The 143670-nt window shown below is 47.3% G+C and overlaps 2 protein-coding genes and 1 non-coding gene across 19 annotated transcripts; 1 reads left to right on the top strand and 2 right to left on the bottom strand.

The window, feature by feature from the left end:
• Positions 1-2768: 2768 nt before the first annotated feature.
• Positions 2769-26165, bottom strand: ZNF449 (zinc finger protein 449). 2 transcript variants are annotated; one of them, XM_026520657.4, is made up of 5 exons: positions 26103-26165; positions 23551-23999; positions 21592-21796; positions 5844-5957; positions 2769-5639 (listed from the first exon to the last, which is right to left on the bottom strand). In XM_026520657.4, exons 2-5 carry the CDS (start codon positions 23902-23904, stop codon positions 4756-4758), a joined length of 1557 nt encoding a protein of 518 aa, XP_026376442.1. In that variant the 5' UTR covers positions 23905-23999; positions 26103-26165; the 3' UTR covers positions 2769-4755. The 2 variants fall into 2 exon arrangements, with proteins under 2 accessions (XP_026376442.1, XP_044247583.1); XM_044391648.3 differs by lacking the exon at positions 26103-26165 and adding an exon at positions 25675-26059.
• Positions 26166-36001: 9836 nt separating this feature from the next.
• Positions 36002-108667, bottom strand: ZNF75D (zinc finger protein 75D). 16 transcript variants are annotated; one of them, XM_057314968.1, is made up of 7 exons: positions 102471-102553; positions 100250-100776; positions 98586-98778; positions 97868-97959; positions 97408-97534; positions 50462-50529; positions 36002-36946 (listed from the first exon to the last, which is right to left on the bottom strand). In XM_057314968.1, exons 1-7 carry the CDS (start codon positions 102481-102483, stop codon positions 36878-36880), a joined length of 1089 nt encoding a protein of 362 aa, XP_057170951.1. In that variant the 5' UTR covers positions 102484-102553; the 3' UTR covers positions 36002-36877. The 16 variants fall into 16 exon arrangements, with proteins under 16 accessions (XP_057170951.1, XP_057170952.1, XP_048069567.1 ...); XM_057314956.1 differs by lacking the exon at positions 36002-36946 and adding an exon at positions 46824-48673 and having other exon boundaries at positions 102471-102559; XM_044391615.3 differs by lacking the exons at positions 36002-36946; positions 50462-50529; positions 102471-102553 and adding exons at positions 89769-90700; positions 102995-103175; positions 108433-108667.
• Positions 77990-78094, top strand: LOC113271033 (U6 spliceosomal RNA). The gene has a single exon (XR_003322036.1). It is a non-coding gene; the product is annotated as a U6 spliceosomal RNA (small nuclear RNA).
• Positions 108668-143670: the final 35003 nt, after the last annotated feature.

The raw sequence follows: 143670 nt of genomic DNA on the forward strand, positions 1-143670 counted from the left end.
AGAGACTAACTTATCCATCACTCTGGCGAGAAAAGCAGCTACGACCACTCTTCAATCCCAGTAGTTAAAATTCCGGAGCTGGGGGACTGAGTGCATTGATTACCAATGCTTCGGAGAGACTAGGAGGTGAGCTGTCTTCCCATCTGTTCCCGCTCTGTGACAGAGGACTAGAAAAGAAGCAGAGGCTGCCCAGGGCTTAAGTGTGAGCTTTGGTTATTTATGAAATGACTCAGCCCATATGCCTAGGCTAGAAATGACAGGAGGCTTCAGGAGGAAAGCTCATGCAGTTTCCTGGAGGTGGCCACGACTGGCTCCTCTTTGGACTGTCGTGTGCCTAGAAGTGCAAGAAGACAAGTAACATCTCTCCTCCCCCAGCTGATAGTGAGCCATTTGGGGCCGATTCACCCCTAATCCCCTCATCGCCTGGATTTTAGCCTGGACAGCATCCTCCACACGCTGGGAAGCAATCCCTGCTGATTCAGGAGGGCCACTGTCAGGAAGACCTCAAGGCGCCTTGTGCAAGTTCTCTCTCTGCTTTCAGGGGGAGACAGACCACTAAGGAATCCGAGGGAGCGCCGTCTCTGCTTGGTGCGGATGGGCTGGGCCTCTCCTAGGTCCCTTGGCCTCCTGCTTTTACTGCCAGCCTTGAGAGCTGGGCAGCTCTGAACAATTGCTATATGACATCCAGAATGTACTCCCAAAAGACCTCTTACCAAGGGAACAGGGAGAATGGGGAGCAACCCAATCTCTTCTGTGTCACTGCCCCTTCATAAACACCAAGGACACCCATGAAGACAGTAAAGTAACTCAGAGGTCCAAGGCTGTATTCTAAATGTCGGCCTTACATCTAGAATCCTTACTTTCTAGGGCTTTACAGTGCTCACCGAATTTTATCACATATTACTTTTTTTTTTAAAGATTTTATTTATTTATTCGACAAAGATAGAGACAGCCAGCGAGAGAGGGAACACAAGCAGGGGGAGTGGGAGAGAAAGAAGCAGGCTCATAGAGGAAGAGCCTGATGTGGGGCTCGATCCCATAATGCCAGGATCACGCCCTGAGCCGAAGGCAGACGCTCAACCACTGTGCCACCCAGGCGCCCCTATCACATATTACTCTTAAAAAAAAAACCTAAATGGGGGCGCCTGGCGGGCTCAGTCCGTTAAGGCGCACGACTCTTGGTTTAGGCTCAGGTCATGGTCTCAGGGTCGTGAGATCGAGCCTGCCGTGGGGTTCCACACTCAGCGGGGAGTCTGCTTCCGAGTTCCCTCTCCCTTGGCCCCTCCCCTGCTCTTGCACGCCGAAGCTCTCTCTCTCTCAAATAAAGCTTCTTTAAAAAACCTAAATGAACTTTATTTTTTTCCTAAATGAACCTTAAAAGCAGAAATAGAATGAAACTCATTTTCTAATCACAATGTGGCAAAACAAAAAGTTAAAAGGAAAACAGCAATATCGTAGAGCTTTGGATCAAAGACGAATTATAATGAAAGCTGCAATTACACATAATTTTAAAATCATCAGTAATAACACGGTGAGGATTAATGTGCCGACTTGACTGGACTAAGAGATGCCCAGATAGCTGGTAAAACATTATTCCTGGGCTGGCCCGTGAGGGTGTTACCGGAAGACATTATACTAGCATCTGACTCAGTGGCTGAGTAAAGCGGTCTGCCCTCACCAAGTGGGTGGGCAGCACCCCAGCTCGAGGGCCTGAACAGAACAAAAAGGTGGAAGAACGAGCACATTCCCTTGCTCTCTTCCTGAGCTAGGATGTCCGGCTGTCCCTGCTTTCAACACAAGCTCCTGGTTCTCTGATTTTCAGACTCTGGGACTTAACGCTGCAACCCCCCAGTTCTCAAGTCTTCCAGCTTGGACTGGGAGTTACACCATCAGACTGGGAGTTACTGATTGATACCACCAGCCGTCCTGGCTCTCCAGCTAGCAGACAACAGACTACGGGACTGCTCAGTCTTCCTAACTCCATGAGCCAATTCCTGTAATCAATCTCTTTCGCTCTCATTTTCTACACACACACACACACACACACACACACACACACACACACCATTGGGTCTGTTTTTCTGGAAAACCCTAACATACAGACATTACGTATAAAACTATGGAATGTGAGTAAGCCAGATTTAGAGGAAAATCCATAACTTAAGTGCTTTTATCATTAAACAGCAAAGAATGAAGAGACGATATCCTGAATGTTTATTGAAAGCCTACACTGTGTAAGGCCTGAACGATACACATTTCATTTAACCTTCAGAGCACTTACGAGATGGTTGCTGGTTTGCGTCCTTCACGGCACTGAGGAGGGAGGCAGGGACTGTATTTTGCCATTATCTTTTGGAAATGTTCAGAAATGTAACTAGGCTCATCCACCAGGATCTCTGTTTCCAAGAATTATTTCACTGTTTCTTGACTCAATGCCACAAGCGTTGATCAGCGCCTGTTACATAGAGGACACTAGAACAAAGAAATAGGTAACAGATGTTCTCTAAGCTGCAAAATCCAGTTGTGCGTTGATGCTATAAATGGGGGGGAGACTGTGTCTCATATGATGACGGCAACTAAGCCTCCTCGCTAAAACCGACCGTCCTGAATGCTCAGAATGATGCGTAAACCCAGCAACCTGGCTACAGAGAGCACAGGGACTGCAACACAGGGTGGGAGCGGGAGGCAGTCGTGGTGCTTGTCGCCACAGCTCAGGGAGGCGGTTCTGAGCTGCGCGAACTACTATTCACGTGATCGAAGCAGGAAGAGCATATGCATTTCCACTTTATTAAAATATTGCATAGATACAGAGCAGTTGGGCACATCCATTCTAAGGCACTGTCCTGGTTTGAATGCAAGTCCACAAGAGAGACAAGAGAAGCCGTTACATTCCATATGGTTCATTTCTACATTCAGACTCCTCCCACGTTACAGGTTTATTGCTACTGGGATCGCAACGTCAACCCCACGCTTATAGCAGCATCGTACAGGGACCCGGATGACAAGAATTAAAGACACACCCTGGCTCTAGCACTTGATAGGATTTGGCACTTAATTCTAAACTCTCTTGCATTGTTCTCCATGTGTTTCCCAACTCTTGTTTAACTAACGATAGTATAAACTCCTTATGAACCTGATTCATGGATTAATGTCTTTACTGGTTTCCATTAAGCCTCGAACAGGACTAGTTGGGCACACAGTAGTTGCCCCTGAAATATTTATAGTCAATATCACTTCCAAGAACTTCAATGGAACAGAAAAAATATATGTACTTTCCCTAATTCTAGGTTAGGGAAAGAATGACTGGTATCTTCATAAAGAGAAAATACTTGAATGTCCTACCTCTTGTATTTTATAACAAGGAACTAGGCTGAATGAATATTTTCAGGTATCAATAGCTATAACTGACAAAGAGAGCTCTTCCCTTGTTACAGGACTTTCAGTCATTACCACGATTACATGAGAAGGTTTATATAAGTAGCAATACGTGTGTGTGGTTATAAGTAAATTTCAAAGAGGCTGAGAATCACTGAGCAACGTGTAAATTATCTCAATTAGTGACCCTCACCTCCTTAAAATGATATGTGTGTGTGTGTGTGTGTATTATATCAGAAAAAATGTATATATGTAAAGAACTTTTCATGCCACCCTTGAAACAACCGGAGATAACTAGGCTTAGATATACCTGTTAAAGAGGGTGTGTTCCAAGGAGTATTTGCAGAATACTAGTTCTGTGGGTTATCACTGGGTGTACATGAAAAAGGGTTCTGGGGTCAAACAGGTTGGCAAAACACTGAGCCAAAAGAGGGGATTTTTTTCCCACCTTTACTGGAGGGCCTCTCAGACATTCTCCTACGCGATGGGCCCTGCGAATCTAGAAAGTGGAGACAGCAGGGAGTCCCAAAGTTATCTGTAAAGCATCTCGTAGAACTGAGGGCTCTACGACACACACTTAGGGGGACACTGCACTAAAGAACGTATAAAATTTTTAAAGCACTGAGAGACACAGGGATGAATACCAAAGGAGAGCACGAGGCAAAAGACACTGGTTCTACTTGTATGAAATCAACTGTCAAATGGATTCTTCCACAAAGAGCTTACTTATTCTGTGAACGAAAGCCATCACCAAATTCATACTCTGCTCTAAGCAGCATCACCCCAGACCGCCAACTAAGCAGATTAGCAAACTCCGCACAATTCCTAAGTGAAGGTTAAAAATCTTAATTTCCTTAAACATAAAAACTTTCCATGGACAGACCCCCGTTCTTACCAGGCAAATGTGTTCCTGACACATTTTTATCATTTGACAAAATACACTGTCTCCTTTCTTGCTACTTAGGACACATAAAGCTTTGAACTAATACGATCGCCTTTAATAACGACAGCAGAATAATTCTGGTGCTGCTACAGGAGACACAATTATCCATCATATTAACCCTACCCTGAAAAGGATTGTCATCAATTATATGCTTTATGCTTTCTATCTACGATACGGTTGGCCTGGGACACAAAACATTTCACTGTCATTAAAAAAAAAAATAAGAGAATAAATCGAATCTGGGAACATTGCAAGAGTAGATGGATATTCTAGAATTCATATACTTTGGAAGATGGGGTTTTAAAATCATTTTTAAAACCTGTTCTCAGAAGCTCAAACGAAAAGATTCTTCCAAGACAAACAGGCTGCTGTTGGTTAAGATTTTTTTTTTTGAGTTCCTGTCAATCTCTGTAGGAGCCTGTCGCCTCTCACGATTCTTAGAGAAGTCCTCTAAAGTGAGTGACCTGGTGCATAATAAGGCCTGCCCTCTGCCTGAAGCTTTTTGAACAATGACTACACTTGTATGGCTTCTCCCCTGTGTGAATTCGTAAATGAATAACAAGGCTTGGTCTCTGTCTAAAGCTTTTCCCACAATAATTACACTTAAAAGGTCTCTCTTCCGTGTGAGTTCTCTGATGCAAAGTGAGAGCTGTCAGTCTGCTAAAACTTTTACCACAACTGTGACATCGGTGAGGTTTCTCACCCGAATGCGTTTTCAGATGTCTTTTGAGACTCGATCCGTGACAAAAGCTTTTTCCGCACTCCAGGCATTTGTACGTTTCTTCTTCGGAGTGGGTTCTCTGGTGGCCTATCAGGTGGGACCGCCGAGTGAATCGCTTGTTACACACGGTGCACTCATAGGGTCTCTCCCCTGTGTGAAGCCGCTGGTGTCGATAAAGGTCCGAGCTGCGGAGGAATCTTTTTCCACACTCAGGGCATTTGTGAGGTTCCTCTCCTGAGTGAATTCGCTGGTGCCCTGTAAGTTGTGACTTCCGAGCAAAACACTTTCCACACTGAGGACATCGGTGAGGCTTGTCCCCTGGACTCTTTTTCTTCTGGGGTCTGGGGTTGAGAGGTTCTTCCAGGTTGGAGTTTTCAGGTTTCTCTCCTGCAGAGGGGGCCTGATGCTCTACCAGTTTGGTTAAATCGGTCTGTAAATCCTCTGGGGGACTCTCCCACTGATTCTCCAACTGTACATAGTCCTTCTGCAAAATGGGACCGTGGAGAGCATTCCCCTCCAGAGTAACAATAAACGGGTACATGTTCTCCAGTTTTTTCTGTTTTGAAGTATCATCTTCATTTTCTATCCCAATCTCAAAACCTGAGAGAAGAAACAGAAATGGCAGCTGTCACTGTGTCCCACAGAGGAAAAAAAAAAAAAAAAAAACGAAGGAAAAAGTGAAGAGTTGTATTAAACCACCAGTAGGAATACAGAAATTCTGAAGGAGAATCCCAAACGCTTTATCCTGATCAAGGCTGAATTTTTCTTTGCTTTCTTCTGTGGTATCAGTGCACAATTACTCACCTATCTTGGAATCAAGTAATTGCTTCATTTCTTTGGACTCTTGTAGTTCTTTCACCCACGCTTCTTCCCGAGGCTCCAACGGAAAGCTCACGTCAAGCTTTGGTATTGGGTATCCTGGCCGTAAGAAAGACGAAAAGCGTAATAGTTGACGTCATCAAGGTCCTTCCTTGATGATATACCTTGGACATGTGGCCGCTGAATGTCTACCTCCTTCCCAGTTAGAATCACTCCACCTGGGGCTTCTTACGAGAGTCTCTCTTCTTTTTTAAAGATAAGAACAAAACATGAAATTCAAGGCTACTCTCCTCTAATCTATGGAAGGGAAGTGATTTTTTCTGTGTTGAAATCAATGCACTAAATGATTTCTGTATCTATTTTGATATTTGATTATTCAGGTTAGAGCCAAAATAGGAAGTAAATCTTCATAAAGTTTTGGCATATTAAAACTGAGAAATGTTGCTATTGAGTACCAAGTGAAGAGAGAGCTAAAAGTAGGGGTTATGAAACTGTTTACTAGAATAATTTCCATTGAGATTTTCAAATTAAAATGGAAAATGACGAAGCTGGCAAGGAGCAAAAGCAGTGTTTGTTTCAGCCCAGGTCTAGAAGTGCACTCTCTTGAAATTAACCCAAACAACTCTCAAAGTCAATCTAAGAACAACTAGAACAAAACGGTGCCTGAGTGGCTGAGTCCATTAAGCAACCAACTCTTGACTTCGGCTCAGGTCATGATCTCAGGGTGGTGAGATCGAGCCCTGCATCAGGCTCTGCACTGAGCGTGGAGCTTGGTTAAGATTCTCTCTCTTAAAAAAAAAAAAAAAAAAAAAAAGAACAACTAGGACAAGATTCTACACTACTGTCCCCTGTGTCCTATCACCCCTCTCCCCACCGAGAGCTATGACTTGCGTTCTCTTTCCCCGACCCTTCCTCACCTTCCTCAGCTCTGGCAAAGTATACTGGTCTGCAATAAAGTGTGGGAGGGAAATTGCTGATTTTAAATCTAAATGCAGGGGCGCCTGGGTGGCTCAGTCAGTGAAGCGTCTGCCTTTGGCTCAGGTCATGATCCTGGGGTCCTGGGATGGAGCCCTGCATCAGGCTCCCCGCTCAGTGGGGAGTCTGCTTCTCCCTCTACCTCTGCCCCTCCCCCCCACTTGTGTACTCTAAAATAAATAAATAAAATCTTTAAAAAAAATTAAATAAATCTAAATGCAGGATTCTGTTTAACTATTAGCATTAGGGTGCTTGAGTGGCTCAGTCGGTGAAGAGTTTGCCTTCAGCTCAGGTCGACTGGGATTGAGTCCCACGATGGGCTCCCTGCTCAGCAGAGAGCCTGCTTCTCCCTCTGCCCCTTACCCTGCTTGTGCACTCTCTCTCACTTTCTCTCGCTCTCTCTCTCTCTCAAATACATAAAATCTTTAAAAATAAGTAAATATTAGCATTATTTTCTTAAATATTATCATTATTAAAATAACATTAGCAAGTTAATGAAAATTTAAGTTTCAAAACATGTCAAAACAGGAAGTGGACTAAAATACCTTGTTTTATATTTTCATGGAAAAAAAAGACCTTTTAAGATGAACAAAAATGCATTTCAAATAAAATTCTGTTTCAACTCACTATATTGTTTTTGTTTAGATTTCAAAGCTATGAGTGGGATCAAAGGGTAATATGGCAGAGGTCAAACAAAACTGGGGGTCACAGATGGAAGGAAGGCCACCATGAAGGGAAAGTGAGAGCAAAGAGAAACTTGAAATAAGCGGAGCAGCAAAGGCGTCAGCGTAAAATATGGATTTATGACCTAAACACAGCATGGGAGATGGACTTCCAGCATGGTACCATGAGGAGCTATGCAGACTTACCTCCTGCTGAAATTGGTGAAAATTATTAAAAATAATAAAAAAAACAAACATTGGTCCTAAGGGCCTATAGCAAACTAGGAAACATCAATTTTTTTTAAATCTGCTAAAATTCACAGATAATAGGGAGAGTCTTCAGATTTTACTTTTTCTTAAAGATTTTATTTATGTATTTAACAGACAGAGAGAACACAGGCAAGGGGAGCAGCAGAGGAAGAGGGAGAAGCAGACTCCCCGCTTCACAGGGAGCCCGATTTGGGGCTCGATCCCAGGACTCTGGGATCATGACCTGAGCCAAAAGTAAACACTTAACCGACTGAGCCACTCAGGCGCCCAGAGTCTCAAGATCTAAACTACCAACAGTTCTCTTCAGTGCCTCTCTCAGCTCCACTCTAGACTGGCGTAACTGGCATAACTAAGGGCCTGGGGCAGCCGCTCCCCCAGCTCTCTTTCAGAGTGCTTCCCTCCTGGGAGGGGCAGGATGTCAGCCTTTCTCATCCTACCCCCAGCTAACCATTGTTGATTCTAAAGTCCAAGCAATGTGGTTGAGAGGTGGGGGCTCCTTTTATCTACCCAGTCCCTACCGGCGGCGTGAAGGCTCTACCCTGGGTGGAGTATTGCTGCGAATCCTAGAGGACTCCCTGATTGTCCTTGTAAAGCAATTGTGATTGTAAGGCAGTGGTTCTATGCCTGCAGAGGCAATTCAAGACCTGAGACCCAGACCTAGTGCTCAGCTCCTAGAGTGGCAGTGTCACTCAGAGATAAGCACACCATTTCCCTGCCTCCAGAGCGAGGTATCAGGGGTTTGACCTGGGGAGAAAAACAGGCCGTAAAACAGGCAGCACCTACTGTACTGGCCAAGAAACTGATTCACTGGCAACAGAGTGAAAACAGTCAAGCCTAAGGATGCTCTCAAAATGAGCAGAGGTCATAATGCAAGGCAACTGGAAGGAAATGGATAGAGTTATTGACCATACACCGTCAACTGTAGGCTGACTAGTTTGCGGGAGAGAACTGGGGGAAAAGACAGCTAGGAGGAGCCCTCCTGGGATCAGAACAAATCTCAAAAATTGACCTCAGGAATTAGCCCAACAAAGGTGTCTGAAATTGACTGGATTCATCTGCAGAGAAATTATGCTCCAGGGCACTGTTGAAAACAACCGAGCAATTAGCTGGCAACTAATGGCTGGGTCAGGTCAGAGAAAGAGACAGCCGAAGAAAACCCTGCACAAAGTATTGTCATTCAAGGGTGACTGTGTGCACACGCAGGGCTGTGCTCCCCGAGGAGCAACATCAAATGTGCACCATTTCAGGGGTGCCTGGGTGGCACAGTCGTTAAGCATCTGCCTTTGGCTCAGGGCGTGATCCCGGCATTCTGGGATCGAGCCCCACATCAGGCTCCTCCGCTGGGAGCCTGCTTCTTCCTCTCCCTCTCCGACTCCCCCTGCTTGTGTTCCCTCTCTCGCTGTCTCTCTCTCTGTCAAATAAATAAGTAAAATCTTTTAAAAAAAATGTGTACCATTTCAGAGTGGACTAGACTTCGCTAAAATAACGCAGCCATTTACCAAACAAATAAACAAACAAATAACAATAACAAGCCCTGGGGAGAAGAAAGAAGGACAGAGAGTTGCTACAATATATTATCTGAAATGTCCAGTTTTCGACAAAACATGATAAGACACGCATGTAGACAGGAAAGTATGACTCATACACTGGGGGGAAAAAAGAGCAGGCAACAGAATCTGCCTATGTGAGTGACTACATACTAAATTCAACAAAGACTTGAAAGTAGCCACTATGAATATGTTCCAAGAATGAAAGGAAACCATGATTAAAGAAGTAAAATTATGGTGACAAACACCACATCGCATCAAACAGAGAATATCCATAAATAGGAAGTATAAAAAAAGCATCCAATGTAAATTCTGGAGTTGAAACGTACAATAACTGCAATGAAAATTCACTAGAATAGCTCAAGAGGAGATCTGAACCGTCAGAAGAATTAGTGAACTTGAAGATAGATCAACAGACATTATACTATCAGAGGAACAGAGAGGAAAAAAAAGAATAAAGGGAAATGAATGGAACCTGAGAGAAAAGTGGGGTGCCACTCAGTGCACTAACAGATATATAATGAGAACCAGGAAAGGTGTGAGAGAAAGGAGCAGGAAAAAAATTGAACAAATAATGGCCCCAAACTGCCCAAACGTACTGAAATACATTCATCTACACATCCAGGAAGCTCAATGAGTTCCAAGTAAGACAAACACGAAGAGATCTACAAACAGTTGCTTGAGAGTAAAACTCCCAGAAGTCACATAAAAGGAAGAAGCCCTTGAAAGAGAACAAGAGAAAAATGACTTGTCACTTACAAGGGAATCCAAATGAAATTAAAAGCGGAGTTCTCATCAGCAACAGTGGAGGCCGGAAGACAGGAGGACAGCACATTCAAAGTGCTCAAAGAAAAATGAAAAATGCCAACCAAGAATCGTAAATCCGGAAAAGCTATCTTTAAAAAATGAATGCAAGGGGGCACCTGGGTGGCTTAGTCATTTAAGCATCAGACTCTTGATTTCAGCTCAGGTCATGATCTCAGAGTCATGAGCTCGAGCCCCGTGTCAGGCTCGGCACTGGGCGGGAAGCTTGTTTGAGATTCTCTCTCTCCCTCTCCCTCTGCACCTCTCCCCTGAGCTCACACTCTCACTCTTTCTCAAAAATAAATAATAAAAAATGAATGTGAAATAACATTTCTGATAAGCAAAAACTAGAGGTCATTGGTAGCAGTCTTGCCTAACAAGAAATACTAAACAAAGGAAGTTCCTCAGTCTGAAAGCTAGTGATTCCAAATGGTAATTTGAATCCACATGAAAAAAAAACAAACGGCAAAAGTAAAGGTGATTATGTAATTACAAAAGACAGTATAAATACTAATTTGTTTCTTTTTCCTCTTAAAAGATTTTAAAAGCAATGGTATAAAACAATATGTATGTAGTGCACTGTTGGGCAAGTAATCGAGAAATGTAATATATTTGCACAAATGAGGTGGATGACAGCAGAACTCTACTGGGCTAAAGAAATGATTCCAGTTAATAACTAAAATCTAAAGGAAAAATGAAGACAACCAGAAATATAAATAAGGTTAATACGACAAAAGCTATAATACCTACTTGCGTTCTTTTCCTCTCTAGCTTTTAGAAGTCTTAAAATTATATAAACTAATATCTTTAACAACACACAGTTGAGTGTCAAACTTTTTTGAGTTTCTAACATTTTTAATATAATATGTCTGACAGCAATACCACAAGAAGGGAGAAAAGAGAATAGAACTATATAGGAGAAATATTTTGGGGGGGGAGGGGCAGAAGGAGAGAGAGAGAGATAGTCTTTTTTTTTTTTAAAGATTTTATTTATTTATTTGTCAGAGAGAGAGACCACAAGCAGGGGGACCAGCAGGCAGAGGGAGAAGCAGACTCCTCGCTGAGCAAGAAGCCTGATGTGGGACTTGATCCCAGGACCCCGGGATCATGACCTCAGCAGAAGGCAGACGCTCGACCTACTGAGCCACCCAGGCGTCTGGAGAGAAAGAATTTTAAGCAGGCTCCACGCCCAGCACAGAGCCCCACAGTGGGCTTGATCTCACAACCCTGAGATCATGACCTGAGCCAAAATCAAGAATTGGACACTTAACTGGCTGAGCCACCCAGGCACCCCAGGAGAAATATTTCTATATTTCACTAGTATTAAATTAATGCAAGTCTAAAGCTGATTATATTAAGAGGTACGTGCTAATCCCTAGAGTAACCGCTAAAGAAATAACTCAAAAAATGCCAAAAATTCATTTACGTAAAGTGTTACATTCAAAATATTTACTTAGCACAAAAAAAAAAAAACCCAGCAAATGAAAGAAAGAGAAAAAAGATAGAAGACATACAGAAAACAAAAAGTAAAACGGCAGATGTAAATTACACCATATCAAAAATAAGATTTTTGTATGGATCCAATATGTATGGATTAAACAATTCAATCCTGGGGCGCCTGGGTGGCTCAGTCGTTAGGTGTCTGCCTTCGGCCCAGGGCCTGATCCCAGGGTCCTGGGATCGAGCCCCACACTGGGCTCCCTGCTCTGCTGGGAGCCTGCTTCTCCCTCTCCCACTCCCCCTGCTTGTGTTCCCTCTCTGGCTGGCTGTGTCTCTCTCTGTCAAATAAATAAATAAAATCTTTAAAAAAATAAAAAAATAAACAATTCAATCAAAAGGCAGAGACTGTCATACTAGATTTTATTTTATTTTTATTTTTTAAAAGATTTTATTTATTTATTTGACAGAGATAGAGACAGCCAGTGAGAGAGGGAACACAAGCAGGGGGAGTGGGAGAGGAAGAAGCAGGCTCATAGCAGAAGAGCCTGATTTGGGGCTCAATCCCATAATGCCGGGATCACGCCCTGAGCCGAAGGCAGACGCTTAACCGCTGTGCCACCCAGGCGCCCCTGTCATACTAGATTTTAAAAATCCAACTATATGCTGTCTATGGGAGACACTTTAGATTCAAAGATACAAACAGACTGAAAGTAAAGGGATGGACAAAGATGTATCTTGCAAATAACCACCAGACAGCCAGAGTGACTACACTAATAGCAGACAAAACGGACATCAAAACAAAAAAAAGTTACTAGAGATAAAGAAGATCATTTTATAATGATAAAATGACGAATCAATCAGGAAGATATAACTATAACCATATGTGCACTTAAAAACAAGAGTACCAGGAGCGCCTGGGTGGCACAGCGGTTAAGCGTCTGCCTTCAGCTCAGGGCGTGATCCCGGCGTTATGGGATCGAGCCCCACATCAGGCTCCTCCGCTATGAGCCTGCTTCTTCCTCTCCCACTCCCCCTGCTTGTGTTCCCTCTCTCGCTGGCTGTCTCTATCTCTGTCGAATAAATAAAATCTTTAAAAAAAAAAAAAAACAAGAGTACCAAATACATGATCACAAAAACTTACAGAAACGGTAAAAGAAACAGACAACTGAGCAATGACAGCTGGAGACTTCAATCCCTCTTTACACTGCTGGATAGAAAATCTAGGCGGAAGATCAATAGAAGACAAAATTTATAAACCAAAATTTATAAATGTCACAGACGTTTATAGAGCGCTCCAACCAAAAAGCGCAGAATATGCATTCTTCTCAAGTGCACGTGGAAAATTCTGCAGGGCAGTCACGAGGCTACACCATAAAACAAACGTTCAAAAATGTAAAAGGATCACAGTGACAACATATATTCTCCCAGCAAAATGGAATGAAATTAGAAATAAATAACAGAAAGAAATCTGGGGACTTCACAAATACATGGAAAATAAACAACACACTCCTAAACAATCAATCAAAGAAGAAATCAAAAGGGAAATTAGAAATATTTTGAGATAAATGAAAATGAACATACAATATACCAAAACTTAGGAACGTACCTAAACCAGTGCTTAAGGGGAAATGTATAGCTATGAATGCCTTTATTAAAAAGAAAGAAAAATCTCAAATCAATAACCTAATTTTCACCTTAAAATATTAGAAAAAGAAGAGCAAACGAAACCCAGAGCAACGAGAAAGAAAATCATAAAGATCACAGCAGGATTTAATGAAATAAAGAACAGTAAAACAATAGAGAAAATCAATGAAACCAAGGTTGGTTCCTGAAAAAAATTTAACAAAATTGACAAAACTTCAGTAAATTGACCAAGAGAAGAAGAGAGAAAACTCAAGTTATTACAAGCAGAAATGACAGGGGAGACATTACTAGTAACCTTACAGAAATAAAAAGGATTATAAAGTAATACTATAATACACACAGCTGTATGGAAATACATTAGATAAATGAAATGTACAAATTCCTAGAAATATACAAACTACCCAAAATTGATTCAAGAAGAAATATAAAATTGGAATAGACCTATAACAAGTAAAGAGACTAAACCAGTAAACAAAACACTTCTCACAAAGAAAAGCCCAGGCCCGGATGGCTTCAATGGTTAATTCTACCAAACACTTAAAGAATTAACACTGATTCTACATAATTTCTCACTGAATAGAAGAGAATGGGATACTTTCCAACTCACTTTACTGGCATAAGGAAAGAAAAATGTATCAGTGCAATAGAATCAATATTCCAGAAATATCCTTGACATTTAATGTCAACTGATTTTTGATAAAGGTACCAAGACAATTCAATGGGGAAAGAATAGTCCCTTCAACAAATGGTGCTGGGACGACTGGATGTGCACATGCAAAAGAATGAAGTTAAACCCCTACCTCATACCATACACAAAAATTAACTCAAAATGGATCAATGACCTCAATTTAAGAGCTAAATCCACAAGACCCTTTGAACAACATATAGGTATAAGTCTTCATGACCTTCAATTAGCAACAGTTTCTTAAATTTCTTAAATCCAAAGTATAAATAACAGAAGAAAAAATAGAAATTCTTCCTAAACATCTCCAAAAACTAGAAAAGGAGGGAAGACTTCCCCACTCATTCTATGAGGCCAATATTACCCTGATAACAAGATCTGATAAAGACAGGACCAAAAAAAACTACAGACCAGTATCTCTGATGAAAATGGATGCAAAAATCTTCAACAAAATACTAGCAAATCAAATCCAGCAACATATGAATTATACACCAGGATCAAGTGGTATTTATCTCAGGAATGCAGTGTTGATTTAACATTCAAAAGTTAAGGAAATAGGGGCGCCTGGGTGGTTCAGTGGGTTAAGCGTCTGCCTTCGGCTCAGGTCATGATCCCAGGGTCCTGGGATTGAGTTCCAAGTCTGGCTCCTTGCTCAGGAGGGAGCCTGCTTCTGCCTCTGCCTGCTAGTCCCCCTGCTTGTGCTCGCTCTCTCTGACAAATAAATAAAACCTTAAAAAAAAGTGAAGGAAACATACCATTACAAAAGAATGAAGAGTAAAAACCACATGGGTCATCTAAATAGACACATTAAAAGCATGTGACAAAATTCACCAGTTTCTTGATAAAAAACACTCAGTAATCCATGAAGAAGGGAATTTCCTCATGCTGATAAAAGGAGTCTATGAGGGGCGCCTGGGTGGCACAGCGGTTAAGTGTCTGCCTTCGGCTCAGGGCGTGATCCCGGCGTTATGGGATTGAGCCCCACATCAGGCTCCTCTGCTATGAGCCTGCTTCTTCCTCTCCCACTCCCCCTGCTTGTGTTCCCTCTCTCGCTGGCTGTCTCTATCTGTGTCAAATAAATAAATAAAATCTTTAAAAAAAGGAGTCTATAAAGGACCCACAGCTAATATCATAAATAACGACAAAAGACTAAATACATTTCCCCCCTGAAATAAGGAGCAAGACAAGGATCCTCAGTCTCACCATGTATGTTCAATATTGTACTGGAGGTTCTAGCCAGGGTAATTAGGCAAAGAAAAAAAAAGAAAGAAAAGATATTGAGGGGCGTCTGGGTGGCTCAGTTGGTTAAGTGTATGCCTTTGGCTCAGGTCATGATCCCAGGGTCCTGGGATCAAGCCCTGTTTCGGGGAATCCCTGCTCAGTGTGGAGTCTGCTTCTTCCTCTGCTCCTTCCCCTGCTCGTGGTCTCTCTCTCGCTCACTCTCTCTCTCTCAATTAAATAAAATCTTTTTTAAAAAGAATGGAATATGAGAAGTAAAACTCTCTTCTCAGATGACATAATCTTTGATATAGAAAATTCTAAGGAATACACTAAAAAACAATCCGAACTAATAAATAAGTTAAGTAGGATTACAGGACACAAGACCAATACACAAAAATTAATTGTAATTCTATATTGTTTTATTTTTTATTTTTTTAAAGATTTTATTTATTCATTTGAGAGAGAGACAGAGAGAGCTCAAACAGGGGGAGCAGCAGAGGCAGAGGGAGAAGCGGACTCCCCGCTGAGCTGGGAGCCTGATGTGGGGCTCCATCCCAGGACCCAGAGATCATGACCTGAGCTGAAAGCAGATGCTTAACCATCAGGCGCCCCTCTATAAATTTGTAAAGAACAATCCAAAAATTAAAAGAAGAAAACAATTCCCCACTGAAAATACTATTAAAAAGAATAAAATACTTAGGAACAAATTTAATAAACGCAGTTTAAAACTTATACTTGGGAAACTACAAAATACTGTAAAAACCAAAATAAGATCTAAATAAATGGAAAAGCACCCCGTGTGCATACATCACAAATTTAATATTGTTAACATGGCAATACTCCCCAAATTGATCTACAGATTCAATACAACCCCCACCAGAATCCCAGCTGACTTCTTTGTAGAAACTGATAAGCTGAGTCTAAATATTATATGGAATTGTCACAAACTCAGAACAGCCAAAACAATCTTGAAAAATAAAAAATTTGAGAGCCCTCACGCATTTGTATTTCCAAATATACTGTAATGCAATAATAAAGACATGTGGTGTTTCCATATACATCAATGGAACAGAAATGACTGTCCAGCAACAAACCCATATACCTGTGGTCAACCGATTTTTGACAATGGGTTCAAGGCCACTCAATATGAAAAGAATGACCTTTTTAGCAAATCATCCTGAAACTGAATATGCCAAAATATATATAAATAGGGGCACCTGGGTGGCCCAGTCCCTTAAGCATCTGCCTTCGGCTCAGGTCATGATCCCGGGGTCCTGGGATGGAGTCCCCATGTTGGTCTCCCTGCTTAGCGGGGAGCCTGCTTCTCCCTCTCCCCTGCCCCTCCCCACTGCTACTGCTCTCCCTCTCAAATAAATAAAATCTTTAAAAATATATATATATATAAAAATATATATAAATATATACATTATTTGGACCCCCACTGTGCAACTTATACTAAAATTAATTGAAAATGAATTAAAGCGTTAAATGCAAGCTAAAACTATAAACTCCTAAGACAAAATTTAGGGGTAAATTTTCATGACCTTGTATTAGGCAATGATTTCTAAGATATGACATAAAAACACAAGCAACAAAAGAAAAAATAATTAAATTTTTAAAACCTATGCTACAAAGAACACTATTAAGGAAGTGAAAAGAAGGGCACCAGGGTGGCTCAGTCAGTGAAGTGTTGGCTTTTGGTCATGACCCCAGGGTCCTGGGATGGAACCCCGCCTCTGGCTCTCTGCTCAGCAGGGGAGTCTGCTTCTCCCTCTCCCTCTGCCTCTACTCGTGCTCTCTCTCTTTTTTTTTTTAAGATTTTATTTTTATTTTTATTTCTTTGACAGAGAGGCAGCGAGAGAGGGAACACAAGCAAGGGGAGTGTGAGAGGGAGAAGCAGGCTTCCCGCCGAGCAGGGAGCCCGATGCGGGGCTCGATCCCAGGACTCTGGGATCATGACCTGAGCCAAAGGCAGATGCTTAACGGCTGAGCCACCCAGGTGCTCCTACTCGTGCTCTCTCATTCGCTCACTCTCTCTCAAATAAATAAAGTCTTTAAAAAAAGAAAGTGAAAAGACAAACCACAGAACACGAAAGAATACTTGCAAGTCATGTATCTAGTAACAGATTTTTATCTAGAATATACAAAGATCATACACAACTCAATAATAAAAACATATATAATCCAATTTTAAAATAGGCCAAAAATCTAAATAGGCATTTCTCTAATGAAGATATAAAAGTGACCGATAAGCCCATGAAAAGATGCTCAACACCATTAGTCTTTGAAGAAACACAAATCTCAATTAGACAGCACTTAACACCTACTAAGACGGCTAGAATAAAAATGTCAGATTCTTCTCAAGTGCACATGAGACAGTCTCTGGGATATAGACCATATGTTAGGCCACAAGTTAGTGCCAATATATTTAAAAACAGAGATATCATTCAAAGTACATACTCCAGCCACAATGGGATGAAGTTAGAAACAGAACAGAGGGAAAACTGGAAAACTGACAAACTTGTGAAAATTAAGTAACACCTCTTACACAACCAATGGATAAAGAAGAAATCACAAAGAAAATTAGAAAATACTTAGAGATAAATGAAAATGAAAACACAAAGTACCAAAACATATGAGACACAACTGAATGCGGTACTAAGTAGGGGATTTACAGATAGCTGTAAGCACTTACATTAGTAAACAAAAAGGATCCCAAAACAATAACATAACTTTACAACTTAAGGAACTATTAAGAAAAGAAAAATACTAAGCCCAAAGCTAGCAGAAGGAAGGAAACAATAAAGCATAGGCAGAGATAAACAAAATAAAGACTAGAAAGACAATAGGGAAAATCAATGAAACCAAAAATTGGTTTTTTAAAAAGATCAATGAACTTGAGAAATCTTTAGCTAGATGAACTAAGAAAAAGAAAAAGAATACTCAATTTGTTAAAATTAAAAAGGACAAATAAAGTAAGATGAAAATAGAGAGGGAGGCAAACCGTAAGAGACACTGAACTCTAGGAAACAAATTGAAGGTTGCTGGAGGGGAGGTGGGTGGGGGGATGGGGTAACTGGGTGATGGGAATTAAGGAGGGCACTTGATGGAATGAGCACTGGGTGTTCTTTGCAACTGACGAATCACTGAATTCTACCCCTGAAACTAATACAGTATATGTTAACTACATTGAATTGAAATAAATAATTAAAAAACTAAAGTGGTGATATTACCAATGATTCTACATAAATAAAAAGAATTGAAAGACAACTATGAACAACTGTACATAAACAAATTGGCTAACCAAATGAAATGGATAAATTACCAGAAACACAAAACCTACCAAGACAAAATCATAATGAGCTGGAAAAATCTGAATAGGCCTATAACCAGGAAGATTGAAGCAACGATCAAAAATCTCCTGACAAAGAAAGGCCCTAAACCTGAAGCCTTCGCTGGTGGATTCTACCAAACATTTAGAGAAGAATTAATACCAATGGTTCGTAAACTTTTCCAAAAAAAAAAAATGAAGGGGAGGAGACACTTCCTAACCCATTCTGAGGCCAATATTACCCTGATACCAAAGCCAGAAAAGACACTCTAAGAAAACGACACACCAAAATCCCTTATAAACACTGATACAAAAAAACCTCAACAAAATATTAGCAAATTGAATTCAGCAGCATATTTAAAGGATTATACACCATGACCATGTGATATTTGTTCCTGGAATGCAAGGATGTTTCAACATATGAAAACCAGTCAATGCAATATGCCACATTAACAGAATGAAGGAAAAAAAATACATTATCATCTCAAATGATGTGGAAAAGCATCTGACAGAATTCAATACCCTTTCATGATAAAAAACACTCAACAAAACAGGAACAGAAGGAAATTGCCTCCACATAATAAAAGCCATATATGAAAAACCCAGAGGGAACTTTATACTCAATGGTGAAAGACTGAAAGATTTTCCTCTAAGGTCAGGTAGAAGGCAAGGATGCCTGCTTTGGCCACGCTATTCAACACAGTACTGCAAGTTCTAGCTAGAGCAATTAGGCAAAAATAAATAAATAAATAAATAAATAAATAAATAAATAAACTGGAATATATAGAATATATAAAAAAAATAAAACTGGAAAAGATGAAGTTAAATGATCTCGATTGGCAGATTATATGACCTAATATGTAGAAACCTTGAAGATTCCATTAAAAAACTGTTAAAATTCATAAATGAATTCAGCAAAGTATCAGGATACAAAATGAACATGCAAAAATCAGTTCCATTTCTATATACTAACAATGAACAATGCAGAATTCTCGAAACTATGAATACAATTCCATTTACAATAGCACTAAAAAGAATAAAATACTTAGGAGTTAAGTATGTGAAAGACTTGTACAATAAAAATTACAAAACATTGGTGAAAGAAATTCAAGCAGATATAAACAAAACACATCCCATGTTCATGGACTAGAAGACTTGATATTGTTAAAATGTCAATACTACCAAAAGTGATCTACAGATTCAATACAATCTCTATCAAAACCCCAATGATACTTTTTTTTGCATTAATAGAAAAACCCAGGGGCACCTGGCTGGCTCAGTCAGTTAAGCATCCAGCTCTTGATTTCAGATCAGGTCATGATCTCAGGGTTGTGAGATCGAGCCCCACAATTACAATTCTCTCTCTACCTCTCCCTCTGCTCCCAACTGTTGCTCACTCTCTCACCCTCTTAAAAAAAAATTAATAAAAAAATCCACACCTAAAATTTATATGGAATCTCCAGGGATGCCCAAATAGACAAAAAAAATCTTGGAAAGGAAGAACAAAGCTAGAGGTCTCACACTTCCTGTTTTCAAAACTTAATAAAAAGTAACAGTAATAAAAATAGTTTGGGACTGGCATAAAGACAGGCATATAGACCAGTGGAATAGAGAGCCCATAAATAAACCTTCATATATATGGTGAAATGATTGTTAACAATGATACCAAGATCATTCAACAGAGAAACAATACTCTTTTCAACATATGGCGCTGGAAAAACTGGCTTATGCATGTGCAAATAAATGAAGTTAGAACCTTACATAACAGCACGTGCAAAAACTAACACAAAACGGATCAAAGACCTAAAATTAGGACCTAAAATTATAAAAGTCTTAGAAGAAAGCATAGAAGAAAAGCTTCCCGACATTAAATTCGGCAATGATTTCTTGGATATGACACCTAAAGTATTGGCAACAAAAGAAAAAAGTGGACACAGAGTACTTCACGAAAAATTTAAAAATTTATCCATCAAAAGCTTCAACAGAATAAAAAGGCAACCCACAAATGGGAAAAAATTTGCCAATCCTACCTGATAAGGAATTAATAGCCAGAATATATAGAGAACTCTAAAATGCAACGACAAAGAAAGCAACCTGATTTTGCAACGTGCGAAGGATGTGAACAGACATTCTCCAAAGCAGATATCCAGATGGTCAATAAGCACACGTTCGATACCATGAATCACTTGGGAAATACAAATCCAAACTGCCCTGAGATGCCCCCTCACACCGATTAGGGATCTTACTATCACAAAACGGAAAGCAACAAGTGTTGGTGAGGATGTGGAGAAACTGGAAAAGTTATGCACCGTTGATGGGCATGTAAACTGGCGCAGCTGCTGTGGAAACCAGTGGGGCCGCTCCTTGAACAATTAAACACAGAATTCCCATACGATTCAGCAATTCCACCTCTAATTATATGCCCAAAAGGAGCAAAAGCAGGGTCTCAAAAAGATATCTGCACACCCATGTTCATACAGGCGTTATTCACAACAGCTAAAACACAGAAGCAACCCAAGTATATGCTAATGGAACCGGATCAACAAAATGTGGGGTATACACACAGGGACGTATTAGTTACTCTTCACCTGCAGGAAAATACGGACACGTGCGACAACCTGGGTAGCCCTTAAGGACATTCTGCTAAGTGAAATCAACAACAGATGCTGTACGATTCCGTTTATATGAGGTACACAGAGGAGTCCAATTCAGAGAGACAGAAAGCCGAACGGCAGTCTCCAGGGGCTGGGGAGATGCGAAGTTATTGTTCAGATGAGTACGGGGTTTCAGTTTTGCAGAACGAAAGAGTTATGGAAATGGATGGTAGGGATAGTTTCACTTTATGAATGTATTCAATACCATGAACTACAGATGTCAAAATGATGAAGATACTAAATCTTATGTGTATTTTACAACAATAAAAAAAAAAACTGAAAAGAGAAAAATAGGCTTCCTGAGCAGGGTCATCAGCCGAAGGCGTTTTGGATCCCACATGATGTTCCCTGGCCATTCCCAGAGCGGCATCCCTCCCCCTCCTCCCGATCACAGAGCCCCGCTTCCATCCACTCCTCAGGGTTTCTAACCCAACCCCAAGCCCGGGGAGCTCTCGAGCTCTCAAAACACGAACCACAGAAAGGCAAGCAAACCCTGGCCTTACCAGGGTCCAGGAAGGGCTGGCAATCCCCCGCAGCACCGTAGCCCAGCTCCGGCAGCCCCGCCTGGGGGATCCAGGCCTCCGCCACCGGGGCCTCCGGGGCAGGCGCCATCACCTGCAGGGCCGGCGACTCCAGGTGGATGTTGGGTGGCACGTGTGCCGGTCCCACTGGTGCCAGCTCCTCCAACAGCATTTCCTGCCGATCCATCTGGGGGAAATGGCACAACCCGTCACTCTCCAGCCTACACCGGCACCACCCGGTGGCAGCAATGGGAGCCGCCCGCGTCATTGTAATTTTCCAGGACCCACATAAAAAAAGAAGACGTGCGTGATTACACCCAATAGGGCTAAAATATCACACTGTCAGAATGTAATCAGTATGAACGAGTATCCACGAGACATTTCAGCCACTTGGTCTTCCATACTCAGTCTTCTGAATGTGGTGAGCATTTTATACCTGGAGCACTTCTCCGTTTGGACCAGCCAGGTTTCTAGCGCTCAAGAGCCACGCTTGGCTGGAGGCTACCACGCTGGGCAGTGCACGGTGAGGCCACAGGCAGATCAAATTCTACAGAGCAAGCCAAACCCGGGCGACAGAAAGGAAGGGAACACCATAAATTCATTCTATCCTGGGGGGGGGGGAGGCGGCGGGAAACTCTGGAAGACTCTGGTTTGGGCAGGCTAACCGCACAGCCTTATCGACACCCAATGCCGGGCCCCTACGGCCCAACGGGAAGCCCTTTCTCCCTTCTGCCAAAGGTTCTGCCCTGTGCCAGGTGCTTCTGGGCGGGGTGGGGGGGCAGTGGCGCCGCCACCGAAGGCTGGTGTGGCGCGACAGCAGGTGGCTATCAGACCTCAGCAGGCGGAGACGGGAGTAGGGGTCATTCCCACTGCGGAACTGCTCCAGGTCCCCACAGCTTTGGAGTGTCCCCGCACAAACTTTCATCTAGGGAGAAAGAGCTGGCAAGAACCTCGCCCTGCTGCTCATAGAGACACAAGGTACTTGGGCATGATTTAGCACCACTTGAATCTCTAGGAAAGCCCGGCTCTGGAAATCAAGCAACCACTCTATCGCTTTCTGTGCAGATCTCCTGACCCGTGTGGCCACTTTGGAAAATCACGGAGCAGCCGTGCCGCTGGCTGTCGCCTTCACAGTGAGTCTCTGCACAGACGCGAGCACGTGACCACCTCCTGAGGTCTTCCGGTGCCTTCAGGCCCCAGCGTGTGTGTTCACACGCTCATTCGATCATGACAGACTACGCTCCCTTTCCTTCATATCCGTTCTGGGCTCCACTGGACTCGGGTTGGCAACATTTTCTTATGAAGAGCCAGATAATAAATAATTTACACTTTGTGGGGCATGCTGGTCTACTGCCTACAGTTCTTGTATAAACAACCCTTTTAAAGGGTAATAACCAGGGACACCTGGGTGGCTCTGCCTTCGGCTCAGGTCATGATCCCGGGGTCCTGGGATCGAGTCTCACATCAGGCTCCTTGCTCAGCGGGGAGTCGGCTTCTCCCTCTGCCTGCCGCTCCCCCTGCTTGTGCTCTCTCTCTCGCTGAAAAGTAAATAAATAAAATCTTTCCAAAAAATAGAAATAAAAAGATAATAACCATGATTAGCTCACAGGCAGCAGAAAACAGGCCATGAGCTGCATTTGGCCCACAGACGACAGAGCACTTCTTAATAGTAATGTTTCTGGTTTTGTGTAAGTAGGTTAGATTATACATAAGTTTCATTTCAGGCCAGTAGAAGAGGCAGTACCAAATATTTGCTACAGAACAGGAGTTGGGTTTAATAGTTGAGACTCCCTGAGCCCTATACGCTAATTCCAGCAGAAGGGAAAACTGAAAATTACTTCAGGGAAAGCATGGAGCTCAAAACGCAATGTCTGATCTAGTATCAGATGTCTCTGCCACTTCTATTTGTCTGATTACCAAGATCCCAGACTCTTTCCTCACCTGCTGCTCTGGTATGTCAAGTTCTCTCTGTAAGTCTTCTATCAGAGACACGACTCTCTCTCTGTTCTCTGGGCAGTGTTCCCTCACCCAGGTCTCTATCTCCGTGGGCAGAATAGTTAGGAACTGCTCCAACACCAGCAGCTCCAGGATCTGTTCCTTAGAACGCATCTTTGGCTTCAGCCATTGACAGCAGAGCTCCCAGAGTTTGTTGAAGGCTTCGTGAGGCCCGGCTGCTTCCTTGTACTGGAACTGCCTAAAGCGCTGGCGGAAAACTTCACAGTCGGCATCATAGTCTTGAAACACGGAGCCCTGATTCAACGAGGCCTGGATTGCACAGCCCAGGGCCACCGCCATCGCCCCGTTCTGGCCGTCTGCAATTTCTCTGGGGCCTGAAGTCTCAGATTCCAATCTGGTTCTCTCTGTAGGCGTGAAGGGGGAGCCACCCACAGCTGAGGACAGGACAGAAGCAGAGAGGAAGAACAGCAGTGGTTACCCCAGGCCATACTCACTTCCCTTAACCGGCTTACTTTCTACCAAGCCCTGGAGCAGCAGACCTTAATCTTTGTTGGTGATATTGAGAATCTACTGAATCACTGTGATCATGGAATCACTTCCTAGAAAAATACACAGGCACGTCTAATTCTGCATCCATTTCCCAAAAATTTACAAAATGTTCTAGAGCATTCACGGCCCCTCTAGAACTCCGCTACCCAATATGGTGGCCACAAGTTCCATGTGGCCGTTTTAGTTTAAATTCATTGAAATTGCACTTTCAGGTTCTCATTCAAAGTAGCCACATTTCAAGTGCTCCAGAGATATCACTGTAGAAAGTTCTATTGGACAGCTCAGCTCTAGAATTCCAATGATCCAAGGCTAAGAACCTCTTCCTGTAAATGAACCACAATAGATGTGCTGGGCTGTAACCCCACTCCCAGTCTAATACAAGCTGTCTTCTGTCTCTGAATATACACAGGCCACAAAAGAAATGGGGGAGTACTGATGAACAACCCTGAAAGTCCATGTGCCTTTCAGTGACCCATGGTCACCGTCAATCACCAGGATCTTAGCTACACCCTTGCCTCCACAGGTTGCGAATCCACAACCCTTCGTTCCTCTCCACTCAGCACACGTGCGCTCCAGCCAACATCAGCCTGACCCCCGTCCTGCGGTGTCATGCCAAGTGGCTTTCTCCTGGGAAAGATACACTGCCCCAGGGCAGGCCGCCAACCATCTGGTCTGAACGAGGAACGAAGGACACTAATCACATTCTTCATGCCATGTCCATGTGCTGTTCGAAGTCTCCTGCATATATCAGGTCACACGGGCCTCACCCAGAGCTAGGAGGTGGAACTAGTATGATGCCCTGAATACAGATGAGGGGACTGAAGTTTGTAGCTCAGGAGGATTGAATAACTTGTCCCAGGTCACACAGTCAATGCCAGAGGAAAATGGTGAGAAGGTTAGAAAGAACAGATCTCTGCAATGCTCATGTCTAATATCATCCAAATGTTCTTAGTGCAATGTCTGATCACAGACGTGGGCACACGCGGGTTTCAATACCAGTACCCACACTATGCTACAGATCTTCTCTCTGTATTTGCCAAGATGCCTCACGTATCTGTCCTCCTCCCTGGAGTGGCACAATAAATAAATAAATCCTTTATCTTGATGCTAACCTGACCTTTAGCAGCAGACCCATCCCCGTATGATAACCTGCTCACTTTGTGACCCTGACACCCAGCGCATCTGTCTTTAACATGAAAATAATCGTAGCATCAATATAAAATTCCCTGTGCTGCATCCAGCTGCGTGGAAGCGAGCGGCAGCGTGCCTGGCCTGGCACACAGGAAGCGCTCAAGCAAGGTTATTGCCGCCCCCCCCCCACGACTTATTCCTAGAAAGCTTCCACGTCCCCAGCCTAGGCACCGAACCCTCCTCGCTGGAAGGCATCCAGGAACCCGCAGGCTGGGGCTGTGGACCCGCCCTGACCATGCTCAGCCTCACAGCCCGCCGCCCTCCCCAGATGGGCCCGAACCCTCCACCACGTCCAGCAGGGCCCCGATTGTCCCGCCGTCCCTCCATCCGCCCTTCCGCAGGCAAACCTCACTGCACCCCAGGACTCACGGCTTCTCCCCAAACCGGCCCGAGCGAGCCCGCGCTCACACGGCCCACGGATAAAGAGGGTGTGTGCAAAGCGAGCACTCGGGGAAAGCCGGGGGGGGGGGGACACGTCGCGGGAACTTCTAAAAGCCGGTTACAAATCGGCTGCCCCGGGCGCGGGCACGGCCCCAGCGCGCTCCCCACAGGATGTCCCTGCGCCCCGACGGGTGCTCCCGACCCCGAACAACCCTGGGAAGGCCCGGCCGGGTCGCAGGGAGCGGCGGCGGGGACCCGGGCCGGAGAGGGGCCCGCCGCCGGTCGCTCGTCCACGCGCCCGCCGCCGGGTCAGGGTTGGCGGCAGCCAGTTGGCGTAGCCCTAGCGGGAAAGGAGCCCCGCCGCCCGCGCCCGCGCCCCAGGGACGGCCACGCCCTCTGGCCGCTCAGGGACTCACCGCCTCGGCGCCCACGGCTCTCCCAGGCTCCCCGGGGCAGCTGCGCAGGACGCAGGCGCGCGCCCGCCCTGCGGACTACACTTCCCGGCAGGCCCCGAGACACCCGCCCTGCCGTCTGGGCCCGTGAGCATGCTGACGTGGGAGGGACCGCCACTTCCTTGGCCTCCTAGGGGCCTCCTGCCGCTTTGGAAGCGTTCCCGTTTCCGGTCTTAAGCGCCTCCAAGAGCCCAGGGGCTTGGGTGGGACGTCCCCGGTTCCTGATCCTAGCAAGGTCTTCTTTTCCATCCGCCCCAGACTAACCCGAGTGGTGGGGACCTCCTTTAACTCTTTTATGCCTGTGTCACTGATTCTCAAACCTCTCAGTGCAGGAAGAATTTCTTGGGAGGCCCTGGTAAAACTCCAGGTTTCTGGGCCCCTTCCCAACACCCCGACACACCGCATCTCGCATGAGCTGGATAATTCGCATTTTATTTATTTATTTATTTTTAAAAGATTTTATTTATTTATTTGACAGAGACAGCCAGCGAGAGAGGGAACACAGCAGGGGGAGTGGGAGAGGAAGAAGCAGGCTCCCAGCGGAGGAGCCCGATGTGGGACTCGATCCCGGCACGCCAGGATCATGTCCTGAGCCGAAGGCAGACGCTTTAAGGACTGCGCTACCCAGGCGCCCCTATTTATTTATTTTTAAGATTTTATTTATTTATAAGAGAGAAAGCAGGAGCACAAGCAGGAGAGAGGGGCAGAAGGAGAGGGAGAAGCAGACTCCCTGCTGAGCAGGGAGCCCCACGGGGCTCCAACCCAGGACCCTGGGATTATGACCTGAGCCACCCAGGCCCCCTGAGAATTCGCATTTTATTTTATTTTATTTTATTTTATTTTATTTTATTTATTTGAGAGAGAGCAGAGGGAAAGCAGAGTGAGAGACCACAAGGGACAGGCAGAGAGAGAGGGAGAAGCAGACTCCCCACCGAGCAGGGAGCCCCTCCCAGAACTCTATCCTTGGACCTCATGACCAAGCCCGCAGCCCAAGGCAGACGCTTAACCGACTGAGCCACCCAGGCGGCATGAAAACTCGCAATTTAATAAGCTTTCCTGGGCTTATGACTCTGGTCTTGTTCTCACGGGTCACGCTGGCCTTGAGCTACCTTTCTAGTGTCCTCTCTTGAAGACCCGAGCTTCAACCCCGCTACCCAGACCGCTCCTCTCCAATCTCCGCCGCCACTCGAGGGCTCCTGGGTGTTTGCGTTCCTCCCGAGGCCCACCTCGTCTTCCAATCGGCTCCACTTCTGGGGTCGCATTTTCCCTCCTGGGTGAGTTGGCGCGAGGCCGGAGACGATACTGTCACTGGGGAGACGTCGTCCTCACACTGGTCCCCAGCTGGTGCCGTTGGTGTTCGGACACCAGACTTGAGTGCTGGGACCTCCCTGGTGGGAGCAGGACCTGGTCTTGCGTGGGCTCCGGACAGAGGGGACAGAACTGCTTGCGACTGTGCCTCCGCACACCGGGCGGAAGCGGGTCGAGGGGGCAGGCGCCCCACCGCCCTGAACCCACAGAGGCCACGACCCTAGAGACAGCTCTGCCAGGGCTGGGGTTGGGCTGCTGCGCTGGGACTGGGAGCCCGGGGCACGCCGATCCTGCTGTTCATTGCCTCCGGGCGCGCCTGGCGCCTTCGACGGCGGTCGCAGCTGGTTTGGGGGGTCAGGAGGTCTAGGAACCTGACCCTGGCGTCTGGCCCAGGCTCTCAGGAGCGAAAAGCCTCCTGATTGAGACACCCCGGGAGTTAAGGCGCCTGCCGCCAGCAGCTGCCCCCCCTCCCCCAGGGCGCAGCCTGGTGGCCTCCTGGTGGCGCCTGTGGCTTCTGCCGCTGGGTCCTGGGAAACCATCAGGCGGCTCCTGGAGCTTTGCCACCGCTGGGCGGCTTGGGCCTGAGATGCGCGCCCTGGAGCAGGTCCTAGAGCTGTTGGTGTCCGAGCAGGTGCTGGCCCTCCTGTCCCAGGAGAGCCACAGCCGGGTGCCGAAGCTGCTGTGCCTCTTGCAGCGTCTATGCAGAGAGCTTGCGAGATGAGGGACTAGGTCAGAGAGACAGCGAGAGCGGGCTTTTATCTGGTTTGGGTTGGTCCCGAAGACTGAGACACCGTCGGCTCTCACTTCCTCGTTCGGATTTTCTGGATTGCCCTGAGTAGACCTTACTTGGGCAAGTGCCTGTTTGTAGATCCGTCTGGAACTTGGATGCTCCAGATTTTCCCGGGCGCAGAGGGAGCGGGGAAGAGCGCCTGTCTCCACGGGGAGGCGGTGTTGCTGCTGCCATCGTCAGGGTCCGCTCGCCTTCCAGCCAGGGGGCTCGATCCTGACTCCGCTCGCTGCCCAGTAACCGTGGGACTCTGGGCAGGTTACTGTCCCTCCCTCGGGCCCCACTTCCCCGTGGCTCAAAGGCTCCTGGGGTGGTTTTGAGGACGAAGAGGGGAGCAGCGTGTACGTTGGACGACGCGGCTGGTGCGTAGTTGGTGCTTACGACTCGGCTGTCCTGGCGTGGTGGCCGCGCCCGGAGTCCCAGCGACTCGGGAGGCTGGGGCGGGAGGATCGCTTGAGCCCGGGAGCTCTGGGCGGGCGTGCGCGGTGCTGGTTGGGTGTGCGGGCTGCGTCCGCAAGGTCGCCGGCACTTTGGTTAAGCTCCCAGGAGCGGGAGACCGCCAGGTTGCCCAAGGAGGGCCGAACCCGCCCAGGTCGGAAACGGAGCGGGTCCAAGTTCGCGTGGGGACCGGCGGTGGGCTCGTGCCTGTGAAGAGCCTCTGCGTCCAGCCTGGGCCACAGAGGGAGAGCCGTCTCTCAAAGAACACAGCGCTTGGCTGGGGCTCTGCCAGGGTCCGCGTTGGGCTGTCGCCCGCGGAGCTGGGTCTCTGTGAATGGTGAGGTCAGACAAACAGTTTGGCCCTGAGGCTTTGAGGTCACGCTCCCCAGACCGCCCAAGTTAGCTTACCTAGCAGTGAGGCATGGGAGCAACGGGAAAAGGTGGGGAAGGGAAAGAGGGAGGGCAGAACTTCAGAAGATTGGGGGGGGGGGAAGGTGTGCACTGGGAAGGAGGTCTCCCCACGCCCTCCTCATACAATCACATACACACATTTTCACTCAAACCCCCGTAGTTTAAGCCATTCTTTTTCTTGTGGAGTCCAAAGGGACAAACTGTGGTCTTTTTTTTTTTTTTTTGTCAAGGTTATATTTATTTATTTGAAAGAGAGAGAGAGAACAGGAGTGAAGGAAAGGGGAGGGGCAGAGGGAGAGGGAAAGCATACTCTCCACTAAGCAGGGAGCCCTGACCTGAGTGGAAGGCAGATGCTTAGGGACTGAGCCACCCAGGTGTCCCCAAACTGTGGTCTTCTATTGAAGGTTTGCCCTCAGATCCCAGTGATAATTTCCCTTGCTGTTGGGCCCTTTTATGATGATAAGTGATGGCAGGCTGACTTCTGGTCTGAAACAATGGGCTGGGGACAGAATGCTTTTGAAGGAAACTTTGCCTCAGGGAACAGCATGAAGGTCCCTGATCTTCAAGCTGGAGCCAGTGGACACTCAGGGAAGCCCTGAAGTCTAGAGTAGTTGCTACTTCTTGCTCACTAGGTCCGATCAGCTTGTAATCATCAGTGTAATAGTCCTTTGTGCTATCTTGTGGAAGGGAAAGTTGACCAAGTTTCCAGGAATTAAATTAGGACCCAGGATTAGAAAGTTGAGAAATCCCTGGGGTGGGACAATGAAGACACTGCTGGCCTTGCTGGTGGACCTCAAAGGCTCTGATGGTCTTTACTAACAGTTATTGAGAGAAAAAGAAGCGTTAGCCAGGTCAACAGCTGCATACCAGCTACCCGGTGACGTATTAATTTGCTCAAGCAATGAAATCACATCTGAAACAGTAGCTACAACTGAGGTCCCCACCTGCTTAAGGTTACAATAAAGCACTGCGGTCCCTGAGATCACCACCGGAGCCGAAACCAAGAGTGGGGCACTGAACCGACTGCGCAGGCGCCCCAAGATGTATTTGTTTTCTACAGAGGCTAAATATGCAAGATGACTAGAATTTAAATAAAGATTTGGAAAAGAAAAAAATATGCAAGGTGACTTGGGGTGTAGTGGGAATCACCATCCCTGCATGTTTCAAGTCCCTGATGGTGGTACTAATCTCTGAAATCCCTCGAGGAATGCAGCATTGCTTTTGGATTACTATTTTCCTAGGTAAAGGAAGTTCTAGTGGTTTCTGCTTGGCCTTTCTCACCATAATAGCTGTCACTCCACAGGTCATGGAACCAATGTGGGTATTCTGCCAGTTCCTGAGTATATCTGTTCCAGTTATAGTCTGGAATTGGGGAAATAACCAGCAGGTGAGTTTGGGGACTTAATGGGCCCACCGTGAGTCAGTAGTAAGCTATGACTCCATTGATCCCCTGACCTCCATGAGCCCCTACGCTGACTGGTGGGCCACAGCAATGCTTGGGGCCTCCTGGAATTAGTGTCAGCTCGGAAGCATTTTTCACTACTCCCCCAAAAGTCTGGTTGTTTCCTTTACCCTAATGCACAGTCACCCTGCTAATAGGTCCCTCTGGGGGAAGGCTGGCAGAGAAATCAACAGTATGTGTCTCTGGCGGTGTAGTGAGAGCTTTCTTCAGGGGACCTGGCCTCCCCTTCATCCAAGGGGTTTCGGGTCTATTAACTGGCTCAAACCTGGGAGTCAATTGAGGGGCCATGACTCTGTTTTGCTGATTGAGATTAGACTCGAGTGCACTCCACCAGGCACTCTTCCGGTTAAACAGCTCAAGTAAGAATTTAGTGGACGGCCCACTTGTTTCTCTTCAAGGATTACCGTTATCAACTACGACAATAATCACTGATTTTGGTGGAGAGTATACATTGTGCACTGTCCAAAGTCGGGGAAAGTCTTTCTTAAAAAATCATGGTTCACACTCACCCAGGGATGCAAAAAAAAAAAAAAAAAAGGGAAAACCCCGTAAAACGACCCATGTGCCTTACGATCACAAGCACATCGAAGCACAGGGAAGAAAGAATAACCCTTCAATCTGCTTGCGTGCATCAAGTTCAGGAAGTGAGTCACAACTGTAAAAACATCGCCACTAAATCTGCAAAGGGGTCACAGCTTCTGTTTCCTTTCACCGAGACGGGTCTCCACTGTCTCCACATCCCTTTTCAACCGCTCTGCTGCCCGAAGTCGAGCCCAGCCGCTTCGGGGAGCGCCAGATCTGGAGAGGAGTCCAGATCCCCACTTCCTGGCGCTGGGCTTGTCTGAAGTCTGTCTGCTGGCGGTGGAGGGAGGGTTCGCGGCTCCTCTGTAGCCCAGCACCCCCAGCTGGAGTGTTGTCTTGACTTCATTTTCCTCTGGACCCCAGGTCCCTTTCTGGTTACCCATCTTTTTTTTTTCTCCTTCTGGAGTTTCCCAGTCACATGTAGTTCTATTTCACATCGACACATAAGAATTAGGTTCTTGGAGCACCTGGGTGGCTCAGCTGGTTAAGCATCTGCCTTCGGCTCAGGTCATGGTCCCGGAGTCCCTGGATAGAGCCCTGCATCGGGCTCCCTGCTCAGGGGGAGCCTGCTTCTCCCTCTCCCTGTGCCCTCTCTCTTTCACTCTCTCTCTCTCAAGTAAATAAATAAAATCTTAAAAGAAGAAGGAGGCTCTTTTTATCATATTAAACCTAGGCTTCAAGGTGTCACCTGTCCACATTGTAACCTCCCCCAGGCGGATCTGCCCGTGTCATCAAACTGAGGCATTGCACCTTGAGCCTAGAACAGTGAGGAGCCCCAGACACCTGAGAAGCACTAGAAAGCACCCCAAGGGGAGCCATCGCCCGGCCCCCAGTCTTGCGCCCCTGCTGGCAAACGTCCCAGGCAGAGCTGTTCTCTGCTGCTGGCATGAGGTGGTGCTGCACGAAACATCACATGTAAAACACTCAGCACAAAAACATAATAAAATAAAATAAAATAATAAAATAAAATAAATAAAACACTCAGCGCAGAGCCTGGTGAACATGTGCCAACTGGGGGCAGATAAAGCCGGCAGATCTTTCTTCGAAGTCCCTGCCCCTGGGGTCAGTGTAAGGTAACACTGGCAGGACTTTCCCCTGCGGTGGGAAGTCAGGATTGATGACCTCCCATTCTCTCCTAGTCGTATTTCTAACAGCAGGTCCAAGCCCCTTCCTCCAGGATCCCGTGAGGTCACTGCAAAGGACAGCTAAGTTTTTTATATTCCTACTTTCACATCACACACTACACACTTTCATGCTCTAATATTTCTGTAAAAGAAACCGGAACAGATTTCAAATGGTTTTATATAAAAGTGAGGTCAGTGCTGGGGACAATAAAGATCCCCCCAGTAAAGGTCCCTAAGACCCAGCGGGCACAGCAGAGTGTCTGTGAGACCTGGACTGACCCTGCACGAGAGCCACGCCTCCTTGTGCACAGGTAGCAGGAGAGGATGGCAGGAGGCTCCTGGCTAGAGAATCGGTACCACATTTATGTAACAATGGAAACAAAGCCCTCATACCAGACCTAGGGCAGGCAGACGGAAGAAGTTTTATAACCAAAATCACTGAATTGTTTGATTTTTTTTCAAGAAGTCACTTTATCTAAAAAAATTTTACTGCAGCAATTAAGGAACGTATGGATCCAAACATCATAATCAGAAATTTGAGGTTTTAGAGGTGCCTGGGTGCCTCAGTCGGTGAAGCGTGAAGCATCTGCCTTTGGCTCAGGTCATGATCCCAGAATCCTGGGATCAAACCCCACCGGGGGTTGGGCTCCCTGCTCAGCGGTGAGTCTGCTTTTCCCTTTTCCCTCTTCCTCTGCCCCCGCCCCCTGCGCACTCTCTTTCTCTCTCTCTCTCTCAAATAAATAAAATCTTTATAAAAAAAAGAAATTTGGGGTTTTAGACTCAGCAGCCTTTTAAGAAGAGGTTAGAAAGATTAAGAGTTACAACTTCTCCAAACATTTCACAAGCAGTTGAAATAACTAAGTCTTAACATATGTTACAGGAAAACCTACTAGCAAATTTCATAGCAGTCGAAGACTTCCTAACTCTGAGTGTCAGGAGCTCAGGAATAGCAAGAACAGCTGAAGGGGGGAAATATGCATGTATTTTGAAACACACTTTAGCCTTCCATCTAGCTTGCAAGCACTTTAATAAAAATCCACTTCCTTTCTTGAAAGGAAGTCTCGCTTCTTTCTGATGATATTATTTCTTACTAAGGGTAGAGTATATACGTTTCTTCCACAAGAGAAAAGGCGTAGGGTTACCACTTGCCTGACGGCGATACACAGTAGGGGTGCAGAGAGGCCGGCTTAGGTGAATCTTCCAGTGAACATTAATATCCTCAATTTATTCCTCAGCCTCATAGAGTATCTGTGAAACACCCACAGCTTAATGGTGAAAGAATAAATCCTCAACCCCCATGATCAGAAACGAGACAAGGGTATTTTATAGATTTCCCTATTCTATGAATGAAATCGTATAAAAGGTGCCTTTTCTTCCTGGCTTATTTCACTTAGCACGTTTTCGTCCATCTTGTAGCATCGATCACGATATCATTCCTTTGCATGGCCAAATAATATTCCATTGTATGGACCTACAATTTGTTTATCCAATGAACCTCTTGTTGGACATGTGGGTTGTTTCTTCTAGTGGGCTATTATGAATAAAGGTAAAATTCACATTTGTCTGAAAGTATTGGTGTAGACATATGTTTTCGTTTCTCTTGGGTATAAGCTAGGCCACTGGTAACTCTATGTTTACTTGTTTGAGGAACTGCTGGACTGTTTTGCAAAGTGTCTGTACCATTTTACATTCCTGTAAAGTATGAGGGTTCCAGTTTCTCCATATTCTCTCTAGCACATGGCAATTTCTGTTTTGTTTGGGTTTTTGGCTAACCTGGTGCGTGTGAAATGGTACCTTATTGTGGCTTGGATTTGCATTTCCCTAGTAACTAATGACTGTTGAGCATCTTTTCCTGTGCTTGTTGGCCATTTGTATATCTTCTTGGAGAAATTTCTTTCTTTTTTTTTTTTTTTAAAGATTTTATTTATTTATGTGACAGAGAGACAGCCAGCGAGAGAGGGAACACAACAGGGGAGAGGGAGAGGAAGAAGCAGGCTCCCAGCCGAGGAGCCTGATGTGGGACTCGATCCTGGAACTCCAGGATCACACCCTGAGCTGAAGGCAGACGCTTAACGACTATGCCACCCAGGCGCCCCCTTTGGAGAAATTTCTATACAAGTCCTTTGCCAATTTTTAAATTAGGGTTTTGACTTTTTGTTATTCAGTCCTAAGTGTTCATTATATATGTAGAATATTAGAATAATCAACTGATTTTTGCCAAAGACACCCAGACAACTCAGTGAAGAAAGGAAGATCTTTTTAACAAATGATCCTGGGACAGCCGGGTAGGCACATGCAAAAGGATAAAAAAGGACTCTACCTCACATCATGTACAAAATTTAGAATGGATCAAAGACCTAAATGTAGGTCGTAAAACTATAAAACTCTTAGAAAAAACGTAAGAGGTGAATTTTCATGATCTTGGGTTTACCTGGTTTATTACCTACAATTCCAAAGCACAACTAACAAAAGAAAACAAATAGGTAAATTGTGCTTCATCAACAATTCTACAATTTTTGCATCAATGGACATCAGGTGCCCCTGGGAGATGCGGGGTAGACGGTACCTGCCGCCCTGGGGCGTCCCGGGTGCCACCTGCCGCGCCGGGTCGGGACCCTGTGCGCACACGTGTGCGCGCACGCCGCCTGGCATCAGAGGACACGTAGCCACAGCCCCCTGCGCCGAGCTTCCTGTCGCTCGAGGTGATGACGGTGGGACTCGCCCGAGCGTCCCGGCCCGTCGCGCCTCCGTTAGCTGTGAGCCGCGCCGCACCGGGTGCGCGAAGCCGCCACTCCGGGGACCCCGGAGGCCGAGTCGGACCGCGCGCGCTAGGGGACAGGCCCGGGGAAGAGGTGGCGGGACGGGGAGGGCTGGAGTGGTCCCGCTTAACCGGCGGCCGGAGGGGCGAGGAGGAGCGGGCGCCCCAAAGTGAGGGCAGGCGGGTGGTGGGGGTGGGGTGGGGGCGGAGGACCGTCCCCGCCCATCGGGGGCACAGGGACAGGCAACGACCCCACCGCCTGGGACATGCGTGCCCGCGGCTGTGCTGCTCCCCTGGCTCTGTGCTCGTTCGGGTCCCCTGGTTGTCCCCCTACTCCGTTCTCCCCCCACCCCCAGCTGGCTGCGTCCCCACGGCGCCCCCCTCAGCTGCAGCCCACTTCTCCACGCCCCACGTCCTCACTCGCGTGCGCGCTTCCCCAAGGGCCTGGCGTGCCCCGCAGCCTCCCCGCGGCTTCCCGGGAGCCGGCGCCCCAGTCCTGCTGAGATGGGCTGGGGCCTTCGGTCCGTACACTCTCCGCAGCCAGCTGCCGCCCGCCCGGCTTTACCCCACCCGCCGAGGGGCCTGACCATCCCCACCTGGGGGACAGTGACAAGAGCCCTTACCTTCAGGAGGCTTGAGGGTATTGGTACCTGACGGAGAACTGGTTCCCAGCTCAGGGTCAGCTCTCGCCAGTGAAAAACCAATACTCGAGAGGCAAGTGATGGTGGGAAAGGAAAGGTTGCTTTATTCAGGAGGCCAGCAACCTGGGAAGGATGGTGGGCCGAGGGCTCAAAGACCATCTTCCCAGTCCAGGGGGAGCCTGGTGCCCGGGTGGTTAGTCCTATGTTGACATGTCCTTGGACAGACTTGCTGGCATCTGCCGGGGCTGTTTTCCAAGGCGGTCAGGCCTTATCTTCTGGGGAAGTCTGGTCCTTCACTCCTCAAGGCCAGTGGTCTGCAAATCTCGAGGAGAGTAGGTTAGTTCCACTACAGACCAAGGGACTTAGGTCAGTAAGCAAGAAGCGCCTAAGCTTAAAGCAAGTTCACCCTTAACACCGGTTGGAGTGTTGTTACAATGTAATGTTCCCATATTAAAATGCCCTGTGCTCTGATTTCTTTTATATGAAATAGAGCCAACAAAGACATAATGCTGTAGTGTCTAAATGATACTCCCATGAGCCTCGGAATAAAAGAAACCCAAACCAGTACCCTAAACTTCCCAGCCCACTCGTGGCCCGTTCTTAAACAGTGTCTTCCACCAGGGTAGCAACTAGGTTTTCCAGGGTAGCAACTAGGTTTTCCAGGGACACTGCCGGTGTCTCCTCAAATGCCCAGGGAGAGCAGTCCCCGTTCCCTGGAGGGACCCACTTCTATCTCCATCACCCGTCCCTGGCTTTTGTTTCAGGTGAGAGGTGGAAGAGCTGTGACCTGCTGTGTGATCTCACCACCTCCCCGGCTGTGAGCGCTCCCGCGTTCCACGTTACCATGCATGGAATCCCCTGTCCAGTGTAACTAACCCAAGAAAGCTGCTTGGCCATAAAAACGTATCAAACCATAGGAGTGAAAACGCAGCTTTTATTTGAACAGCTGAAGCAAGGCTACTGTTATTCTAAACCGTTTTTTTTGCATTTTCCAAAATTGCATGTAGGCATAAGCAGGTACGTTATGTGATTTTTTGGCAAGGGCCACCTCCACCCCGGTGTGGCTCGTGTCAGCATCCACAGCCACTTTGACAGATCCAGATCGTTTCTGTGGCTCCCTAGTTGCCTACCAAGTAAAAAGCTCAGCACGTTTTGGGAGGCCAGGGTGGGTTTTACGTATTCATCTGCCTTCCTCTTGATGCTCGGGATGGGTGTGCGGGGACAGACTTCAGAGCACCCTTTCTGCATGACTCGTTGACGCTACAGATGGCTTCGGAAGGAGCACAACGGAGGAAGCCTGAAAAGATGACGGAACTCAGTGGATTCTGTGGCCCCCCGGGGGCCTCTTTCCCCTGCCACCTGCCCGCCACACATACTGTCCTGCACAGTCAGGGGATCTGTTGGGAAATGCCAAGCCCGTCATTTCCATTCTGTCTGTGTCTAGAATCTATTCTGCTCTGCTGCCATATTTTCAATTCCTGTTTTAATCGCAAAGTCTGTGGTGTAGATTTTCATATCTTGTCCAGCAAGCTCACCATCACAGCTACTCCCACATATGTTCTCCCCATTGAAATGAATGATCAGCTCATTTTATTTCATGGCAAATGAAACCTGGTACGGGTTCATGAGTGTGCTTGCACTGAATTGGTGAATTTATTTTGGGAAAAATGTATAGGGTCACAATAATGAATTTTCTTCTCCAGCAAGAAATGGTATTTTTTTTAAGATTTTATTTATTTATTTGAGAGAGAGAGAGAGAGAGACCGGGGGATGTGGGGGGAGGAGCAGAGGGAGAGAAACAAGCAGACTCCACGCTGAGTGCAGAGCCCTAAGCAGGACTCGATCCCACAACCCTGAGAAACCAAGAACTGGACACTCAACCAACTAAGCCACCCAGACACCCCCAAGAAATGGTATTTTTAGCATCAAAACAGTTGGCTCATAAAAACGTTTCATGCATATTTCCCTCTATTTTTAAAAAGATCAGGGGCACCTGGGTAGCTTAATCAGCCAAGCATCTGCTTTCAGCTCAGGTCCTAATCTCAGGGTCCTAGGATGGAGCCCCATATCAGGCTCCCCACTCAATGGGGACTCTGTTTCTCCCTCTCCCTCTGCCCCTCCCCCTACTCGTGCACGCTCTCTCTCTCAAATAAATAAAATCTTTTAAAAATAAAATAATAAAAAAATTCACATGTTTTGTGGCCAGTGTGAACTGGGTATGTTATTTCTACTATTTCATATTTTATTCTTGGAGAAGTATACTCCAACTGAGCCACCCAGGTGCCCTGCAACATCTTCTTCCATGTCTTTAATTCGTATCTAACCTTACTTTTTGGTAAAACATCCAGGTGAATGGCTTGGCTATTCCAGAAATATTGACTTAAGAAGAGGAAGGCAATTTTTCAAATTTCCTTATGTAAATAAACTCTAATATCTCAATAATATGAAGTAAGATTCAGCTATTAAAAACGGTAGAAAGGGAGGTGCCTGGGTGGCTCAGTCGGTGAAGCGTCTGCCTTCGGCTCAGGTCGTGATCCTGGGGTCCTGGGATCGAGCCCCGCATCGAGCCCCACATGGGGCTCCTTGCTCAGTGGGGAGTCTGCTTCTCCCTCTGCCCCTCCCCCTTGCTCGTGCTCTCTCTCAAATAAATAAAATCTTAAATTAAAAAAAAAAGGTAAAAGGGGTCCTCTATGCACCAACACGGAAACAATCTCCAAGAAGTAGTAATTGAAGAAAGAAACCTGAAAAACAGTCTGTGTCTTACGCCCTCTGCTTTTTCTTCACCGTGTCAGCTATACAGCTGAAAGTAAATGCAAAGAATAAGATCTGAAAAGTTTAGCAAGCTGCTAATGCTGGTTCTTCTGGTGTGGGGGTGTAAGGTGGTGAAGCATAGGAAATGAGAGGTTATGAATTGATCTCTATAAATGTAATTCTTGTATTTTCTCCAACAAGAATGCAAAAATATGTGTAAGCGAGTTCTGCAAAATTCTTTAAGTAGAACAAGATTCCTCGGAAGCATAAATGTGAGACAGCACCAAGGCAGGTTGACCCACATTCATCTGCTCTGCCCGTTTCCTCCAAGGGAAGGGCGCTGGAGCTCAGAAGAAAGGCACCCAAACCCAAATCAAATGAACAGGGAACCAAATTCTAAATGGAGTTCAAGGTGAGAGAGCCACCTAGCAGGAAAGATTCTCCACCCTCGTCTGTGACTCTAAGAAGTTTCGCTCAGGAGGGAGAGGGGCGTGCTGACAGCCACTGTCTGCTCTCTTACACGCAATAGCTCATTCAACTCTCACAGCATTGGTGGGTGCTGCTGTCACACCCATTTATCCGGCGCAAGGAACTGAGGCCCAGGAAAGGTACGTAACTGGCCCAAGGTCACATAGCTAGCATGTGGCACAACTAGGATAGGAACCCGACTTGTCTGGCCTCAGAGCCCCATCCTTCCCACCCTCGATCCTCGTGGAAGTCAAGGAAACAATTTCCATCCTTCTATTTGTTTTGCTCACAGAACACAGTATCTTTGCATCTTTACATGGTTCTATCCGGGATGGGAAGAAACCTGGACGACTGAGCATCCCCTGCCACTCAAGAAAAGGAGTGTGTGACTGGGTCCTTCTTCCAACATCTGAGTGTCCTCAGTTGTTATGGGAGACTGAGTGGGGCCGCCAGTACGAAGGCAAATCACATCTCCTAACAGCCAGTTTTGCCCTTCAGCAGGGTAGCGCTCTAGCAAACACAAAACCCCGTCCTCCCCATCTGTTCTCCAACATCCTGTGAAAATCCATGTCCTACCTCTAGACAACACCCACGGGGGTCACACTTCAATGTCAACAATACAGCCGTAGGACTACGCGGCTGAAATTCCCGCAATGGCACGTGCCATTTCTGCGAACTGCTATTTCAAAAGCAGGAATCTAAGAGTCATGGCCACGGCTGGATCCAGAGCTCGGGGAAGAGTGGAGAATCCTACCTGGGACTGAGTTCCCTTGCAGCTTTCACTGGGTGATTGGATCTCGAGGCCAGAGTCACTGACCATTGCCCAGTGGACCTGTTGAAATGCAACGAACGCTGTTAGGGCATTTTGGTGAGCCCCAACGGGAAAGCGTTAGTGGAGAGAGTTCGCATCATCCAGCGAAGAGGTCTGAGACAGCGGTGCATTGCAGGGAGCGGGTATGGCGATGGTGCCCACGTATCGGTAACAGCTGCGCCCTCTTCCAGCGCCTCTCCCCTACTCACCGTCTTTAGCCCTGAACTAGAAGTAACCCAGGTGGTGGTGGTCAGTGTCCATATCCTGCCATCCATGGCATGTGGTCACAAAGTTCTGAGACCATTGTGAGTCACCGTGACTCCTCTGGGCGCTTAACCAATCAGGCCCTGGGACTTAGAGAAAAGTAGAGGGCAAAAAAGGAAAGGGGATTTTTTCCCCCTCCTTTGCTCTCTCTTCCAGACCAGTTGCTACTCCTGGAGGAAACGTGGCTACTCAAAATAGCTCCTGTGGTCTGGGTAAAACACAGCTAGCTAATGCTGCGTCTTCATCTGCCTTCACAAAATAAACTGACTTGACGAACCCTAACCCCGCTGGGTAATAGTTGCAAGGAGGACTGACACTTGCCCACAGTAGTAAAAAGCTGCTGCATGAAGCAGTTAGGAGCCTACGCTCAGGGGACAGGCAGTTTGATTTCCAGTCCAAGGTCGTGTGACCTCGGGCAAAAACAAATAAAATCTTGAAAAGAAAAGATTCTCTCTCCCTCTCCCTCTGCCCCTCCCCTTTACCCCAGCGTGCTCTCTCAAAAAAAAAAAAAAAGAAAAGAAAAGAAAAGAAAAAGAAAACTGAGAGAGGTCCATAGTTTGACCCAACTGGAAACCCAACATTTACTAGAATTTTATATATATATATACATAAAATTAAAGGATGCTGATGAGCTTTCATGTTCTGGGCGTGGAATGAATCTGTCATCAGCTACAATGCACCAACTGGTGAACCTTCACAGCCTTCATCAGTATTGGGACTCAAAATACAATTGTACCTGGGGACTCCACTAAATTTAAACAAAGAACCTCCATACTCTTAGGGTAGTTACCAAACATAAATAGAAGGTACATAAGTATAAGTCACCGAAAACACTGGAACTTTTTCTTTGCCTACATTTTCCATGGTCAAAGGTCCCATTGCCCTAAAATATCCCATAGTGGGCATGGACGCTCTGACCCACTGAGTAAAAAAGTAGAATTAAGTCTTTGGCGCTTACAATTGGCTTGACAAACTGGAACCCCATGGAAATCCCCTTTCCCCTGCCTGAAATCGTTGATGAAGCCCAATATAAATTAAATTACATTAAATTAGGGCCTTAGGGGCGCCTGGGTGGCCTTCAGCTCAGGTCAGGCTCCCTGCTCAGCAGGAAGCCTGCTTCTCCCTCTCCCACTCCCCCTGCTTGTGTTCCCTCTCTCGCTGTCTCTCTCTCTCTCTCTGTCAAGTAAATAAATAAAATCTTTTAAAAAAAATAGGGCCTTAGTATTGGAAGTTATTATGCATGACCTATTTATAGAAGTGGTAATTCTCCCCACTGCCTCTCCATTTAACAGTCCACCCTGGCCTGTTCTTTTTTTTTTTTAAGATTTTATTTATTTATTTGACAGAGAGAGAGACAGCCAGCAGCCAGCAAGAGAGGGAACACAAGCAGGGGGAGTGGGAGAGGAAGAAGCAGGCAGGCGCCCAACGACTGAGCCATCCAGGCGCCCCTGGCCTGTTCTTAAGCTTAGAAAAACTGAATGGCTCTCCATGGTGAATTTCCTCAAACTTGACGTCAGGGTCCACCCATTAAGTCCCCTGTATTAGTTTTCTGTTGCTGCTGTAACAGGTTACCACAAACATAGTAGCCTGAAATACTACAAATGTATTATCTTAAGTTACTGAAGTCCGAAGTTTAAAATGGGTCTGCAGGCCTGCATTCCTTCTGCCGCTCTAGGGAAGAACCCATTCTCTTGCCTTTTCCAGCTTCTAGAGGCTGCCCACATTTACTGGCTAACAGATCCCATCACTCCAACCTCTGCTTCTGTCCTCACAGCTCCTTCTCTGACTCTGACACGGCTCTGACTCCTGTCACAACCCTCTCAGCACCCATAATGTTAAAATAACCCACAAAAACCCTTCAACATCTTTCAGTCACTTTTAGTGTGTGGAAACAGCACATTCTTCATTTAAAAATTTCACTTAAAAATAAAACTAAAGGGGTGCCTGGGTGGCTCAGTCGATTAAGCGTCCAACTCTTGATTTCAACCCAGGTCTTAATCTCGGGGTCATGAGTTCAAGCCCCTCTTTGGGCTCCACACTGGGCATGGAACCTACTTGAAGAAATGAATACTTAAAAATAAAATAAATACCTAAAAAATTTTAAAATAAAAATTATATTTATGCCCATTTATGCTGATACTTTCTCATATGCCCACTTTGAATACAGTGCCTTCCAATATAAGGCCCTAGAATCTGTCCAAATTGCAATACAACAGGCACTCCTATTAGTGCCCCCCAGAGGCCTTTTCACTGTAGAAGCTTTAGAATAGGGTTTTTTTTTTTGTTTTGTTTCATTTTTTTTTTTCACCGCTGGCAGTCTCTGGACCCTATGTGAGTCCAGTCTTCTGATGCAAGCACTTGGCCCCATGCTATATGCTATAAGAGGGGCAATCAGTGGCCACATAGTGGACTGTCCTGGAAATGGGCCCTGAGCCTGTGACTCTCCATACCCAGCTATCAATTATGCCTTGGGTCATGGAAGCAGCACCCCCAAGCTGGGCACAGACACCAAGATCTCCATGCTACATGGTACAGCCAGACCTGGTCCCTCTGGCATCCTACCTGCAGGAGAGGGTAGCATTCTCTGCCCTCACTCTCTTGCCAGATACCATAGTGCGGAAGTAAGTCATCCTTACCCTGGAACCCTTGACCTAACGTGGAAGCCCACGGGATCAACTGACTGAAAGGCAAAGGGGGTTTGTACACCTTATCACCACCATCGCATGCAATGGAGCTTGACCAAGAAGTCTCTAAAAAGGATGAGATGCAAGGATAAACACATTTGATCGTACTTCAGACAGTTGCCCTTGCCAACAATCTCCTGAATCGGCAAATTGTCACAGACTCTTTGGCCATCGCCAAAGGTCTGGCCATCTGAGCCAGGCAATGGCAGGAGTAAAAAGTTCTTATCTAGGGTTTCTGACATCGGGGTGAAGAATTCTGGCAATGTCTTGCCTCATGGATGCCAAAACCATAAATCAGGTATGCGAGGCTCATTCAACATTTGAGGAGTGATCGTGTCATCCATCACATCAAGGAGGGGGGGTGGCGGCAGTAAACCTGGTCCCATACCGGAGGGGACAATGAAGAGCATAGGCCCCTCCAGCCAACTTGGGGTGTCATGGACCCTCTAGGGCCAATGGCAGGAGGAAGAAGGACAGCAAAGAAGGCAGGTGAGGCTCAGAGGGCATTGCCAGGAACGATCTGCAGCCACAGGCCTTCAGTTCTACAGTAGCATCTGTGCTGACACACTTCCAGGCTTCCGGTTCTTCTAGAAACCCAAAGGGCTCGACACGTGATGCCTGGGAATACCACTTGGTTTGTTTGTCCCTAGAGCTGACTCTACCCTTGGGGGCATGTCCTGGAAAGAAGTCACTCTCATGCACATTTAGCTGACATATATTCTGAACACTATACCAGGATGCTGGAGACACAATTTTGAAAAGGACACGAGTGGTCCTCCAGAGCTCACAGCCCAGCGGGGAGCACCCGAGGTGGTTCTTAAGCTAATGAGAGTGACACACAGGTTGGGGCGCCTGGGTGGTGCAGTCGGTTAAGCGTCTGCCTTCAGCTCAGGTCATGATCCCAGGGTCCTGGGGTCGAGCCCCACATCGAGCCCCACATCGGGCTCCCTGCTCAGCAGGGAGTCTGCTTCTCCCTCTCCCTCTGCCTGCTGCTCCCCCTGCATGTGCTCTCTCTCTCTGACAAATAAATAAAGTCTTTTTTAAAAAAAATGGTGATGTTTCTAAGGAGATCTTTTTCTTCTCCATCTGTTCGTTAACATTGTTTGCTCATCATGGTTTAAACTCTCTGCACTTCTCATGAACCTTTTGGCTTAGAGATGTGGTGGGGGGACTTTGTTCGTTTAGATTTTGACCATTTAATTATTTTTGAATATGTCACTTTTTGCAAGCTAGGACACAGAATCAAACTGCAGCAATCTAGTCTTCTTGGGATCCAGGCCCCATCTTGCCATCTTCAGCCAAGTGACATCCTAATACAAGGTGCTAAGAACAGGTTTATAATCTCTAAATAACACCCACTTATCTATATTTTCCCTCAAGAAACCCCCCAAAGTCCAGTCATTAAAGGCAGGTTACACAGAACCTCGTGATCTACGAAGGACAGAATGACCCAAATTATACGCTGGCCAACGTATTGGTGAACCAGATTAGAGGTGGGCAAGGACTGGCGAACAGAGAAAGTGTTTACATTTTGAAAACTGGCTCTGAAGTTTTAAAAATTGCCTGTTACTGGGGCGCCTGGGTGGCTCAGTCGGTTAAGCATCAGACTCTTGATTTTGGCTCTAGTTGTGACCTCAGGGTCGTGAGATCAAGCCCCGCATGGGGCTTTGTGCCTGGTGTGGAGTCTGCTTGAGATCCTCTCTCTCCCTCTCCCTCTGCCCCTCCCCCTAACCGCTTCTCCCTCTCTAAAACAAATCGCCAGTTACCATCAAGAAGAAAGCAAGTAAAAAATATAGCAGATGCGCCCACGCTGACACTTGATTTTGGCGAAGTCTTCCACTAGAACTCAGGGTTAGAGGTGAGTGTAAGTGATCAGATACTTGGCTTCAAAATACATTCCTTAGTAATAAGAAATGTGACATACTGGGGCACCTGGGAGGCTCAGAGGGTTAAGTGTCTACCTTCAGCTCAGGTCATGATCCCAGGGTCCTGGGGTCGAGCCCCTACATTGCGCTCCCTGCTCAGCGGGAGTCTGCTTCTCCCTCTCCCTCTGCCCCTCCCCACTGCTCCTGCTTGCTCTCTCTCTCTCTCAAATAAATAAATAAAATCTTAAAAAAAAAAGAAAAAGGAATGTGACATACAGCATCCCTCCATTTGCCACCGGAACTGACAATAAGGATTATTTAAAAGAAACGCTCAAGCTATAAAGGGTGGCGGAAGCAACACTTCCCATGACACTTCCCACGACAGGATAACCTCCAACTTTCCCGTAGGAGTAATAGGGCTACTCTTCTAGGATGGATATTCGAGTGGCCAAACTTGTCAGGAGCTTTTGCCAGGGCCAAGAGGTGAAAAATAGAGCTGAAAAGAGTGTCAGCTGCTAACTGTAAAATCCGGGTCAGCTAACGCCTTCAGAATGAACTCAGAATCCGCCCATTGTTTGTGAAACATGCGCAGCATTCATCTGTGAGTCCTCTGCTAGAGCGAAGGAGAGGTGCTAAATCTTCAAAGTCGGGAATGTCAGCAGTAACCCCAGGGGTCTTTGGATGCACATTAAGTGACACTCCAGTGGTAAACTGTCCCTCCCTGCTGCTCTGGGAGCACAAGGATACCAAAGATCAGGACGTCAAGGATGGGGATGGATGGGCCCCGCCTGTTTGCACCCCCTCCTTGCCTGCCTGCTGGGGCGGGGGACGCCTATGATAATGAGAAAGGCACCACTCAGAGCCAGCACACGCTAGCAAGCACAGAGGCCTCTGTGTGATCTTAGGAGGGCTTTTCTTAAACAATGTAGCCCTAGTCTGTGCTGGAGAACCTTAAGCATTTCGCTTTACTACTGGGGATTCCAGCAGCCAGGCTGAGTTGGGAGGGCATCCTACCGGGCTGCTCCGGCCGCAGTCAGAGCAAGCACGCCAGGCCACCCACCCCAAGCTCCTCATGGCCCGCAGCTGAGGCTCCCGACGCCACCTGGCACGCCGCACCTCGCTGCCCCAACCGGGCTGCCCGGCCCCCAGATCCAACCTGCAAGGCACCCACACAGCTCATATGTATTGTTTGGTATTTCAACGACCTTTCCATGACGGCTCCTGCTAGGCGCTGTTTGAGTGGTGCACATCAGCTCCCGAAAACCTCTGCATCCCCCTGCAAGAAAGAAGTTGTCATCCCCTTATTGGTGGTCAGAAACCTGGGTTGTAAAACATCGAGTTACTTGCCCAGAGCCAGAATTCAAACTCAGATCCACCAAACTCCGGAGCCCTTTTTATTCACCTTTAGACCACACTGTCTCCCTGTGAGAGAATAAAATATTATTTTATGATTACTCATGAAACATGGATGTCACTTTCTCTGCTGATCTGTGAGGCTCAAAATGGGCCGTGCTGGCCAAAGTTCTCATGCCTGGATGGACGAAAAGGCCTCTGTGTGACTGGCCAGGAATCGAGGCTTCCACGAGTCCCGATTGGCTGAACTTAGCTCCTGTTCGGTTGGCCTGTGTGTGTTTTATATTTCATAGAGGACTCCGTCCTTTTGGTGTTTCCCTGTAGCTATCAAGACTGAGTTCACTGAATTGTGTTAATAACACCCAAGCCCAGCACATTTCATGGAAATGGATGAACCCCAAAGGGTATTTATAATGCAAACAGCAGATATGTAACCTCAGGTTGAACCGGAAAGATTGTACTGCGCTCTCGCCAGGACCAGGAAGCACCTTAAGGACCCTGAAGGTAGCTGGCTCACAGCCAGCCTCTGGTGGCTAAGGATGGGACCATTATGCAATGAAAGGTACACACAGGGAAGGGGGGGCTCCTGGAGCAGCTGACCTGCTTTGCTCAACCAGGGCAAATCTCACTGGAGTCTAAGGCACCTATGAGATAATCTGAGATGACCAGAACTTTTAAAAGCAGGATGTATTGAAATAGCAGAAATATTTTTTGAAACAGGGGCAAATTAGCATCCACGTGATGGAACGCATCACTATTTCATTCTTTTCTATAGCTGAATGCTCTTCCATTGTATGACATTACCATGTTTCTTTATCCAGTTATCAACTGATGCCTGTAGGGGTTGTTTCCTCTGGTTATCATGAATAAAGGTGCAATAAATATTTGTATACAATTGCTTGCGTGCACATAGGTTTTGAGTTGTGTTGGATATATACTAGAATGGAATTTCTGGGTTATACAGTAATTCTATGGTTAAATTTTTGAAATATTTTAATAATTTATTAATTTGATCTGGTCCATGACATCCCTCAAGTTTCTGGTCTCTCATGTGTCTTAAGCCTAAACGACAAAACTCAAAAATGCAAATTTGAGCACAATCGGCTAAATCCCCAGGAATACTTATTAAAAAGCCCATATTGGAGCCCAAGCTAGAAACAACGACTCAAGGCATCCAGGTGTGGTGAAGAAATCTAAATGTTTAACAAGCTCTCCCAAGAGTTTCTCCCCCGCCGCAGTGGAAGGTAGAGAGCGCTGAGGCGGAATTTAGGAGATAGTGGGGTCCCTGCCCAAGCCTGCCCCTCTCCTCCTCCGGGCCTCCAGCTGAGCTGGCACCTGGGGCAGAACCCCCCTGGCCCCACCCGGTGCCCCAAGGACTCCCCCACCAGGCCTTAGCGGCAACAGACCAAGGCCAGGTGACTGCCCCCCAGCAGCACCGGACCCAGCAGCGGGCCAGCACCAGAGAGCCTGGAGGCAGTGAGTCCTGGAGCCGGAGGCGCGAACTCCCTGAGGGTGGGTGGCAGAGCTCCCTTGGGTGGCTTGGATCCCGGGACCACTGTCCCCAGCGCTGCCGAGGGGCAAGCGTGCTTAGAAGAGACAGCACAGGTCCCCTGTGTCCCCCGATCCGGGAATGAAGTATCATGGCCTGGCTGGTCCCTGTGTATCCGTGGTCCCGAGAATGGAAGGACCGTCACGTGGATCATCCCTGTGCGTCCCTGGACAAAGGAATGGAAGGGGCACGCGTCCCTGCGCATCCCGGGGCCGGGGAACAGAAAGACCATTTCACTTCCACACAGCTGGATCCAGCACAGGGAACTTCATGAAGCTGGTGTTACAAGGAGAGACACTGGGTGTCCTTTAAGAACCTTGCCCAAGGTGGGCGCTGGGAGGCTCAGTTGGTTGAGCTTCTGACCCTTGGTTTTGGCTCAGGTCAGGGTCTCAGGGTGCTGAGGTCAGGCTCCAGCTCAGCCGGCAGTCTGCTTGCCATTCTCACTCCCTCTGCCACCTCCGCGTCTCGAATAAATACATAAATCTTTAAAGAAAAGACACTTGTCCAGGGACGAGATGGGAACAGTGTTGTTTTCCATGCCTGGGCAGGAAGAGCCATGAGTATGTTTTTACTTGATGCCCCCCAGGGAAGAGGCAGGTCCACGAGTTGTGTTAGAGCAAATAGAGGGAGGGTACCTGTGGCACCTGAGACCTGTGGAGATGGGCACGTGACCACCTCTGTGACCACCTCTAACCACAGGTGTGGCCTCAGACGTTGCACGTAGAACGTTTGGATGTTTGTAGACATGAGCACTGCAAGGTCCATGCATTCTAGCCTCGTCACCATTTCTCTCTGGCTTGGACCGTGTGACCTGGGACAAGTCATTCAGTGCTCCTGAGCCTCCAGCCACAGGCCCCTCATCCGTATTCAGGCCATCATACTAGTCCCCAACTCCTCACTCTGCATGAGGCCCACGGGACCTGACACACGCGGGAGACTTCCAACAGCACGTGGACATGGCACGAGGAACATGATCAGTGTCCTTCGTTCCTCATGCAGCCCAGATGGCTGGTGGCCTGCATGGGGCAGCGTATCTTTCCCAGGAGAAAGCCACTTGGCGTGACATCGCAGGACGGGGGCCAGGCTGATGTTGGCTGGAGTGCACGTGTGCTGAGTGGAGAGGAACGAAGGGTTGTGGATTCACACCCTGTGGAGGCAAGGCTGTAGCTACGATCCCGTGGCTGAAGGTGACCAAGGGTGACTCAGAGCCACATGGACTTTCAGGGTTATTCACCAGACTTGTAAGCACTGCTCTCTGTTTCCTCTGTGGCCCATGTATCTGCAGAAACAGAAGATAGCCCACATGAGACTGGGAATGGGGTTTCAGGCCAGCACATGGGTGGTGGGTTCTCCTTAAGGCAGGTGCTCTTAGCCTTGGTGAAATTCTAGAGCCAAGCTGCTCAAGAGAACTTCCCACACTGATGGCTGGGGAGCGTGTGAAGTGTAGCGAGGACCCGAATTTTATACATTAATCACTTTGGACCTGAATGTCCCCATGGCTCTAGTGGCTACCCTATTGGACAGCACAGTTCTAGAGGGTCTAGGGATGGGCTTGGACATTCCATGAACCTTTTGGAAACTGGATGCAGAACTGGACGTGTCCGTGTACTTTTCTAGGAAGTGAGCCCATGGCTTTGCCATCCGCGTCTCAAACCCAGTAGAAAGCTCAGGCTCTGCTGCGCTAGGGCTTTAGTGGAGAGTAAGCCAGTTGAGGGAGGTGAGAATGGCCTGGGGTAACCACTGCTGTTCCTCCTCTCTGCTTTTGTCCTGTCCTGAGCCGTGGGTGGCTCCCCCTGACGCCTACACAGAGAATCAGATTGGAATCTGAGACACGGAGGCCCAGAGCCATGGCACCCCACCAGCAGAGGGTCATGGCCGTGGGCCTGGGTTGTGCAATCCAGGCCTGGCTGGAAACGGGCTCCGGCTTTCAAGACTGTGATGCCGCCTGTGAAGCCTTCCGCCAGCACTTCGGGCAGTTGCAGGACAAGGAAGCAGCCAGGCCTCGCCAGGCTTTCCACAGACCCCGGGAGCTCTGCTGTCGAGGGCTGAAGGCAGACACGCACCCCAAGGGCCAAATCCTGGAGCTGCTGGTGTTGGAGCAGTTCTCGGCATCCTGCGCACCGAGGCGGAGAGCCGGCTGAGGCCGCTGGGGCTGCGGCACAGAGGACACGTCGTGTCAGTGAGCAAAGACTTCTGCCCGGAAGCAGCGCTGCCAGAGCAGGGGCGGGTGTCACCCTTGGCGTCTTGGGGGTGAGACCCTGGGAAGGAGTGGAGGCAGCTGGCCCTGGGTCACACCTTTGTCTCCGTGCCCTGTTCGGCCCCAGGGTGTCGGCCCAGTCCTTTCGACTTGTGTTCTGCGTGGATCGGTGTATGGCGCACTTCTGCAGGTGTCAGAGCCAGTCCCGTCCTATAACTAACACTCTGTCGTGTCCCCGTAGATACACTGGAGTGGAATTCACAGGGAACACACCCTACCCACACCCATCCTCCAATAACATCAGTATTGTGCTGTGGGGGGTGCCGGCCAGGTCTGGCCACAGCCTGTGTTTGTATACCCAGGAGCTGTCACAGTGTTACCCTGTCAAAGGGTTGCTTGGTTGTTGTTGTTGTTTAAGGTTTATTTATTTATTTGAGAGAGAGAGAGAGAGAGAGAATGAGCCCGAGCGGGCGGGGCAGAGGGAGAGAGAGACTCTCAGGCTGACTCCGGGCTAAGCGCAGAGCCTGATGCGGGGCTCGATGTCAGGACCCTGAGATCAAGATCTGAACCAAAACCAAGAGATGCTTACCGCTTGCACCACCCAGGAGCCCCCAAGGGTTGCTTTTTTAAAACAAAGAAAGGCAGCAAGGGGCAGACTGAATGGGGCTCGCACAGCCTAAAATGTGTCCTGTCTGGCTCTTCATAAGAAAATGTTGCCAACCCGAGTCCAGTGGAGCCCAGAACGGATATGAAGGAAAGGGAGCGTAGTCTGTCATGATCGAATGAGCGTGTGAACACACACGCTGGGGCCTGAAGGCACCGGAAGACCTCAGGAGGTGGTCACGTGCTCGCGTCTGTGCAGAGACTCACTGTGAAGGCGACAGCCAGCGGCACGGCTGCTCCGTGATTTTCCAAAGTGGCCACACGGGTCAGGAGATCTGCACAGAAAGCGATAGAGTGGTTGCTTGATTTCCAGAGCCGGGCTTTCCTAGAGATTCAAGTGGTGCTAAATCATGCCCAAGTACCTTGTGTCTCTACGAGCAGCAGGGCGAGATTCTTGCCAGCTCTTTCTCCCTAGATGAAAGTTTGTGCGGGGACACTCCAAAGCTGTGGGGACCTGGAGCAGTTCCGCAGTGGGAATGACCCCTACTCCCGTCTCCGCCTGCTGAGGTCTGATAGCCACCTGCTGTCGCGCCACACCAGCCTTCGGTGGCGGCGCCACTGCCCCCCCCACCCCGCCCAGAAGCACCTGGCACAGGGCAGAACCTTTGGCAGAAGGGAGAAAGGGCTTCCCGTTGGGCCGTAGGGGCCCGGCATTGGGTGTCGATAAGGCTGTGCGGTTAGCCTGCCCAAACCAGAGTCTTCCAGAGTTTCCCGCCGCCTGCCCCCCCCCCCAGGATAGAATGAATTTATGGTGTTCCCTTCCTTTCTGTCTCCCGGGTTTGGCTTGCTCTGTAGAATTTGATCTGCCTGTGGCCTCACCGTGCACTGCCCAGCGTGGTAGCCTCCAGCCAAGCGTGGCTCTTGAGCGCTAGAAACCTGGCTGGTCCAAACGGAGAAGTGCTCCAGGTATAAAATGCTCACCACATTCAGAAGACTGAGTATGGAAGACCAAGTGGCTGAAATGTCTCGTGGATACTCGTTCATACTGATTACATTCTGACGGTGTGATATTTTAGCCCTATTGGGTGTAATCACGCACGTCTTCTTTTTTTATGTGGGTCCTGGAAAATTACAATGACGCGGGCGGCTCCCATTGCTGCCACCGGGTGGTGCCGGTGTAGGCTGGAGAGTGACGGGTTGTGCCATTTCCCCCAGATGGATCGGCAGGAAATGCTGTTGGAGGAGCTGGCACCAGTGGGACCGGCACACGTGCCACCCAACATCCACCTGGAGTCGCCGGCCCTGCAGGTGATGGCGCCGGCCCCGGTGGCGGAGGCCTGGATCCCCCAGGCGGGGCTGCCGGAGCTGGGCTACGGTGCTGCGGGGGATTGCCAGCCCTTCCTGGACCCTGGTAAGGCCAGGGTTTGCTTGCCTTTCTGTGGTTCGTGTTTTGAGAGCTCGAGAGCTCCCCGGGCTTGGGGTTGGGTTAGAAATCCCGAGGAGTGGATGGAAGCGGGGCTCTGTGATCGGGAGGAGGGGGAGGGATGCCGCTCTGGGAATGGCCGGGAACAAAGCGGGGGACATCACGTGGGATCCAAAACCCATTCAGCTGTTGACCCTGCTCAGGAATCTTTTGACCAAGAATGATATACAGGAAACCCTGGGGAGTATGGATACTCCGGATAAGGTTGATTTCGCCAGGACAGTTTAATTAATGGGATCGGTGACATTGTGGGTTCCTTAGTTGCTCTTATGGGCTAAGAGCCTCGTTCAAATTGGTACTTTACAAATATACTCGCTTCAGATCCTTGAAGAGGATTTAATCACTTACCAGAGCATAAAGCTAATACATAGCTCATTCGATCGGAACCTACAAGAGCATTACTCCAAGTATAGCAAGCAGCCTATGTGTACCAGGGTCACCTGGGTGCGTTTTCTCCCCCAAGTTCTCCAGGTGAGTCCTATACGCAGTACAGTCTGAAGACCATGGCTCCAGACCCTCCTAGAGTTTATACTAGAATGAGAAAGTCCAGGCAGAGAAAGGCAGCTGGACTTCGTAGCTCTTGTGTCCCTGCGTTTCACTTGCCTTTGGCGACTCTCCTACAGTGCTACCAAGGATCCTTGTCTACCCATCACCACTCTGCTCTCCCCGCCCCCATCAACTTTGGCCCGAGTGTGGCCAGAAACCTCCTTTCTAACTCTCTCAGGCACCTCTTCAACATGTTGGCATTTTTAAGACACTGAAATACGGAGAAAACAAAGAGACATAAAGAATGAATATATCGAGAATACTCCAAGTTACAAAACATTGGTATCTGGTTGATCCATAACCAGCCCAGTGCCTGGGCTTTGAAACCATGTCCCTTTCCACATCTTAACATTTATTCATTCGACCAATAGATCTGAGCACCTATTAAGAACTAGGCACTGCTCCCATATGTAAATAGGACTGTAGGTCCTGTGTGTGATGTAAATAGGACTGGAAAATGCCGTGGGAGTCCATGGGAGGGCTGCCTGACCAGCTCAGTGCAGACAGGGAAGTTGTCCTGGAGGAAGGGAAACCTGTGGGATGAGGGAGAGTAAGCCCGCCGGCTGGTGGAAGTGGGGAGGGGAGAGGGCTCTGGGCAGAAGGCACAGCAGGTGTGGCTCGAGGGGCACAGAGGAGCCCAAGTGGCACTGAAGAGGCTGGAGAGAGAAGCAGCATCCTGGATCATGAACAACCTTGGGAACCATTTGGGAGGTCGCTGCAATCACCACAGGCGAGAGGATGATTTTCTAAACCAGGGTCGTGTTAATGACGATTGAGTGAAAAAAGAGGGACCGATTCAAAAGCTAAGTGACCTGTGTAAAATTCAGGACTTGGTGCTCAGCTGGGCACTGGGTGATGGAGAAGAGAGCATTGAGAACAGAATCTGGGTTTCTGGTTCATGAACTGGTTAGTTGACAAGGTTATTCACAAAACACAAGTAGAGAGTCAGATTTGGGGGGTCAAAGTGAGTTTCGATTTCAACATGAGGAATTTGAGATGCTTCTGGGTCTCCAGGTGGAAAGGGCCAATGTGGAATCAGAGCTCAGGAGAGAGATGGGGGTTTGGGATAGAGATGTGCAAGCCAAAAGCTTATAGAAGGTGATAGAAGCTTCTAGGATGGTCGACATCTTTTGGGGATTGTGTAGAATAAGAAAGCACGAGGTCCTCTGGGCAGAGCCTGGGAGAGAACATGTCAGAAATGACCATTTTAAGTGAATTCAAAGCTCTGTCAAACCTTCAGTTACCTTGTCTGGCTTCCCTGCTTTCCAGGGTCCTCTCTGGCCACCTGAGAACACATCTCCTAGATGCTTTGACCCATACGCCCTTGAAGCTAACAGATAATTCTCACTCTGGTGCTTACCTCTGGCTTCCCCCCCCCATTTCTTCTGGTTTCCATTCAGAGTGCCATCTCTCTTCTCCAGGTGCCTGGCCGACTATGGGGGAGGGCACAGGTGGGACTCCATGCTCTCCTTGGACAGAAAGGTTTGGTCCTTGCACACCTAACACTAGGACTGTACGTTGTCTATGCGGTGCCGTTAAGTCCCATGGAATTCAACTCCTACCAATACAGTCTGCCTGCTTGGCGACTACTTTGTGCCCCGTTCTACATTTAATCCATTTGTCCAGATACCGTATTTTGTAGCTTACTCTAACGAGTCCCAGGGATGTAGAAGACATGGACTCTGTCTTGTTTTTAATTGAGGTGACAGAGTGGGTGCATGGCTGGCTCATGCAGATGGGAGAACATGCAGCTCTTGGTCTCAGGGTCATGAGTTCGAGCCCACGTTTGGTGTAGAGCCTACTTAAAAAAAGTAGAGGTGACAGAGGAAAAACCCACAAGTACATACGTGTATCTACTATGGTCAAAGTCAAACTATATAAAATATTGTTATTTATATTCCAGTCTTTGCCTTACCTACATCTCTGCTCTGTCATCAAGGTTTTTAAAATCTGTGTTTTGTGTGTTTGCCTGCAACCAGGGGCAGAACCCAGCCAGTCATATTTATTTATTTATTTTTAAAGATTTTATTTAGGGGCGCCTGGGTGGCTCAGCCATTAAGCGTCTGCCTTCGGCTCAGGTCACGATCCCAGGGTCCTGGGATCAAGCCCCGCATTGGGCTCCCTGCTTGGCGCGAAGCTTGCTTCTCCCTCTCCCACTCCCCTTGTTTGTGTTCCCTCTCTCGTTGGCTCTCTCTGTCAAATAAATAAATAAAATCTTTAAAAATAAATAAATAAATAAATAAATAAATAAATAAAATCTTTATTTTTATTTATTTATTTGGGGCAGGGAGAGAATCTGAAGCAGACTCTACACTGAGCACAGAGCCCAACTTGGGGCTCAATCCCACAGCCTTGAGATCATGACCTGAACCTAATCCAAGAGTCAGACACAACTGACTGAGCCACCCAGGCGCCCCAGCCAGTCACATTTAAATGTAAAACTTTCTGCATGTGCACCACCACTCGCCATGCTAATTTGCTCCTCTTAGCAACCGCGCTAAGTACCAAGATCACATATGATGCCCGGCGGCAATATTGCTCTTGACTGTAATACTTTGCTCTGGAAAGCTCTGGAAGGTCCAGTATATTCAACAAGATATAGGATGAATTCAACGAATAAAATACACCTCAAAGGAACAAAGGCAACGACCCCTTTCTCATCACTGTTTAAGGTGATATAATATGCTCCATCCTGCTGACTGAGAGGACCTCAGAGCTACCCCCTGATCACCAAAATCCCATCCTGCTTACCGCTTGGAGGCGGGTCTGAGAGATCTGGGGGCTGAGCAAGGAAAAAGAATGACCAGGAGGTGGCAGTAGCGCGCACAAGGTTTGTGGCAACCGCCAGGTTGGCTTGCAGGCAAAGGCCCCAGTCAGAAGGCGAGGGAGGACAAGGGAACTCCCCAGGAAGCAAGGGCTCACAGAGGGGCCTTCTGTATCTCGTGATCTTATAGCCCAGTAGCACACCGGGCAGTTGACGGGCCAGAGAATTCTGAAGGGCAGCCGAGGCGTGGGGTTATACAACCACAAGGCTCCATCTGTTCGATGGCTGGCAGATGGGGGGTGAAGTTTCCTGGGATGTGCAAAGTAGGTGGGATCTAAATGGCTAACAGTGTGCTTCTGGGGTTAATTTTAACTTTTTAAAAAATTTTATTTATTCGAGAGAGACAGTACGTGAGAGAGAGTGAGCACGAGCAGGGGGAAGGGCAGAGGGAGAGGGAGAAGCAGGTTCCCCGCTGAGCAGGGAGCCTGAGGACCCTGAGATCATGACCTGAGCCCGAGACAGATGCTTAACTGACAGAGTCACCCAGGTGCCCCTGGGGGCTAATGTTTAAATCACTGGATGTGTGAGAGTTTGACTTTGGTACCAGCGGCAGGCTTCTGAGCTAAGGAATCTCAGCTTGCGGGCAAGAAATTGTAGGGGCCAATACAAGAGGGCACGTTCGTGCACTTAGGCTCATTTCTAGAACAACCCATCTGGTGGTTGGTTATGTGGTAATCCAGACTGGCTGGTGATGAGGATGAAGAGAGAAGACTCACCAACAGAAGTAGGCATAGAGCCATGACTTCTGACTGCCCATCAGTGTTGACCAACTTGCCCTGGAGCCAAGGCTGTAAAACACAGGGAGCATCCTTCTACGGGCATGTGTTGGCAGGACACATTTCTAGAATAGGAACAGCTGGTCAGTGATCATATACATGTAAAACTTTAACAGATAGGGTCGAATGTCCTCCATAATGATTGTGTCCATTTACGCTCCCAGGACAACACAGGAGAGAGCTAGTTTCCGCTTGCTTTCGCTCACCAGCTTTGTCTTGTGACGAGCACCATGGCTGTTTTCCCCATGTTAGCATACGGAAGGCGGGCTGCTCCCTATGCACACCTTTTTACCAAGCATCAAGTTCATTCAGCATTCCTGATGGTATTCTATGGGACGCGTGAGAGTAGAGGATGGAACTGAGGTCAGAAGGGTGGGGGACGGGCCGGAAGGGGTGGTGAGTGGCCTTAGCTGGCAGGAGTTAAGGAGCCGGCCTTGCTCTTCCCTCACATGCAGTCAGTAAGCCAGTGTTTCCCGGTTTGAGTAAGCCCGCGCTGTAGGCAGAGTGACTTCGCGCTCTGGCTTTCACCTAAATCCACTCGCAAAATGATGTGGAACTCAGTCCGTGCACTGACTGCACCCCAGGATTGGAAGACAGTGGGATCTTCCTCTCCCCTCGTTTGGGTTTTGTTCTTTTTTTTTAAATTAAATTTTATTTCAATTCAATGAAGTACCATAGAGTGTATTATTAGTTTCAGAGGTAGAATTTCGTGATTCATCAGTTGCCTAGAACACCCAGTGCTCATTCCATCAAGTGCCCTCCTTAATGCCCATCACCCAGTTACCCCGTCCCCCCACCCACCTCCCGTCCAGCAACCCTCAGTTTGTTCCCTAGAGTTAAGAGTCTCTTACGGTTTGTTTCCCTCTCTGATTTCATCTTATTTTATTTTTTCCTCCCTTCCCCTAGGGTCCTCTGGTTTGTTTCTTAAGTTTCACATAGGAGTGAAATCATACGGTATTTGTCTTTCTCTGATTGACTTATTTTGCTCAGCATAATACCCTCTAGTTCCATCCACTTGGGTTTTGTTCTTATCCTAAAAAACAAAAGCAAAACAAAACAAAAGTGATGTATCAGAGGCTCCTGGTGAGGCAACGGTGAGAAGGAAATAGATAGCGATCTAAAGGCCACATGGCCAGGAAGCAGCCCAGACTCGGGAGAAACCCGTGGCCACTCCATGCACCCCTCCTCCCGTCTCTCCTCTGGCCAGGAGAGCCAAGACCAAAGACTGACCCAGGGTGCCCAGCAGAGCACAGAGAAGAGCCACAGTGCAAGGAACTGCAGGATTCCAAGGAAGTGAAAGAACAGTTCTAAGACCCCAAAATAGGTGGGTGAGGGTTCGTCGGGCGCTCGGGAAGAAAGAGAGGTTCGACCTTAATCCCGGGGTCAAGAGGTTCGGGGTGCCACTTGGGAGATTCTGTCTTCCCGCAGGCTGTTGAAGATCTCAGTCCCCATCTCCATTCTCCTTGGAACATGGTGACATGTGCAATTTCCATTCCTTCCCTCAAATTTTGATAACGGGGAGTGGAGGGTGGGGGAGAAAATGAAAAAAAGACGTCAAAGCAGAAAAAACTAGAGAGTGTGCATCCACTTTCTGTGTCTTTAGATGGAAATGTGCTTCTTGGTCCTAATTCATCCAAATTCTCTGAATGGTTAACGAATCCATTGGGAAATGCGGCAGAACAGCTACCCAGGGATGGCACAGTGCCTGTCGGCCATCAGAACCTCTCTCTACAAGAGACAGCTGGGAGCTCCAGGTGGGAAAGACCGCTCAGCCCCACGGCCCAGGAGCAAAACGGTCCCAGACAGAAGCCATGCCAGTGTATGCGGTGAGGGAAATGTTTTGCTAAAAGGAAGCCACTTAATAAGCCCATGCAGGGGCGCCTGGGTGGCTCAGTCCTTAAGCGTCTGCCTTTGGCTCAGGGCGTGATCCCAGCATTCTGGGATCAAGCCCCGCATCAGGTTCCTCTGCTGGGAGCCTGCTTCTTCCTCTCCCACTCCCCCTGTTTGTGTTCCCTCTCTTGCTGGCTGTCTCTCTCTCTGTCAAATAAATAAATAAAATCTTTAAAAAAAATAAGCCCACGCAAATTCGCTCGAGACAGAGCTCCCTCACGAGTGCCTGGAACATGGGAAAAGATTCCTTCATAAATCAGACCTCTTTAGGCACCATCGATTTCACAGAGAGGAGACACCCTAGGAACGCTCTGTGTGTAAAAAGCGACGCACTCAGGGGTCCCACCTCATAGTGCACCGGAGAGCCTATCCCCAGCAAGAAATGAGCCAGTGCCTTGACTGTAAGAAAAGGTTTTGTGATAGATCAAGTGTTATGAGACATCAGAAGATCCACGCAGGAGGAAAGCCCCCCAAATGTCTCAGCTGTGGGAAAAGTTTTCGTCGGCAGAGGGGTCTCACTTTGCACGAGAAAACGCACACTGAAGAGAGACCGGTTATCTGTGAGTATTGTGGGAAAAGCTATAGACAGAGATCAAGCTTGGTTAATCATTTAAAAAAACACAGAAAGGAGAGTCCCTGGAAGTGTAGTCATTGTTTAACGAGCTCGTAAAGCAAGCAGGCCTTTGTCTGCACCGAGCTGCTCACTTGAGAGAAGAATCCTGTGACAAATGGTTGAGGGAAAACAGCTCCTACCCACATCAATCCACGCTCATTCATAAAACCGTCACCTGCACGAGGCTGTGTCGGAAGAACCGTTTTGCTGGAGCTTATTGCTAAGAACGGCTTGGTGTTTTACTATGTTTCAAACCCATCTTCCAAGGCCTGCAAATTCTAGAGTATTCGCGGACTCTTATCACTGTCCCAGATCTGTTTACTTGTTATAATGAAAATGTCTTTGTCCCACGCCAACCCCGGCATAGATGTACATGAGAAGCCTTCCTTTCAGACTTAGGGCCAGTATCCCAGTAAATAGGGATGCGCCCCATTGACTTGTATCTATGCAATATTTGAGTTACGTGGAAATGTATACGCTCGGGGGACCCCTGGGTGGCTCAGTTGGTTAAGGGTCTGCCTTTGGCTCAGGTCATGATCCCAGGGTCCTGGGACGGAGCCCTGCGTTGGGCTCTCTGCTCGGCGGGGGAGCCCGCTTCTCCCTCTGCCTGCTGCTCCCCCTGCTTGTGCTCTCTTGCTCTGTCAACTAAATAAATAAAATCTTTTAAAAAATGTATACACTCTTCCTGTTTTGTCCCCACTAACTGGTTGTCAGAGCAACACGCAGATGCCTCCCTAACAGTGGCAAAGGGCACTTCCCTTGACTCCCAGGTACATCACGTGTTCACGGTCACTTTCTCCTGTGCACCCATTGCTATGTTTACGCCTCTTTGGAGCCTTTGACACAATCCACTTTTGAAATGTGGAACAATGGGGCGCCTGGGTGGCACAGCGGTTAAGCGTCTGCCTTTGGCTCAGGGCGTGATCCCGGCGTTATGGGATCGAGCCCCACATCAGGCTCCTCCGCTATGAGCCTGCTTCTTCCTCTCCCACTCCCCCTCCTTGTGTTCCCTCTCTTGCTGGCTGTCTCTATCTCTGTCGAATAAATAAATAAAATCTTAAAAAAAAAAAGAAATGTGGAACAAGGGGCAGGGAAAACTGTCCAACTCATAAAGTACTACGAATGGTGGGGAACAGTACCCACAGCACAAGTACCAGGAAGAGGGGATGGAATACTTAGCGTGGAGGTCCCACCCAGAGTGACCTTCCAACAGGTACTGTATTTTCTTTCCTCTTTGAAATGTGAAAGCACTGAAGGCAGCAAACTTTACCTGCCATCTAGCTTTGGTCACGTTCCACAGATTGTATGCAAGGTTATTATTTATGATCTTGCAATTGTTCGTTATTACCGTTTTCACCTTATTTCCTCTTTGCCCCAAGAGTTGGGCAATGTTGATATTTTCTTGTCCATTTCTGGTTATAATGCATATTCATTAATAAATGACATTTGTTCTATTGCTGCTCTGAAGTTCATGTAGTTTCTTGAAGACTGACCTCAAGGCTATAGAGAATAAGGGTCCCGTTTGCAGGTCGTGCCCTAGGAGTGCGCCCCGTGATCTACATTTATTCACCTTATCTAAATACTGGCAAAATGTCCTACAGATCCCTTCTCCCACTCTATGGCCTGTGGTCTCACTCGCTCATTAGCGTACCTCGATGAAGAGAAATTCTCGGTTGTGACCTATTTCGATATAACCTTTTCCTCCTTTATTATTAGTGCTGTTTGAATCCTGGTGAGGACGTTTTTTTCCATCCCCAGATCATGAACATATTTTCTACATCTTCCTTTTAAAGTTGTCTCATTTTACCTTACACATCGAGACCACATGTCACGTGGATTTGATTTCTTTTACAGATGGTATGAGACCCACGTCAAGATAACTTGAGAATGGGAGAGTACTTGCCACTTCTGTTTTGTCCTTGGCCTTTGGGTCTTAGGGGAAAAAATGAGACAGCAAGAGAACATTTTTGCCAGCCTGTCACATGGAGGCAAGCAAGAATGTTAAGAATAGCATCCCAGGCAGCAGGGATGTTTCCAGAAAGTCCTGAGGACCGGGGTGCAGAGGGGCTGGAGAGCAAGCTGGAATGTGGGGCAGAGGCCAGGTAATGGTGGGTCTGGTAATCCGTCTGAGGGAGTTGAAACTCACTCTACAGTCCCGGGAAGCCACGGGCTCTAGCTGAGAAGTACAGGTGAGCTGTGCCTTTTAGAAAGCTCCCTTGGACTCCTGGATGGGCATGTGGGGAGACGAGATGTGGGACAGGGAGAGTAGTGAGGACGCTGCTGCAGATGGGAGAGGTGGGCTGAGATCAGGGCGGTGGTGTGTGCACACCAGGCAAGGATTTGAGAGGTGCTGGGAGGCAGAAGCCACAGGCCCCTGTGATTGCCTGGATGTGGGGGGTGTGACAGCCAGATCTGGGTCCTGAGCACCCAGGTGGGGAGACTGGGGGAACCCCTCGTGAAAAGGGAATGCAGGCCCTGTTAGCTTTGCTTCCCTGTTTCCCTGGCCAACAGGTTTAAAATCACTACATTTAAACTCACTACAATTTTTGATGCTGTCAACCCTGTTTACTCTCCTAGACTGTCTCCTATCCACAGTGATTCATTCCTTTCATAATCCTCAGGGGCCTCTTTTGTTCTTAAGAAAATGATAGGTACTGGGGATGACTGAGTTCCAGTCCTCAGGAAAATCAGTTTAGTAGGAGAAGGCTAAATCTTAAGCAGATAATTTTATGGCAAAGCGGTCAATGCAGCAACAAACAGATATGTACAGGTTAATACTGGAGCAGAGCAGAAGAATCAAGTGGTACGCGTTTAAGTGAAGCTTCAAGATGCGTAGAAGCAAGCCTGGCAAAATAGGACGACGCTGAGTTACTGATCCAGTAGTGCCTGAGGCCATCTCTCTCAAACGGGTTTCCACTGGGTGAGACAGCTTTCATAAGCTAGTTTTAGTTGGATTTCTGTTACGTGAATGGAAAGCCTCTGGACTATAACAATATCTAGGCCCTTCCCCAAATGAGCTGGGCACACAGGTATGGCAGGTAGGTCCGAGCAGGAGGGGTGGGGCTGGGGCCTGGGTACAAGGCCAGATGGTGCCAGAGAAGGGGGGGCAGGCCTGAGTGGGGGTTCGCAGCTTATACAGGAGTCAGGCAGCAGGCTGGCAGGATCGGTTTGGGTACATAGAGGGGAATGAATATAATGAGAACTAGATTTGCCTTGTTGGAGGGGCAGATGTGGAAAGGGAGAAGACTAGAATGAACTCTACTGTTGCACTGGAACTGGAGGTCTTGCTTTGAACGTTTTGGGCGCTGTGTTAGTTTCCGAGGACTGCTGTAAGAAATGATCAAAACTGGGTGGCTAACAACAAAAATTATTCTCGTACATGTCCAAGGGCCAGAAGTCTGAAATCGAGGTGTCAACAGGGCTGTGCTCCCTCTGAAAACTCTAAAATCCTTCCTTGACTTCCTGGCTTTAGGTGGCTCCTGGCAATTTTAGGCACTCCTTGGCTTCTAGCTGAATAACCCCAATCTCTGCCTCTGTCCTCACATGGCTTTTTCCTCTGTGTGTTCTCCTCCTCTTGTAAGGACACCAGTCTTTGGATTTGAGACCCGCCCTAGCCCAGTATGCGCCCATCTCAATCCCTAACTACTTACAACTTCAAAGACTCCATTTCCAAATAAAGTCATATTCTGTGGTTCTGAGTGGACATGAACTGGGGGGGGGCACTATTCAATCGTATATATGTATATTACGGTCTGTATGTATGTGTACACACACACACACACACACACACACACACGTGTCTAGATGTACACATATCCCAGCACTGCCCACTGAGAAAGCCACAACACCCCAATAGCAGCAAGCACACCTATCTTGGTTTCAAAAACACCACAATTTCCACCAAAAAGAACCAGGACTCTTTGGACAAATGGCTGATTCCCCAGCGGGGGCAGGGAAACAAGATGAGTCTGGAACATCTTGTTGTTCCAGAAAGTAAGGAAACACTCAAAGAATGATGGCACAGAAGCCAGTTTGGAGGGGCTCCCGTGGACCAGTTGTGGGACAATGTGAGTGTTGAAATAATGACAGTAACATATCATAAACGTCTGAATAAGCAGGGATATGAGTCCACAGTGACAGACATAAATGAATGAATCAGTCAATGGGGGAGAAGAGGGAGGTCTTCTTTATAGTAGGTACCCAACTAACAAATGTAGAAGGATTGGTGATATCAAAAAATCACCATTGGTCAATAGTAATTACTTCAGTCAAACTAAAAAGCTTCTACATAGCAAAGGAAACAGTCAACAGAGTCAAAAAGAAACCTACAGAATAGGAGAAAAATTTGCACACTATTTATCTGATAAAGGGGTTAAACTGCAAAATATATAAGGAACTCCTATAACTCAATAACAAAAACAGGGGCGCCTGGGTGGCACAGCGGTTAAGCGCCTGCCTTCGGCTCAGGGCGTGATCCCGGCGTTATGGGATCGAGCCCCACATCAGGCTCCTCCGCTAGGAGCCTGCTTCTTCCTCTCCCACTCCCCCTGCTTGTGTTCCCTCTCTCACTGGCTATCTCTGTTAAATAAATAAATAAAATCTTTAAAAAAAATAGCAAAAATAAAAACAAACCAAAACACAACAACCTAATAACCCAAGTTAAAAATGGGCTAAGGACTTAAATATTTCTCTAAAGCAGACGTACAAATGACCAATGGGTACGTGAAAGGATGCTCAATGTCACTAATCATTAGGGAAATGCAAATCAAAACCATAATGAGATAACATCTCACACCTGTTTGGATGGCTATTATCAAAAAAATAAAAGGCAACAAGTGTTGGCAGGGATGTAGAGAAATTGGAACTCTCATACACCAGTAATAGGCATGCCAGATGGTGCAGCCACTATGGAAAACAGTACGAAGTTCCTCCAAAATCAAAAAGCAAGTTACCCTATGATACAGGAATCCCACCTCTTGGTAGTTATCCAAAAGAACTGAAATCAGGATTTCAAAGAGCTATTAGCATCCCAATATTCATGGCAGCACTATTTTCAATAGGCAAGATGTGGAAACTACCTAAATGTCTACCAACAGATGAATGGATAAAGAAACTGTGGCCCATACATTCAACGGAATATTATGGAGCCTTAAAAAAGGAGGAAGTTTTGCAATATACAACGACATGGATGACACTTGAAGACACAACGCTGAGTGAAGTAATCCAGTCATTCCACGTACTTGAGGAATCGAAAAAAGTCCAACTCTTAAAATCAGAGAATAGTATGGTAGTTACCAGGGGAGGGAGAAATGGAGAACTGCTCCTCAATGGGCTTAGAGTTTCAGTTATGCCAGAGGAGTATGTTCCGGAGACCTGCTGTACACGTTGTGCCCATAGTCAAGGACCATGGTGAGCCACTCTCCGTCCAAGGACACGCTCCCCCACATGAACCGGGTGGGAGAATACGGGGGGTGGGGAGAATCCACGACCCCTGCATCTCTCCTGCGCAATGGTGGGCTTCTCTGTGGTTCCCATGGCTGTGGTGCTGCTTTAGCAAGACGACTTTCAGGGGGACCTGGAGCCGACACTGCTCCCACCTGCCCCACGTGCCCCATCCTGTTCCGTGACCCCATGGCTCAGGAAGCCAGGGCACCAACAGAAGGCAAGTTCCATCAGGGCAGGAATTTTCCCCTCTTGGTTCAAAACTAAATCGGTGACTACAACAGTGCCCAGCATATAAAAAGGAATCGGTAAGAATTGTGGAGTGAACCCGTGGGTGAAAGCCTACATTCTATGGGATACTCACTCCTACTATGTACCCACGAAGAGAGAAACACTCCACTGGACGGTCGGGAGGTCCCACTGGCCCTGTAATGCAAACTCAGTGGCAAGCTTTATTTACCAACTGACAGGCGATTGTGGCACCAGGAAGGCCGGGGTCCTGCTGGGAGGATAGGCCGACCACAGAGGAGAACCTTCCAGACTCTGCTCCAGAGCTCGCCCTGCACTCATCCTGAGAAAGGAGGTGCACCAGAGGCAGGTGACCCACGGCAGGCAATGGCTGCTGGGCCTTGGGGTCTGGGTGACACCAGCCAGGTTCCCTGCTCTCCCGTGGGCGTGTGTCCCTGCCCCGGCTGTAACGTGGACGTGACAATGCTCCCGCCTCCCTGCGGGGTTTTCTGAGGACCACGTGGCAGGAAGGCCGGGTGGCCCCGAGCCAGCGCTTGGCACAGACAAGGGCTCGGCTCATTAGATCCACGCTTCAGAGCAGGACCGCCGGCCACCCCAGAGAACCTTCTTGTTTTCACGGGTGCCCGCCGGCACAGTGACGCGTGCCCCAGTGTCCCCTGAGTCACCCCTCAGTGCCAGACTCTGGGGCAGGATTTCAGGATACAAAGGTGAGCCGCTTCAGTGTGGCCTCTGGCCTCCTACCAGCGACAGACCTAGGACTTGACCACTTGGCTTCAAGTACACATGTATTTGACATCAAAGGCAGCCTCTCTCTAATCAGGGTGATCCAGCATCCGGGACCTCAGGAAGGAATCTGTTAGAGCTTCTGGGGAAATGCGGGGGAGCGGAAGCACCCCAGGTGCTTCTCTGCCAGCACCTATTCTTTCTTGGGTATTAAACCCTGATGGAGATAAATGTTTAAGATTATCAACACGTTAGGGGCGTGTGGGTGGCTCAATCAGTTAGGGTCTTCCTTCCGCTCAGGTCATGATCTCAAGGTCCTGGGATCAAGTCCTCTATCGGGCTCCCTGCTCAGGGGGAGGCTACGTCACGCTCTCTCTCTGCTGCTCCCCCCAGCTTGTGCATTTTCTCTCTCTCTCAAATAAAAATATGGAATCTTAAAAAAAAACAAACAAAAAGGAAATCAAGCAACCACTCTATCGCTTACTGTGCAGATCTCCTGACCCGTGTGGCCACTTTGGAAAATCACGGAGCAGCCCTGCCGCTGGCTGTCGCCTTCACAGTGAGTCTCTGCACAGACGCGAGCACGTGACCACCTCCTGAGGTCTTCCGGTGCCTTCAGGCCCCAGCGTGTGTGTTCACACGCTCATTCGATCATGACAGACTACGCTCCCTTTCCTTCATATCCGTTCTGGGCTCCACTGGACTCGGGTTGGCAACATTTTCTTATGAAGAGCCAGACAGGACACATTTTAGGCTGTGCGAGCCCCATTCAGTCTGCCCCTTGCTGCCTTTCTTTGTTTTAAAAAAGCAACCCTTGGGGGCTCCTGGGTGGTGCAAGCGGTAAGCATCTCTTGGTATTGGTTCAGATCTTGATCTCAGGGTCCTGACATCGAGCCCCGCATCAGGCTCTGCACTTAGCCCGGAGTCAGCCTGAGAGTCTCTCTCTCCCTCTGCCCCGCCCGCTCGGGCTCATTCTCTCTCTCTCTCTCTCTCTCTCTCTCAAATAAATAAATAAACCTTAAACAACAACAACAACCAAGCAACCCTTTGACAGGGTAACACTGCGACAGCTCCTGGGTATACAAACACAGGCTGTGGCCAGACCTGGCCGGCACCCCCCACAGCACAATACTGATGTTATTGGAGGATGGGTTGGGTAGGGTGTGTTCCCTGTGAATTCCACTCCAGTGTATCTACGGGGACACGACAGAGTGTTAGTTATAGGACGGGACTGGCTCTGACACCTGCAGAAGTGCGCCATACACCGATCCACGCAGAACACAAGTCGAAAGGACGGGGCCGACACCCTGGGGCCGAACAGGGCACGGAGACAAAGGTGTGACCCAGGGCCAGCTGCCTCCACTCCTTCCCAGGGTCTCACCCCCAAGACGCCAAGGGTGACATCCGCCCCTGCTCTGGCAGCGCTGCTTCCAGGCAGAAGTCTATGCTCACTGACACGACACGTCCTCTGTGCCGCAGCCCCAGCGGCCTCAGCCGGCTCTCCGCCTCGGTGCGCAGGATGCCGAGAACTGCTCCAACACCAGCAGCTCCAGGATTTGGCCCTCGGGGTGCGTGTCTGCCTTCAGCCCTCGACAGCAGAGCTCCCGGGGTCTGTGGAAAGCTTGGCGAGGCCTGGCTGCTTCCTTGTCCTGCAACTGCCTGAAATGCTGGTGGAAGGCTTCACAGGCGGCATCACAGTCTTGAAAGCCGGAGCCCGTTTCCAGCCAGGCCTGGATTGCACAACCCAGGCCCACGGCCATGACCCCCTCCTGGCGGGGTGCCATGGCTCTGGGCCTCCGTGTCTCAGATTCCAATCTGGTTCTCTGTGTAGGCATCAGGGGGAGCCACCCACAGCTCAGGACAGGACAAAAGCAGAGAGGAGGAACAGCAGTGGTTACCCCAGGCCATTCTCACCTCCCTCAACTGGCTTACTCTCCACTAAAGCCCTAGCGCAGCAGAGCCTGAGCTTTCTACTGGGTTTGAGACGCGGATGGCAAAGCCATGGGCTCACTTCCTAGAAAAGTACACGGACACGTCCAGTTCTGCATCCAGTTTCCAAAAGGTTCATGGAATGTCCAAGCCCATCCCTAGACCCTCTAGAACTGTGCTGTCCAATAGGGTAGCCACTAGAGCCATGGGGACATTCAGGTCCAAAGTGATTAATGTATAAAATTCGGGTCCTCGCTACACTTCACACGCTCCTCAGCCATCAGTGTGGGAAGTTCTCTCGAGCAGCTTGGCTCTAGAATTTCACCAAGGCTAAGAGCACCTGCCTTAAGGAGAACCCACCACCCCATGCTGGCCTGAAACCCCACTCCCAGTCTCATGTGGGCTATCTTCTGTTTCTGCAGATACATGGGCCACAGAGGAAACAGGGAGCAGTGCTTACAAGTCTGGTGAATAACCCTGAAAGTCCATGTGGCTCTGAGTCACCCTTGGTCACCTTCAGCCACGGGATCTTAGCTACAGCCTTGCCTCCACAGGCTGTGAATCCACAACCCTTCGTTCCTCCCCACTCAGCACACGTGCACTCCAGCCAACATCAGCCTGGCCCCCGTCCTGCGATGTCATGCCAAGTGGCTTTCTCCTGGGAAATATACGCTGCCCCATGAAGGCCACCAGCCATCTGGGCTGCATGAGGAATGAAAGACGCTGATCACGTTCCTCGTGCCATGTCCACGTGCTGTTGGAAGTCTCCCACGTGTGTCAGGTCCCGTGGGCCTCATGCAGAGCGAGGAGGTGGGGACTAGTATGATGGCCTGAATACGGATGAGGGGACTGTGGCTGGAGGCTCAGGAGCACTGAATGACTTGTCCCAGGTCACACGGTCCAAGCCAGAGAGAAATGGTGACGAGGCTAGAATGCATGGACCTTGCAGTGCTCATGTCTACAAACGTCCAAACGTTCTACGTGCAACGTCTGAGGCCACACCTGTGGTTAGAGGTGGTCACAGAGGTGGTCACGTGCCCATCTCCACAGGTCTCAGGTGCCACAGGTACCCTCCCTCTATTTGCTCTAACACAACTCGTGGACCTGCCTCTTCCCTGGGGGGCATCAAGTAAAAACATACTCATGGCTCTTCCTGCCCAGGCATGGAAAACAACACTGTTCCCATCTCGTCCCTGGACAAGTGTCTTTTCTTTAAAGATTTATGTATTTATTCGAGACGCGGAGGTGGCAGAGGGAGTGAGAATGGCAAGCAGACTGCCGGCTGAGCTGGAGCCTGACCTCAGCACCCTGAGACCCTGACCTGAGCCGAAACCAAGGGTCAGAAGCTCAACCAACTGAGCCTCCCAGCGCCCACCTTGGGCAAGGTTCTTAAAGGACACCCAGTGTCTCTCCTTGTAACACCAGCTTCATGAAGTTCCCTGTGCTGGATCCAGCTGTGTGGAAGTGAAATGGTCTTTCTGTTCCCCAGCCCCGGGATGCACAGGACCCGTGCCCCTTCCATTCCTGTGTCCAGCAATGCAGAGGGATGATTCATGTGACGGTCCTTCCATTCTCGGGCCCACGGATACACAGGGACCGGCCAGGCCATGGTACTTCATTCCCGGATCGGGGGACACAGGGGACCTGTGCTGTCTCTTCTAAGCGCGCTTGCCCCCCGGCAGCGCTGGGGACAGTGGTCCCGGGATCCAAGCCACCCAAGGGAGCTCTGCCACCCACCCTCAGGGAGTTCGCGCCTCCGGCTCCAGGACTCACTGCCTCCAGGCTCTCTGGTGCTGGCCCGCTGCTGGGTCCGGTGCTGCTGGGGGGCAGTCACCAGGCCTCGGCCTGTTGCCGCTAAGGCCTGGTGGGGGAGTCCTTGGGGCACCGGGTGGGGCCAGGGGGGTTCTGCCCCAGGTGCCAGCTCAGCTGGAGGCCCGGAGGAGGAGAGGGGAAGGCTTGGGCAGGGACCCCACTATCTCCTAAATTCCGCCTCAGCACTCTCTACCTTCCACTGCGGCGAGGGAGAAACTCTTGGAAGAGCTTGTTAAACTTAGGACGTGTTAAATTTAGATTTCTTGGCTCTAGTTTGGGCTCCGATATGGGCATTTTAATAAGTATTCCTGGGGATTTGGTCCACTGTTGCACTCAAATTTCGTTTTTGAGCTTTTTTGGTTTGTGAAACATGAGAAACCTGAAAATACGAGAAATAACGGACCAGTCAGATACCGTACGATCTCTTATACTTGGAATCTTACAAAGCCAGGGGTGTTTGGGTGGCTCAGATGGTTAAGGGTCTGCCTTTGGCCCAGGTCATGATCTCAGGGTCCTGGGATGGAGCCCTGCGTTGGGCTCCCAGGAGTCTGCTTCTCCCTCTACCTCTGCCTCTCCCCCTGCTTGTGCTCTGTCTCTCTCTCTCTCATGAATAAATAAAATATTTTTTAAAAACCACACCAAGCTCATACAAACAATGGTGTTTGGGGGGGGGTGCTGGGGTAGTGGGAAATGGGGAGATATTGGTCAACAGGTACAAAATTCTCACTATAATATTAATTATAACTTAAATAACTTAAATAATTATAATTTTATATCTTTATGTAATTTTATAAATTTTATATAGCTTTATATAATTTATATAATTTTGTAACTTTAATTATAACTGCGTTCTGAGGATCTCATATACAGCAGGATGTTTCTTGTTAACAATACTGCATTATGTGTACTTGAAAACTGCCAAGAGAGTAAATCTTAAGTATTCTCACCACAAAGAATAAGGTAACTATGTGAGGTGACGGAGGCGCTAACACTATTGTGATAACCATTCCAAAACATGTACTTGTATCAGATCACGTTGTACACTTCAAACGTATGTAATGTTATATGTCCATTAGAGCTCAATAAAGCTGGGGAAAAGAAAGAGGGTAGGGAGGGGAGAGAAAGGGAGAGAGAGAGAAAAAAGTGAATCTTACGGAGGGGGTCAAAGTCTCATGTCTCTGTTTCACAAAAACTTAGCCACAGTGAGAGGCTTCTGTTAAGGACCGAACCTGGGGCAAGCATGCATGGCCCCAGGAAAAGAACGGCTGCACTGTCTTCAGCAGCCAAAACAACAGAAATCCTGCTACTGTTTCTGCCTCTCCTCCCGCCTCCCCCTCCTGGGGGTGACCCTAGTTCCTGTCCCCACCCCAATCTCTGGATGTGCCTTTATGGTCATTCCACGTACTTTTGGTCACGAAGGCGAAAATGCTGTGCGTGGTTTCCACACCCTCTCTCCTCTGTCTGGGACCCCCTGTTGGTCCATAGACATAGTTATCTCCCTTTCAGCTGGCGATATAGCTTTTTTACTTCTTTATAAAACATGGCCCCTGGGGTGCCTGGGTGGCTCAGCTGTTAAGCGGCTGCCTTCAGCTCAGGTCATGATCCCAGGGGCCTAGGATGGAGCCGGCATTGGGCTCCCTGCTCAAGGCTGGGGGGGGGGGGCTTCTGCCTCTGCCAGCTGCTTCCCCTACTTTCGCTCTCTTGCTCTCTCTGTCAAATAAATAAATAAATAAATAAATAAACTATAACTCCCATTTGTAATGGCGCGGATGGAACTAGAGGGTATTATGCTAAGTGAAATAAGTCAATCAGAGAAAAACAAGTATCATATGATTTCACTCATATGTGGAATTTAAGAAACAAGACAGAGGGGGGCGCCTGGGTGGCTCAGTCGTTAAGCGTCTGCTTTCGGCTCAGGGTGTGATCCCGGCGTTCTGGGATCGAGCCCCACATCAGGCTCCTCCGCTATGAGCCTGCTTCTTCCTCTCCCACTCCCCCTGCTTGTGTTCCCTCTCTCGCTGGCTGTCTCTATCTCTGTCGAATAAATAAATAACATCTTTAAAAAAAAAAAGGAAACAAGACAGAGGATCATAGGGGAAGAGAGGAAAAAATAAAACAAGACGAAATCAGAGAGGGAGACAAACCATAAGAGACTGTTAACTCTAGGAAACAAACTGAGGGTTGCTAGAAGGGAATAGGGTGGGGGAACGGGGTAACTGGGTGACAGACATTAAGGAGGGCAGGTGATGTAATGAGCAGTGGGTGTTATATAAGATTGATGAATCACTGACCTCTACCTCTGAAACCAACAATACATTGTATGTTAATTACTTGAATTTAAATTAAGAAAATAATGCTGCAATAAAAAAAATGTAACACCTGTATCATTGCCATGGACTTTGGGGGAGATGGGAGGATTTTTTCCCCATTGAAAGATGACCATCCTGATATGAACTGACCTTTTCTCCCCTCATGTAACATATCAGAAATCAGGATTTGTATTATAACCAATGACATTTTAGGGAAAATGTGATATAGAATTTTGCAGTTTGTTAATATTTGGTTTACACTCTTCTATGTATAAATAATTGGCCAGATTTGTAACATTTATATATAATCTCTTTTGGTTTTGTCTGTTTCAAAGGTGGAGAAAAGCAGAATTCTTTAGCAAAGGATTGATCTGTTGATATAAAGGTTGGATTGGTATGTATGTGTGTGTATGTATGTATCATAAGGAATTATCTCACAAGATGATGGAGGCTGAGAAGTCCCAACACCTGCAGTCAGCAAGCTGGAGACCCAAGAGAAGCGATGATTAGGTTCCAGTCCACAGGAAAGAGAAGACGGATTGTCCTGGCTTAGGGAGTCACGCAGAATTTCCCTCTTACTTGGCCTTCGACTGCTTGGATGAGGCCCACCCACATTGGGGAGGGCAATGTCCTTCACTCAGTCTACCAATTCCAATGTTAATCTCAACCAAAACTGCCCTCACAGACACATCCCAAGGAACGTGTGACTAAACATTTGTGCACCCCATTGCCCAGGCACGCTGACGCCTAAAATTTACAATTACACCTTCCTGAATTGCAGTCATTGCAAAGTGAGTGGTTTTCTTTTCTGTCTTCCTAAAGGATGGGCCAGTTTTAGGGATTGTGAAGAGACAGGCATCAAACCGAAAGTTTCACCACCTTTGTCCCTCTTAATGAGATGTGCAAAAAAGGAAAGGGTGACTCTGTGTGTGTGTGTGTGTGTGTGTGTGTGTATGTGTGCACACGCGCGCGCGCAACCTTCCCCTCCCGCCTGCAGCACTCTCAGCCTGCGGTTGAGAGGCGGCGCCAGCCTCGGGAAACCTGAACCAGGGCCGCCAGTCCTGCTCTTGGCTCCTTAGCCCTTCCTATTTCCTGGCTTCTCCAGGGGAGGCTCAGCGTCATCTTTTCTTTGAGCACCTTAAATCTGGAAATGTCACTGCAACCTGAAAAATCACACTAGGAAAATAAAATGCCAGCCAGCCCTGCCGAATCATTGCTCCTTTAGAGAAGGCGCTAACCCACCTTCGTTTTGCTTTCCCCAAGTCCATCTGTAGCCGTGACTGCATGGTGGCTCTCTCTGTCCCTTCCTAGCCAGCACTGTCACGGGAGCCCCCCCCCCCAGTCCTGAGGAGATGGACTAGTATCCTCCCAAGTCGGAAATGTTTGCACAGCTGGAAATTCACAAGTAGTTAAATTAGCTGCTTGTAATTCTTTAGTGGCTTTTTTCTTCTCCATCGCACAGTACACTCTGCAGGGTCACAGACCTGCGTGCTTGCTCGCCCTGTAATGCAGTGCCTGGTACACATGGTAGGTACTCAACAGACGCTGTTTGCACAGGCTGAGCCTTTCCTGCCGCAGATGGGTGTCCCATGGAATGTCGATTTCCCACGAGGAGAGTTTTCTCCACAAAAGGAATCCACATGCGGTCAAATCATGAGAAAAGAAACCATTGACTATCACCGCTGCCAGTCGGCACGTTCCTCTCCCCTCTTTCTCGTTCCCCGTGCTCCTCAGTAAGAAGGAAAACCACAGAGCCTGCGCTCCCCTTCTTACGCTTGGCGCATTTGGAGAGTAGGTGAGAAGGCAAACTCCTCGACCCGATAATGAGAATGGTGCGAATAATAACCTTGGATAGTTGTAAACGGATTGGTAATTAAAGTGTGATTTCATAGCCATAAACGTGATCCTAGAAGCCGTCCAGTAAAGTGCGTAGAGCCCATATGGTTGCCTTAGCTCAGAGAGGCAGAAACACAGGCTCGTTGGAGTAACGTGACTTGCTCCAGATCTCGCAGGTCAATAGGAAACATGGACACCCCATTCTCTGACCTTTGACTCTTATTCCAGCACCCCTTCCATCTGGGCACACCACATCTTAGCACTTCACAGTGGCGGAAGAGAGCACAAGTGCTTCCTAAGAAACCCATGTGTATTCATTGTCAAGGGCTGCCATAACAACGTGCCACAGACCCAGGGCGGGGGGACGGGGGGAGGGGGCCTACACAACAGAAAGTGACCATGCGATTCATGATGTCAGAGCTACACACGGAGTCTACACTGGTCTGGCTTCCTAGACCTCCTAAGCTAGGCCTGCAGGGCTGAGCTGTCCTTATTTGCATCAGACGGACATGGAGAGGCCGTGACTTTCTTGCATCGGGGCTCTTGATGGCTGACTCCCATTTAGCTATCCCTGCCTCTAATCTGGACTCAGGGGAAGCAGGGGCAAGAATATGACCCACCTCCTACTGGCTACATGGAGAACATACAAAGAGTTGGAGAGTAAGAGGAAAAATGTGGAAAAGAGGGCTCTGTGGAGATGAAAAGGAGGAGACCAAGGTATGTGACAAAAAGAAAACATTCACAGCCTTATTACAAATTGTTGAGAGCTTGCTTGGAAAAAACATGGAGGTGTGTGGCATTGGCTGTGGACCAATGACTCAAATGTGATCCCTGCCATCTCAGGGTCTCTTTTCTTGTATTCCTCAGAAAATTCGGGTTGCGGGGCAAACTGCCACCCTAAAATCTAGGGACAGTGCCAAGACCGACTATCACAGTCAGAGACAACTGCTTTGCCTGGAGCCCAAGCCACTGGAACCATACACTGGTAGGAACACTTACCCAGGACCTTTGACAAATTACTAGAGGCCGAGCAGGACTAGCAGGAGAGTGAGAGAATCCTGGGGGCTGCGGTCTTAGGAGGGCCATCGTACTTTAGGGAGTTTTACCTCCAGAAACTCCACCAACTTTTCTCAGGAAGATATAGGACACCTCATGTTTCTGACAGACCGGCTGGAGGGGCCGTTAAACATTCTGAAATACAGGCAGAAATACAGGCAGTGCTTTCTGCATGGCAAAGTTCCCCTATTCAGCAGGGAAAAAGACTTTACCAGGGTTTTGTCATACCTGAGAAGGGAAATTACTCAATTCCACCCCCACTCGCCTTTCAGTCTTAAGTAAAAGGAGGGGGTAAAAAGCTGAGAAACTGCCAGCGAAGGTCACAGCCCAGGGACATGGGCCTACTAAAAGATAAAGATTTAAACATAAGATTATAGAACACTTGACCCCCCCCTCAACCGTGCATCATACCACCACAGTAACGGGGTCTAGAAGAATAGCAGTAGATTATCAGACTGTTATACTGCAGTGGGAAGGGCTGCCAGGTCCAGATTCTTACTTAAGAAGGATTTTTGAGAGATGGCCAAAGACAACAGGAAAGAGACAAACAGGGATGCTGGAGGAATTTGCAGCCTTGGCACTTAGAGCCAGACAGCTAGAGCAAGCACCGAACAAAGCCCAGCTCCCAGACCGATCAACATAAAACCTCACACCAAAGCCTATTTCTTTAGCTCCTATTATCCAATGTGTCGTTCCGGCTTTCAACAAAAAATTACAGCGTATGCTATGAGGCAGTAATAGACAGAGTCTGAAGGACAAAGCAAACATCAGAACAATATTCAGATATGGCACAGACTTTTGAATCATCAAACAGGGAATTTTAAACAACTGGATTAAACATGGGAAGGGCTATAATGGGAAAAAAAAATAGGCGATGGGCGGGAACAGAGAGGTAGAGTACCCTTAGAGTGACATCAGCAAAAATAGTCAAGTAGGGAATTTGAAGGGCCTGCCCCTTCACAGAAACACCAAAAAAATGGGCCAAAATGGTCAGATTTAGTCAGACTCTAGGAAACAAAGATTTATAGCAACTAATAAATGCTGAATAAATGAAGAGAAGACTTAGGATACGAGAGCTTTGTGAGCCTTGCCCCACTGCCCCCCCCCATGCCAACAGTCTTGAAGACGACAGCTGGCATTCCTCGCTGTGTAGGTATCTTGTTCTGGAAGGAGCAGAGGAGACCTTGTTCCCAAGGAATTATATTTGTCTACTTTTAGCTGTCTGGAGTATCCCTGAGGACCGATGCAAGGGGCTTGCCTTTTTTCACCTAACTTCAAACTCTCTCATGGTGAGAGAGTGGCTGGATAAAGGCAAAGAGAAAGAGAACCCTGAGAGCAGCAAGACAGAAGGGACTCATTAGGTTGAAGGAAGCCTCAAAAGGATTCAGTCAGTTTCTCATAAGAAACCACAGAGGCCAAAACATGGTGGGACTGCCTATTTAAAATGCTGGCAGAAAAAAACCAAAAAACCAAAAAACCCTGTCCATCTGTCAACCAAGAATTTGATATCTTGCAATTCTATGCTTCCAAATGGAAAGAGAAATTAAGACATCCCCAAATACACAAAGGCTGGGAGAATCCTTTGCTAGTAGACCTGCCTTACAGGAAAGGCTACCATTAGTCCCACCAGCTAAAACGAAAGGATCCTAAGCAGTAAATGGGAGTCATACAAAGAAATAAAGAACAGTGGTAAAGTAACAATCCAAGTAAATATAAAACCACTTGTATCATGTTTCTGGTTCGTAATGTCTCTATTTCCCCCACATGATTTAAAATGCAAATGCATAAAACAATACTTATAAATCTGTGTTAATGGAAATAATATATAAGAATGTAATTTGTCACAGTAACAACAACACTGAGGACAGAGCTGTATAGGAGCAAAGCTTTTGTGCACTACTGAGGCTATGTTGGTATTAATTCTAACCAGATTGTTCAAGTTTAAAATGTTCATTGTAGTCCCAGGATAAACACTTAGAAAATAGATTTAAAAATACTGAAAAGGAAATGAGAAAGCAATCAAGATGGTACCTGCAAAAAATCAATTATAAAAAGAAAGCAGTATTGGAGGAATTGAGGAACAAAAAGATATAAGATACATAGAGAAAGAGAACCATGAGAAAATGGCAGAAATCCTTCCTTATCAGTACTTTTTTTTCACTACTGACTTTAAATGTAAATGTATTAAGCTCTCCAATTAAAAGGCAGAGATTAGTAGAATGCGTTTAAAAAACAAACCATGATCCTTCCATAATCTGTCTACAAGACTTTCATTTTAAACCCAAATACATAAATAGGTTTAAAGTGAAAGGATGGGGGGCGCCTGGGTGGCACAGCAGTTAAGCATCTGCCTTCGGCTCAGGGCGTGATCCCGGCATCCCGGGATCGAGCCCCACGTCAGGCTCCTCCTCTATGAGCTTGCTTCTTCCTCTCCCACTCCCCCTGCTTGTGTTCCCTCTCTTGTTGGCTGTCTCTATCTCTGTCGAATAAATAAATAAAATCTTTGAAAAAAAATAAAGTGAAAGGATGGAAAAGATATTCCATGCAAACTGTAATCAAGAGACCTGAGGTGGCTATGCTAATATTAGACAAAATAGACTTTAATCAAAACATGTTACAAGAGGCAAAGAATGACATTACATATCGATAAAAGAGTCAATTTATCAAGAATTAATATAACAATTATAGGCATATGCACACCTTACAAGAGAGTCCCAAAATATATAAAGCAATATGTGACAAAATCAAAGGGAGAAATAGTTTTACAATAGTCCAAAAATTTTACTTCTCACTTTCAGTAATGGATAGAACACCAGAGAGATCAATAAGGAAATAGACGACTTGAACAACACTATAAATCAACTTGACCTAACACACATATATTCCACCCCCCAAAAGTAGAACATACATTTTCATGTGCACATGGACTATTCTCAGGATAGACTATATGTTAGGTCACAAGTCTGTAGCCCACTTTTTATTAGTTTTTTTGCTGTTAAGTTATAGGAGTTCCTTATATATTTTGGAAGTTAACCCTTTATCGGATATATGGTTCACAAATATTTTCTCGCATTCCATTCCATAGGTGGCCTTTTAACTCTGTTGTTTCCTTTGCTGTGCAGAAACTTTTTAGTTCGATATAGTCTCACTTGTCTATTTTGGCTTTTGTGGCCTGTTCTTTTAGGGTAATATTTATGAAATCATTGCTGAGACCAATGTTTTGAAGCTTTCTCAACATGTTTTCTTCTAGGAGTTTTATTTTAAGTCTTACATTTAAGTCTTGATCCACTTTGAGTTGACTATTGTATAAGGTGTAGGATAAGGGTCCAATTTAATTCTTTTGCATGTGGATATCCAGATTTGCCAATACCATTTGTTGAAGAAACTATTACTTGCCCATAGTAAATTCATGGCACCCTTGTCATAAGTCAGTTGATCAAACATACATGGATTTATTCCCAGGCTCTCTATTCTGTTCCACTGGTCTATCTGTCTACTTTTATGTCAGTACCATACTGTTTTGATTACTGTAGCTTTGTAATGTATTTTGGAATAAGGAAGAATTATGCCTCCAGCTTTGTCCTTTTTTCTCAAGATTGACTTGGCTATTCATTGCCTTTTGTGGTCCCATATGAATTTCAGAATTGGTTTTTTTCTATTTCTTTTTTCTTTTAATCCAATGGGATTTTGATAGGATTGCACTGAACCTGTAGATCGTTTTGGGAAATATGGACATTTGAACAATATTAAGTCTTCTGATCTATGAACATGGGGTGTCTTTCCATTTCATTTGGGTTTTTAATTTCTTTCATCAGTGTTTTGTAGAAAATGGGCTAAGAACTTGAACAGACATTTCTCCAAAGAAGATATACAAATGGAACGACAGATATATGAAAAAATGCTCAAAATTACTAATCATCAGAGAAATGTAAATCAAAACCACAATGAGATATCACATCACACCTGTCAGGATGGCTATTATTTAAAAAAAAAAAGACAACAAGGGTTGGCAAAGATTAAAAGAAATTGGAACCCTTGTATACTGTTGGTGGGAATGCAAAATAGTGCAGTCGTTATGGAAAACAATATGGAGGTTTCTCAAAAAGTTAAAAATAGAACTACCATATGATCAGTAATCCCATTTCTGGGTCTTTACCCACAATTACTGAAGTCAGGATCTGTACATGGAAGCATTATTCACAACAGCCAAGATGTAGAAACAACCCAAATATCCATTGACAGATGAATAAAGAAAATGTGGCATATACATGCAATGGAGTATTACTCAGCATTAAAAAAAGAAAGATGCGATTTTCAGCAGTACATATACTAAAACCGGCCCTTTACAGAGAAGATGAGCGTGGCCCCTACACAAGAATGGCATGCAAATTTGTGAGCTGTTCCATATATTTTAAAGAAATGCCACACAAGAAAGGAAATTCTGCAAAATGCAACAGTATGGATGAACCTCGAAGACATTCTGCTAAATGAAATAAGGCAGTCACAGAAAGACAAATACTGTTATTCCACTTATATAAGGTATCTAAAATAGTCAAATTCATAGAGTCAGAGTAGAATGGTGGTTGGCTGGCGCTAGGGGGCAGGGGGAAATGGGTAGTTGCTAATCAACGGGCATAAAGTTTCAGTTAAGCAAGATGAGTAAGTTCTAGAGATCCACTGTACAACATTGTACATATATTCAATAATATTGTACACTTCACAATTTTTAAGAGGGTAGATCTCATATTCAGCATTTTAAAAAATTAAACTTAATTTAAAAGTCACCCCAAAAAAGTCCCAATAAGTTTTAAATGACTGAACTCACACAAAATATCTTCTCTGACCACAACAGAATGGAGCTGTAAGTCAAAACCAGAAGCAAAACGGGAAAATTAACAAATATGTGGAAATTAAACAACACACTCTTAAAAACATTGAGTCAAAGAAGAAACCAGAAAGGAAATGAAATGTATGAAATCAAATCACAACGTAACAAAACTTATGAGATGAAGCAAAGGCAGTGCTCACAAAGACATCAAGAGGGGTGCCTGGGTGGCTCAGTCGGTTAAGCGTCTGCCGTCAGCTCAGGTCATGATCCCAGGGTCCTGGGATCGAGCCCCACATTGGGTTCCTACTCAGTGGGGAGACTGCTTCTCCCTCTCCCACTCCCCCTGCTTGTGCACTCTCTCTATCAAATAAATAAATAAAATTTTAAAAAAAGAAAGAAATTGAGAGCTGTAAATACATACATGAAAAAAGAAATATCTCAAATTGGTAACCTGACATTACCACTTTAAGAAACGAGGAGGAGGAGGAGGAGGAGGAGGAGGAGGAGGAGGAGGAGGGGGAGGGGGAGGGGGAGGGGGAGGGGGAGGGGGAGGGGGAGGGGGGGAGGAGCAGATCATCTAACTAAATACAAAGCCAGTAGAATGAAAGAAATAATAAAGATTAGAGTGGAGATAAAGAAAAGAGAGAACAGAAAAATATTACAGCGATTCAACAAAACAAAAAGGTAGTTCTTTGAAAAGACCAACAAAGTTGACGAACGTTTAGCTAAAGAAAAAAGGGGAAAGACTCAAATCACTAAAATCAGAAATGAAGTGGCGACCTTACATAAATATAAAGGATTATGAGCAAACACTATGAATAACTGAACACCAACAAATTAGGTAACACTGTCCTGGAAGTTCTAGCCAGAGCAATCAGACAAGCAAACAGAAAAATCCTCAAAATGGAATGGAAAAAGTATAACTACATTCACAGATTTCATGATCTTACAGATAGAAAATCCTAAAGAATTCACACACCAACGCCTAAAGCTAATAAACAAATTCACCAAAGTTGCAGGATAAAAGAGCAACACGCAAAAATCAATTGTATTCTTCTTTTTAAGATTTATTTATTCTCTGGGGCGCCTGGGTGGCTCAGTCGTTAAGCACCTGCCTTCGGCTCAGGGCGTGATCCTGGCGTTACGGGATCGAGCCCCACATCAGACTCCTCCTCTGGGAGCCTGCTTCTTCCTCTCCCATTCCCCCTGCTTGTGTTCCCTCTCTCGCTGGCTGTCTCTCTCTCTGTCAAATAAATAAATAAAATCTTTTAAAAAAAGATTTATTTATTCTAGGGGCATCTTGGTGGCTCAATCATTAAGCATCTGCCTTCGGCTCAGGTCACAATCCCAGGGTCCTGGGATAAAGCCCTGCATTGGGCTGCCTGCTCAGCGGGAAGCCTGCTTCTCCTTCTCCCTCTGCCTGGTTGTGCTTCCCCTACTTGTGCTCTCTCTCTCTGTCAAATAAATAAATAAGATCTTTAAAAAAAGATGTATTTATTCTATTTTAAAGAGAGAACATGAGTGGGGGGAGGAGCCGAGGGAGAGGGAGAGCATCCTAAGCAGGGCTCAATCCCACAACCCTGGGATCATGACTTGAGCTGAAATTAAGAGTCAGACACTTAACCAACTGAGCCACCCAGGCACTCCAAATTAGTTGTATTCTTATATACAAGCAATGAACAATCTGAAAAGTAAATTAATAAAATAATTCCATTTACGGTAATAGCAAAAAGAATGAAATACATTGGAATGAATTTAGCCAAGGAGGTTCAAGAGTTGTAACATAAATACTATAAAACATTACTAAGAGAAATTTTAATACACCTAGAAAAATGGAAAGACATCCTATGTTCATGGACCGACTGCTAAAATGGCAATACTAGGGCTGCCTGAGTTGCTCAGCCGGTTAAGCAGCTGACTCTTGGTTTCAGCCCAGGTCATGATCTTGGGGTCCTGGGATCGAGCCCTGCATCCAGCTCTGAGCTTAGCAGGAAGTCTGCTTGGGGATTCTCTCTCTCCCTCTCCCTCTGTGCCTACCCCCACTCACACTCTCTAAAATAAATAAGTAAACCTTTAAAAATAAATAAAATGGCAATACTGCACAAAACAATCTACAAAATTCAATACAATCCCTATCAAACTTCCAATAGCTTTTTATGCAGAAACAGAAAAGCCAACCCTAAAATTGGTACGAAATTGCAAGACAAGTCAAATAGCCAAAACAGCCTTGAAAAAGAGGATCAATGTTGGAGGCTTCCTACTTTTTTATTTTAAAGATTTTATTTATTTATTTGACAGATAGAGAGACAGCCAGCGAGAGAGGGAACACAAGCAGGGGGAGTGGGAGAGGAAGAAGCAGGCTCATAGCGGAGGAGCCTGATGTGGGGCTCGATTCCAGAACGCCGGGATCACGCCCTGAGCCGAAGGCAGACGCTTAACCGCTGTGCCACCCAGGCGCCCCGAGGCTTCCTACTTTTTGATTTCAAAATTTATTATAATCAAAACAATGTAGTACTGGCATAAGGATATATACAGAGAAACTGAATAGAATTGTGAGTCCAGAAATAAGCTTATACATCTACAGTCAACTGAGTTTTGACAAAGGTGCAAGATCATTCAATGAAGAAAAACAGGCTCTTCAAAAAATGAGGCTGAGACAATTGGATAGTCACATGAAAGAGTATGAAGCTGAACCCCCTACCTTACAATATATAAAAAATTAGTTCAAAATGGACCAAAGACCTAAATGCTCAAAGAGCTAAAACTTTAAAATCCTGAGGAAAACAAAGGTCAAATCTTCATGACTTTGGATTTGGCAGTAATTTGTTTAGATATGACACCAAAAGTACAGTCAACTAAAGAAAAAATAAATAACTTGGACTTCAGTAAAAGTAAAAACGTTTGTGCATCAAGAAAGAGATGCATTTCTCCAGAATGGGAGAAAATATTTACAAATCATGTATGTAATAAGGGCCAATTATTCAGGATATATAAAGAACTGTTACTATTCAAATACAAAAAGACAAACCACCCAATTTTAAAAAATGGGCAAAAGGCTCAAATCGACATTTGTTCAAAGAATATATACATATGGCCAATAAGCACATGAAAATATACTCAACATTATTAGTCATTGGGGAAATGCAAGTAAAAACCACAACACTTCACACCCACTAGTATGACTATAATTAAAAACGAATGGAAATTAACAAGGCTTGGTGAGGATGTGGAGAAATTGGAATCCTTGTACTTTCTGGTGGGAATGTAAAAGGGTACAGCTGCTGTGGAAAACCATTTGGAGGTTTCCTCAAAAAGGTAAACATACAATTACTATCTGACCCAGGAATTCTACTCCTAGGTATATACGGAAAGAACTGGATTTTCAATTAGTTTGAAAATTATTTCAATTATCTTGAAAACAGGCATCCAAACAAATACTCATACATGAATTTTCATACAGCGCTATGCACAAAGCCAAAAGACGAAAAAAAGCCAAACGTCCTTCAGTGGAAGAATGAATAAACAAAATACGGTCTATCTATCTATCAGTGGAATATAATTCAGCCATAAAAAGGAATGAGGAACTGATACATGCTCCAACGTGGATGGACCTCGGAAAAAAATGTACAGTTAAAGGAGCACTTAGTACCTTCACCAGGTTGTGCTTCCATCACATCTGCTTTGAAAACATTCTCTTTACCCCAAAGGAGACTCCCAGCCTCCCCAGCCTCTGGCAACCGCTAATCTGTTTTCTGTCCCTATGGATTTACCTATATTGAATATTGAATATTTCATATTCATTTTACTTAGCATATTGTTTTCTGAGGTTCATCCATCCACATGTTGTAGCAGGTGTCCTTTGCGTCATGTATCCACGTGACAATATTTCATTCCTTTTTTGGCTATATAATTATCCACTGCATATACCACGTCTTGTTTAAGAAGTCAATTCCAGATGAATTTTAGATCTAAATGTATAAGGTAAAATAATAGGACCTGTAAATGACAACATAGGAAAATATCTTCATGACCTTGGCATAGGTGGTCATTTCTGCACCAAGACTTCAACAGCACTAATGACAAAGGAAAATACTGATGAATTGGAAGACACTACAACGGGGAACTCTTCTTCATTAGGGGACATCAAGTGAGTGAAACAGCAAGTCATGGAGTGGCAGAAGGTACCGGCAGTACATGCATCCAACAAAGGACTCAAATTCAGAATCCAACAGATCAGTAGGAAAAAAAGAACCCAATAGAAATACGGGCAAGAGACTTAACAGGCACTTTGCAAAAACGTATATTCAAATACTCACTAGTCACATATTAGACACGTGAGAAGGTGCTCGTCTTAATTGATCAAGGAAATGCAGATTAAAACCACAATCCTTCTACTCACCAGGATGGCTGAAATGAAAAAGACAGCCAGTTTCAAATGTTGGCAGGGACAAGGAGTAACTGAAACCCTCACACACTGCCAGTGGGAATGCGGGTTGGTATATTTTTGAAAAACATTTTGAAAAACATTTTGGCGCTGAACATATATAAGCCCTATGACCCAACCGTCCCATTCCTAGAGTGCTCCTAATGGTCTTGTTCTTGATCTGGGTGGTGGTTATGGTTACAAGGATGTTCACTTAGTGAGATCACTGAGCTGGACACTTACTACTTGAGCATTTTTCTGTTTGTGTCATGCTTCAGTAAGTTTCCTTTAAAATACATGTAAATAGGGGGAAAATGTCCTAAGACCATGAGGCTTTAAGTGTCAATGTGTTTCTTTTGATTATTACAAGTATTAAATACTATTGATTAAACAACATAAATATATTATAAATTTGGGTACTTATAAACAAAAAAATACATATTTATTGAAAATCCCACTCCTAATGATATAGAGGACTTCCTTGAAATTAATTCATATCATGAATAAATATTAGTTATTTCCAGAACGAGGTCTGGCTCATCACCAATTATATCCCTATTTCTCATTTTCAGAGAGGATATGTCAATGGGCGTGGACAGAATTTTGTTATAGCAGGGTCACTCAAAATTTTTAAATTTCCTTGAGTTATATGGCATAAAGCAAGTACTGAGCCATCACCAATTTTTTCCCAATGATCTATCAGCTGATAAGTTGATTAATAAGTCCTTCTTCAATTCTGTCTAAAGGAAAACACAGGAAACTATTTGATATGCAGGATTCCCTGCCCAGTCATTCGTCATTCAGTTTCCCAACCAGGAATATTTTGATGCCTCTTTGGCTCCTCAGACACGTTAAACTCTGGGCCAATGCACCATGGGAAGACCAGAGCAGGGAAGAGCGGTGGAAGGGGGTGATGAAGGGGAGGGTGGGGATGGAGAACCCCCCTTTGGGTTTTCCTCACATCAGTTTTAGGAAGAACGTATGGAACTAAGTACTCAGAAATAGATTCCTGTAAAACTATCCATGCCCAATCTCCCTTGGGCGGTCCTGACGCCCGCCTGCCAGGCGCAAGTGAACCTTGGTCACTACAGGACTCCACGGAACCGGCTCCTCAGGGGTGCCTGGATGGTTCAGTTGGTTAAGCAGCTGCCTTCAGCTCGGATCATGATCTTGGGGTCCCTTCTCCCTTTCCCCGCCCCCCCATTCTTGCTCTCTCTCTCTCTCAGATAAAGAAAATCTTAAAAAAAAGAAGAACTGGCTCCTCAGACTGCGTCTCCAAGCACCCAGGCTGCTGCTGACCTACAGGGGCAAGGGTGCAGGGTCTACCTAATTGCACCAATTGTCAAGTTCACCTCTGGAGCACTGGATGGTTTTTGCCCCCACCTATCTCCAAAATGAGGAAGGAGTGAGGAGGACTCAGAGAAAGGCCAATCTCCCTGGAGACCTCCAGGCCCCTGTGCTTCCCTATTGCATCGTTTTGAGCTGCTCGATGACCTCTGCCAAGGTCATTTTCCAGGGAGGGCAGCATGCTACGTGGGCTGAGCTGCATAAGGCTGGCAGGCAGGCAGGACGTTGGAGGAGACATAGCACCGGGAAGGAGAAAAGCCAGTTTTGCAGAGATGCTTCCAAGGTGTTTCGGTCAGAGCCACTCCCGGGGGCCACCAGATCCCAGAGGTCCTTGCAATGCAGCCAGCTTCGTGGTGACTGATCCACCAGGACCCACCGCCAGCGTGGGCCCATGTCCAGATTGTGGCAAGGAGGGCCAGCATGCTGGAAGTCCCAGAGGCTGAAACAGACAGCAAGATCAGGGAGACGGGAGGGAAGCCTCGAAACCCAGGAAACACCGAGAGCCTTTAAGGCCACGCTTAGGGGCACCTGGGTGGCACAGCAGTTAAGCGTCTGCCTTCAGCTCAGGGCGTGATCCTGGCGTTAGGGGATCGAGCCCCACATCAGGCTCCTCCGCTGAGCCTGCTTCTTCCTCTCCCACTCCCCCTGCTTGTGTTCCCTCTCTCGCTGGCTGTCTCTATCTCTGTCAAATAAATAAAATAAAATCTTTAAAAAATAAAATAAAATAAAAATAAAAAAATTTAAAAAAAGGCCACGCTTAGTTTTTGGTAATGATTTGCCAATTATAGGAGTGTAAAGTGCAGACAAAGTTCACATTTAACCCTAAAGTGGTCAGTCCCATACGTCTGGGGAGTTTGTATTGACATCTAGCCCCAGGGTAGCTGTTGCTAGCTCCTGAGGTTCTAAGAACATCTCTGCCCACAGGAGAAAGTACACGAGAGGTGTTCTAAGACAGTGGTTCTCAAAGGGGGAGTGCTGGAGTGTCAGCATCAGGTCGGAACTTGTCAGAAATGCCTACTTCCTGGCCCTACCCCAGGCCAACTGAGGTAGAAATTCTGGGGCTGAGGCCCAGCAATGTGTTTTAACAAAATCTGGGTTTTAAATGCTGTTTGAAGAGGACAGTCAGTATGGAGTGAGTTTAGGAAGCGCAAGGAGGAAGATGTGATGTGACATTTGAAGGAAGAATTTGGACAGGTCGGGAGGCCCTATGGGGGATTAAAAACAAAGACTAACAGAAGGTGCATTAACAGCGTGGCTCAGCATCAGATCTGTGAGCTGGGGGACAGGAAAGAGGGTTGGCTGTCATGGAGCCAGGTGAAGAAGAGCCTGGAAACCCGAGGAGGGAGCAGGACATAAAGGATGTGGGAACTGGGGGCCGCTGGAAGCTTGAGTGAAGAGTGACTTGGTGACCACCGTGTTGGAGGAAGATTCATGAATACGTAGCTCAGAAATAAGGAGGTGGGGTGTTCTGAGGAGAGGCTGCCTCTCCAGGGACGTGCCCCCCACGTCCAGCCCTTCCCGGGACTCTCCCAATGAGTCCCAGACCCCTTTGGGCGGAAGAATGGGTAGGAGGATGGTTCCCTGGTCCTCGTCTATGTACAGGGACAAGACGTACTTCTGGAGGCCTGGCACCGCCTGTTACCAGGGCAGCTCTTTCGTAAAGAGCTCAGAAGTGGAACCTCCCACCTGAGGGGTTAGCTTGAGAGAACAGGGTTTGGGGTCCTCCAAGAACAAAGCAGACCATCGCTCAGAAGGGATTCCTCGCCCTGTGGGAGACAGCCAAGAGGCTGAAGAATGACACTTTCCGAGAAGCCACTGCCAGGAGCTGAATGCGTCCCGTCTGGAGAGAGAGGCCTGGGGCTGGGGAGACTATTTCAATCCCTCCCGCTGCCACAAGGCCCTGGGAAGGGAAACCCCCTGAGCTCCAGTTGCCTCTTCTGTAAAATAAGGAGCGTGGTCTCCTCGGCTTCCCAGGGCCCTTCAGTGCCGGTGTACTACGTGACTGGAGTAGGGGATACAACCCTAAGCGACTGCAGCAGTCACTGCGGAGGGACCCGAACAGGCTCTTGGGTAGCAGCCGTGCCATGGTGTGCTTGGAGACAGAGGGTAAAGACCTGGGCCCTGCACGAACGGGCCTGGACCCAGACATGCCCTTGTGCCTCGGCCACAGCAAGGGGTGGCACTGGGCTCTCTGAGCCCTGGACCTCCAACCTCAGCCTTACAGATGTAGACCCGAGTGGCAGAGGAGGGCTGGCCTCTGCTCGCCCAGCCCCTTGCTCCTCCTCTCTGCCCAGCCCACCTTCCCTGTGATGCCCCTTGCTTCCTGAGGACAGGAGCTCAGACGCTGGGATATGAACCCACAGCCCTCACACCGGGCTCAGGTCTGCCTTTGTCTCCTCAGTCCCGTCTCTGCCCGTGGGATCTGAACTTGGGAAACTTCTGCCTCTTCGCTCTGCCCCTTGGATGACGAATCAGCCTGTTCTTGCAGTCTCCGAGCTTTTGTGTGCCGTCTTCCTGTCGTGGCCTCAGAAAGGCAGTGGAGCTGCCATCCCTTAGCCACATGCTGGGGAGGTGGCGGGCACTATAAAGCAGCGTAACATCGCTCTTCTTTATTCCGTTCTTTCCCTAGTGCCCATTGTCTCTCCTCCTTTTCCTGAGATAGGGCTGACACGAGTGGTCAGGATGCTCGGGGAATGAGGCCCTAGGAAGCTATGTCAGAGGGCTGAAAGGGAAAAATTGGTACTGATAGGTCAGCCAGGAGCCCCAACTTCTAAATCCTGTCCCACGACCACAGGGACGAGAATGTCCTTTCTTCCTGGAGCCCTTGCATTCAATGGGCGGTAGAGTCTAAATTCAGAACCGGGAACCCTCAATTCTCTTCCTGTTTCTGCCTATTTGCATCTAACAGGCTTCCTGCCTAATCTCTAGACTCCCTGGTTTTTACCTCTCCTGGTGATGCCAGTATAGACGAGGACCTCCAAAATGAGCTTTCACGCTAACAGGTGTGATAACAGGGGTTGGCAGCTTTAAGAAAACAGGAGTGGCCTTCTGCGGACTCATTTTCAGGAACTCTGCTGAATCCCATCAAGCAGGCAGTAACTCCTGGCTCCACTGATACAGTACTTCCTTCAATTTCCGAGTCAATCTCCTCTTTCTAAAGGCTACTTGAACGAAGGTCCTTTGAATGATGGTATGACAGCAGTCGTCCAGGGTGGTACCGGACAGTCACACAAAGAGAGTGCCCTCGGAAAGAAGTTGAATTGCCCCTTAATTCCAAGAGCACAGTCTCAGATAGTTCTAGAAGGGATGGTGGGGCCGTCGGTCTCCAAGCCTTCAGGAATATAATGGGATCCTTTCCTTCTGGGTCACTTCCTCCTCTGGGCTTAGTGCTTGCATTCTTTTTAGTGGCCGTTCTAGTCACCTCTTTCCTTTCCCATTAGCTTGAGGATGGATACACCTAATTGTGCAAATAGTGTCCACAAGTCCATCCCTCGCCATCACTTCCCGGCCACATTGCAGATATGTCAAGTTGGGGGCTTCTAGTCTATTTCTGGTTCTGTTACTCGCTAGCAGTATATCCAGCTCAATGGGGACATTAGCTTATTGCTTCACAGGGACTAGAGAGAAGTATCTCTAGAAAAGAATGGGCTACCTTTCTGACCACCACGAAAAGGCTTAAAAAAAAAACAGCTGGGGGGCGCCTGGGTGGCACAGCGGTTAAGCGTCTGCCTTCGGCTCAGGGCGTGATCCCAGCATTATGAGATCGAGCCCCACATCAGGCTCCTCCGCTGGGAGCCTGCTTCTTCCTCTCCCACTCCCCCTGCTTCTGTTCCCTCTCTCGCTGGCTCTCTATCTCTGTCAAATAAATAAATAAAATCTTAAAAAAAAACAGCTGGGAATGACGGAAACACCATTAATTAAGGATGCTCAACTTTTCTGCCTAATTGATCTTCTTTTGAAAATAGCCTGGGTGGCTCAGTTGGTTAAGCATCTGCCTTCAGCTCAGGTCATGATCCCAGAGTCCTGGGGTCAAATCCCACATCAGGCTCCCTGCTCAGTGGGGAGCCTGCTTCTCCCTCTGCCTGCTGCTCCCCCTGCTTGTGCGCATGTGCTCACACTTGTACGTGCTCTGACAAATAAATAAAATCTTAAAAAAAAACTAGCTGAAAGATGAAGGAAGAATATTCCAAATGTTTATGGAACACCTACTGTGGCCCATCAGTGTGAGGCATGCTCACATCTCATCTGATCCTCACAGCAGCCCTGAAAGGATGGAATTATCATTCCCATTTCACAAGCCTGAAAACAGGCATAGAGGGGTTTCTTGATGGAAAAAATATCTGGAGATATCTATGCCAAAAAAGTGACTGCCATCTCTGGGTGATTTAGTAACTGTGGAGTTTTGTTTCATGTCTAATATGAAACATTCCATTTCATTAAGAAAGTAAAATTTTATGAAATAATAAATATATCAAAGCCTTGGCCAACATCTTAAACTAGAATCTGACATAGCTATAAATCCATGTCCTCCAACTTCCCTGCCCTTGACATGTCATTGTCTTCTCAGGAGATAATCCCTGAGGCCAATGGGGAAGGAAGAGAAACTACCAGTATCACAAAACAGTTTCCATCTGACCTAGTTCTCATGGGGGCAGCCCTCTAGGCCGCGGGCCTGACTTTGCTCTGACACTTCTGGATGTTCCCTCCTGCTATCCAATGTGTGCCGAGGCCACGGGGCTCACCTTGCCATTCTCAGTACATCCGTTTACAAAACTTCCAGACTTTGCTGAAGAGCATCCAAAGTGTATGGGGTTGTGGCTGAGCAGCCATAAAAATGGGCTTCCCTTTAGGCCCTGGAGCAGTGTGGCACCAATCTGAAAGCCTCCAGTCCACATGGTGAAAAGTTAAAAAAAAAAAAAGGCCATTTCCCACGGCCCTGGGCTTTCTACAAAGAGACAAGTATGTGGATGCGGGCCCAGACTGCTTCCTTCCTCATTTCATTCTATATACCTCAGTGTTGGGAGGATCAGCAGGAGAGACATCAAGCACTTGCAAGGTCCCTAGGTCTGTGGCGGCATTCAGGCCTTCGCTTGCTGCTTGCAACTCCTTGACAGAAAACACTGCGGTAGTGGGCGCTCACGGGAACGGCCACTGGAATGGGGGCACTTCTCCCAGGGCACACACCGAGCGCTCTCTTCCTGCTGGAGAATAAAGTTCCCTCAGCCCTGGGCTTGGCTGTTCATGTCGACAGAATGATAGCCATAGAAACTCTCTCCAGCTTAGTAATTCTCACTAAGCTCCCTTCAGAGGACCTGAATACTCTTGTTTTCCACCTCTCTTGAGAAAGAATGAGAGTAGGACTCGTGGCCATCATGTATTTGCTGAGCACCTGATACCTGAAGAACTTAGATCACCGAGGGTGGGGAAGCTGAGTAACCAGACAGATAGATAGACAGATGAATAGATAACTATAGATAGATGATAGCTATATTTCCACTCTTTTATTGATCAAGTACTCATTGTGTATCAGTCTTGTGCTAGGCACTGAAGATACAATGCTGAACACGAGAGACAGCTTAGATTCCTTTCTGTGAAGTAGGACATGAACCCCTCCCAAATCTCCTATGGGTGACAAATTCCTATCATTGGTGCCTCATAGTTTTACACTCTTTTGTCACCTCTAGGGTCAAGATCCACACGGTGACTTTCTTCAGACTGGAGATACTGGACAGGATTCCCTTCTCCTGTGGAGTTTCTGGTGTCTAAGAAGGCTGGACCGCCTGCTGAAGTTTCTCCTGCATACGCTACAAGTATACGGCTGCTCACCTGTGTGGGTTCTCTGGTGCTTAATAAGGTGGGAGTTCTGAATGAATCTTTTTCCACATTCGTAACACTTAAAGGGCTTCTCTCCTGTGTGAATTCTTAGGTGTGTGTGTAGATTTGTGTTGTGACTGAAGCTTTTCCCACACCATGAGCATCTGTATGGTTTTATTCCTTGGTGTGCCATTAAGTGCTTATTAAGATCTGAACTCCACCTAAACCTCTTATCGCATTGTTGACATTTATAGGGCTTCTCTTCAGTGTGAATTCTCTGGTGCTTAATAAGGTCAGAGCTAACTCTGAAGCTTTTCTCACATTCCTGACACTTAAAAGGTTTCTCTCCTGCATGGCCTTTCCCTTGAAGATCCTTATGTTTTGGAAGCTCTTGTTTACAAGTTGAAAGTTTCTTTCTTTTCCTCCCTAGAAAACCTCGGTGCCGTCTCCGTACCCTGCGTGTACCACCATGATTTTCTTTGCCTGTTGTTTTCTGGGCAACTTTCATTCTGGCCTTTCTTAATACTTTGCCTCCTGATGCTTGTATTTCTAATGCAGAAAGAGATATAGGTTGGTCATTTCCAGTGTCATTTTTGAGCTTTAACCCTGTTGGAATAAACAGAAGAGTCAGCCGTCTGTGTCCCAGAACAAGAAAACTATAGGAATGGAGAGAAAAATCAATGATGATTGCTTTTTAAAAAACACAGAACAAGTGATTTCTGGTCCAATATGGACAAAACAGCACAGACGCATTTCCTCCTGATCCTCCCTGTTGGGCACAACAACAAGCCAATGAAAGAATGCAAGCCATGACCAACAGAGAATTCCAGGCCTAGCAGAGTAACTCAGCAGGGTGTCCTATATCCCCACAGCCACCAGAAGAAGGCAACCCGCGCTAGCATCTTCCAGCCCTTAACCTAGCAACACAAAGCTGCCTAGAAAGGCTTACCTCTTCACCAGTCTGAATGGGAAGCCTGCCAGCATCAGAACCCCAGTTAGAAGACACCAAAGTGGGCAGGAAGAACGAGCAGAAGGCACCTAGCCACGGTGGCCTGGCCCAGGAACCCTCTTCATCCCTGCGGGTCTGAGATTCCCCTTTCCCACTGAGAGGCACTCTGGCCTGGGTAAATACCTTCCTCACCCTCAGGCGACACCAGCAGGGACAGATGGGAGCCCTACCAGCACCATATAAGCCAAGGAAACCACAATAGCACCACAGAGGCTCTGAAAATTAACTGTCGCTGGAAGCATACCCCACAAAGGTAGGAAAGAACCTATGTGCTAAACTAAAACAGGGTGACTGTTCAATTAAAATATTTAAAAAGGACCCAGACTCTTCTAACATAATAGACAAAATGATCAGGATACAATCAAAAATCACCCACCAGATCAAGAACCAAAAAAAAAAAATCACAAACTGAGTGAAAAAGGCAATCTAACAAAAATGGCATCAGACTGGAAATCAAAAACAAAAAGACAACAGAAAAATCTAAAAAATATGTGAAAACAAGGGACGCCTGGGTGGCTCAGCTGGTTAAGTCTCTGTCTTCAGCTCAGGTCACAATCCCAGAGTTGGAGTCCAGGGATCAAGCTCCACATTGGGCTCCCTGCTCAGCGGGGAGTCTGCTTCTCTCTCTGTCCCTCCCCCATCTCATGCTCATTTTCTCTTGCTCTCTCTCTCAAATAAATAAAATCTTCAAAAAATATATGTGGAGGGGCACCTCGGTGGCTCAGTCGTTAAGCGTCTGCCTTCGGCTCAGGGCGTGATCCCGGCGTTATGGGATCGAGCCCCACATCAGGCTCCTCCGCTGGGAGCCTGCTTCTTCCTCTCCCACTCCCCCTGCTTGTGTTCCCTCTCTCGCTGGCTCTCTCTCTGTGTCACATAAATAAATAAAATCTTTAAAAAAAAATATGTGGAAACAAAAAAAAAATACACTTCTAAACTTCTCGTGGTTCAAAGAGAAAGTCTCAAAGAAAATTTAAAAATACATAATTGAATGAAAATCAAATTCCTGGGACGCCTGGGTGGCTCAGCTGGCTAAGCATCTGCCTTTGGCTCAGGTCATGATCCTGGAGTCCTGGGATAGAGCCCCACATCTGGCTCCTTCCTCAGTGGGGAGCCCGCTTCTCCCTCTGCCTGTTGCTCGCTCTGCTTGTGTGCTCTCTCTCTCCCCCCCTCACTAATAAATAGAGTCTTTAAAAAAAAGGAAAAAAAGGAAAATCAAATTCCAGGGGCACCTAGCCAGCTCAGTCGGTAGAGCAGGTGACTCTGGATCTCAGGGTCATGAGTTCAAGCCCCACGGTGGATGTAGAGATGACTAAAAAACAAAAATTTTTTTTTTAATTTATTTGACAGAGAGAGAGAGAGAGAGAGACAGCCAGCGGGAGAGGGAACACAAGCGGGGGGAGTGGGAGAGGAAGAAGCAGGCTCAGCGGAGGAGCCCGATGCGGGGCTCGATCCCAGGACTCCAGGATCACGCCCTGAGCCGAAGGCAGACGCCCAACGACTGAGCCACCCAGGCGCCCCAAACAAAATTTTTAATAAACAGATAAGAAAAAAAAAAAGAAAATGAAATTACAATATATTAAAATATGTGGAACGCAGCTAAAGAAGTGCTCAGAGGAAAAGGTACAGCCCCAAGTGCTTACGGTAGCAAAGGGGAAAGGTCTCAAATCAATAATATAGTTTCTACCTCAATAAACCAGAGAAAAAAGAAAAATAAACCCAAAGCAAGTTAAAGAAAGGAAATAGTAAAGATCAGAGCAAAAGTCACAACCAAACAAAAAGCTTGTTCTTCAAAAAAATTAAAATTGATAAACCTCTATCACAACGGACAAAAATAAGAGGAAGGAAAATCCAAAGCGCCAGTATCAGGCAGGAAATCAGACACGCCACTGCACAGTCCGCAGCAACTAAAAGGATGGTAAGAGGGGCGCCTGGGTGGCTCAGCCCATCGGGCATCTGACTCCTGATTTTGGCTCAGGTCATGATCTCAGGATCTTGAGGTCAAGCTCTGCTTCAGGCTCTGCACTCAGCAGGCAGTTTGCTTCCTCTCCCTCTCTCTCTCTGCCCTTCCCCCTGCCCATTCCCCCCTAAAAAAATAAATAAATCTTTTAAAAAAATAAAAATAATAAATAAAAGGATGGTAAGAGAATACTATAAACAACCTTATGTTCATGACTTTTAAAAGTTAGGAAAAAATGGACCAATTCCTCAAAACCACAAACTAACAGAATTCAACCAACATGAAATAGACCATTTGAATAGCACTATCCCCATTAAACAAACTGAATTCACAGTTTAAAAGCTTCCCCCCCCCCAAATCCAAGTCCATATGGTATGACTGGAGGATTCTACCAAATATTTAAAGAATTAGCACCAATTTTACAATCTGTTCCAGAAAGGAGGAAATACTACTCAACTCATTTTATAAGGCCAGTATTACCCTGATAGCAAAATCATATAAAGACAATACTAAAAAAGAAAACTACGGGGACGCCTGGGTGGCTCAGGTGGTTAAGGAGCTAACTCTGGGTTTTGGCTCAGGTCATGGTCCCAGAGTCCTGCGATCGAGCCCAACTTCGGGCTCCGCACTCAGCGGAGAGTCTGCTTAAGGATTCTCTCTTCCTCTATCCCTCCCCCGCCACCGCCTCTCATACACGCATATGTGCTCTCTCTAAAATAAATAAAGCTTTCTTCAAAAAAAAAAGAAAACTACAGACTAACATCTCCCATGAACTTAAATATAGAAATGCTCAACAAAATACTGGCAAACAATGTAACAATATGGTAACAATATGTAAGAATTATATACCATGATCAAGAAAGATTTACTGCAAGTATGCAAAGCTGATTCAACATTTGAAATCAACCAACATAATGTACCATATCATCAAGGTTTTAAAGATCATACTCTATCAAAAGACACAGGAAAGTGTTTCACAAATTCCATATCCATTCATGATAAAAACACAAAGTTAGGAATTATATTGACTCGATAAGAGTATCAACAACAAAAAACCATACTAACATAAATAGGTAATGGTGAAAAACTTAATGCTTTCATGATAATATTGGGACAAGCCAAGGATGTCTGCTCTTTCCACTCTTACTCAACACAGCAGGAAGGTGGAGCCACTGCAGTTACAGCATGAAAAAGAAATTAAAAGGCATCGCAGATAATGTGATTATGTGTAAAAATCTCAAGGAATCTACAAAAAAAAACTCTCAAAAATAATAAGTTAGTTACTAGGATCACAGAATACAAGATCAAAACACAAAATCAGTGGCATTCCTATATAAAAACAATGAACGCACAGAAACCAAAATTAAAAATAATACCACTTACAGATGTTCCGGTGAAAATGAAATGCTTTGGCCTATATTTAACAAAACACATAAAGGATCTGTACACTGAAAATTACAAAAAGTTGACGAAATTAAAGAAGACCTAAATAAATAGACACACCCTGTGTTCATTGATCAAAAAAATCAACGTAGTAAAGACATCAATCCTCCTCAAACTAATACGTAGGTTTAATGCAATACCTAGCAAAATCCCAACAAAGTTTCTTGTAGACATAGATAAGCTTACTCTAAAATTTACATGGAAAGGCACAGGCCCTAGAAGGGCTAAAAGAGAATTTTATTTTATGAGAAAGAGTAAAGTGGGAAGAATCGGTCTACTTGACTGATACTAAGGCTTTGCTATTACATAGCTGCAGTAATCACGACAGTGTAACTGTCACTGGCAGAGGCACAAACACAGAGCTCAATGGAACAGAACAGATGCACACAAATATACTCAACTGCCCTGTGACAAAAGTGCAAAAACAATTCAATGGAGGGGCCACCTGGGTGGCTTGGTCGGTTTAGTGTCTGTCTGCCTTCAGCTCAGGTCACGAACCCAGGGTCCTGGGATCCTTGCTCAGCAGGGAGCCTGCTTCTCCCTCTGCCTGCTGCTCCCCTCCCCCCTGACAAACAAATAAACAAATAAAATCTTAAAAAAAAACAACAATTCAATGGAGGAAGGACAGCCTTTTCAAGAAATGGAGCTGAAGCAACTGGCCCTCCATAGGCCAAAAAATGAACCTCATCTTAAACTTCACACCTCTTACGATAATTAAGCCAAAATGGATCATGGACTTAAATATAAGACTATAAAACTTTTAGGAAAAAATAGCCGAAAATTTTAGGGATCTAGAGTTAGTCTGAGTTCTAGCCTTGACACCCAAAATACAATGTATACAAGGAAAAAATGAAAAATTGGTCCTCACCAAAATGAAAAACCTTTTACTCTGTGGAAGCCCATGGGAAGAAGATTAAAAAGACAATATACAGGCTTGGAGAAACTATTTGCAATCTACATCTTCGACAAAGCGCTAGAATCTATAATATAGAAGAAACTCTCAAAACTCAACAGTTAAAAAACAATCCAATTAAAACATGGGTAAAAGATATTTCACTGAAGAGAAAATAGAGATGGCAAATAAGCATATAAAAAGCTATAAAACATCATTGGCCATTAGGGAAATGCAAATCCAAGCCACAACGAGATAACACTACACGCCGATCAGAATGGCTAACATCAAATGGAGATCATATAAACACTGGCAAGACATGGAGAAACTGGACCACTCATCCTTTGCTGCTGGGAATGTGGAATGGTACAGTCACTGTGGAATACAGTTTGGCACGTGCTTAGGAAATTAAACATGTAATTGCCATATGAACCAGCAATTGCACTCTTACGGCATTTATTCCAGAGAAATGAAAACTTATCTCTATAAAAAATCCTGCACACAAATGCTCATGATGGCTTTATTCACGCTAGCCCCAAACTGAAGACAGCAAAGATCTCTTTTCAACGGTGAATGGTTACACAAACCGTGTTCTCTCAATATCATGGCATGCTACTCAGTATTAAAAACAAAATCAACTATTGATACATGCAACAATTCAGATCAATTTCCAGGGAATTATTCTGAATGAGAAAAGTTAAGGCCAAAGGGTTACACATTTTATGGTTCTAGTCATGTAACACTTTTGAAACGGTAACATTTCAGAAATGTAGAACAGATTAGTAGGTGGCATGGGCCAGTGATGAGGTGAGGTACAGGAGACAAGTGTGTGACGATAAAAGGGCACAAGAAAGGTCCTTGCGGTAATGGAACTGTCCAGTATCTTGACTGCAGAGGTAAATATGCAAACCTACACTTGGAATAAAACTTTACAGAACTAGGGGCACCTGGGTGGCTCAGTCAGTTAAGCCTCCGACTCTTGACTTCAACCCAGGTCATGATCTTAGGGTCATGAGATCGAGCCCTGCATTGTGCTCCCCACTCAATGCGGAGTCTGCTTGAGAATCTTTCCCTCTGCCCCTCCCCCTACACGCGCACGCTCTCTCTCCCTAAAATAAATAAACAAATCTTTAAAAAAAAACTTGAGAGAACTAATTACACACACAGCCAAATAAAATGGAAAATATGAAGGTCAGAAGACTGTATCAACATCAATATCCTGATTGTGACATTATATGATACCTTTTGCAAACGTTATCTTTGAGGGAAACTGGGTAAAGTGTATATGGGTTCTCTTTGTATTACACTTTAAATCTGCATGTGAATCTACAATGATCTCAATAAGAAGTTCAGTAAGAAAAACACAGGAGTAGAATCTTGAGTGTTAATCCCCTGTAAAGGAACATTTCTCTTCTTCCCATGTATATACTTACCTGTAGGAGACTCTCCAAGACTGTCCTTGAACTCTTGGGGACCTTGGCTCTATGGTTCTCCTCCTTGCTCTAAACAGATCACTTCAGGTGTAGGGGGTAACAATAACGCTCTGAGTATAAAACCTTGAGGTCATGGGCTGCCATCTTAATTCCAGGCTCTTTTCGGGAACAGTGAATGACTCTTTCATATGTTTAAATGGGCAGAATCTAAGATTCAGTACCTTCTTTCTAGTCCACTCTGGTTGTGGGTGGAGACACAAGGAGGAAGTGGAGAAGGAAGCCTCAGGAGGGCACGTGAAATGGGATGGGGAATGGGAATCCAGGGCTACTGAAGCAGACAGGGTCTAGACAGCTTAGAGTAGGCAGCTTAGACTAGGATGGTAAGAGCAGAAGATGGGAGACACGGTTGTAGTCAGGATCTATTCTGAATGACCTGGATATGCCTTGCCTTTCCCCCACACTGTCAAGATGAGACCCAAACAGCTAGTGGAACACTGGGACTCTTCCACAGGAGACAGTTTTCCATAAACTGCGGCCAGATTACTCAGCTTCTACACAAAGGAAAGGGAGAATCTTTACCTAGAGAGATGACAGTCTCATAGTTCTCCTGCATTACATCATTGTAAAGGATCTTCTGACTAGGGTCCAGTAATTTCCATTCTTCCTCCGAAAAAGACACAGCCACATCTTCAAACGTCAAGAGGCTCTAAAGAAGAGAATGGGTTTCAGTTCAGTACTTGCCACTACAGAGACCGTCCTGTCACTCATCTCTGAACTACACAGCAGGCCAGTCACCGAGGAAGAGTATTAAGATTCAGGGGGGAAAAGTCAGATGGCAGAAAAGGAAAAAGCCGGAGATCAGTAAACAGCGTGGGAGGGGCCTGGTCCCCACCATGCCAAGCCTAGTTGCCTAGAGGTGAACATCTGGGGCTAACATGCCTCAGAGCACCTGCCAAGCGCCGCGGGTCACAGGCAGCAGAGAAAAGCACAGACAAGGCCAGGTGCAGGCTGCCTGAAAAAGTTGGAAAGTACAGCTCACCTGGAACTCAGGCAAGATGAGCTCAGATGCCATCTTCCAGTTTGGGGTGCTTTTCTGCTCAGAAAAGGCTAGAATCTGTTGAGCAGGCACAGCTGTGGACGGAAAAGAGCCAGAGAAAATTTCTCTCTTTTATGTTTACAAATGTCCTGAGCTGATTTCTAGAACACAGAACCTCAGGAGTAATTCAGTAAGGATGGCTCACCTTCACAGTTGACTGTTTCCCCAGATTTCGTGAGAGAAATTAATAAAGGGAAATCCGTAATTTTTTTTTCCTCTCAGAAACCGTTTACCGGGCGAGGCAGGAATTAGAGGTGACTGAAAATGAAAGACTCGGGTCTTCCCATGTAGCTGGTTTCTGTCTTTTATCATTTTTTTCCTGGTGCACAATTCTCTCCCCATTCTGCCAGGATGACCCATCTCTGAGCCGTTTCTTCTCTAACATAGAAGGGTGAGAGGACCCCGCCTGTCCCTAGTCCATCTTCTCTCAAATTTCTAAGGAGCAAGGTCCACGGTGTGAATCCCAGGGATCTCTGGTTTGGACGTTTCTGCACCCCAGGCTGACCCTCACTTTCACCCACCATTGGCCTATTGTCCTCGCACTTGAGAGCCATCCTAACAGCTGGCAAGGCTGGGCACCTGGAAAATTCCCATGACATGCCAGCTGAACCGATTCCTATCACAGCGCCCAGGAGAAGAGAATTATTATGAAGCTCCTCACCTCTTTCATATACAGGCTGGGTTTCTTTGTGAGTATTCCAGCCCAGCTGTTCCTGTAGTACCCGGTATGTATTCCAACATTCTTTCTGGAACATACCCATTGGTTGGGGCTCTGCTGGCTTCCACTTAAAGCCTGGGGCCACTGCTGCTCCTCCCAAGGGCACTGCCTCCTTTCCCAGGTCATGGGCTGTGACCTAGAAATAATCCCCATCCTCATTAGCACAGAACTTACTTTTCGTCGGGGGTGGTGGTGGAGGGATGAACAAGAGTAGAGCCCAGATTCGGGAAGTCGTGACATTCAAGGAAGTAATAAAAAAACTAAAGAGATATTGTGCCACCATCTCCTCACAAAGAACCATCTACATCCTCTGGGGAAATCGGTATCAGAGGAAGAAAGCCGTGGCTGCTGCCAGCCTCCACCCCTCCGCAGCCAGCCGAGGCTCAGGCCACTGGCAGGGTGGGGGCATGCTGCCTCTTCTCACAGCGCCTTCACTGGCTTGCTTTCCCACCTTGGACCCTTGCCTAAGGGCATTTTTAACTTCTCAGTTTTCTCTAAAACAGAAGGAGTTGAATTAAAAAAAAAAAAAGATTCCCAGGGATGCCTGGGTCACCCAGTTGGTTAGGCATCTGCCTTCGGCTCAGGCCCTGATCCCAGGGTCCTGGGATCGAGCCCCACATAGGGCTCCTTGCTCAATGGGGAGTCTGCTTTTCCTCTGCCTGCCAGTCCCCCTGCTAGTGCACTCTCTCTCTCTGACAAATAAATAAAATCTTTTAAAAAATAAAAATAAAAATAAAAAAGACTCCCAGCCAGTTGGATCTTCCAATCCTTCCATGGCCGAGGATTTCATGGAAAAAAGGGATGCGGTAGAGGAAAAACTGGAGGAGTTTGGACTCTTACTTCCCTCCACGTGATTCCATTATAGTAAAACACCAAAAATATACCCTGCCCTGTGCTCCTCAAAGTGGGCTCCCAAGGAAAGGAAGCGTGCTGCCATCCCCCAAGGGCATACCCTGGTTCCCCACTTCCCAGCAAGGCCAAGGGCAGACCACTAAGGGAGGGCAAGGGAGGCTCTTTTCTCCTGGCCCAGAGATAGGCGCTCCCACTGGAGAGGGCTCTACCCCTCTGCACCGATTCTGTCCACTCCCCTCTTGGCAGTTTTCTTCTTTCCATAGCCCTGCTTCCCTTTTTTCTTTCCATTTCTTCTCTTCCTTTGTAGTCTTCCCAGAGTTGTCTGATTTATACTTCTGTTTGCTGCCCTCTCTCTCCTTCAATCTCTAAGTGCTGTGCGTTTTGGTTTTTTCTTTTTTCAGATTTCCCCCCATTTCCAACTCTGTCTTGCCTTTTATTTCTGTTTCTAAGAACTCAAGTCCTCTCTCCTTGGCCACGCCAGCCGAGGCCCACCACCCCCAGTTCGCCCTGGCCCGAAAGAGGGCAAAATGCATTTCTTTTTTCCAAGGCCAAGAAAGATGGCCAGGAACTCTGAAACCTGTCACCTACCACTGCTGCACACCTGTGATTTCAGATCCTGCCTGGCTGTCTGTCCTCAAGGAATGAGAGAAGAGTGACCTAATCCACCTCGTTCCTCCATTGCCTGCCCCCAGCCACCCAACCTGGATAATTCCACCTTTACCCTATTTCATGGTCCACATAAGGGATCTTCTCACCTCATCATTTATTCCACCAAGTTCTCTCTGAAAGCGCTCTACCAGGGCCACAGCCTCTCTGATGCTCTGTGGACGATACTTCTGCACCCAGTTCTGGGTATCCCTGGGCAGAATAGTCAGGAACTGCTCTAGCACCAGCAGTTCCAAGATCTGCTCTTTCGAGTGGATCTCTGGCCTCAGCCACTGGTGGCATAATTCCTGAAGTTGGCTGACAGCCTCAAGTGGTCCAGGTGCTTCATGATAATAGAAGCTCCGGAAGTGCTGGCGAGCGCTCTCAGGACCAAGACTGTCCATTTGTGGGCTGGATTTCTTACTCTCACTGGAGTTCTCTTTCACAGACCCCTTAGTCCCCCACAAAGCCTCCATGTGTGGGTACAAGCATGCATTCACCTCCAGGTGTCTCATCATCATTTGCTCTAGGAACAGTTTTACTCCTATGTGTGACATCCTCCTGGTGCCTCCTCTGACAACTGAGGCCTTGTCAGGTTTGGTATAAAACCACTGAGTGGATCTTCTCCCCAAGGGCACTGAGGGAGGGGAGAAAAAAAAGTACATGTCAAGAAGAAAGCCACATGACACATGTTTACTTGCTATTTATAGTTATCAGAGAAGAATGAACAGAAATGAACCTGTCCAGTTTACTCTTTAAAATCAACTGTGAAGTATTAGGACACTCATGATGACAGATTATTTCAGGACATATATTTCTTTTGGTCACTCAGCTTTGAAACAAAGCACAGCACAGAGAAGACAAATGTCAATTGATAACTTTTTTTCTTTAAAGGTCAAGGAAAAGCTGGTGGATGAAAAAACTGGCACCCACTCGCTAAAAGGAGCTTTGAGAATATCCAATATTTAATCTGTGTGCTTCCTGTCCCATCTTCACAAATAGGGCATATGTGAGTTTCTCTAAATTTTAACAGGTCATCCCTTCTTTTGTCTTTAGTTATGGAGAAACAACTACTATGCTCCTTCTCATCCTCTTACCAAGACTGAAACCTTTACTTCTTGGAACATTTGATATTCTCCTTTCCATTCTATTAATACCGGCAGGAGAACTGAGACAACCAGATCAGAAAAGAAGTAAAGCAATTAGGGAAAAAAGTAACCTTATCCCTCTCAGCAAATATCCCTCAACTGAGCAACCAGATGTCAACAATTTTTTTTTTGTACTTTTTGGGAAGATTATCAAGGGCCCGGTGCAGATTTTGTACCTGTGTATTAACTTTTTGCTTACTTTACTGGAAAGACAAGTTGGCCTTGTGTACCGAATACAATGTCAGCTTGTAAAAAATGAAAGAGAAAGGGTGATCATTAAGGTTCTTCCGAGACAGGAAGGGTGCTAGTAAAGGAAACGCTTCTCCTGACTTCACATTTTGTCAGGGGCACACAGACCTTTACCTAAGGCTAAGGGTGGCCTTGAAAGGCTGCTTTTCCCCAAGGTATTGCAGCAGAAACTGCAACGAAGTTCTTTTGAGGAGGCCACGGGTATTCAGAGAAATGCTTGGTTCCTTGCTGCCTGTGCAGGCTCAGAAGGCATGGGGGCGCCTGCTCTACTTCTGCGTCAGCAGAAGCTAACGTCTTTGAGGCTGAAAGGCCCCTTTCTCCGGCGACCTGACCATCAGCCAGCGGAAACGGGGGAGTTTGGCCGGGTGCAGCGAGACACACTGCTGCCTCCTCCCCCACCCCCCACGGATCCGCGACGCCCTCGCGCGCCCCCACCAGCGTGCCCCCGAGCACTCCGCGGGCGGCCGGCCCCCAACGGTGCCCGGGGCGCATCCCTGGGCTGCTCCGGCCCCTGGGGGACAAAGAGCTTGCCGGCGGAGGCTGGACGGGGCGGTCGGAGCCCGGGCACCCGCCGGGCCTCGTCGCCCGCGGGGCTGGGGACCGCCCGACGCGCCGCGGGAGGCTGCCGGCTCCGCCCCCCGCTCCCGCCCCGGGGGGCCGCCAGTGGCGCGTGCAGGCCCGCAGCGCCGGGGGCGCGCGCCACCAAATCCCAGGGGCGACGCGGCTTCTCCATTACCTCCGCCCAGCCCCGGCTCCCGCGGGCGCCACTTCCCTCTTCCTCGACTCGGCGGCAACGTCGCCACGCCTCCCCGCCGCCCCGGGGAGGAAGCAGCCGGTTCCCGCGCGCCTGCGGGCCTGGCGAGGGCAGCTCCGAGCTCGGGAGCCTCGCAGGACCGGTCCCCCACCTGATCCCTCTAGCTCCCCGAGACTGTACCCCGACTCGCCATTTTGGGGTCGCGGTCTGTGGACCTGGCCCAACCGGAAAAGAAAGAATGCGCTTCCGGCGGCTTCGTGACAGCCACGCCCAGCCATCTCTGTCTCTCTACCTGTGGCGCCTCCGCGCAGCCGGGCGGGAACCGTGCCGCGGCTCCTTTCCGCCCCGGGGGCGCGGCCTTGTGCTCTGGCTCCGGCCGGGACGTGAACACGTCCTTCCCCAGGCCGGCTGGAGGCCCAGAAGCCTCTAGTCGCCCGGGAGGCATGTACCCCACCGACTGCAGGTGCCGCGATCTTGTGGCCCTGACTTGCCAAGTGCAGATCGATCCGGTAGCGTTCCGGCGGCTGGCAGTCCTTTCTACAGGGAACCCCCCCCCCTCCACTGAGGGCCGCCGCCCCTGAAAGTCGTCACTAGACTTGGCCCGAGCCTCCTGAGTTGTAGGTCATGACGTCCTCAGGGTCACCAGGATTGCCAAGGGCAGTTTCTAGACAAGAATTGAGCTCGTTTGCATCTATAGCCCTTACTTTTTCTACTGCATTATGCCTCCCTGTGAGACAGGAACCCGTTTCATTGCGTAACTCCTGCAGTGCTCAGCATAGGCTTCTGGATAAGTCATCTTTCTAAGAACTTGAGTATCTTGGGTTGTCAGCGTCTCCAAATTATCAGGGTTTACCTAGTGTTGAGGCATTTGGATGAAAACTGTCCCTATGAATCAAAAGAGAAGAAATTGCAGCTCAGTAGGGCAGTGGGATGAAACTGTGCGAGAAACTATTCCAGCAAGCAGAAAAGAGACCTGCGGGTTTAGGAGAAAAATAAACAAACCAGCACCTATGAGACTTTTCACATGCAAAAGCCGAGGAGACTCAAGCTAACGCCAATCTTCATTTGAAAAACACAGCTGCCCAAAAGCAAGCAAGAAGATGATGAGGGAGCAGAAGATTGGCAGAAGACAAAGCAGAAGCTGACACCCTGCAACCTCCCCCAAGCCCCCAGTCCAGGGTGGGACACGTGTGACATTCTTCCAGGAATCTCCCACCTATCTTAATGTTAATGCCTTGCTAGAGGGGAAAACAACCTTAACCCGACAACGGCAAGACCTCTGGTATCTTGTAGGTTATCTTGTAGGTCGGGCTTCTTTAGCATATGGAAGTTCTGGTATCTTGTAGGTCGGTCCTCTTTAGCAGATGGAAGTTTTTTGAAACCTCCCTTTTCCTTACTTCCCCAACTCCTGAGCATATAATCACCACTCCTCCAGACCTCGGTGCCCCAGCTCTTTCTGTCCACAGGCTCAGTTGCTGTGCTTTAATAAATCACCATTTTGCACCAAAGACATCTCAAGAATTCTTTCTTGGTCATCGGCTCCGGACCTCACTCCACCAAACCTCAACTATATTCCAAAACCCAGTCAAAGACACAGTATATTATCTGTGATATTTAACCCTAGTGAAAAACGTTTGCCTCACCAGAGAAACATTTTCAGAATCTTCCTTTCAAAGCTCTGATCCTGAGGTCAGGCATTTTTCAACCTAATGTTTTCTGACAATGAAGAAGGCAAGGCATTGTTACTACTGAACAATTCCTGGGCTTATCCTTCAATTGAATCACTCACTAACCAACAAGGTAGTTAGATAAAAGGCAAATTTTTTTTGTTTCTTTGGGTTTTTTTTAAATCTTAAGGTTTTTACACCATGGAAGTTTATATATTAATCTGCATAGTTATTCCTTGTAATTGTCTTCCATAGAAATTATCTGTTGATTAAACAGTTAACCATTTAGAATGAATATAGAAGTAAGTACAATGCTCTCTTCAACCTATTGTGGTTTATATGCTTTGAAGAGAAAAATCTTTCTTTTTTTTAAAGATTTTATTTATTTGACACAGTGGTGGGGTGGGGGGAGAGCAAGCACGAGCAAAGGGAACAACAGGCAGAGGGAGAAGCCGGCTCCCCACTGAGCAGGTAGCCTGTGGGGCTACAACCCAGGACCCTGGGATCATGACCTGAGCCCAAGGCAGCTGCTTAACCGACTGAGCCACCCAGGTACCCTGAAGAGAAAAATCTTTCAAAGGACTATAGACTCCAGGAAGACAAGTTGTAATTTACTTAAAACAAATTTCATTATGTATTGTTAATATGGTTAATAGTAAAACGAAACATTGAGCAGGGCTGTCTTTTATAAAACTGCAAAATTAAAGGTTTCTAATGAAACTCAAAACACCTAGATGCCATTTATAGTTAAATTTTGGCTAATATGTTTGAAACACCAGAAGAGAAAGTATGTAAAACCTACAGGGCATTTTCCTCCCTTTAAACACTTCAACCTTGATTCACCCAAGGAATTAAGGTGTGATCCTGAGCTGCAAACGACTCTCTGGGTGGAAACAACTTGAAGAAAATCGTCATTTTGAATAACGTTACAATGAGCAAGACAAGGAAAGAGTTTCCAGAATTAAAATCCACAACACAAAAACGTGATTTTTAACTGGGCCAAGAGCTGGCAAGGAGTAAAACAAAGAACTATAGCAGCTTCCTGGGAAATCTTTACAGAAAGCAACCCGACTATGATCTGAAGAACTTAGCAGAGGGCAATCGTAGATAAATTCTTGAGAAATATGGAGAATTAGAAGCCAACATGGAAAAAGATAGTGTGTGGCTAAATGGGAATGAAGAAGAAAAGGTTACCTCCATAAAGCAAAGTTGTGAGTACAAAGGCAGTTGTTTAGAAAACAGGAGAGACTAATGAAGAACAGACTGCTGAATTTAAAGTATCATCTGGGGGGCACCTGGGGGGCGCAGTTGGTTAAGCACCCGACTCTTGGTCTCAGCTCAAGTCACGATCTTGGGGTCATGATCTCAAGCCTGCGTTGGGCTCCACGCTCAGTGTGGAGTCTGCTTATGATTCTCTCTGCCCCTCCCACACTCACTCGTGCATGCTCTCTCAAATAAATAAATCTTAAAAAAAAAAAGGTATCTGCTGTATAACGGTTTGGACCACCTCCTCAATTTTGTTGATGCTACGAATGAATCTCAAAGGTCTCATTTGGTGCTGGAGATGCAACAAGTAGTAATCAAAAACATGGTTACAGAGTAGATTCTGTTCTAAAATTGGTAGCTTTTGAAACTGAGGCCCAACTATATTAATGAGTTATTATTTTTTTAGTAGGCTCCACAGCCAGTGTGGAGCCCAATGTGAGGCTCGAACCCACAACCCCAAGATCAAGACTAGGGTGAAGACCAAGAGTCCGACACTTGACTGAGTCACCCAGGTGCCCCTATATTAATAAGTTATTAAACATGACTTTGACTTCTGGTTCTAGTAATTAGATTTTGTAACAGCTTAATTGTGCTGTAACTCACAAATCATAATTTTCGCTCAATTAAAACTTGCTAGAAGTCAGTGGTCTTTAGTATATTCATAGAGTCGTACCACCAACATGGCAATTGATTATAGGATATTTACAACACCCCCAAAAAGAAACACCAAACCCTTTACCTGTAACTCCTCATTGCCTGTAATTTCCCTTCACTAACCCTCAGCAGCCAATCATCTATTTTCTGTCTCTATACATTTACCTAATCTGGACATTTCCTATAAATGGAATCATAGAACATGTGACCTTTCGTGTCTGGCTTGTTTCATTAAGCCTGATGTTTTCAAGTTTCATCCACGTTGTAGCATATATCAGTACTTCATTGTGATGTAGTTTTTGAATGTTGGTGAGGTCCCGAGGCCACGACCAAGAAAGAACTCTTGAGACATCTTTAGTGCAAACAGGTGGCTTTATTACAGCACAGGGACAAAAGGAGCTGCTGCACTAGGGTTATGAGGGGTGACTGACTATAAACTTGGGAGTTGGGGGAAGTAAGGAAAAAGGTAGGGCTTCAAAAGAACTTTCCTATGCTAAGGAGGACCTACAAGATACCGGAGGCCTTGCGCTTGTCAAGTTAAGGTTGTTTTTCCCTCTAGTAAAGCATTCAGATTAAGATCCTTGGGAGATTCCTTCTGGAAGTTAGGTTATTGATAAGAATGCTTTTTCTTATAAATCACGAAGACATTTGTAAACTGAGGGAGACTCCGGTCCTGCAGGACTGTGATCTCTATCAGTTAACCATTTGCTTTTCCTTCCCTTAGCTTTAGGGCAGCCAGGAGTGCCTGAGGAATGTCACATATGTACCACCTGGGAGTCTGGTGGGGCGGGGGGGGGGGGGTGTCAGCATGTGCTTTGTCCTCAGCTTGCCTTCTGCTTCCTCAATTGTATTTTATTGTAGAATGATTTTGTATAGGTATACTACACCATTGTACGCATGGGTATGCTACACCATTGTACGCATGGGTATACTACACCACTGTACGCATGGGTATACTACACCACTGTACGCATGGGTATACTACACCACTGTACGCATGGGTATACTACACCACTGTACGGATAGATATACTACACCACTGTACGGATAGGTATACTACACCACTGTACACATGGGTATGCTACACCACTGTACGCATGGGTATGCTACACCACTGTACGCATGGGTATGCTACACCACTGTACGCATGGGTATGCTACACCATTGTACGCATGGGTATGCTACACCATTGTACGCATGGGTATGCTACACCATTGTACGGATGGGTATGCTACACCATTGTACGGATGGGTATGCTACACCATTGTACGCATGGGTATGCTACACCATTGTACGCATGGGTATGCTACACCAATGTACGGATAGATATACTACACCATTGTACGGATAGATATACTACACCATTGTACGCATGGGTATGCTACACCATTGTACGCATGGGTATGCTACACCATTGTACGCATGGGTATGCTACACCATTGTACGGATGGGTATGCTACACCATTGTACGGATGGGTATGCTACACCATTGTACGCGTGGGTATGCTACACCATTGTATGCGTGGGTATGCTACACCATTGTACGCGTGGGTATGCTACACCATTGTACGCGTGGGTATGCTACACCATTGTACGGATGGGTATGCTACACCATTGTACGCGTGGGTATGCTACACCATTGTACGCGTGGGTATGCTACACCATTGTACGCGTGGGTATGCTACACCATTGTATGGATATACCACACTCTATGAATATACACACTGAACTGTTTAGGACAAAGAAAATGCCTTTTAAGTTTGCATAGTTTCTCTTTTTACTTAGTGTTTCACGAGTGGTACATCCACACAATGATGTAGATAAACAAAACCAGATCAGTTAAAGGATACTGGGTTTTTTTCTACCTCTGTAATTATACATAATGCTGCTATGAACATTCACGTACACATTTTTGTGTGGACATGTTTTCATTTCTTTTGCATATATAGGTAAAGTTGTAATTGCTGGATCATATGGTAACTCTATGTTTAATTATTTGAGGAATTGCCAGACTATCTAGGAAAGGGGATACACCATTTTACGTTCCACAAATAGCGTATGAGGGTTCTAATTTCTCCACTTCGTTGCTAACACTTGTTGTAATCTGTCTTTTTCATCACAGTACTGTGACATGGAGTCTCACTGTGGCTTTGGTGTGCATTTCCCTGATAGCTAATGATATCGAGCATATCTGCATATGCTTATTGGCCACTTTGTATAAGGATATTAATGTCAGCTGCAAGATCCATCAAATATTTTGTGGGTGTGATATGAACAAATTTTCATCGACAGCCATTATCTAACATTGTTTAATTTCCCTAGGTCACTCCTCCTACTGCCTCTTTTCTCTGTACCTGTGTCAGGCAAGAGGCAATCTTAAACTCTTCTTGTAGAAGAAATACATATAATCCCTTCTTTGGAAGGACTTACATGATCACAAGGAAACAAGTTTTCCTTTCCAGAATGGAAGTCAATTTTTATTCAAAAGTGCTTGAAAGCTAGATTGAAAGATAAAGGAAAAACGCTTCAAAACAAACATTTTTCCTTTCACTGACCTTGATCTTGATATGCTTGAGCTCCTGGGGAGAAAGAACAGACAGAAATTCTCTTACTGCTAAAGGCACCTGGGTGGCTCATTTGGTTGGGCGTTAGACTCTTGATTTCAGCTCAGGTCATGATCTTGGGGTCGTGGGATTGAGCCCCTGCACTGGGCTCTGCTCTCAATAGGGACTCAGTGGAGACTTTCTCCCTCTCCCTCTGCCCGCCCCTCTGCTCATGTTCAGCACTCTCTCTGTCAATAAATACTCCTTAAAAAAAAGAAAAAAAGAAATTCTCTTAGTGCTAATAAATCTGCTAGTTGGTTTTCTTACAACACATATGTAAGACTTAACTGTTTCAACCACTTGCAAAACATGTAGACCAACTCACCTCCCAAGCAGTGGTGGTGATTTTGCACATTCCGAAATTACATGAATTGATATAGCGATTCAACTGTGAGCTTTGAAATTTTTCTCAAAAGAATACTGACTTTAAAACCTCCAATTTCTCCTTATGATATTTAGAACTATATGGTCCTTTATTGTTGCAGTAAAAATTTAAAGTGATATCCTGGGGGAGGGGAAAATCAAACAGTTTGGTTATTGTTATAAAACTTCTTCCATCTGCCTGCCCTAGGTCTGGTACTAGAGCTTTGTTTCCATTGTTACATAAATGTGGTACCGATTCTCTAGCCGGGAGCCTCCTGCCATCCTCTCCTGCTACCTGTGCACAAGGAGGTGTGGCTCTCGCGCAGGGTCAGTCCAGGTCTCACAGACACTCTGCTGTCCCGCTGGGTCTTAGGGACCTTTACTGGAGGGATCTTTATTGTCCCCAGCACTGACCTCACTTTTATATAAAACCATTTGAAATCTGTTCCGGTTTCTTTTACAGAAATATTAGAGCGTGAAAGTGTGTAGTGTGTGACGTGAAAGTAGGAATATAAAAGGTATTGGGGCACCTGGCTGGCTCAGTCGGTAGAGCATGTGACTCTTGATCTTGTGGTTGTTGAGTTCAAGCCCCATGCTGGTCAGAGAGCTTCCTCAAAAAGAAAAAAAAAATTGGGGCACCTGGATGGCTCAGTTGGTTAAGCACCTGCCTTCAGCTCGGTTCATGATTCCAGGGTCCTGGGATCGAGCCCCACATTGGGCTCCCGGCTCAGCAGGGAATCTGCTTCTTCCTCTGCCTCTCCTCCCATCCCCCAGCTGTGCTCTCTCTCTCTCTCTCTCTGTCAAATAAATAAATAAAATCCTTAAAAAGAAAAAAAGAAAAGAAAAGAAGTGTTTATCAGGGCACCTGGGCTGGCTCAGTCAGAAGAGCATGTGACTCTTGATCTCAGGGTTGTGAGTTCGAGCTCCACATTCAGTGCAGAGGTGACCAAAAAATAAACTTAAAAGGAATATAAAAGGTATGAACTCAGCTGTTTCTTTGTTGTGTAATGGTTTGGTATTATCTCAATCCACTTGCTTTATGACTTTTGTGAAGTTTGTGTTAATCCACTTGTTTATGACAAAGACAAAAAAGTTGTTTTGATAGAAGAATGAAGTAAATTGTGTCCAGATGTCATCATCTCATCTGTTCTCACTGATAAGAACTCACTAGCTCAGTTGCCGAAAGGCCCACGGGTGGATAATCTATAAAAAACACATGAAGGAGGGGCGCCGGGGTGGCTCAGTTGCTTGAGCGTCCAACTATTGATTTCAGCTCAGGTCATGATCTCAGGGTCGTGGGATTGAGCCCCGTGTCAGGCTCTTGGCGATTCTCTCTCTCCTCCTCTGACCCTCCCCCCGTGCTCGCTCCCTCCCTCCCTCTCTCTCTCAAATAAATAAATCTTTAAAAAAATATGAAAAGGGACACCTGGGTGACTCAGTCGGTGAAGCATCTGCCTTGAGCTCAGGTCATAATCCCAGGGTCCTGGGACCAAGTCCCGCACCAGGCTGCCTGCTCAGCGGGGAGCCTGCTTCTCCTTCTGCCTGCCACTCCCCCTGTTCATACTCTCTCTCTCTCTTTCTCTGTCAAGTAAATAAATAAAATCTTTTAAAAAATATGAGGAAGCAACATGTCCATGTAAGGGGACATTTTGACTATAAATACCAAGAGTTTGGGAGGACTACCTAAGAGTGTTTGGTCTGGACAAGGCCACACTTTGCTGATCTAAACAGTTCTCCAAAGACTTCTGGGCAATTAGCTACCGCCACAGTAAAGACACCTTTTTTTTCGAACAGTGATGAAAGCCAGGCACTGGCCCTGGGAAGGCCATCTTCTTGCCTAGCAACACTGGTGGTGCCACTGGTTCCCTAGCAACCTGCTCTAGCAACAGGGGACTTTTACTCTTGCGCTGGTAGCTGGAGGTCAGCTCTCCATTGGCTAAGTCATCTCTCCCTAGTACCAACTCATAGAAAGGTACACCTCAACTAAATCTAGACTTTACTCTTTTCATCTCCCTTACCTGGAACAATAGTATGATCGATGTTTCTGTATTAGTCTACTGAAAGACATTATCCTGTATGCTATTGGCTTGTGAAATTCCTAAGCTAACCTGTGTGAAATACATTGTTCAGGGACACCCGGGTGGCTCAGTCAGTTGAGCATCTGCCTTTGGCTTGGGTCATGATCCCAGAGTCCTGGCCGGGCGAGGGCTCCCCTTGGGGTGCTTTCTAGTGCCTCTCAGGTGTCTGGGGCTCCTCACTGATCTAGGCTCAAGGTGCAATGCCTCAGTTTGATGACACGGGCAGATCTGCCTCGGGGAGGTTACAGTGTGGACAGGTGACACCTTGAAGCCTGGGTTTAATATGATAAAAAGAGCCTCCTTCTTCTTTTAAGATTTTATTTATTTACTTGAGAGAGAGAGTGAGTGAAAGAGAGAGAGCACAGGGAGAGGGAGAAGCAGGCTCCCCCCTGAGCAGGGAGCCCGATGCAGGGCTCTATCCCGGGACTCTGGGACCATGACCTGAGCCGAAGGCAGACGCTTAACCAGCTGAGCCACCCAGGTGCTCCAAGAACCTAATTCTTATGTGTCGATGTGAAATAGAACTACATGTGACTGGGAAACTCCAGAAGGAGAAAAAAAAAAAGATGGGTAACCAGAAAGGGACCTGGGGTCCAGAGGAAAATGAAGTCAAGACAACACTCCAGCTGGGGGTGCTGGGCTACAGAGGAGCCGCGAACCCTCCCTCCACCGCCAGCAGACAGACTTCAGACAAGCCCAGCGCCAGGAAGTGGGGATCTGGACTCCTCTCCAGATCTGGCGCTCCCCGAAGCGGCTGGGCTCGACTTCGGGCAGCAGAGCGGTTGAAAAGGGACGTGGAGACAGTGGAGACCGTCTCGGTGAAAGGAAACAGAAGCTGTGACCCCTTTGCAGATTTAGTGGCGATGTTTTTACAGTTGTGACTCACTTCCTGAACTTGATGCACGCAAGCAGATTGAAGGGTTATTCTTTCTTCCCTGTGCTTCGATGTGCTTGTGATCGTAAGGCACATGGGTCGTTTTACGGGGTTTTCCCTTTTTCTGTGTCCCTGGGTGAGCACGAACCATGATTTTTTTAAAGACTTTCTTCAACTGTTTCTCATGAGGATTCTGCTACATACAGAAAAGTTGGAAAAATTGGGCAGTGCACATTGTATACCCCCCACCCAAATCCAGCGATTAGCTCTTCGTCCTGTTTTAGGGGAGTCACTCTACATTTCTTTTTTTTTTTTAAAGATTTATTTATTTATTTATTTATTTGACAGGATAGAGACAGCCAGCGAGAGAGGAAACACAAGCAGGGGGAGTGGGAGAGGAAGAAGCAGGCTCATAGCGGAGGAGCCTGATGTGGGGCTTGATCCCATAACGCCGGGATCACGCCCTGAGCCGAAGGCAGACGCTTAACCGCTGTGCCACCCAGGTGCCCCGTCACTCTACATTTCTTCATGGCAGTTCATCACCGTGATGCATCAAACTTTGTTTGGACAATCTCCTATTTTGGATATAGTCCTTAGTTCCCAATTTCCAAAATTATAAGTAACACTTGATGAAAATCCCTGAGCACACAGACCCTCCTTCCTGAATGTTTAAGATCTGTGACAGCTGATAAGCTGGAACACTGAGCCAGTTCCCCTGAAATTGCTGTCACTGGAGAAGGGTCTAAAGATACTAATGGAGCATAGATATATAAGAATTCAAAAGAACAAGTACCTTGAAATTTTGAGGAGTCAAAAACTTAGCAGGGCGCCTGGGTGGCTCAGTCGGTGAAGCGTCTGCCTTCGGCTCAGGTTGTGACCTCTGGGTCCTGGGATCGAGCCCTGCATTGGGCTCCCTCAGTGGGGACCCTGCTTCTCCACTCCCCCTGATTGTGCTCTCTCGCTCTTTCTGTCAAATAAATAAATAAAATCAGAAGGAGGCAGAGGGCTTGAAGCAGGCTCCCCGCTGAGCAGGGAGCCCAACGTGGGGCTCGATCTCAGGACCCTGGGATCATGACCTGAGCCAAAGGCAGATGCTTCACCAACTGAGCCCCCCAGGGCCCAATAAATAAAATCTTAAAAAAAAAAAACAAACCTTAGAGCAGGCCCAGTATCTGAGATGGCTTCTGAGTGCGTATATGTGGGGGGTGCCACTGCATTCTATTCCTTCCCCCCGCCACAGGGCATCCACTATGGTGCAGCTTCCCTTCCTAAGCTCTGCCAGCTGAGGCTGGAGTCCAAGGCTACGGTGCCACGTGGCAGATGTGGAACTGTTCCCAGACAAGGCAACAGGAGATCAAGGCATGCCGCCTCTTGGCAGAGCCATGGAATAGAATGCTAACTTTAAAGATAAAAACTGCCAGTTATTTTACCAGCAGGAGTTGGATTTATTTGGGAATGGCAGAGACTTGCGATCCAAGACAAACAAGCTGTGGCAAAACCATAGGCAGGTCCGGGGAACAAAGGAGAAGCAGGCTTTTTTAAGGAGCAAAGGGTAAATTGGGAAGGCTGTTCTAAACTAAAAGTCCACTGGAGGAAACTGGGGCTTCCAAGTACGATGCCTGAGCTGTTGTGGGGTGGGGAGTAAGGAAAGAGTGTCTTCCTCTGGCTGGAATACTAGAGTAGTATCCATGTGCAAGTTCAAGTCCATGTATGGTCAAGTCCGGCTGTTCTTGTTGAGTCTGCCATTGACTAAGAGTCGTAGGGGGTGAGAGGTCCCCCTGCCAAAGCTTCTTGACTCTGTTTTAGTGAGGGTTCCCATTCCTCATTTTCACAAAAGGGGCAAATATGGGTTTGCTGAGAACAGGTTTCATGGGGGAGAAGGAGAGCGGGGCCACATTTGAGATGTTGGGGGGGGGTGTGGAGGGTGGGAGTGAGACATGTCAATGATCTCGAGCAAAAGAACCCTCTGCAAGTGGCAGGAAGAGCCCTATGAGAGGAGCACGCAGCAAGGAGGGAAGGCACTGGGGGGGCACAGAAGCATCTTCCACACCACCTGGTTCCATCATCTTGTCTCCCATGCCCCCCTCAGGGGGAAGCAGAGAAGTCAGAGGACAGATAATGATGAAGGTGAGAGAAATCCCAATGACAACAGCATCCCTACTCTGTAGCATCCTACAGATTAGTACCACATGGTATGCCTTCCCTAAAACCCAGCCCCTGTCCCTTAGGGCTAACCACTCTAAAGAGAGGGCAACTGGGGGTTATTAATATCTGAAATGGGGGCGTGTGGGTGGCTCAGCCGTTCAGCGTCTGCCTTCGGCTCAGGGCGTGATCCCGGAGTCCTGGGATCAAGCCCCATATTGGGCTCCTCCACTGGGAGCCTGCTTTTTCCTCTCCCACTCCCCCTGCGTGTGTTCCCTCTCTCGCTGGCTGTTTCTCTCTGTGTCAAATAAATAAATACAATCTTTTAAAAAAGAAAATATCTGTAATGATGGGGACACAGGAGAAGAATAACAGCTCTCTTTCCTGCTGGCCTCCAGTGCTCCAAGTCTCCTATCATCCATTTGGCCCTCAGCCAACCTCAAAAAGGACTCTACTCCCCACCGTGTCCAAGGCTGCCCTTCTGACACAGAGTCACCTTGTAACTGGGCACAGGCAAAGGACAGGCCATCACAGCAAGCACCTAGGCCGGGAAGCGCTTTGCTTTTCAACCTAGCCTGAGATTCCACACTCCGAGACAGGTACCCTGAAACCAAGGGACACCAGCAAGGGGGATCCCACCACAACAAAGTGCCTGGCCCAGCAACCCTCTCCTTCACTGCTAAGCTTGAAAATGCCCTCCCCCCACCCTGCCGCGAGACACTGCTGCTAGGAAGGCACCAGCACAGGGAATCAGGCCCCAACAAGGGTGGCCTAGAATGTTCCCCATCTTCCACTGGCAGAGGGCATCCTGCCTCCCAAAGCTCCCAACACTGGCAACATTGCTTTTTCTAAAGGCAGTGGAATCCTTTCCCCCACTGAGAATCATAACATAGCCTGGCCTGGGGAGGTTTCTTCTATTTCCCCAAGCAAGATCCACAGGGACAAATGGAAGTCCCAGCAGTAGCATGAACCAAGCATAACGAAAGAGCACCACATAGGGGCACCTGGCTGGCTCAGTGAAGCCTGCAACGCTTGCTCTCTAGGTCTCAAGTTCGAGCCCCACACTGAGTGAAGAGATTACTTAAAAAAAAAAAAAAGAGGGTGCCTGGGTAGCGCAGTCGTTAAGCATCTGCCTTCGGCTCAGGGTGTGATCCTGGCATTCTGGGATCGAGTCCCACATCGGGCTCCTCTGCTGGGAGCCTGCTTCTTCCTCTCCCACTCCCTTGCTGTGTTCCCTCTCTCGCTGGCTGTCTCTCTGTCACATAAATAAATAAAATCTTTGAAGGAAGGAAGGAAGGAAGGAAGGAAGGAAGGAAGGAAGGAAGGAAAGAAAGAAAGAAAGAAAGAAAGAAAGAAAGAAAGAAAGAAAGAAAGAAAGAAAAAGGCACCACACAGGCTCTGAAAATCATCTTGTCCTTACAACCACAGCCCACAAGAGTAGCCCAAGACCTGTGGGCCAAACCATATAGGAGGACTGCTTGTTAAAATACAAAGTTTAAAATTTTTTATTCATTTGACAGAGAGCCAAAGCGGGCACAAGCAGGGGGAGTGGCAGAGGGAGAGGGAGAAGCAGGCTCCCCGCCGAGCAGGGAGCCCAACATGGGGCCCAGATCCCAGGACCCCGGGATCATGACCCAAGCCGAAGGCAGATGCTCAACAGACTGAGCCACCCAGGTGCCCCTAAAGTACAAAGTTTAACTAGAACTCAATGGCTCCTAACATAATATCCAAAATGTCCAGGACACAATGGAAAATCATCCTTCATACAAAGAACCAGGAAATTCTCAACTTGAATGAGAAAAGACAATCAAGTGACTCTAACTCCAAAATTAGACGTCAGAATTATCTGATAAAGCATCGATCATAAAAATAACAATTACATGTTCGTACCAGCTTCTTTGTAATAGCCACTGGCTAGAAACAACCCAGATGTCCTTCGTTGGGTAACTATTTCAACAAATTGCAGTATATCTGTATCTATACAGCCATAAAAAGAAATAAATACTATTACACAGAAAGACTTGGAAAAATCTCTAGGGAATTAAGTGTGTGGGGGGGGGAGAGGCATTCTCAAAAGGTTACAGATGGTATGATTCCAACTATAAAACATTCTTGAAATGACAAAATTATATAAAGGGAGAACAGATTGGGGCCCCTGGGTGGCTCATTGGTTGAGTGCCCAACTCTTGATATCAGCTCAGATCTTGATCTCAGGGTCATGGGTTCAGGCCCTGCATTGGGCTCCTGGGCATGGAGCCTACTTAAAAAAGGCAGGTGGGGTATATTAGTGGTTGCCAGGGGCCAGACTTCAGGCAATGGGTAAAAGGGGTAGATGGGCAGGACAGGACAGGGGTGAGTCTATAAAAGAGGAACAGGAGGGATTCTTGCAGGGATTAACTGTTCTATATCCAGACTGTATTCATGTCACTATCCTGGATTGTAGGACAGTTTCTGCAAGATGTTACCATTGGTGAAACTACCTACGGGTAAAAGAAACTCTCCATTTTTTCAATTGCATGTCAATCTACAATAATGTCAACATTAAAAGTTTAATTTAAAAGAGGGATGCTACTAAGAAATTCCTCCTCTTCCAGAAAAATCCAAACCACCATTTCTAAGGTCTTTCATTCCATATCCCAGAAACTGACTTCAGAAATTCCCTCTTGTTAGCAGCTATGTTCCACCTCACTGGTGTCAGTGAGGCCATTCCAAAGCCCTTCTCCCTCCCCACCTGCCCATACTGTTCCTCACCTGAATCCTTCACTGCTTGTGGGTTCTTCTGGAGCAGAGGCTGAGTGGCTAATGCAGCCGGGGCTTTGCTGAGTGTCCACCTGCTCCAGCTTGAAGCTCAGCGACTTTCATGCTGTTTCCTGAAGCAAAGTCTGCTTTCAAAGCATTTTTGTTCTCAGCCTATTGTCTGTGACCTAAAAGTCAACCTGCCATCACTTACCATAAGAGGACCCAGCAACAGCAAGGGAAATTATTACAAGGATCTGAAGGCAGAGTCAATAGAAGACCATGGTCAGTCACTCTGGACTCAGCAAGAGAAAAAGAATGGTTTAAACTACGGGGGTTTAAGTGAAAATGTGTGTATGTGATTGTATGAGGAGGGCGTGGGGAGACCTCCTTCCCAGTGCACACCTTCCCCCCCCCCCCCCATCTTCTGAAGTTCTGCCCTCCCTCTTTCCCTTCCCCACCTTTTCCCGTTGCTCCCATGCCTCACTGCTAGGTAAGCTAACTTGGGCGGTCTGGGGAGCGTGACCTCAAAGCCTCAGGGCCAAACTGTTTGTCTGACCTCACCATTCACAGAGACCCAGCTCCGCGGGCGACAGCCCAACGCGGACCCTGGCAGAGCCCCAGCCAAGCGCTGTGTTCTTTGAGAGACGGCTCTCCCTCTGTGGCCCAGGCTGGACGCAGAGGCTCTTCACAGGCACGAGCCCACCGCCGGTCCCCACGCGAACTTGGACCCGCTCCGTTTCCGACCTGGGCGGGTTCGGCCCTCCTTGGGCAACCTGGCGGTCTCCCGCTCCTGGGAGCTTAACCAAAGTGCCGGCGACCTTGCGGACGCAGCCCGCACACCCAACCAGCACCGCGCACGCCCGCCCAGAGCTCCCGGGCTCAAGCGATCCTCCCGCCCCGGCCTCCCGAGTCGCTGGGACTCTGGGCGCGGCCACCACGCCAGGACAGCCGAGTCGTAAGCACCAACTACGCACCAGCCGCGTTGTCCAACGTACACGCTGCTCCCCTCTTCGTCCTCAAAACCACCCCAGGAGCCTTTGAGCCACGGGGAAGTGGGGCCCGAGGGAGGGACAGTAACCTGCCCAGAGTCCCACGGTTACTGGGCAGCGAGCGGAGTCAGGATCGAGCCCCCTGGCTGGAAGGCGAGCGGACCCTGACGATGGCAGCAGCAACACCGCCTCCCCGTGGAGACAGGCGCTCTTCCCCGCTCCCTCTGCGCCCGGGAAAATCTGGAGCATCCAAGTTCCAGACGGATCTACAAACAGGCACTTGCCCAAGTAAGGTCTACTCAGGGCAATCCAGAAAATCCGAACGAGGAAGTGAGAGCCGGCGGTGTCTCAGTCTTCGGGACCAACCCAAACCAGATAAAAGCCCGCTCTCGCTGTCTCTCTGACCTAGTCCCTCATCTCGCAAGCTCTCTGCATAGACGCTGCAAGAGGCACAGCAGCTTCGGCACCCGGCTGTGGCTCTCCTGGGACAGGAGGGCCAGCACCTGCTCGGACACCAACAGCTCTAGGACCTGCTCCAGGGCGCGCATCTCAGGCCCAAGCCGCCCAGCGGTGGCAAAGCTCCAGGAGCCGCCTGATGGTTTCCCACGACCCAGCGGCAGAAGCCACAGGCGCCACCAGGAGGCCACCAGGCTGCGCCCTGGGGGGGGGGGGGGGGCAGCTGCTGGCGGCAGGCGCCTTAACTCCCGGGGTGTCTCAATCAGGAGGCTTTTCGCTCCTGAGAGCCTGGGCCAGACGCCAGGGTCAGGTTCCTAGACCTCCTGACCCCCCAAACCAGCTGCGACCGCCGTCGAAGGCGCCAGGCGCGCCCGGAGGCAATGAACAGCAGGATCGGCGTGCCCCGGGCTCCCAGTCCCAGCGCAGCAGCCCAACCCCAGCCCTGGCAGAGCTGTCTCTAGGGCCGTGGCCTCTGTGGGTTCAGGGCGGTGGGGCGCCTGCCCCCTCAACCCGCTTCCGCCCGGTGTGCGGAGGCACAGTCGCAAGCAGCTCTGTCCCCTCTGTCCGGAGCCCACGCAAGACCAGGTCCTGCTCCCACCAGGGAGGTCCCAGCACTCAAGTCTGGTGTCCGAACACCAACGGCACCAGCTGGGGACCAGTGTGAGGACGACGTCTCCCCAGTGACAGCATCATCTCTGGTCTTGCGCCAACTCACCCAGGAGGGAAAATGTGACCCCAGCGGCGGGGCCGATTGGAAGATGAGGCGGGCCTCGGGGGGGGGGGGGGGGGGGAGCAAACACCCAGGAGCCCTCGAGTGGCGGCGGAGATTGGAGAGGAGCGGTCTGGGTAGCGGGGTCGAAGCTCGGGTCTTCAAGAGAGGACACTAGAAAGGTAGCTCAAGGCCAACGTGACCCGCGAGAACAAGACCAGAGGAATAAGTCCAGGAAAGCTTATTAAATTGCGAGTTTTCATGCCGCCTGGGTGGCTCAGTCGGTTAAGCGTCTGCCTTGGGCGGGGGTCGCGGTCCTGAGGTCGAGTTCTGGGAGGGGCTCCTTACTCGTTGAGGAGTCTTCTTCTCCCTCTCTCTCTGCCTGCCCCTTGTGTTCTCTCACTCTGCTCTCTCTCAAATAAATAAAATAAAATAAAATGCGAATTCTCAGGGGTCCTGGGTGGCTCAGGTCATAATCCCAGGGTCCTGGGTTGGAGCCCCGTGGGGCTCCCTGCTCAGCGGGGAGTCTGCTTCTCACTCTCCTTCTGCCCCTCCCTCCTGCTTGTGCTCGTGTTTTGTCTCTTAGAAATAAATAAAATCTTAAAAATAAATAAATAAAATGCGAATTCTCCAGCTCATGCGAGATGCGGTGCATCGGGGTGTTGGGAAGGGGCCTAGAAACCTGGAGTTTTACCAGGGCCTCCCAAGAAATTCTTCCTGCACTGAGAGGTTTGAGAATCAGTGACCCAGGCATAAAAGAGTTAAAGGAGGTCTCCACCACTCGGGTTACTCTGGGGCGGATGGAAGAGAAGCCCTCGCAAGGATACGGAAAAGGGGGACCTCCCACCCAAGCCCCTGGGCTCTGGAAGGGCTTAACACCGGAAACGACGACGCTTCCAAAGCGGCCAGAGGCCCCTAGGAGGCCAAGGAAGTGCCGGTCCCTCTCACTTCAGCATGCTCACGGGCCCAGATGGCAGGGCGGGTGTCTCGGGGCCTGCCGGGAAATGTAGTCCGCAGGGCGGGCATGCGCCTGCGCTCTGGCAGCTGCCCTGGGGCTCCTGGGAATGTTGTGGGCCTGGACGCAGTAAGTTCCTGAGCCGCCAGAGGGCGCAGCCGTCCCGCCGGCGCCGGCGGCGGGGCTCCCTTCCCCTAGGGCGACGCCAACTGGCCGCCGCCGGCCCTGACCCGACGGCGGGCCCCTGTCCGGCCTGGGTCCCCGCCGCCGTTCCCTGCGAGCTGGTCGGGCCTTCCCAGGGTTGTTCGGGGTCGGGAGCGTCCGTCGGGGCGCAGGGACATCCCTTGAGGAGCGCGCTGGGGCCGTGGCCGCGCCCGGGGCAGCCGATTTGTAACCGGCTTTTAGAAGTTACCGCGACGTGTCCCCGCCCCCTCGCTTTTCCCTGAGTGCCCGCTTTGCACACACCCTCTTTATCTGTGGGCCGTGTGAGCGCGGGCTCGCTCGGGCTGGTTTGGTTGGGGAGAAGCCGTGAGTCCTGGGGTGCAGTGAGGTTTGCCTGCGGAAGGGCGGATGGAGGGACGGCGGGACAATCAGGGGCCCTGCTGGACGTGGTGGAGGGTTCGGGCCCATCTGGGGAGGGCGGCGGGCTGCGAGGCTGAGCATGGTCAGGGCGGGTCCACAGCCCTAGTCTGCGGGTTCCTGGATGCCTTCCAGTGAGGATGGTTCGATGCCTGGGGGTCGGGGCGGGGGGGGGGGGGGGGACGTGGGAGCTTTCTAGGAATGAGTCGTGGGGGCAATAAGCTTGCTCGAGTGCTTCCTGTGTGCCAGGCTAGGCACGCTGCTGCTCGCTTCCACGCAGCTGGATGCAGCACAGGGAACTGCATGAAGCTGGTGTTACATGGAGAGACACTGGGTGTCCTTTAAGAACCTTGCCCAGGGTGGGCGCTGGGAGGCTCAGTTGGTTGAGCTTCTCACCCTTGGATTTGGCTTAGGTCAGGGTCTCATGGTCCTGAGGTCAGGCTCCAGCTCAGCCAGGAGTCTACTTGTGAGCTTCTCTCCCTCTGCCACCTCCCCCTCTTTCTTAATTTAATTAACTAATTAATTAAAATTAAATAAATCTTTAAAGGAAAGACACTGTCCAGGGGATGGGACAGGAACAGTGTTGTTTTCCATGACTGGGCAGGAAGAGCCATGAGCATGTTTTTACTTGATCCCCCCAGGGAAGAGGCAGGTCCACGAGTTGGGTTAGAGCAAATAGAGGGAGGGTAAAGGTCTTGAGACCTGTGGGGATGGGCACGTGACCACCTCTAACCACAGGTGTGGCCTCAGACGTTGCACGTAGAACATTTGGATGTTTGTAGACATGAGCACTGCAAGGTCCATGCATTCTAGCCTCGTCTCCATTTCCCTCTGGCCTGGACCGTGTGACCTGGGACAAGTCATTCAGTGCTCCTGAGCCTCCAGCCACAGTCCCCTCATCCATATTCAGGCCATCATACTAGTCCCCACCTCCTCACTCTGCGTGAGGCCCACGGGACCTGACACACGCGGGAGACTTCCAACAGCACGTGGACATGGCACGAGGAACATGATCAGTGTCCTTCGTTCCTCATGCAGCCCAGATGGCTGGTGGCCTGCATGGGGCAGCGTATCTTTCCCAGGAGAAAGCCACTTGGCGTGACATCGCAGGACGGGGGCCAGGCTGATGTTGGCTGGAGTGCACGTGTGCTGAGTGGAGAGGAACGAAGGGTTGTGGATTCACAGCCTGTGGAGGCAAGGCTGTAGCTAAGATCCCGTGGCTGAAGGTGACCAAGGGTGACTCAGAGCCACATGGACTTTCAGGGTTATTCACCAGACTTGTAAGTACTGCTCCCCGTTTCCTCTGTGGCCCATGTATCTGCAGAAACAGAAGATAGCCCACATGAGACTGGGAGTGGGGTTTCAGGCCACCAGATATACAGGGGTTCATTTAAGTGTTGGGGTTCTTAGCCTTGTATCCATGGAATTTTAAAGCCAAGCTGTCCAATAGAACTTTCTGCAGTTATGTCTACGGAACACTTGAAGTGTGGCTAGTATGAATGAGAAACTGAATTTTTAATATTAATTAAACTGAAACTGCCCCATGGGTCTTGTCCCTATCTTATTGGGCAGAACGGTTCTAGAGGGTCTGTGGATGTTCGAGAACATTTTGTAACCTTTTTAAATTGGACATATGTGTGTATTTTTTCTAGGAAGTGAGTCCCTGGCTTTCATCAGCTTCTCGTAACTACCCAAAAAATTAGGATCTGCTGCCTTATGGCTTAGGCAGAAAGTAAGCAAGTTAAGGGAGGTGAGTATGGCCTCTGGTAACCACTGCTGTTCCTTCTTTCTCATTTTGTCCTGTCCTGAGTAGTGGGGGGCTCCTCGTGGTGAACTCCTATGCTGTTTACTTCTTCATAGCAGGCTAGGGGCGTTAGCCCAAAGCCCACTGGAGTCAAACTGAAACTCTCATACATTCAGTTGTTTTAAATAGTAAAAATATATATATATATTTTTTCGAAGCCATTTGGAGCCTACCAATTTTACATACTCCATAAGCTTCACCCATCATCCACAGACCACAGGGAAGTCAAATACTGGGGTGTATAAAAGACCCCAAACCACTGCTCTTTGGAACTGTCTGACCCGGAGACTCCCCAGCAAGCCACTGAGTGACGTTACCTAGACACAAACGTTTCCTCTCTCATTTCCCCTTCTTCCCTGAAAATGTCCTTGCCCTATTCCCCATCTCGGTGGTGGCACCCATGGCTCTGTCTCAGGAAGGTCTCTTGGGGGAAGGATTTCCCCTCTCATACAACCCTGTCCTTGTGTTGCCCAAATAAAGCTTGTTACTGCCTCTCATGGTCCTGTGTCTTCCTTGATCACCCCCCCCCATCCCTGAACTCACCACCAATCCTTATAAGAGAGACAGGAGGAGCAGAGTTAGTAGTAGGAGATATTCTATGGAAGCCAGTAGCTGGTGTGATGCCAGGAAGGGGTCATGAGGCAAAGAACGTAGGCAGCCTCCAGAAACTGCAAGAGGCAAGGAAATGGATTCTTGCCTGAAGCCTCCAGAAGGAATGTCACCCTCTTAACAACTGAGTTTAGATTTCTCACGTCCGGAAGGCTAAGAGGAAAAAAATAAGTTTTTATTTTAAGCCACTAGGTTTGTGATAATTTGTGATGGCGGCCATAGGAAACGAACGTAACTTGTATATACACATACCTGTAAATATTTCTACATCTGTCCATCTGTGTCTGTCAAGATAAATATGACTTCATACCAGCGTCTCCAGCTCTGATCCATTACCACATTACCCTGATCAGGATCCTAACCTGAGCCGAAGGCAGATGCTTCACTGACTGAGCCACCCAAGTGTCCCAAGTTTTGAAATATTTAAAACATATGGAGAATTTGCTTTCTTCTTGGCAAGCTTAGTGCTGTGGATGCTGCTTCTCTCCTTGTTCTGCTCGTTCCCCCTGGATTTCGGTCCCCTTGCCCCGAGGAGCTCCCCCAGGAGATGGTTGACAGGGTTTTAGAAGTGCTTGACCCGCGCCCCTACTCGGTTACCTCACCAAGCCCCTGGCCTTCCCAGATCTGCTTGACTCCACTTCTGGTGGCTTTGTGGCTCCTGTCACACCCCTCTCCAACGTCCAGGCTCTCCCAGGAGCTCATCCCCGGGTCTACACACCTGTATAATTGTATGCAGTGGCCCTGGAGAGAAAAGGCTATGTGTTGAGAGACTTGGAAAGGAAGGGGAGAATATCAGGCCAGGAAACATGAACAGAGATTCAAGACAGCTTGAAATCCCAGTGCAGAATGGCACCTGTCCCACATTCTACCTGGAGCTCTGCAGGGGGGGCGGGGACATCCTGTCAGGGCCCCACACCAAGAGGAGGAGGCAAGAGGAGGTCAGAAATGCCAGCCTGACACTTAGCAGAGCGGCCCTGAGATGACACTCATGGCTCGTTTGTAGCATGAGCGAGTCCCCGCTGCAGGTCTCAGACTGTAGAGATGTTAAGAAGAGTCTTGGTCAGCCGGGAGAGGCCCGGGATAGGGAAGAGGAAGGCCCAAGGTGTGCAACTCTCCTTGTTGGGAGCCACACCAGCAACCACAGCCGGCCAGCATCAGTAATACAGTGGCCAACGTTCAAACACCGAGCAGGATGAGGGAGCAAAGGGGCCAGGTCGGTCCTTTTTCTGAGACCATTTTGTATAAGCTCCCTCTGTATCCAGACACCTGGATGGGGAGGAAGAGAAGGATGAGTAGGGGGGAGAGGAGGAGAGGAATGGGGAGGGAGAAAAGAACAGGAAGAGTAGGAGGAGAGACGGAGGAGTCAAGAAGGCTTCTTGGAGGGGCACCTGGGTGGCTCAGTCAGCTAGGCCTCTGCCTTCGGCTCAGGTCACGATCTTGGGGTCCTGCGATCGAGCCCCAAGTAGAGTCGGGCTCCCCACTAGACTTGGAGTCGGCCTCTCCCTCTGCCCCTCCCCCCGCTCATGCGCACCCTCTCTCTCTGTCTGTCGCGCTCTCTCTCAAATAAATAAAATCTTTAAAAAAAGAGAGAGAGAAGGCTTCTTGGAGACGTCAGTGCTGATGGACGTTGCGCATTAGTCATTGAAGGAGATAACACAGTGCAGAGTTCCCCAGACATCCTGGTCGAGGGAGTACTTTGTTTACAGAACACTTACTCATATCTCATAGCTCTAGACCTCCCTGAAAGACTTGGGGAACTACGGCTCTATAATTTAAATTGGTGACCAGTGCATCTGGGCCCAGGACACAGATGGGAGGTGATGGGGATCCCTAACAGGCAGTGAGATGCTAAAGAGGATTCCCCCTCTCAAATCTGCTTTGGGTGCCCCTGAGGTGGTCATGGTCTGAATCCCTTCTTGGGTTTTGTCTCAGAGGGTCATCCCCCATTTAAGGAAAGTTCTTTCCAAGCTCCCTGAGCCTATCTTACTGTAAACAGGGATTTTACTGGATCTTTTTTAAAAGGGAACAATTCTATTAAAGTTAACTCAGAGGGCAAGCAGCTGGGGTCCTCCAGGTCACTAGGGGTCCCCAGTCATTTCCATGATGCCCCCAAACTGCAGCCTGAAGTTGTGATAGCTCTAAGGCGTTTTGCCAGTGGTCCTTACTGGTGCAACTGAGAATACCTGGGGCAAGAGGCACGCAGGACGAGGACGTTATGTTGGGCGTGGTCATGGATGAGCACAGAGGAGATGAGGAGCAGCCTAAGGGGCCGTCCATTCCTAAACACAGAGAGGGTACTAATGGGACTATTTATAAATACAGTCCCAGCTGCCACGGGAGACCGGGACAGGAGGTGCGTTGCTCTCTGTGTGTTGAGGAACCCCTCCCGCAGGACCCAAGACGTTGCAGCTGGGGCCCCTCTTGCTTGGACGGCAAGAACAGAGCTGCTCGCCCGCAGCCCAAGATCCTCATGAAATCCCCGGGAGAGACCCGTGTCCCACTGCCTGGCAGCACATAGCTATAGGCAGAACAGACAACAAAAGTCTTGCTCTCTTCTCCCTGGGGAGCAGACTGTAATGTCTACAGTGCAAAGGTTCCTTAGACACCTGTAAACTTCTCTCAAAATTTTCTGGGACTGGGGCTCCTAAAACCAGATTTCAGGTATAAATGCTAATTGGTTAAACATTTACTACATGAGCAGGGCACCTGGGTCGCTCAATCAGTGAAGCGTCTGACTCTTGATTTTGGCTCGATTCATGATTTCCGGATCGTGGGAGTGATTGAGCTCTGAGTCCTGCTCTGCGCCCTGCGGGGAGCCTGCTTGGGGTTCTCTCTCTCCCTCTGCCTCTGCAGCGCCTCCCCGCCCCCCGCCTCTCACATGCTCTCTCTCTCTAAAATAAACAAATAAATCTTTAAAAACAAATATTTAATACATGATCAGCTCTAGAGAAGAAACGTAATTATAGTTCATTGAAAATTTTACACAGTGGGTACAATATTGACTTTTTTTTTAAAGATTTTATTTATTTATTTGGCAGAGAGAGAGAGCCAGCGAGAGAGGGAACACAAGCAGGGGGAGTGGGAGAGGAAGAAGCAGGATCCCAGCGGAGGAGCCTGATGTGGGGCTCAATCCCATAACGCCGGGATCACGCCCTGAGCCGAAGGCAGACGCCCAACGACTGCACCACCCAGGTGCCCCGAATATTGACATATTTAAGGAGCAGACAATGCCCAAAAGATTGTGACACTGACTTAATGTATTTTGATTCATGCCCTTCAAAGCCAGGGTTCCCCTCTATACCCACAAGGCTGCTGACTACACCCGTGACTCTCTGAGGGTTTTTCCTCACTCTTGGGAGCATGCTGGACGTGACACAAGGCCATCGGAAGGGCCAGAGATTTATTGCCCCTGGAAGTAGCTAGTCCTTCATTAATAACGGTTGGGTATTTGGCATACTCCAGGGGCCAGACCCCAACGATTTTGTTTCCTGACCCCTCCGAGTTCCCCAGCCAAATCCATTCTGCTGGGCTCCTTCTTCTCTGTCCCCGTCATCAACCCGAGGTCAACCTCATGATTTTTTGGATCACTATCAGGTAACAGGACGTCTTCACTGAGCTTTAGCATTCCGCAAGGTCGGCGTCCTAGCCAAGGTGATAACCACAACTCAAATCTATTTTCCGTGTCTCTGCCTCTCCCTTCCCCCATCCGTGGGAAAGGGGAACAAGGTGTGGCTTGATCCCCCCCGCTGACACTCAGCGGACCTCTGCCTCCCTCCCCTTTTGCAACCATTTGTCCCTGAGCGTCTGTTGAGCTCAGCGGGGAGCAAGAGGTCAGGGTCATAACACTTCTTTATCTGGATGGATTTTAGCAGGTGTTTCAATCTGACTTTTTCTCCTTTGGTGGGGTCTTTCACGGCTACTTTGGAGACCTCATCTCTGGGTCTTGATCCCCCGGGGTTGCCTGATATATGACCTCCACATAGGGAACTGCCCCCAGCCCTTCCGGTCACTCCCCCATTTTTTAAAAAAGATTTTACCTATTTCAGAGAGACAGTGAAAGAGAGCACAAGCAGGGGGAGGGGCAGAGGGAGAGGGAGAAGCAGACTCCCCTACTGAACAGGGAGCCCAACCAAGGGCTCGATCCCAGGACCCTGGGATCACAACCCAAGCCAAAGGCAGACAACTAACCGACTGAGCCACCCACGCGGCCCCCCCAGTCACTCCCTTTTAAAATGTATTTCTGATTCTGACTTCTTTCCACTGTCTCCCTCAAATTTGGAGGGAGACCAATCGAGGCATCCCAGTGGCCTCCTTGAAGGCCCATCCCCTTAGGAAATTTGAGGTGAAAGGCATTTTCCACTCAGAAGCTCAGCAGTTTTTCCAGCTTCTCCCAAGAGGGCCCATCTCAATTCCAGACCCCACTCCCCCAGGTGTGGCCATGTTAGTAAAACCTTTTCTAAGGGTGAATTGCCAGCCTTCCCCTGCTTGAGAGCCCATGAACAAATCACACACCAAACCAAAAGAAGCGAACACATAGCTTCAATTTTAAGGGCGTCCTCAGGGGAAGGATTTGTTGATCCACACCACTTTCTTGGATTTTTCATAATCCCCAAGGATCGTGGGCGAGTAGGGCACGTGGCTTTTTGGCAAAGGCCACTTCCACCCCGGTGTCTTTTGCTTCAGCATCCACAGCCATTCCCTCAAATCTTCATCATTTCTGTGCCTCCCCAGCTGCCTCCCCAGTAAAAAGCTCAGCACGTTTTGAGAGGCCAACGTGGATCTTAGGTATTCGTCTGCCTTCTTTCTGATGCCCGGGGTGGGGTTGCTGGGACCCTCTTCAGAGTGTCCTTCCTCCATGCCTGGTTGACACCGCGGAAGGCTCCAGGAAGCAGCACAACTGAAGAAAAACGTGTAGAAGTTGATGGAATCTAGAATGACTTATAGGAGAAATAACAAGTGCCCCAGAAGTCCCTCTGCACTTCCATCTACTTACACATGCATGTGCGTGTATACGAACACACACACACACACACACACACACCAACTTAGTCATAAGATACTGCCCTGAGGTGATATCTGCTATGAAATGCCAGCTTTATCATGTATTTGATCCCCACATATACACGAAGGTATTTCTAGAATCTCTATTTTGTTCCAGGGACATGTTTATCAATTCCTGTTTCAACTGCTAATCCTAGAGAGTACGTTTTAATAGATAGTATGATGAGCTCCCCCTTGGGATAACCCCTCACATTTTCTTTTTGAGGTAATTTTATAACCCATCATCAAATATATATTCAAAACCCTATTGTGATTTATGATTGGGATTGCCCTGAAATCATAGATTTAGAGGAGAATAGCTATCATTTCACACATTAGTCTTCCTTCCTCCCCCCCCAAAATTAATTTAAACTATTATTTTAGTGTCCAAACAGGAAGTGCATAAAAAGGGTCATGTATATGTTCCCTAGGTTTCTTTAAAAGTTAATGATCTTTGTAGGTGTTTCACAATGCTTGTGAGTAATGAGAATTGGACATTTTATTTCTATTCTATTTCCTAGAAGAAGTGTATGCAAAATTCATTTTTTTCTATGTTTAACTTAGATCAACTGACCTTTCCTGATCTACTTCCTGGGTAATGGCTTTGGTTTTTCTAAGAAGGAAATCCCTTTAGAGAAACACAGTTTTGCTACTTTTCTTTTGGTAACATAATACTGGACACTAATAATAGTTCTTATCCCTTTCGGATGTCTTTTAAACCCTGAACACGGTATCTGAGTGTCTTGACATGGTTCTACAGGGGGTGGGAGGAAAGTGGGGGGAGCGGGCCTTTCCTACCTCTCAGGAAAAGGAGTGTGACCCGGCTCTCTTTGACCTCAACTGTTTCAAATGTCACATGAATGAGGTTAATAACTGTCCCTCCTCTGGCACCTCACATCCACTCACTGTTTTCAGCCCTGAACCAGAAGTAACTCAGGTGATACTGTCCAGTGCCCAGATCTTGCATGTGGCCACAAGGTTCTGAGAGCCATTGTGAGTCACCACGACCCCGCCTGGGCCTTAGCCAATCAGGCCTTCGGGCTCAGGGAAGAAGAAGAAGAAGATAAAGAGAGAAAGAATTTTTCCTCTCACTCCTCGACCTCTCTTCCGTACCTTCCTCTACAGAAACCTGAGCTGTGAGGTGAGCCATCCATTTGTAATAGGGCTCTGGGCTGTTACCACACTGACCCACCCGAGGAACCCCAACCCTACTGGATAGAAGGGGGGAGGTTACAGGACTATCATTTGTTCAAACCGGCACAGAGACGCTCTGTAGAGAAGTGGGGAGGAGCACAGGCCTTCATTTCTCTTCTGAGTCAAGAACCGAGAACACACTAAGTACCTAGCCCCCAACCTTGGCACTGGGTCAGGTTCAAAAACTACCGCCCAAAGCGTTGGGTGGGGGCAGTCTGGGGGTCGTGGCGAGGTACCAGGGGTGTGGGGGTCATGTTCAGCTATTGGGGTGAGTGCAGTCTTCGAACACGATTGGTCATTACACTCACGGACCGCACCTCCAGGCCTTAAACACATCGGTCAGCACCCAGTTCCCAGCCTTAGATCTTTTCCTTCTTGAAATGCCTTTCTCTTTAACTAACCATTCTTGACTGATGCGGGGGAACGAGGCAGAAGAAAAAGCCGTCTCTTAGGACTACACTGGAAACAAGTGTGTGTGGTGGGCAGGTGGCAGGGGGAAAGAGGTCCCTGGGGCCACAGAACCACTGAGTTTCCTCATCTTTTTCAGGCTTCCTCCGTTGTGCTCCTTTCATGAAGCCATCCATGGTGACTACCGGTCATGGAGAAAGAAAACCCTGAAGTCAAACCCAGCACATCCGCACCGAGCGAGGAGCAGAACACAACTAGCGGCTCAAAACAAACCATGCCCACCAAAAATGTGCTGTACTTTCTCCTGGGGAGGCAGGTGGGGAGGCACAGGAGTGACGTGGATCTGTCCCGGTGGCTGTGGATGATGACCTGAGCCACACCGGGGTGGAGGTGGCTGGCCCTTGCTAAGAAAGCATGGGTCTTACGTGTTTATGCCTGCCCACAATTTTTGAAAATGCAAAACAAAAAAAAATTGTTTTAAAGTAACAAACACCTCCTTTGTTTCAGCTACTACAATAAAAGCTGTGTTTTTCACCCCTTTCCGCCTGATATGTTTTTATTGCCCAAAGGGTGTTTTTAGGTTAGTTACAGGGATTCCATGCATGGTAACGCGAACGCGGGAGCGCTCACAGCCGGGGAGGTGGTGAGATCACACAGCAGGTCACAGCTCTTCCACCTCTCACCTGAAACAAAAGCCAGGGACGGGTGATGGAGATAGAAGTGGGTCCCTCCAGGGAACGGGGACTGCTCTCCCTGGGCATTTGAGGAGACACCGGCAGTGTCCCTGGAAAACCTAGTTGCTACCCTGGAAAACCTAGTTGCTACCCTGGTGGAAGACACTGTTTAAGAACGGGCCACGAGCGGGCTGGGAAGTTTAGGGTACTGGTTTGGGTTTCTTTTATTCCGAGGCTCATGGGAGTATCATTTAGACACTACAGCATTATGTCTTTGTTGGCTCTATTTCATATAAAAGAAATCAGAGCACAGGGCATTTTAATATGGGAACATTACATTGTAACAACACTCCAACCGGTGTTAAGGGTGAACTTGCTTTAAGCTTAGGCGCTTCTTGCTTACTGACCTAAGTCCCTTGGTCTGTAGTGGAACTAACCTACTCTCCTCGAGATTTGCAGACCACTGGCCTTGAGGAGTGAAGGACCAGACTTTCCCAGAAGATAAGGCCTGACCGCCTTGGAAAACAGCCCCGGCAGATGCCAGCAAGTCTGTCCAAGGACATGTCAACATAGGACTAACCACCCGGGCACCAGGCTCCCCCTGGACTGGGAAGATGGTCTTTGAGCCCTCGGCCCACCATCCTTCCCAGGTTGCTGGCCTCCTGAATAAAGCAACCTTTCCTTTCCCACCATCACTTGCCTCTCGAGTATTGGTTTTTCACTGGCGAGAGCTGACCCTGAGCTGGGAACCAGTTCTCCGTCAGGTACCAATACCCTCAAGCCTCCTGAAGGTAAGGGCTCTTGTCACTGTCCCCCAGGTGGGGATGGTCAGGCCCCTCGGCGGGTGGGGTAAAGCCGGGCGGGCGGCAGCTGGCTGCGGAGAGTGTACGGACCGAAGGCCCCAGCCCATCTCAGCAGGACTGGGGCGCCGGCTCCCGGGAAGCCGCGGGGAGGCTGCGGGGCGCGCCAGGCCCTCGGGGAAGCGCGCACGCGAGTGAGGACGTGGGGCGTGGAGAAGTGGGCTGCAGCTGAGGGGGGCGCCGTGGGGACGCAGCCAGCTGGGGGTGGGGGGAGAACGGAGTAGGGGGACAACCAGGGGACCCGAACGAGCACAGAGCCAGGGGAGCAGCACAGCCGCGGGCACGCATGTCCCAGGCGGTGGGGTCGTTGCCTGTCCCTGTGCCCCCGATGGGCGGGGACGGTCCTCCGCCCCCACCCCACCCCCACCCCCCGCCTGCCCTCACTTTGGGGCGCCCGCTCCTCCTCGCCCCTCCTGCCGCCGGTTAAGCGGGACCACTCCAGCCCTCCCCGTCCCGCCACCTCTTCCCCGGGCCTGTCCCCTAGCGCGCGCGGTCCGACTCGGCCTCCGGGGTCCCCGGAGTGGCGGCTTCGCGCACCCGGTGCGGCGCGGCTCACAGCTAACGGAGGCGCGACGGGCCGGGACGCTCGGGCGAGTCCCACCGTCATCACCTCGAGCGACAGGAAGCTCGGCGCAGGGGGCTGTGGCTACGTGTCCTCTGATGCCAGGCGGCGTGCGCGCACACGTGTGCGCACAGGGTCCCGACCCGGCGCGGCAGGTGGCACCCGGGACGCCCCAGGGCGGCCGGCACCGCCTACCGCGCATCTCCCAGGGGCGCCTGACCCTCGGGGAGGCCGGTCCGAGGCAGTGACACACGCGGTGGCAACTCTGACCACAAACCCACTGAGGGCGGTGCGCATGGGGCAGCTCGGTGGTTAGAGATGCCTCCTCACTGAGCCTCCAACCATGTGCCAATCCATCGTACTGGAGGGACGTCCCCCCATCCCGAAGTTACTGGGGGGATGCGTTTCAGTGTCCATGTGGAGGGCTCGGTCTGTGTCTCCGGAAGTCAGAAGCACAAATAAGACGTTCAAAAGGGCAGTTGGCTGGCAGAGACAGAAAGAAAGGAGAGGGAGACAGAAAGGGGGGAAGGAAAAGGAAATTGGCCCCCGACGTCAATCCTGGGCCCCCTGCACAGGACTGGCCATGTCCACACCCATGCTCCTTAAGAGCCTCCTGCCTCCTGGTTTGTCTAGAGGCTCAGACCCTCTTCTGAAAGGAATCCTTCCTATGGGGCTTGACAGCATCCCCTGTCCAGTGCCTGGAGAACCAGCACCAAACATCCAGGGAAGCCACTCCATCACTCCCAAAGGCTCCGGAAAGGGGGACACAATGCCCACCCTTCCTCTGTCTTCCTGGGGTGGGGAAAGGAACAGGAACCAGGGAAAATGAAACCAGGAAGGGGTGGGCCACCTCTCTTTCCCTTTTCAAATTGGCTGCCCTCCTCCCCTTCTCTCGACCCCAAGTTAGAGCAAGCTGGGAAGAAAGAGGAGGAAGGGGCTCCCTGATGTGTGTAAAGGGGTCTGTGCTCTGAGGGATACCAGAGACTGTTCAGCAGAGGGGTACGTGGACACACCACCTGTACATTATGGATACCCTTGTAATTGTAAGGAATCTTTCTAAAGAAACCATACATCTGGGGACGCCTGGGTGGCTCAGTTGGTTAAGCGTCTGCCTTTGGCTGAGGTTGTAATCCCAGGGTCTTGGGATCGAACCCCACATTGGGCTTCTTGCTCAGCAGGGAACCTGCTTCTCCCTCTGCCGCTCCCCCTGCTTGTGCTCTCTCTGACAAATAAATAAATAAGTCTTTTAAAAAAAGAGTTCTGGGGCGCCTGGGTAGCGCAGTCGTTAAAGCGTCTGCCTTCGGCTCAGGGCGTGATCCTGGTGTACCGGGATCGAGTCCCACATCAGGCTCCTCCGCTATGAGCCTGCTTCTTCCTCTCCCACTCCCCCTGCTGTGTTCCCTCTCTCGCTGGCTGTCTCTCTCTGTCAAATAAATAAATAAAATCTTTAAAAAAAATAAATAAAAATAAATAAAAAAATAAAAAAATAAAAAAAGAGTTCTATTAGCATCAAGTACAGTCTCTAACACTATACTTCTCTCTGAAAGCAAAATCGCCATAAAAAGTGATTTAAGTTTGTATGATCCTTTGGACATACTCTCCTCTATTGAGTTGAGCACAGGTTAGTGTGAGGCACTCAATCAACCAACCAAACAAACGTAGGTGAACTACTTTTGCCTGCTCGTTTTCCGAGACATAGCACAGTCACAGAAACCTTTCAAGAATCTGTCTCTTGGAGACCAATGAGAATGAAAATACAACAGTCCAAAACCTATGCGATACTGCAAAGGCAGTCCTAAGGGGGAAATACATAGCCATCCAAGCCTCACTCAAAAGAATAGAAAAATCTAAAATGCAGTTTTTATATTCTCACCTCAAGAAGCTGGAACAGCAACAGAGGGACAGGCCTAATCCACGCACGAGGAAGCAGTTGACCAAAATTGAGCTGAAATCAATCAATCAGAAACCAGAAGTACAGTAGAGCAGATCAACAGGGCTAGAAGCTGGTTCTTGGAGAGAATCAATAAAATTGACAGACCACTGGCAAGACTTATCCAAAAGAAAAGAGAAAGGACCCAGATTATTAAAATTATGAATGAAAAAGGAGAGGTCACGACGAACACCATTGAAATTGGAAGGATTATTAGAAATTTTTATCAACAGCTATATGCCAATAAACTAAGCAATCTGGAAGAGATGGAATCCTTCCTGGAAACCTATAAACTACCAAGACTGAAACCGGAAGAAATTGATTTCTTAAACAGCCCAATTAATTATGAAGAAATTGAGTCAGTAATAAACAGCCTTCCAAATAACAAAACTCCAGGCCCGGACGGTTTTCCTGGGGAATTCTACCAAACATTCAAAGAAGAAATAATACCTATTCTCCTAAAGCTATTTCAAAAAATAGAAGCAGAAGGAAAGCTACCAAACTCATTCTATGAGGCCAATATTACCTTGATCCCCAAACCAGGCAAAGACCCCCTCAAAAAGGAGAATTACAGACCGATTTCCCTAATGAATATGGACGCCAAAATCCTCAACAAGATACTTGCTAATAGAATCCAACAGTACATTAAAAGAATTATCCGTCACGATCAAGTGGGATTCATACCTGGGATGCAAGCGTGGTTCAATATTCGCAAATCAATCAGCATGATACATCATATCAGCAAGAAAAGACTCAGGAACCATATGATCCTCTCAATTGATGCCGAAAAAGCATTTGACAAAATACAGCATCCATTCCTGATTAAAACCCTTCAGAGTGTAGGAATAGAGGGTACATTTCTCAATCTCATAAAAGCCATCTATGAAAAGCCTACTGCAAATATTATTCTCAATGGGGAAAAGCTGGAAGCCTTTCCCTTAAGATCAGGAACACGACAAGGATGCCCACTCTCGCCACTATTATTCAACATAGTACTAGAAGTCTTTGCAACAGCAATCAGACGACAAAAAGGGATCAAAGGTATTCAAATCGGCAAAGAAGAAGTCAAAATGTCTCTCTTCGCAGATGACATGATACTCTATATGGAAAACCCAAAAGAAGCCACTCCCAAACTATTAGAAGTTATAGAGCAATTCAGTAATGTGGCGGGATACAAAATCAATGCTCAGAAATCAGTTGCATTTCTATACGCGAATAACGAGACCGAAGAAAGAGAAATTAGGGAATCCATCCCATTTACAATAGCACCAAAAACCATACGTTACCTTGGAATTAACTTAACCAGAGACGTAAAGGACCTATATTCTAGAAACTATAAATCACTCTTGAAAGACATTGAGGAAGACATAAAAAGATGGAAAGATATTCCATGCTCATGGATCAGAAGAATTAACATAGTTAAAATGTCCATGCTACCCAGAGCAATCTACACTTTCAATGCTATCCCGATATCAGAAAGAACGAGTTCTCAACATTTGCTGCAACATGGACGGCACTGGAGGAGATAATGCTAAGTGAAATAAGTCAAGCAGAGAAAGACAACTATCATATGATTTCTCTCATCTATGGAACATAAGAACTAGGAAGATCGGTAGGAGAAGAAAGGGATAAAGAAAGGGGGGGTAATCAGAAGGGGGAATGAAGCATGAGAGACTATGGACTCTGAGAAACAAACTGAGGGCCTCAGAGGGGAGGGGGCTGGGGGAATGGGATAGACCGGTGATGGGTAGTAAGGAGGGCACGTATTGCATGGTGCACTGGGTGTTATACGCAACTAATGAATCATCAGCCTTACATCGGAAACCGGGGATGTACTGTATGGTGACTAACATAATATAATAAAAAATCATTTAAAAAAAAATCTGTCTCTTTTCCCTGAAATAATCCAATTATGATTCATGAAATCAGGAAGTCACATTTACTGTCATAATATTTTAGAACTGTTGAAAGCTTAGAATGTATTTCGTCTAAACCCTTCAGGTTACACATAAAAAGCTGAGCTGTGAGTAGGGCATAGGGACTTGGAGCTTTCCCCAGTCTGTTGCTCAAACATCGGGATGGCAGCCCTCAGTCATGCTGCCTGGAACTGTATATTTTGTTCCTCCGTGGGGTTGCAACAGATATTTTTAGTTACCCAACTTGATTCCAAGTGGCTTCCTTGTAGGCTAGAGATTAGAAGCTCATTATGATAGCTGTGAGCCAAAAATTAAAATACTGGGAATAAAATTCCATTTACAGTAATAGTAGGAATAGAATCAGCCACAAACCACATGTAATGGAAGAATGCAGAGCTCTACTAGTCTTTTCAGGTATTATACCTCGTGCAGATTTCATTAAAACAAGAAGGGGGGGCGCCAGCAGGCGCAGTCCGTGGAGCAGGCAACTCTTGATCTCGGGGTTGTGAGTTTGAGCCCCACGTAGGGTGCGAGATTACTTAAATAAATAAACTTTGAGAAAAACAAAAGAAGGAGAGATGAAGGCCGGCAGACAGACAGGCAGGGAGGCAGTCAGCCAGGGAGCCTGATAAGTTCTTGCTCCAACAAAAAGGAGTAAAAGCAGAGACCGGAACCACTAAGAACTAGCTTTTTAACTACCAGTGACCTTCCCTTTGTTCATACTCCACACCCCTCCGCTCCCCTCCCCGATCTGTTATTAAGCAATATCAGGCTGAGTTAAGGTTGCTGTGATTCAAATCAAGGAGTAAGCAGAAGTTTAAATAAAGGAGATGGTGGGTTGATGCTATTACAAAAAAAAAAAAGTAAGAAACAAAGAAGTAGGAAGGAGAACAAGATAAACACAACAACAAAATACAAAAGGCAGGGAAAGTATAATTCTAGGAAAATAATGATTCCCAGGTAGTGTAAGAGAAAGACATATTCTTTTTTTTTTAATAGCACTAAGAAATTTTAAATCAAGGAAAAAATGAAATTAAAGAAGAAATGATAAGATAAAGAAGGAAATAAAACAATGAGCTAGCAAAGTCCATGTAAAAAGCGGAAGAAATAAAGCCATTGCTTAAATGAAACCACGTTAGAAGCATCAGGAATCAGAATGGAGGGGCGCCTGGGTGGCACAGTAGTTAAGCGTCTGCCTCCGGCTTGGGGCGTGATCCCGGCGTTCTGGGATCGAGCCCCACATCAGGCTTCTCTGCTAGGAGCCTGCTTCCTCCTCTCCCACTCCCCCTGCTTGTGTTCCCTCTCTCGCTGGCTCTCTCTCCGTCAAATAAATAAATAAAATCTTTAAAAAAAAAAAAGGAATCAGAATGGAGAGTGCTGAGAAACAGAAGAAACAGAGGCCTGGTACAAGGAAATAGAATAGAAGAGAAAAAAAAAACCCAAGAAATAAAAGCCACTCAGAGAAAGCCAGTGTGATGTGGAAGGAAGAGAACAGTGCCTTAACCTGTGGGTTGTTGTTACCCTACAACCCCTCGCAACTGGAAAAGTCACTGTTTTACAAGGAGGGGCTAGCACGCTGCTTTTTCTTTTTTTTTCAAGATTTGATTTATGTATTTGACAGAGAGAGAGCACAAGCAGGGGGAGTGGCAGACTCCCCACAGAGCAGGGGGACCCCGATGTGGGACTTGATCCCAGGACCCCGGGATCATGACCTGAGCCGAAGGCAGTCAGTTAACCAACTGAGCCACCCAGGGTCCCACACACTGCTTTTTCGATTCTCTTCTGCAATTTATCGTGTCTGGAGGTTTATTAGTTTGCCACAAACTCAGTGGATTAAACAACAGCAACGTATTGTCTTGCAGATCTGGAGACTAGAAGTCAGAGATCATGTGTGGGCAGTGCTGTCCTTTGGAGGGCTGTGAGGGAGAATCTCTTCCAGGCCTCTTGCCTTAGCATCTGGGGGGTTGCTGGCAAGATTTGGCATTTCTCAGTGTGGTAGTCAGGGTTCTCCGAAGACACAGAGCCAATAGGATGGATGGATGGATGGACGGACAGATAGATAGATGATAGGTAGACAGAGATGGATTTTACCAAAGAATTGGCTTGTGTTATTATAGAGGCTGGGAAATCCCAAGGTCCTCCTCAGCAAGCTGGAGACCCAAGAGAGCCAATGACGTAGGTTCCAGTCTGAAAGCCGGTGGCCTTGACACCCAAGAAAAGCCAAAGTTTCAGTCCAAGTGGAAAGGCCAGAAAAGAGCAACATCTTCGCTCAGTCAGTCAGGAGTTCCTTCTTATTCACACGAGGGTCAGTTTTTTTTGTTCTCTTCAGGTCTTCAACTAATGGAAAGAGGCCCACCCACAGTAGAGGGCAATTTGTTTTGCTCAATCTAGCAATTCAAATGTTAATCTCATTCAAAACACCCACACAGTGTCTCACAGACACACCCACAATAATGTTTGACCAAATATCTGGGTACCCTGTGCCCCAGGTAAGTTGATACATAAAACTCACCCTCACACATACGGATTCTGCGTCATCGGCCTGATCTCGGCTTCATGCTCACGTGGCTCCCTGCATACCTATGTGTCCAAGTGTCCCCTTTTTACAAGGACACCAAGTCATACGGAATCAGAGGCCCACCGTAGTCGAGAATAACCTCATCTTAACTAATTGCATCTTCTACGACCTTATGTCCAAATAAACTCACATTCGGAGGGACTGGGGATTAGGATTCCAGCATATGAATTTGTCAGGGGCACAATTCAACCCATCACGGAAAGCACGTCAATGATTATTTTCACAATTGGGTGGGAGGAACTGTTAATAACCTCACGCTTCTGGAGGCATCATGCATATTCCATTCTAGAAGAATGGTGCCCCCCCAGGCTTACATAATGGGCATTTTCCTACTTTGTAGGCAACAGAAGATCTTCTCAAGTATGTGTGGTGTCTAAACGGGGTGTCTCTCCTGATCAGATGGGGGGCCCCAAATGTGGGCCCAAGATTGGGTGGAAGCCGGTGGCGTAGGCCGCAAAAGGGGATATGAGGCAGAGCAAAGGGGATAGAAGTTTATCGAATACGCTGCCAAGGGAGCTGTGGGCAGGACAGCAGAGGAGAGGCTGTGTGCCAGGAGGCAGGGCGTGGGGGCCGTTTTTAAAGGGGGAAGATGCGCGGGCCATGATGACCTATGGAATTCTCCAGTTTTTGGTAACTGTGCCTGGTCATAAGTAGCCCATTGGTCACTTAGGGCATATGGATATCTTGAGGGGGGTCGCTCGGTGGTCCAGCGTGGATTCAGCCAGGGCGTCGCTGTGGGCCCTTTCTACAATCCATCCCTCAAACCTGTTTGCCTAAAAGCGGCCTCTACAGTACTTACTCACATAGGAAACTTAGGCACCTCTGGACCCATCTTGCAAAATTGTCTTTAAGACAAAGTACAGTCAGCCATGACCTAAATCAAGGAAAATTATTTAGGACTGGATGAACAGTTAATGTTAAAAGGAGAGTAGGATTGTGGTTGGAAGCGTGTGGAATTAGAACTGCCTTTTACTTTATAAAAGTATACCCAATTCCAGTATTTTTTAAAGATTTTATTTATTTATTTGACAGAGATAGAGACAGCCAGCGAGGGAGGGAACACAAGCAGGGGGAGTGGGAGAGGAAGAAGCAGGCTCCCAGCAGAGGAGCCTGATGCGGGGCTCGATCCCAGGACCCTGGGATCAGGCCCTGAGCCGAAGGCAGATGCTTAACGACTGAGCCACCCAGGCACCCCCACAATTCCAGTATTTTTATACTAAGCTTGTATTAACTTGTCATCGAAACCTGGTTTTTAAAGTCACTTTGTTTAGTTCTATTTGAGCTAATAATACTAAATACAAGTCTTTTCAAATAAGCACTACCACTGTGTCCTTTGAACAACATCAAATATCATCCTAACAATTTATATTTGTATATTGCTATAGAATTTTAAAAGTAATTTTACACTATCCTATTACTATTCACAGCCACCTAATTACATTGGTGCATGTATGTTAACTCTTTTAAATATCTTGCCTCAGACCATTTAGCTAGAAAATATGAACCTGGAATCCATTCAGTACACAGTTCACCAAAATGTGCTTAAAATATTTTGCTGAATAATGATTGTGAAAGTCTTGGCTAAAATAGAGCTAGTCTTGGTTGACAAGAACACTCAAAAGGAGTTGTTCAAGGTATATAATAATGCTCGGTGTGGCTGTGGGTGGACATCGGTATATAAAACCTAGGTTTACATCAGCATCCACACACATTTTCTTTTCCGTGAGCCTTTTGCTTGATTAGATTTTATATTTTTTACTTCTGTTGAATTGCAATCTCGTTTCAAAAAATGAAATAATTTGAATATGCTCGTGTCTGTGAAATAGCCGTCCATCTTTGAAGTAAAAATAAACTGGCTTTAAAGATGAATTCTAGACCGTCTTGAACCTATCTCTTGCTTTTGAAAATAGCCAAGGACACAGGCTGTAAATTGAGTTTTTAAATTATTATACAATTGTCTGGGGTTTTTTAAATAATAAGACGCAGACGACTGAGGATCCAGATACGAATTCATGGCACAGAAATGGAAGATTAGAAGACTGGAATTTGCTAGGGAGGCTGGGGGCCTGGATCTTTTGTGCTGAGTGTTGCACCCATGATGTTGAGGGGGGTCTAAAGCCACGGTTGTGGTGGAGACTTTTGTGCTTGTCTGAAACCTAGTCTTTTCTTTATTAAGGTGGCAACCACTTGACTTGTGATGTCTCTGATGTATCCTGCTTTGCTTTCTCCTAAACTGCTTGCATAGGAAAGCAAAAATAAACCTATATTAATTCATTGTCCTGACTTTTTGCCACTGATTCTCTGCTACATTTGTGATTTTTTAAAATTTTATTCTTTGTTTTAAAGATTTTATTTATTTATTTATTTATTTATTGGAGAGAGAGAGAGAGATCACAAGCAGGCAGAAGGGTAAAGGGAGAAGCAGACTCCCAAGCTGAGCAGGGAGCCCGATGCGAGACTTGATCCCAGGACCCTCAGATCATGACCAGAGCCAAAGGCAGAGGCTTAACCCACTGAGCCACCCAGGCATCCCTACATTTGTGATTTTTTTAGAGCTTGTCTATCGTTCATTTTAGCCACGGTGCTAGGAGGGAGGAAATGAGTAGAATGCCTGAAACTTCCCACACTGTTGTCTGGGAATGAGAAAAGTGACCTTTCATATTTGTTTGCCTAGACAATAGTTTGGAAGTATTTAAAGACCATTCCTTTGCAGGCAATATAGAAAGGGTCGAATTGTAAAAATGAAAACTAAATGTATTTATTCTTTAAATGCTTTCATTATTAATGTTGTCTTTTATGATGATTTAGCTAAAATTTTAACAATTTGAGAGTTACGTATAGGAAACAAAGTAGTAATTTATTTCTAGCCTCACAGGTGTCAGTTCACTTTACTCAGTGACTCAAATATTGATATAGTTAGAGCCAAATCACCAAATTGAACAAAAAGCAGTTTAAAGAATTGATGTGCGGGGGCGCCTGGATGGCTCAGTCGGTTGAGCCTCTGACTCTTGGTTTCGGCTCAGGTCATGATCTCAGGGTTAGATCTAGCTCCGTGTTGGGCTCTGCGCTCAGCATGAAGTCTGCTGGAGATTCTCGTTCCGTCTCCCTCTTCCCCTCCCGCTCATGCTCTCTCTCAAATAAATAAATCTTTAAAAAAATTGATGTGCCATTTCCCATGTGCCAGGTTTGTGAAATAATCATTGTCACCATTTAATAACAGCTTCCAGGAAAAAGTGTTGTATTGTAAATACATACTCTAGATTTTGTGAAAGTTCCAATTATCTATGGTTACATAGCAATTTAGAACTCAAGATGAAGTCATCCAACCAGTGTCAGTATTTAATTTGATGGTGTTTTGTTACATTTTTGGGGCTACATTAAAGAAAATCAATTTTCTCTTCTATATTATCATATCAGAAGCAGAAAAAGCACCTTTCCTCCCTGCTGTACACCTGTTGTTTCAGCAGGAAATCTCAGACATGGTAATTGCTTAGCAGAACATCAGCGTTTAAGTGCAAGTAAATCAGGTCCCACAGCAGCCTGAAACTTGTACTCAAATGCATGTGTGAGAGAACCTTTAACATACCAAAACCGATTCTTCGTTTTGTCCTGGTAACCTTAGAAAATAAAAGTGCCAGTTATTTTACCAACAAAATGGGCTTATTTGGGAATAGCAGAGAATTACCATCCGGGAAAAGCAAGTTATGGCAAAACCATAGGTAAATCTAGAGAAAGGAGAGGAAGGCTCTTTTATAGAGGAAAGGGGGCAGGTGGGAGGGCTGTTGTAAACAAAAAGCCCATTGGAGTACACGGGGGTTCTAAGTAGTGGCTTCTCATTGGCTGAGCTGTAACTGTCTCTCATTGGCTGGGCTGTTGCCAGGGGGAAGAGGAAGCCTTCCTTCCTCCTGCTGGGGTAGTAAAGCAGTATCCCTGTGCAAGGTCCTTCTCTTTTCGCTGGGTCTGCAATTGACCATGAGTGGTAGGGAGTGAGAGCTGCCCGTGCGCAACCTCCCAACTCTGTTTTAGGTTTCCCTAAATCTGTTACCAGTAATGTTCCTATATAATATTTTTAAATGACTCAGAAACTTTCAATGACTCGTTACTGCCTAAAGAATCAAGTCCAGGCTTCTCAACACTCAATGATCTGACCTCAATCCACCTTCTTCGTCTCCTCTCTCACTGTGCAGGCTTCTTCAGTACAGGCAGACAAGTGTGAGGCAGTTACAGCTTAGCCAATGAGAAGCCACCATACTTTCAACTCCCAGTTTCCTCCAATGGACTTCTTGTTTTTCACGGCCCCCTCTCCTCTGTAAGAGCCTTCCTCTCCTTTGTTCTCTGGACGTGCCTGTGGTTTTGCCGCAGCTGGCTTGTCCCAGATTGCAATTCTCTGCTCTTCTTGAATAAACCCATTTTTGCTGGTAAAGTAATTGGCAGTTTTATTTTTAAGGTTAACAAAGGTTATCTTAGAGGCAAAGGGAAGCTATTATGGGCTAGAATTCTACGAAGAGATCCAAGTTTCCCAAGTATCCCAGTTTGGAGCCTAGCCCAATGGTCCCGATGAACCATGATGAGGGCCCAAATTAGGTTGATGACTGTATAAAAAGAAAGAAGAGCACAGCTCAACTTGAAGGTTGGATTTTTCGATTTTTTTTTACAAGGCTTAGCAATTCATTAGATGTGAAGATTGAGAAGGAAGTAGGTAAAGACTCAAATCAATTATGGGCCTCACTGGCTCAAACAGTAGAAATTTTATTAACCGAAGTAGGGCACAGAAAAGGAGAAACAATTTTTGAATTTAAGGTAATGGATTAAGTTTTGGACAGATAAGGTGTTTGGGAGACACCAGCGAGGCAATATTTACCAAGCGGTTAAACAAAAGCTACTATTTATAGAGGGTTTACCATGTGTCAGGCGCTTTGCTAAGCCCTTGACATGCATTGCATTGCTTAAAAGTTATGTTAGCTTTATGAGAAGGGTTTTCTTATCATCTCTTTCTTAGGGATCAAAAAATGAGGCTTAGAAAAGTTAAGTAACTTTCTCTAAGCCACATACTTGCTAGTAATGCACCAAGGTTGAAAACGAAGCGATCTTACTGTATGGCCCACCCTACTGGCCACCACCCTGTATTAGCTCCCTAATACGTAAGATTTGGAGTTTGGGAGAGAAATCAGGGCTAACAAGGTACATCTGGAAGTTTATTCCACAAGCCTTTATTGAACTCCTTCCAAGGTCTGAGTACAGTGCTCTGGGTTTCAAGCACACAAAAGCCTTTGGCATGGTCCTGAAAGTGAAAATTAAAATAATGGACTTGAATTAAGGAGTATGGGCAATAGGAAGAGAAGAGGCTAAAGAAGCCTGGGTTGGGGACATGAGTAGACAACAGTCAAGAAGAGGAAAAATAGGGGCGCCTGGGTGGCTCAGTCGGTTAAGCGACTGATACTTAGTTTCGGCTCGGGTCATGATCCCAGGGTCCTGAGACTGAGCCCTGCGTCAGGCTCTGCACTCAGCTCAGAGTCGGCTTGTCTCTCTCCCTCTGCCCCTCCTTCTGCTTCCCCCCACCTCTCTCTTAGAATAAATGCAATCTTTAAAAAAAGAAACATTATTTTAAAAAGAAGAAAAGGAAAAATAAGTAGAGAAATTGGAAGAAAACTCGAGCCAGGTGGCAAGTGAACTAAGGAAAGAGTGGCCAACTCTGTCAAGTGCTCCAGAAAATGCTTAAAGGAAAGAAGAT

Source organism: Ursus arctos, chromosome X (assembly GCF_023065955.2).
Source record: "Ursus arctos isolate Adak ecotype North America chromosome X, UrsArc2.0, whole genome shotgun sequence".
Lineage (NCBI taxonomy): Eukaryota > Metazoa > Chordata > Mammalia > Carnivora > Ursidae > Ursus > Ursus arctos.

Bases quoted from the DNA above. Each gene is read 5' to 3' on its own strand.
- ZNF449 (XM_026520657.4), bottom strand. From the start codon at position 23,904: ATGGCGGTGGCCCTGGGCTGTGCAATCCAGGCCTCGTTGAATCAGGGC. The intron at 5,958-21,591 runs GTAAGGCCAGGG...TCTTACGGCCAG, and splicing joins CCAGCCCTTCCTGGACCCTG to GATACCCAATACCAAAGCTT. The intron at 5,640-5,843 runs GTGAGTAATTGT...TTCTTCTCTCAG, and splicing joins ATTACTTGATTCCAAGATAG to GTTTTGAGATTGGGATAGAA.
- ZNF75D (XM_057314948.1), bottom strand. The intron at 98,779-100,249 runs GTGAGAAGATCC...GATTATTTCTAG, and splicing joins TTGGTGGAATAAATGATGAG to GTCACAGCCCATGACCTGGG. The intron at 97,535-97,867 runs GTGAGCTGTACT...TCTCTTCTTTAG, and splicing joins TCATCTTGCCTGAGTTCCAG to AGCCTCTTGACGTTTGAAGA.